Consider the following 144,179-nt stretch of genomic DNA (forward strand, 5'->3'; position numbering starts at 1 on the left):
TCTTATGTAGGAAATTTAACAATATCTTAAAAACCATGTAAGTATTAGTCTTTGACTCATTGTTTTTTTTTTTTTTTTTTTTAATTTTTTTTTTATTGGTTGTTAAAAACATTATAAAGCTCTTGACATATCATATTTCATACATTAGATTCAAGTTGGTTATGAACTCCCAATTTTACCCCAAATACAGATTACAGAATCACATCGGTTACACATCCACATTTTTACATAATACCCTATTAGTAACTGTTGTATTCTGCTACCTTTCCTATCCTCTACCATCCCCCCTCCCTCCCCTCCCATCTTCTCTCTCTACCCCATCCACTGTAATTCATATCTCTCCTTGTTTATTTTCCCATTCCCCTCACAACCTCTTATATGTAATTTTGTATAACAATGAGGGTCTCCCTCCATTACCATGCAATTTCCCTTTTCTCTCCCTTTCCATCCCACCTCATCTATCTGTTTAATGTTAATCTTTTCTTCCTGCTCTTCCTCCCTGCTCTGTTCTTAGTTGCTCTCATTATATCAAAGAAGACATTTGGTATTTGTTTTTTAGGGATTGGCTAGCTTCACTAAGCATAATCTGCTCTAGTGCCATCCATTTCCCTGCAAATTCTATGATTTTGTCATTTTTTAGTGCTGCGTAATACTCCATGGTGTATAACTGCCACATTTTTTTTATCCATTCATCTATTGAAGGGCATCTGGGTTGGTTCCACAGTCTAGCAATTGTGAATTGTGCTGCTATGAACATCGATGTGGCAGTATCCCTGTAGTACGCTCTTTTAAGGTCTTCAGGGAATAGTCCGAGAAGGGCAATAGCTGGGTCAAATGGTGGTTCCATTCCCAGCTTTCCCAGGAATCTCCATACTGCTTTCCAAATTGGCCACACCAGTTTGCAGTCCCACCAGCAATGTACAAGAGTACCCTTTTCCCCACATCCTCTCCAGCACTTGTTGTTGTTTGACTTCATAATGGCTGCCAATCTTACTGGAGTGAGATGGTATCTTAGGGTGGTTTTGATTTGCATTTCTCTGACTGCTAGAGATGGTGAGCATTTTTTCATGTACTTGTTGATTGATTGTATGTCCTCCTCTGCGAAGTGTCTGTTCAGGTCTTTGGCCCATTTGTTGATTGGGTTATTTGTTTTCTTATTGTTTAATTTTTTGAGTTCTTTGTATACTCTGGATATTAGGGCTCTATCTGAAGTGTGAGGAGTAAAAATTTGTTCCCATGATGTAGGCTCCCTATTTACCTCTTTTATTGTTTCTCTTGCTGAGAGAAAACTTTTCAGTTTAAGTAAGTCCCATTTGTTGATTTTTGTTATCAACTTTTGTGCTATGGGTGTCCTATTAAGGAATTTGGAGCCCGACCCTACAATATGTAGATCGGAGCCAACTTTTTCTTCTATCAGACTCAGAGTCTCTGATTTGATATCTAGCTCCTTGATCCACTTTGAGTTAACTTTTGTGCATGGCGAGAGGAGGGGATTCAGTTTCATTTTGTTGCATATGGATTTCCAGTTTTCCCAGCACCATTTGTTGAAGATGCTATCCTCCCTCCATTGCATGCTTTTAGCTCCTTTATCAAATATAAGATAGTTGTAGCTTTGTGGATTAGTCTCTGTGTCCTCTATTCTGTACCATTGGTCCACCCTCCTGTTTTGGTACCAGTACCATGCTGTTTTTGTTACTATTGCTCTGTAATATAGTTTTAAGTCTGGTATCGCTATTCCGCCTGATTCGCACTTCCTACTTAGAATTGCTTTTGCTATTCTGGGTCTTTTATTCTTCCATATGAATTTCATGATTGCTTTATCCATTTCTACAAGAAATGCCGTTGGGATTTTGATTGGCATTGCATTAAACCTATAGAGAACTTTTGGTAATATCGCCATTTTGATGATGTTAGTTCTGCCTATCCATGAACAGGGTATATTTTTCCATCTTCTAAGATCTTCTTCTACTTCTCTTTTTAGGGTTTTGTAGTTTTCATTATATAAATCTTTCACCTCTTTTGTTAGGTTGATTCCCAAGTATTTTATTTTTTTTGAGGATATTGTGAATGGAGTGTTTTTCCTCATTTCCGTTTCAGAAGTTTTGTCGCTGATATACAGAAATGCCTTTGATTTATGCGTGTTGATTTTATATCCTGCCACTTTGCTGAATTCATTTATTAGTTCTAGTAGTTTTTTTGTAGACCCTTTTGGGTCTTCTAGGTATAGAATCATGTCATCTGCAAATAGTGATAATTTAAGTTCTTCCTTTCCTATTTTTATGCCTTTAATTTCTTTCGTCTGTCTAATTGCTCTGGCCAGTGTTTCGAGAACTATATTGAATAGAAGTGGTGAGAGAGGGCATCCCTGTCTTGTTCCAGATTTTAGGGGGAATGCCTTCAATTTTTCTCCATTGAGAATGATGCTAGCCTGAGGCTTAGCATAGATAGCTTTTACAATGTCGAGGTAAGTTCCTGTTATCCCTATTTTTTCTAATGTTTTGAACATAAAGGGATGCTGTACTTTGTCGAATGCTTTTTCTGCGTCTATTGAGATGATCATATGGTTCTTATTTTTAAGTCTATTGATGTGGTGAATAACATTTATTGATTTCCGTATATTGAACCATCCTTGCATCCCAGGGATGAATCCTACTTGATCATGGTGCACAATTTTTTTGATGTGCCTTTGTATCCGATTCGCCAGAATTTTATTGAGAATTTTTGCATCTAGGTTCATCAGAGATATTGGTCTGTAGTTTTCTTTCTTTGAGGTGTCTTTGTCTGGTTTCGGAATCAGGGTGATATTGGCCTCATAGAATGAATTAGGCAGAGCTCCTTCTTTTTCTATTTCCTGAAATAACTTGAAAAGTATTGGCATTAATTCTTCCTTAAAGGTTTTGTAAAACTCCGCTGTATACCCATCCGGTCCCGGGCTTTTCTTGGTTGGAAGTCTGTTGATTGCTTCTTGTATTTCATCTATTGTTATTGGTCTGTTTAAGTTGTGAATATCCTCCTGACTCAGTCTGGGTAAATCGTATGACTTAAGGAATTTATCGATGTCTTCACTATCTTCTATTTTATTGGAATATAGGTTTTCAAAATAATTTCTAATTGTCTTCTGTATTTCTGTAGTGTCTGTTGTGATATTGCCTTTTCCATCCCGTATGTTAGTGATTTGAGTTCTCTCTCTTCTTCTCTTCGTTAGCATGGCTAAAGGTCTGTCGATCTTATTTATTTTTTCAAAGAACCAACTTTTAGTTTTGTTAATTTTTTCAATAGTTTCTTTTGTTTCAATTTCGTTGATTTCAGCTCTGATTTTGATTATTTCTTGCCTTCTGCTACATTTGCTGTTGTTTTGCTCTTCCTTTTCTAGGGCTTTGAGGTGAAGTGTGAGCTCATTTATTTGTTGGTTTTTCCTTTTTTTGAGGAATGACCTCCAAGCGATGAATTTCCCTCTTAAAACTGCTTTCATTGTGTCCCATAGATTCCGATATGTTGTGTCTGTATTTTCATTTATCTCTAAGAATTTTCTGATTTCTTCCTTTATGTCTTCTGTAACCCATTGATCATTCAGTAACATATTGTTCATTTTCCATGTGATGTAGGATTTTTCCTTCCTTCTTTTATCATTGATTTCCAGTTTCATTCCATTATGATCAGATAAAATGCATGGTATTATCTCCACCCCTGTATATTTACTGAGGGTTGCCCTATGGCATAATATATGGTCTATTTTTGAGGAGGATCCATGTGCTGCTGAGTAAAAAGTATATCCACTTGATGATGGTTGATATATTCTATATATGTCAGTTAAGTCTAGGTTGTTGATTGTGATATTGAGTTCTATAGTTTCTTTATTCAGCTTTTGTTTGGAGGATCTGTCCAATTGTGAGAGAGGTGTGTTGAAGTCACCCATAATTATTGTGTTGTGGTCTATTTGATTCTTGAACTTGAGGAGAATTTGTTTTATGAACGTCGCAGCACCATTATTTGGTGCATAAATATTGATAATTGTTATGTCTTGTTGGTGAATGGTTCCTTTTAACAGTATATAATGTCCTTCCTTATCCCTTTTGATTAATTTAGTCTTGAAGTCAATTTTATTCGATATGAGGATGGCCACCCCTGCTTGCTTACGAGGACCGTGTGCGTGGTATATTTTTTCCCAACCTTTCACCTTCAGCCTGTGTATGTCTTTTCCAATCAGATGTGTCTCCTGGAGGCAGCATATTGTTGGATTTGTTTTTTTAATCCATGTTACCAGCCTATGTCGCTTTATTGGAGAGTTTAAGCCATTAATGTTTAGAGTTACTATTGATATATGGTTTGTACTTCCAGCCATGTTTGATTATTTATCTTCTTCTTTTTTTTTTTTAATTTAGTTTGTTTCTCCATGGTTAGCTTTCCCCCCGCCCTCTGTCTTTATAGAGGCACTTCCCACTGATGGTTTTGGTTATTGTTTTTCATTTCTTCCTCGTGTAGTGTTTTGCTCAAGATGCTTTGCAATGCTGGTTTTCTGGCTGCAAATTCTTTTAGCTTTTGTTTATCATGAAAGATTTTTATTTCGTTATCGTACCTGAAGCTTAATTTTGCTGGATACAGAATTCTTGGTTGGCATCCATTGTCTTTCAGTGTTTGAAATACGTTGTTCCAGGATCTTCTCGCTTTCAGCGTCTGTGATGAAAAATCCGTTGTTAACCTTATTGGTTTACCCCTGAATGTAATCTGCCTCCTTTCTCTTGTAGCTTTTAGTATTTTCTCTTTGTTCTGTATATTGGATATCTTCATAACAATGTGTCTTGGCGTTGGTCTACTGTGATTTTGTGTGCTCGGTGTCCTGTATGCATCTACAATTTGTATATCCGTTTCCTTTTTTATTTCTGGAAAGTTTTCTGTAATTATTTCTTTCAGTAGGTTACTCATTCCCTTGGTTTGAATCTCTGTACCTTCTTCTATCCCGATGACTCGTAGGTTTGGTTTCTTTATGTTATCCCATATCTCTTGGATGTTTTTCTCGTGGTTTTTAACCAGCCTTTCTGAGTTGGCTAGGCTCTTTTCAAGATGATATATTTTGTCTTCATTATCTGATGTTCTGGCTTCTACTTGCTCCACTCTGTTAGTGATACTCTCAATGGAGTTTTTAATTTGGTTTATCGTTTCCTTCATTTCTAGAATTATTGTTTGGTTTTTTTTTATAATCTCAATCTCCTGATAAAGATGCTTAACTTCTTCTTTTATCTGTCTATGTAATTCATTTTCAAAGTGTTCTTTCACTGTTTGAATTTGCTGTCTCGTATCTTCTTTAAGGTTCCATTCCATCTGTCTAAGGTATTCCTTGAGTTCTTTATATGACCATTTTTCTGCTGACTCTAGGTCCTCCTGAATATTTAGGCTGTCCTTCATTGTTTGTACTACTTTTCTTCCTTGCTTTTTTATGCTGCTCATGTTTCTTCTTGTTCTGTTTGACTGCTGAGTTACTGTTTACTCTTATAGATTTATTTGATGCTTGAGAGGAAAGATATTAGAAGGGAAGGGAAGAAGTCACTGAAGAGAATGAGAGTAGGCAGGTAGAATTCAAGGAAGGGGGAATAAGAAAATTGAAAAGAAATGAAAAGACAAAAGAAACAAGAATAACAAAGATTAGATAATAAAGAAAGAAAGGAAAGATGAAAAAAAATTTTAAGAAAAATAATAGTGATAATAAAAAATGAAAATTAAAATTTTAAAAAAAATAATAATAAAATAAAAAAAATTAAAAAAAAATAGAAACATTGAAAAAAAGTTAAAGAACAACAACAAATAAAAATTGAAAATGAAAGAAAAAGAAGAGAAAAAAAAGAAAAAAAAACAAAAAAGAAAAAGAAAAAAAATGATAATAATAATAATAAATGCAGTCCTAGAGTTCTATTAACTTCTCTTCCAGTAGGTGGAGCTGTGCCCACTGGGCCAAGCTTCTCCTCTCAATAGGTGGGAACCATTCACTGTGCAGCCGCTCCTTCTCCTAGACTGGGCGGGTCTCCAATCCTGAGTATCTAGGGCCTTGTCTTGTGTTTCCTCAAGCCAGGCTGTGCTCACCTGTGGCGCTCACCACAATACTGGCTACACGCCAGGTCTGCTGCTCCTGGGAGCCCTGTTTTCATGAACACCTGGGCTCACTCTCCCTGTTTGCCTCCCTCAGACCCTAAGTTTGTAGAGCTTGGGGCTGAGATCCCCCAGCGAATTTGCTTGCCCTCCTGTAGCCACGCCCCCGGTAGCTGGTGCAAGAGACCTCAGTTGTCAGCACTGGTGGGAGCGGTAGCCGGGAGTTCAGCGCCGCGAGTCCCGCACCACTCCTGATTCCCTCGGTCTGGTTATTGCGTTCACAGGAGAGCTGGGAGTGGCCCTTAAGTTTTCCCTGCTGTGTGGAGAGAGATGACTAGGGGATTACACACCTGTCGCGCTGGTTTCAATGCAGTTATCTCTTCCGCCCATGACGCCGTTTCTCTGCCATGGTGATATCCCATGCAAATGGTGACCGTTTGTTCCCTTTGCCAGGTGACCAATGCAACGGGTGGGTCCTGACTGTCTCTCCCAATCCCTGTTTCAGTCCTGTGGCCACTGCCTATGAAGGCTCGGTTGGCTTTTACCTCTGTAAGTTCCTAAGGGCCGGCCAATTATTTCAGCGGGATCGTTAGTGCTGAGTCACACGAAGCAGGCGAACCGGAGCTTAATTGCCTCCGATTCGGGCTCTGTGTGTGTGTTCTGAGGGGCCCAGCCTGTACACCCCAGATCCACGTCAGCTCAGCATTGCCTAGTGATCCTGAGCAAACAGCATTTAGACAGTTTACGGCTCCCTATGCCTGCGCAGTTGAAGATGTCAGAGACTTGATCTCTCTGCGCCTGCCACCATGTTACATCTCCTCAATGCTATTCATGTTGCCCTTACAGCTTCCTGGTATAAGCAAGTTCTTGGGATTATACAAACTGCTGCTTCTGTTTCCAGTCCAGATTTCTAAAAATGAAACCCTGCCGCTGTCGCTGTCTCTGGGCCACGCTTGTCTGCGACCGTAGCAGAGCCACCCTGGCTTCCGCAGCTCTTCAGCCCTGTGCCCGGCCCCAGGGGCCCAAGCGGCTGCCGCCGCGGCTCTCCGTCCCCCTCCTCCGGCGCACGGGTCCCCTGGCAGGGGGGTGCAGAACGACCCCAGAGCAGGCTCTGCCTGAAGGTGCAGCGGCGAACAGGCCACCAAGACGCTCGAGGCTGCAGTCCAGCCTTCGGAGGACAGGGCTCGGCACGCAGCCCAGCTCCAACCTCTAGGTGCGGCTGCCGGACAGTGTATACAGAGCCATCAAGACAGCAAGCAGAAAGCAAATGGCGGCTCCCGCGGAGTGGATTTTCGGTACAGAAACCACAGCCCCGCCAACAAACCCAATCCACAAACTCTCCCTGTATAAAAAGTATTCAAAAAAAAAAAGAAGAAAAAAAAAAAAAAGGCGGGGCGCACTGAGCTTTCTTTGCCTCGGGTACTTACAATCCACTGCTGATTACACATTCAGCTTCTCCGCCCGGAGCGAAGTGAAAGAGGAGGCAGATGGGAGCAAAGCGCCCGCGGCTCTGGGCAGCCAAGCGTCTCTTTTTCGATTTCTTTGTTCTTCCTGCTCCTTGGCAAAGTGGTCCGCTACAGATTAACGGTGAAATGAGCTCTAACAGAAATCTCTATTAAAGCCGCTGCTTTGAGCACCACGCTCCGCACTTCAGCAACCCCCGTACGCAGCGGCCATCTTTTTCAGTCTTTGACTCATTGTTAAGAATTTATCCTGGTATTGTAAGCAGTAAATAAATCTTTTCTTTGAACTATCTCACCTGGACAGTGAGACGATGCCATCCAAGAGTGCCAGGGAATGCCCATTTGCAAGGTGACTTCTGTTGATAGGGAGAATTCCATCCACACTTGTCATGAATTCACTAGTTCAAAAGCCTTGATTTCAAATGCCAGCTGCCCAGAGGTAGAAGAAATAGGCATAAACTGCTGAGCCCCAACCAAGTAGTTTTTCTCAACTTCAACCTGTTCACTTCAAGAAGTTTTTCACACTGAAACCCTTTAATGCTTATACCTATATAATAAATGTGTGGCTTTCATTCCTTACTTAGATCCAGTCTCCATTATAGCTTGGATCACTCATGGGATCCTGCTGCTGCTCCATTTTTGAGTCCTTTGTCTTTATTTCTTAGTATATTTCTTTGTCTTTAAATCTTATTATATTTCTTTTGACTTTTATTTAAGTTGGCTCACAGCCTGCATTAGCCGTTCATCCGCAGGCCGCAGCAGACACCTTGGAGAGACACCACTAAAATACACATGCAAGAATGATTGCAATGTTGGAAACTATATAAGTGTGCCAATATTGACAATATAGGTTGAACAGTCTCTGAAACATACACACTAAAGAGTACTGTGAAGCAATGAAATATAAAAGAGAGCTATGTGAAGTGATATGGGATTATTTCATAAGTGAAAAATACAAATGCAAGTGAATAGGCATAGTACTCAAATAATTTTTTTAAATTCAGATAACTTTAAAAAGGATTAATTTGTTCATTTGTTCAAAAATGGAATGCTGCAAAAATGTCCCAGATTTAGATAACACAATGTATCTATAAGAAGTAAGAGGGAATATAGTACAAGTAAATAGGAGAATGGAACATACCTGTAAGAATTCCTTTATTAATAATTTTAAATTTTTAGTCCAGTTTCATATTTTACATATTCAAAGTGTAATATTAAGCTGACAAATGTACCTTGATAAAAATTCTTAAACTGAATGCAGAGAGATACAAATGAATCCAAATACATTTCAAATAACCCAGTGACATAACCAAACTGAAGAAAGAAAATATGAACTGATCCAATTAATTTTGACTGCACCTATTTTATTTTCCAATTAATTTTGAATACATACCATTTGTGTTAACTTTTCATCACTGTGACCAAAATACCTGACAAGAACAACTTCAAGGAGGAAAAGTTCATTTTGTGCTCATAGTTTTTAGAGCTTCAGTCCATGATCAGCCAACTCCACTGTTCCAGGTCTGAGGTGAGGCAGAACTTCAGAATAGAAGAGTGGCAGAGAAAGGTTGCTCCTCTTACAGCCAGGAAGCACAGAGACAGAGAGAGAGAGGGCAAGCTGGGGCCAGGGCAGGGACAGATACAATCCAACATCACACCCTCAGGGACCTACCTCCACCATTACCTACCTGCTTACAGTTACCACCTACTAGTCCAAATCACTAATCTATCAAAATCAATTTATACACTGTTGAGGTTACAAATTAAATGAACAAATTAATCACTTCCTAAAAGCCCCAGCTCTGATCTTGCCATACTTAGGGGCCATATTTCCAATACATGAGTTTACCTGGGCATTCAGGTTAACACAATTTCACTATAAAATAAAATAACTCAAAAAAAGTTGTCTTCATATTATGTGCTTTTCTTTTACAGTGGTACTAACATAGTAATTCTGAAACAAATGCATGTGAATCATATAATCAATCCAATAAATAAATATATGTATGTAAAGAACCCAGGTTATTACTATGAAAGGAGAGAGATACAAATATGGAATAGAAGGCAAGATGCTAACTGGGTTGAATTAGCATTGGTGTTCAAATCAAAGTCTCTCTCTCTCTTTCATAGTATTTATATTATATATGTGTTACCTATATAACATACTACATATATAATATACATAGGCATATGCATATATATTCATATTGAACATTAAGAGCTGCTAATAACAGAGGAAAGTCATAATTATGCTTCCTGATGCATGAACACAAAACCACTTATAAACAAAAACAAAGGTGTATAGTCAAACCTTTGGAGCCAAGTGCCATTTGGATAAAAGTTTTCAACAAACAAATTAAGGGAAAGAAAAATGGAAAGAATTCTATATATTGGAAGAGATTTTTAAAACATATCAGATGAAAAAAATGAGCAAACTAAATAAGAGTGTTTTATAATGCACACTAAGAAGAATAAGCTGTAAAAATGAAAAAAATGTTCTAATTGTATAGTCAGGATCATATTTACTTTTAAGAGGAAGAGTGGTTAGATTGAACTGGGAAGAGTCACAATGAGGATTTTGAGGATGGCTAGTAAATTCTGTCTTGACTTGAATAAAGATTACAGGGGTGCTTACTTTATTAAAAATACTCATTTTTTCATGCTTTTTCTGTACTATGTTTTATTTTGCAACTTTAAAATAATAAATAAATAAAATAAAAATCGAAACCTGGTAAACAAGTGGCACAAAACCTCTATCCACCATTTGTCTACAGGCCAGCATTCACTCTCACTGCCAGAATCAAATCCCATCAGTGCTCTCACATTGTTAACACTGAAACACAATAAAAAGGAGAAAATTTGTTCTCTAACTCAGGGCATAGGCAACTACATCTTCGGGGATTCAGAACTCGGAAAGTTTTACTCTGTTGCATAATATTCTCCTGTGTATATAATTACACAAGATGCTGCTATTGTAAAGGTAGTTAATTAAGAGCACTAATTGAGCTTGGGTAGTGACCAAAAGGAACTTCAGAAACCTGATATTGTCAGATAAAAATCACTCTGTTGTGGGAATTATCTTCTAGAGTCTTGCTGGTTTTCCCAAGGTAACTAAGGAGAAAGGTAGTTAATGGGTCACTTGGGGATGACATCTATTTCTGTAAATTATCATTTCTTACTCCTCAGGTTTTTTGTTTTTTGTCATGAAGCCAAATAATAAGGAAAGCAAATTATAACTGAAAAAAATAACAGGAAGAAAAAATTGACTGAACAATTTTATGCTTTTAAAATTAGCTCTACATTAAGAATATAAACCACAGCCTCAACTCAAGCACTTAAGTTGAAGCTGCCAAAACAATCTGTTGCTTTATATATCTACTTATCAACTATTACATGGCAAATAAGAAAAAGAAAAGCAAGAGATAAATAAATCAAAGTCACAAAATTCTAGATGGAAGAACTATTCATGATCAGTTTATCCACAAAAATATTAATTAGCAATGATGTAAAATATGAATATCAATGATTACACTAATATATGTCTTAGAAATGTTAGTTTTAGTTTGAGCAGAGCCATCCAAATGTTAACTTTCTGTAGTTAACAGTTTTAAAGGAAAATATTGGATCCAGAAAAACTTAAAATGGTTCATGAGAATATAATGAGTGAAAAAAACACTGAGTGTAAATATAAATTAAAAGGTAACAAATATCTAATATTCAGACATACCCAAACAAGGGGAGACTACTGAATAATTATTTAAGCCCGTGGTTTAAAATAAAAGCAAATATAGTGTTTAATATTTATTGACTGTGAAAAGCAGTATATTTTCCACTTAATATTTGCCCTAACTCTAAAATTTTTGAACCTGCATTTGAAAGCAGAAAATCTGATCGGGAGCCTGCACATGAAACCAGTTTTGTTCATACTTGCCCCCTGAGCATTCTTGTATACTTACATATTCACAGAGAGACAGAGACACAGTGAGCCAGACAGAGACAGGACTGCAGATAAAATGTGTAAAGATTTATAGAGTTCATTTATACTCCAGGATAATTATATAATTGTGTAATTAAAACAGGTTTTTCTCAACCATCTATATAAAAAGAATAAACATGAGGATACTGCAGTATCAAGTCAGTGCCCCCCCCCCAAATAGACATTAATTTGACAAATATCTCCTGAGTGGCTACAGGGACCCAGAAACGTTGCTGAGTGCTTAAGATACAAAGTTGAGTAAGGAGTCTCTGAGCTCCAGAAACTCTACCTAATGGAAGTTAGACATGTAAAGAGAGTAAAAAAAAAAAAATCTAGTAAGTGGAAAACTAAATAAAGATATAAAACTTATTGAAGACTACAGAGGAATGGGTTCTTAGAAGTCTTCCAAAGGCAATGATGGTCTAAGGTGAATATTGAAAGTGAGAAAAATGAATAAATTGTATGAGCATTCCAAACAAAAAGAAAGAACCTGAGCACATGTAAAAGAGCAAGAAATAAAAAGGTACCTAGGGGGCCTAGGGGCTTAGACAGCTTTGTATCACTACCACATGGTTTGGAGACTATTAGCAGTAATGCTTTTAGCCTTGAAATGTATTGTATCTGTTATTATGTCTAAGTGAGCATTGTGTGTGTGTGTGTGTGTGTGTGTGTTGCTGAGAATTGAACCTTGTGTGTGCAAGATAAGCACTCTACCAACTGAGCTATATCCCCAGCCCTCAAGTGAGCATTTTTGTAGATACAAAAACTGAAGCTACTTTTGCTGCATCCCCTATATTTTGATATCTTGTGTTTCCATTTTCATTTACATCAAAAATTTTTTTTTTATTTTCCTTTTAATTTCTTTTTTTATATAATAGTTGTCCAGGAGCATATTTGTAAATTTTTCATGATTTCTCCAATTGTTGATCTTTAGTTGTATATTATCATGATTGGAAAAGTTATCAGATATGATTTCAAGCTTCTTATATTGGGTTAGGCTTGTTTGTGTCACAAATTGTGATCCACCCTGGAAAATGTCCTCTGTGCTCTTATGAAAAAAAAATGCATTTGGTTGATGTTGGAAGAAATGTTCTGTACAGGTCTGATAGGTCCAGTTTGAAATCCAGTGTTTTCCTAACTGATTTTCTGTCTGGATGATATGCAATTATTGAAAATGGGATATTAAAATTCCCTATTATTGAGTCAGGCTTGGGGGCACACACCAATAATCCCAGCAGCTTGGGAGGTTGAGGGAGGATTACGAGTTCAAAGCCAGCCTCAGCGACTTATCAAGACCCTAGGAAACTCAGTGAAACCTAAATAAAACACAAAATGGGGATGTGGCTCCGAGGTTAAGTGGCCCTGGATTCATTCCCCAGTTTTTAAAAAAAAAAATCCCTATTATTTTTATGTTGCAGTCTATTATCTCTGGGATACAAAGTTCAATATATGCAAATTGATAAATGGATAAATATGATTCACCACATTAGCAGAGTGAAAGACAAAAAAATGCTTATTTCAATAAATGCAGAAAAGGCATTTGACAAAATTCAACATCCTCTCAACAAATTAGGCATAGATTAATGTACTATAATATGATAAAGGCCACATATGACAAGCCCATGACTAACATCGTAACCATTGGTGAAAAGCTGAAAGTTTGTCCTCTAAATCAGGAACAAGACAAGGGTAAGACAAGGGTACCCACTCTCCCCATTCCTATTCAACATAGTACTACAGCAATTAAATAAGAGAAATAGATAAAAGATTTCCAGTCATAAAGCATGAAGTAAGAAAGTGTCAGCTTGCTGATGACATGATCTCAAGTTTAGAAAACCTCTAAGTCTTCAACCACAAAATAAAAATGTTAGAACTCATAAACAAATTCAATAAGGCTGCAGAATTCAAAAGCAACATACAGGGACTGGAGTTGTGGCTCAGCAGTAGAGCGCTCACCTAGCACATGTGAGGCCCTGGGTTCGATCCTCAGCACCACATAAAAATAAATAAAAACAAAAGTATTGTGTCCAACTACAACTAAAGAAAAATAAAATTAAAATTAGAAAAAAGCAACATACAAAAAGTAGTATTTCTTTACACTAACAATGAACTACCTGAAAAAGAACTTAAGAAATTATTCTTTCATAATAACACAAAAAAATTAAATAGGAGTAAATTTAATCAAAGTAGTGGAAGATCTATATACTGGAAACTACAAAATAGGTGATTAAATAAATTATAGACAACATAAATAAATAGCAATATATTCCATGATCATGATTAAGAATAATCAATATTCTTAGAATGCCCATGTTACCAAATATACAGTATCAGTGAAATAGCTATGAAATTTTCAATGTCACTCTTCAAAAAAAGACCCTGATGAACCAAAGGAATCTCAAGCAAAGAGAACAAAAGAAGAATGACCTCAAACTTATTACAAAAATATACAAATCAAAACAGCTCGATACTGTTATGAAAACAGAAAAGTCAATGAATGAAAGAAAAAACAAACAACAGAGATCTCATACTTGAATTCACACTTTTGATTCTGGACAATGATACCAAGAATACATAGTAGAGAAAAGATAGTCTCACCCACAAATGGTGTTGGAATAGCTGGATATGGAGATGCACAAGAATAAAATTAGATCCTTAACTCATACTAGATATGGAAATAAACTCAAAATGGATTAAAGATCTAAATGCAAGCCCTGAAACTATAAAGCTTATAGATGAAAACATAGGATAAACACCACAACATTTTTTGGTGCTTTTCTGAATATGAACCCAAAAGCACCAGCAATGAAAACAAAAACAAAATTTTATCAAACTAAAAGGTTTTACACAGCAAAAGAAACAGAGGGTGAAGGTCCAACCCAGTGCCTAAAGAAATTGTTTGCAAATAACGTATCTGAAAAGAAGCTAATACCTAAAAATATATAAAAAACACACTCAATAGAAAGGAAACAAATAATCCAATCCAAAACTGGGAAAAGAACTTAGATAGTTCTCAAAAGAAAACATACAAATGCACAACAGATATATGGAAAAATGTTCATCATTCACTAAGTTCAGGATACTTTGGATTAGCAGAGGGGAATGAAGGGAGGGGGTGGGGAGGGGAGTAGGAAGGATAGTAGACTGAATCAGACGTTACTACCCTATGTGCATATATGACTAAGGTTTGAAGACCTTGGAAGCAGTTGTAGGTTAGCTGCACTGTCTTTTTCCATTAGTTCTTTGACAGCTATAACTTAAACACAGCCTATGGCATGTCGGCACTACCTTAAATCTGATCAAAGGTGCTGGAAATGTTGCTCATGAACCTTTAGAAGACAATGAAGAAGTGGAGCAACATATTCAGAACATTAAATCAAAAAGTAAAGTTGGTAGACCTTTGCCAGCACAAGATTCAAAAGCAATTTGAAGAAAGGTTATGAACAGGTAGGAGAAGAGATAGGCACTTAGAATTCATTGAAAACAGCTGGTGAACAAAATTTTGTGGCACTCTGTGTTCCCTGAAGATCATCTGGAAAATATTTTTCATCTTGGTTGCTTTGCTGTTTGTAATTTTTCTCTTCCTGTCAAATTTATTTATTTATTTTTAATATTTTTTTATTGGTTGTTCAAAACATTACAAAGCTCATGATATATCATCTTTCATACATTTGTTCCTGTCAAATTTAAATAAAGCTCTTCATTCAATTGGAATAGATTCTGGTTTCAGATATTATATTACTGATAATAATAATAACTCAAGTAATCCACTGACTATGCTTTTGCCTTTACTCATTTTCCTTCTTGATGATATTCTTATAATGATTATTTTTATGCATTTCATTTTTACTTTAATGGCAGGAATTAGAAATACTGTCAGATGGCTCTTTTTAATTACATTATATAAAATCAGAAGAAATAAAAGTGGACCTCAAGCACTCATATTTCTTGGTATTCTACTTATTGTCCTTCATATTAGATACTTGATTTATAATCTTTCTCCCCAGTATGTTGTGTAGGAAAGCCAAAGTACTTAACAGAGAGCAATGCAACTTCTAATAACCTCTGTGCCAAAGAGAGGTGATGCAGATGCCCCTGAAGATCAGTGCACTGTTACCCAGACATTCCTTAACAAGTTCTGGGTTTTAAGTGCTGCATAGTATCCTTTCTTGGGATATTTTTTATTGCACTAATTGTAATCCAGTTGTAAAGGGAAGGAGTAGATGAAGATTCAGACCTAAGTGAAGATAAGCCCTCTTTTCTGTTTGACAGTCTTCTGTCTTAAAAGTTTTATAAAGCAGATGTTTTTATAGTTTTAAAGTTATACATTAGGATAAACCAGCTTCCATCAAAAATGAAAGCATGGCCATGAGAAGGAGCTATATTTTTTTTATGTTTCTGAAGTAACATCATTGAATCACAGATTAACACTTAAAATTGCTAAAATTATAGTGTGTAAATATGAAACCACTGGCTTTGTGAGGGAATGTTTGTGGGACAATTTTTTCTTTAAATATGTAATATAGGGGCTAGGATTGTGGCTCAGTGGTAGAGCACTCACCTAGCATGGGCGGGACCCGGGTTCAATCCTCAGCACCACATAAAAATAAAGGCATTGTGTTGTGTCCATCTACACCTAATATATATATATATATATATATATATATATATATATATATATATATATATATAGTGTTAGATTGATTTAAAAATCTTCCAGAATTAATATTTGCTTTTGTGGCATTTTAAAAAATAATAACAAATCACTTGTGTTGTTTAAAAAAATATGCATAGTGGTTAATTCCTACTATGTCCTTATTCACATCACCTAGTGGCATGTGAAGAAGACAAATGGATCTCAGAGAAAGACAGCTGAACAAGTGCTGACTTAATTGCAGCTTTGGTCCCAGATATATTTAATCTCCTTGATGTCTAGTTTGTCACTATTAACCTGGAAAATGTTTTTCCCCCTATTCCTGCTAGTAAAGATCACTATAAACAACTTATTTTTAGTAACCAGAACCCAAAACAACACTTTGCTGTCCTACCTTAGGTATTCTAGCATTCCAGTTCCTATGTTATAATCTAATCTGCAGTGAATTAGTCACTACTCCAAAGAACACTTCATTATTCACTGTATTGTTAATATGGTCCTGCGAAGCAGGATATAGTAACCACTCTAGATATCTGGTTAAGACATACACAAACACACCACAGTGTGGAAAATGATTCTCAAAAATATTCAAGGGCCTATCATCTCAGTGAAATTTCTAGAAAAGTAATGTTCTGGGGGAAGTCTAGAGGTCTAAATAAAGGACAAGTTCCTATGTTATACCATTACATCAATCACTAAGAGGCACAATTTTCTGTGCCGTTTCGTATTTGGGAAGAAAGAAGCACTTCATTTTGACATAATATTCCAGCATAGTTACCAATTAACTCCAATTTTGAATAAAGTCCAGACCAAAGAAGGATGCTCACAGCTTCTGACTGCCTTGAAAGTTGATCTGACACTTGTTCTTTGTAGCCCAGAAGATACCATAAATCATCTGTGGCATAGAGGATATGTAGGATTCTCTTAGAAGATTCCTGAAGATCAATCATGACCTCAGACTTTTTTCAGTCTTGGCAAACATATCCCTTCTTTGGCAAATACCAAATCTACTTTTAAGAAAGAACTTTTGGCTTAGTGCTGGACCCTAATTGAGACTGAACACTTAAATAAGGGCCAGCAACATATCATGCAACCTGAGCTTTCCAACATTAACTTGGTATTGTAACCCACAAAGCTATAAAGTTGGGCATGTCCAGTAGCACTCTATAGTCATATTGAACTGGTACATGCAAGATTGGGCTCAAGCAGATCCTGAAGACATGAGTTTCATAAACAATTGATCTATATGCTCAAGGCCCCTAATACATTGCCTTCTCTCACTACTATGCCTAGAACTTCATGGGGATAATCCACTGACCATCAGATAAAGAAAGAAAAGAAAATGTAGCCCTTTTATAGGTGGCACAGTCTCCTAGTTCTATCAGCATTTACTATAGAGTTATCTTATTTATTTAACTGTCCCTTACATTGCAAGACATCTAAGATCTCTGCATGTGTGAAGCCCTGGGTTTGATCCCCAGCACCATGAATGGAAAAAAGATATCTAACATATCTGAGTCTTCAGGAAAAAAAAAAAAGGCCAGTAGCTTTTGTTGTCATCCTCACCACTGAAAGCATCCACATTTAAGGAAGATTATATATCAATAGGTTATTAATATTCTTGCACTCATTGCTGTTGTCATTATCCCACCAACATCTTATTCCATAGATCAGATCTTCCATTCACATCATCTTCTTTCACAAAGCATTCTTTACACACCTCTTAATCGTGGAGGCATTGGCATTACCCTCTCCAAATTCTACACCTACTTGTTAAAATAATGAAGCACCCATAAATCACCACCAGGGGGAAGGCTACACATAGCAAAGTTTACCCATCACCTTTTCCAACTTTGCTTAAGGGTAAACTTGGAAAAAAAAAAATTAAGTGCTCTCCCATTTAAGGAATAAGTCATATCCATTCTCCAACACTCTGGAAGAAAATTTAGGAGAAGTATATACTTCCAAACTCATTATAAAAGTTCAGTATTAACCTGATATTAAAAACAAACAAAGGAAATTACAAAATTCAGCATTCATTCCTGATTTTTTTTTAAAAATCTTTCAACAAACAGTAAATAAAAAATAATTTTCAGCCTATTAGAGTAACAATGAAAAAGCTATAATTTTCAGACTTAATGATGAAACACTTAATAGTTTTCTAACCACTTCTATTCAGCCTTGTAGCATATGATCTAGCAAGTACAAAAAGCCAATAATAGTGAATAAAATAAATCTATATTAGAATTTGAAAACACACTAATTCACTGACATGATCATCTGTAAAGAAAATCCTACATGATCTATAAAAAAGACTAACAATAAAGTTTTGTAAATTTGCAGAATACAAAGTTAAACAAAAATCTACTATACTTCTATATACTTGCAACCAACAATCATAAACTGAAGCAAAAGTCAATATCATTTAAATGTACACCCAAAATATAAAGTACTTAGAGATAATTTTTTAATATGCAAGATATGTTTACCCAAAACTTTGAAACATTGCCAAAAGAAATTAAAAGGAACAAAATAGATGAATGGATACAATGTATTTATGATACATTTTTCAAAAGAAATGAATATATTCATCAGATAATAATTATATGTCTATAACATTCCAGTCAATATTCTGTCTCAAATTTCCAGAATCTAAAATATCAAAGAAAGAAATATAAAGTTGCATCATAGTTAATGAAACAGCTTTATCTTATCATTTATGAGATCTTTCTATAAATCACAAGCTGTCTGCATACTCTCTTCATTGCTGCGTTCATCTCTTTATTCCTGAATGTGTAAATGACTGGATTAAGAAAAGGAGTGAGAACTGCATCAAAAATAGCAAGAAATTTGTCTATCTGTGAATTAGAGTGTGGCCATGTGTAAACAAACAGTGTCGGACCAAAGAACAAAATGACTACAGTGATATGAGCTGAGAGAGTAGAGAGGGCCTTGGAGGAACCACCTGAGGAATGTTTCCAGACAGTGAACAGGATGAAGACATAGGAGATGAGAAGCATAAAGAAAGAGCCAACGCAGATAAACCCACTGTTGACAGTGACCATGAACTGCAATTTGTAGGTGTCTGTACAGGCCAATCTGAGAAGCAGAGGGAGGTCACAGTAAAAGCTGTCCAATGTATTAGGGCCACAAAAGGGTATATTAATAAGAAATGCCAGTTGGAACAGTGAGTGAATAACTCCAAGACCCCAGGCAGCAGCCAGAAACAAAATGCACATCCGTGGGCTCATGATGGTCAGGTAGTGCAGAGGCTTGCATATGGCCACATATCTGTCAAAGGCCATGGCCATGAGCAGCACCATCTCCACACCACCAATGACATGAATGAAGAAGATCTGAGTGATGCAGCCTCCAAAGGAGATGACTTTGCGCTTTCTGAAAAGGTCATAAATCATCTTGGGAGAAGTGACAGAGCAGGCTCCCAAGTCAATGAAGGAGAGACCTGCCAGTAAGAAGTACATGGGGGAGTGCAAATGAGGATCAGTGGTCACAGAAAATACAATGAGGATGTTGCCAGTCATGCTTGCCACATAGAGCACAGAGGAGAACACCAGGAGGAGAAGTTGGATCTCCCACGAACGAGTGAGTCCCAGAAACACAAACTCAGACACCACAGAGTGATTCCTTCCATCCATTGATCCAGCCAACTGGGCTGTGGCTAAACTTACAAGAATTGAGAAAATGAGGAGGAAATTGTGATTATAGGGATAACAATGTGCTGAAATCATTACAGAGTTCTCACTGGGAAACGAACAGTATAGCATAATCTAGTTATTCAAATGTACAAAAATAATAAAAGCAATATAATATCATCACAATGTGTAGGCTGCAGCAGGATATAAACATGTCACCAACCCTCTCATTGTAATGTTCTCTTCTCAAATTAACAAATTTGGCAAAAACAAAAGATTAATGAATGCACATGATGTTCATCAGGTATTTAAATCACTGTAGTATTGACTTTTTTTCATTTCCAACATATTCCATGCTGCATTTATGCATATTCTCATAGTTCCCTTCCTTCTCCAGTTCACACTCACAATTCTCTAACAGAATATTTGGATAAGAGGGAAATATCATGATTAACAGAGGTACCTGAGTCATGAATTGAGACTGAATTAAGGTAGGCTGTAGATGGAAAGTATAGAGAGCCCAGGATGTGAGAAATTAGCCCTCAACTATAGGACAACAGGGGAAATATGTGCACATTCACTTGCTTAAAAACATGTTTTCTCGTGTTCACTGCTATCTAGTGCCTCCTGTTTCAACATAATCTTTCATTATTATATAACCCTCAATGGCTTCACGTCCTGTAAGATTTCATAGGAAACCTGTTCTGCCCATCATGTCTTTCTCTAGACCTAATAAATGTAATTCTGGAGAATTTCACCTGAGTTTCTACTAAGAAACATGTCTAAAAAGCCTAAAGAGGATGTAGCATAGATCTTCATGAAGATGTTGAGAACTAGCTCTTGGAATAGCTATTAGTGTGAATTCCTCTTTGTCTCAGCCTCTTCTTGTTATCAACTTTTAGATCCCTTGGCATTCCTCACCTTGTGAAGTATTCAGTACCTCCACATAGTAAATAACACTTGGTATTATTCTGATTATATTGTCTAAAATTTATTCAGATACAGGTATTTTCTCTTCAAGGAAATTGGGAGCTTTATACTTTAAACTTCATGATTATAAAATGAGATGAATTTTAAATATTAATAGGTCACTTTTGAGAAGGTTCCATGAGCTTTCTTATTGACTTTAAAGCACAGGATGACACTGGACTTAGTCCTTTAATGCATATTATATTTATGTGTGAAGTAGAGGATGAGCAAATTAAAAACTTGTTTCTCTGTATCCAAATTGATACTCACCTCAATCATTTCCTAAAGTAGAAAGCACTTCCTGAAAACACCTAATAAATGTTATTTTTAGAAGTTTCTGAGGTACAAATAAAATAGGTACCCTGACATCCTATATTTTTGCAGCTACAATTTCAGACCTTCTCACACAAAGGGCCATCTGCCTAAAACCATCGTTCATCCTGGACCCCAAGACTCAGAGACATACAATGTCTTCCCTCCGATCCTTGTCACCACCACTAGCATGAGTCTCTTTCTAGTATCATCTACACATAGTCATTACACTGTCACTTCCTGAGCTTATAGTCCACAAGCTCCATGTGTATACTTTTCAAGATTAGAAACCGATAGCCTGGGGTAGGAGCAGGAACAGCCACAGGTCCTACCCATGTGAGTAGGGTGAGTCAGCATGGGACTAACAGGATGAACATGCATGCAGAGATTATGATGACTGGGAAGAAGGCAGCAAAATGTAGTCACTGTTGAAAAATAAATACAGCCTTGGTGAGGGAAAACACATGGCTCCACTGTAATGAGATGAAAATGTTCATGGGATGTATAAAGAACATTTTGTCCAAGCTGACCAACATTCACATGAAAAACCTGAGACCCAGAAAAGCAAGCTGAGCCTCCAAAATTCACACAATTTGCAGAATGGGTACCAGAAACCAGGTCCCATGATTCTTATTTCATAAAACATGATATGAGGGCTGAGGTTGTGGCTTAGTGGTAGAGTTGCCTCGCATGTGTGAGGCACTGGGTTCAATTCTCAGCACCACATATAAATAAATGAATAAAATAAGAGTCTGTCAACAACTAAATATTTTTTTAAAAAATATGATATGACAAATCATAATAATAACCAAGTAAAATGAGAAAATATTCAAATAAAGAAATAGTCAAGTAAAAAGACGAAAACACAAAGCACAGAAAAAGGTGTTTTTCCTGGTTAAAACCCTAACAAGAGACATTCATAAAATATATTATGAATACTAAATTATATAGCAACAATACCAAATAAATAGTATACAAAATGTGTACTTACTTAAAAAGTACTTAACTTGTACAATAATAAAGCATATTTAGGAAAGTAATTGTTCATTACTATCATGATTTGTGTACTCATTCTTCTATTTTTCTGGTTGTATAACTAGTCACTACAATTGCTAAAATCTTAAGGTCATGCTTCTAAGAAGTTCATCCTTTGAGTCTTTCTAAATTTTATTATCCTGATAGGTCAATTAAAATCCCAATCTCTTCTTGTAGTTTACTGACAATTTTCCTTCATAATGATTTGTTCTTTTTTAACTCCTGTAAATCAAAGAACCAAGAAAACAGTTGAAAAACATAAATAGTACATATAACAAGCACAGCCTATTGTAGCATGTAATAAATATCAAATGAATAGAAAGTTAAATGTTTGTCGAGGTTGTATGGAGGAGTGCTATAGGGACTCAAGAGCAGAAGGTAGACATTTATCAAGAGCAGGACAGCTCTGCCAGCGACAGAGACATTGATATGGATTTTCAAGGATTTATAAAAATGAATAGGAGACAGAAGAAGTATACCAGATGTGAAAAATACCTTAAATCATATAAAATGAAAAAATTTTTGAGTATTAAATATTATTATTCCTGTATATACAACAGATTATGTATCCTCAGTTATATATACTGAATAGCTCTTTACTGACAGGTTAGATTTATAACTCCACCCTGTATAAAGATTATGCCTTCAAGTCAATGGTATTTGTTATTCCTGGTTCTCTTCTCTACATCATATTTTCTAATATGTTCAGCATTCATAAGAGAAAATGTTTCATTTAAAAATTTATAGAAGCATGACTAATAGTCTCCCAGTGAAAATATATTTTATATACACATATATAGGTGTGTGTGTATATATGTATGTGTGTTATATATAATACATATATTTAATTCTTTCTGAGGATAAGATAGCATTTAATTTTAAAACTTACAGCCAAGAATTAAAATGATTTTGCTGAAGTCTATGGGATAATTTGAGACACAAAGTAAAATGGAGATAAAATACAATAGAATGAAGATTAGAAATATGAGAAAAAGGAGGAAATTAGTAAAGATATGCACAATGATAAGAAAACTAACGGAAAGACAAAGACAAAGAGAAAGAACTGATAATATTCAGGTAGCATAAAATATGGAAGTGTGCATTTTTGAGAAAATAGCTTATCAAAATAGAGCCTTAATAAAGTCAATCTCTCACCTTTAATGCATATTCAGGACTGCTCCTAACTTTGACATTGGGTTGCATTTAAAGGTGAGATTCTTCTGTTACCTGCCTTGTTGGGCTCATAGAGATTCTGTGAAACTCACTTAATAAATGCAAATATTTCCTTTTATACTACACAATTATATATAAACATAATTCACTGTAAAAAATGTATAACCGTTTTGATTTCAGAAGCCTAACATACACTAATCAGGAGAAGGATGTGAACAGAACAACCAACCACAGGCACATGAAAGTCCCCCCAGGGTTCCTTTTCCCTGTTTTCCACCACACCAGGAGAACTCTCTGTCCAGTCAGCTTATTTTCCTGAGGGTCTCAGTAGTTATTTTCAGACTTTGGTCCTTATACACCTGTGTGCTTGTCACACAGCTCTCTGCTCCCATTCAGAAATTCAGAAACAATTTCCAGATTTTCATCTCTTTCCTCTTCAGTCCTAAAAATATAAAAATTTATAGTTGATTTTCATACATTATATTAGAAAGGCTAATAATGTGGTCCTTGAGTTCAATCAGATCTGTTTTAAGTCCAGGCTCCACTTCTCAATGGCAAGATGAACACAACAAGTCATTAGACCTCTTGAGACTTCTCATTATTGAAATGGAGATAATATATCCCTGAAAAGTGTGTGTGGACTAAATGATATAAGATATATAAACATGAAATTTAGTACCTAGCACATAATACAGTAATTGGTACCATATATTGAATACTAGGTACATGAATGATGTTCAAATATAGAAAATAATCCTCATATTCTGACTTCTTAGTTATTCTAAGGTATGGAAACTAGTCCTAGCTTTGGGCAAGATTTTGATGTCTGTGCTTGCTGCTAATCACTTATGTACATTTCCCACAAGATGATTTTGTTCCTATGTGGAGACACTAATCAAAGACTGCCTCAGAGATACAAAGAAGATTTGTCCTCTAAGTTGTACCAATTCCACAATGGTAAAAAACACAATCTAAAGTCAGAAATTTCAATTTCCTCACATGAAAAGAAAATAAAAACAGCTAAGTATTTCCTGACCACTTCAACTAACATTGGCTATTTATTTTTGTCATTAGGAATGAGAAACAGGAAAAAAGTACAAGGACCAGAATACATGCCTCAAGAGATTTCTGAAGCTATGATTATGCAGATATAAATTTTTGTTGGCCTTCCAAGGCAAGGAAACCAAAATATAGATACCATCTTCTCAGGAAAACAAACTTTCTGCCTTTTTTGGTGTGACATGGAATTCTTCAGTTTCAATCTCAAGTTAAATTTCAAATGTGCAGAAAATAGGTAGTTTATGCACATAAGAAAATCAGATTGCTTCTCAAGACCAAATTCTCAGTCACAGTTATGTTTCATTTACATCCTTAATTTCTCATTAACTTATTTTGTTAATTTAAGGTGAATTTGTTTAGTATGTGTCAGATATCAAAGGAAAAACAATGTTTCACAAAGCCAATCCTTATCCAGCACACATGTGAATATACCTCAGAACTGTGTGATGCATGTATAGAAGTGGAACAGATCCTTCACCATAAGTAGAATTGAAGGAGAGAACTATAGTGATGACAGAAAGCAGTGTAGTGATATGGCACTTGATTTATACTCAAAAAAGATGGTAAAATTACTATACACAAATATATGATCTAAAGAAATCATTTCAAGAGTTGGATAAAATATTTTAAATACAGGTAAGTTCAGTGTACACTAGGTTAATGATGAAGCATACAGACTGTCTACATCATAGAAACTGAGTCTAAGAACAGAAGGAAATAAGTTGAGAAAGATGGTTGAGATTAATTTTGCCTAACATTTGGAACATCTCTAACATAGTTAAGAATTATTAAATAAATTTAGGAAGCCAATGAAAGCATGAGTGCACGGAATTGGTAATGAGACCAGTAACTAGGGAAAAATCTTCCATTTATAAGTGATGAATCAAATGAAGGAAAGAGACCATAGAGCTAGAGGACCTTAAAAGAATGCAGAATTTGAACAGATTTGAAAGATTATGCAGACATGCACTATGACCATGGGTTTAGCCATTTGACTGTAGACACAGAAAATAGAAATAATGAAAAGTAAAAACCCAAAGGAATTGGTGGCTGATTAAAGTTGGAGTGAACACGGAGGAGAGCAAAGTCAAATGACACCAACATTTGAGCATGAATAGATAGGACAATAGTAGGTTTCTCTCTAAAAATATGAAAGTTGAACAAGAAATGTGTGGAATGGGAGAAAATAGATGCATGTGTATTATAAGCAAATTGAACTTTAGTTACTGCTGAAATGTCTTGGTGGATATATGAGATAGGATATATTGAAAGAAATAGAGTTACAAGATAAAATTGTTTATAAGTTAATATAAAAGTAAAAGAATGCTTAAGAGTGAATAAGACCCCTGAAGGAAAGAATATAGAGGAAAAAAATTTCAAAAAGCAAAGATACAACAATAAAAAAGACCTATATTAATAATGTGAAATGAGGTAAAGGAGCAAAGGTAATAGAAAGAACAATTACAGAAGTAGAAGGATAAGCAGTGGTGGGCTAAAAACAAAGGCAAAAAAGAGCATATCAAGAATTAAAGAGTAGAAGAGAGAACAAAAAAGGGGGAAGAGACAGATTTTGGTACAGTCAGTAAAGAAGGATGCTAGGGTACATCCTAAGAAAATTAAGAAAATTAAGATTTACAATATATTTCCATACATTTTCTACATTGTAAATGGGTAGTTTGGACCTGGTGTATTGTGGGCAGATATAAGTGTCAAATGAATTAATTAAAGAATGAGTAGTATAAGGAACATGATAAAATTATCAAAGAATGAATATATTAAAAGTTTCCATTGGAGTATGGGGTTGGAGAATATCATGCTAAGTGGAGTAAGCAAATACCAAGCAAAAAAATGCAGAATGTTTTCTCTAATAAGTGGATGCTGATCCATAATGGGGGTGGGGAGGGAGCATAGGAGAAATGAAGAAACTTTGTTAGGGCAAAGGGGAGGGAAGGAGAGGAAGGGGTCATGGGGGTAGAAAAGATGGTGGAATGAGATGGACATCATTACCCTAGGTACATGTATGAAGACACGAATGGTATGATTCTACTTTGTATACAACCAGAGAAATTAAAATCATGCTCTATATGTGAACTATGAATTGAAATGCATTTTGCTATCATGTATAACAAATTAGAACAAATAAATAAATAAATAAATGTTTTAAAAATACTTTCCATTGCAGACTGTTGGAAAAGTTTTCAGAGAACATACATCAGCAATCAGCAATGGTTAACAGCTTGAAATAAAGAACTCCAACCATGAGTCTGATGAGGGATGAGAAGAGGAACACCAAATAAGGTGGAAAATGAAAAAGAGGTGAAATTTTTCTAGTCATTAGACAGACTAACCAGGCTGCTGAGCTGATCACTGAGTACAGGCCTCACTGAAAACCACAAGCAGCAGAAGAAAAAAATGTGGGGTAAATGCTTGGGACAACTTGGGAAGAAGTATGAGTAATCAAACTCTGCTTCTTCCCTCACGCTTTTCTCTAGCTCTATTCTCATTCTTTAAGGGCTGATTTTCACTTTTACCTGCCCATACACAGTCAGCACCCCATAGTCCCTGATTCCCACCCCACCCTTTTCTGCAGCACCTGAAGCAGTCACACAGAAGGTTGACATCACAGTGAGTTGAGGAAAACATTTCTCAATCCTAGAAGACAGAAAGCTTGGCTCACTGATTTACTAACCATAGGTTTTATTTATTCTTTTCACCTACCTGTTTTGGCAAGGGAACTAAGAAAACAGCATTCTTAAATATTCATAATGATATAGTTTTGCAATATCAAAGAAATCCAAAACAAAATCACTACAAACACACACCAACAGCTATATAAACAGTAAAAGCTGCAACTCATACCAGCCCCTGAGGGTACTGACCAAATGATGCTACAGAGATCTGGAACTGTCTGACTGAGATCACTTGGCCTGGGGAATTGTCACCTATTTAGTTGTGGTTTTCCCAGGGCAGCCAAGCAGTTATAGGCTTAATTAATGGAAGTAACAGATATTAATTTTTTATGACAAAGAGACCTTTTCTGCCATTTTCTATGACTAACTCTTTTTATTATGATGACTAAAGGTGAATTTCAGAACAATACTGAAAAACTGCCCTACTATCTTATCAGATTATAATAGGATTAATCTAGAAATCAACAGCAAGTGTAGAAATTATACAAACACATGGAGATTGAACAATACACTTTTGAAGGATCAGTGATTCATTGAATAAATCAAAGGGGAAGTTTAAAAATCCCTAGAATCAAATGAAAATGCAAATACAATATGCCAGAATCTGTGGGAAACAGTAAAAGCAATATTAAGAGGGAAGTTTAGAGATTTGATTGCCTATATTAGAGAGAGCTCAAATAAATGGCATACATCTCAAGATTTTGGGGGAAAAAAACAGAAAAAAACTAAACTCAAAATTAGTAAAAAGAAAGAAAGAATAAAGACTGGAACAAAAATAAATGGATGTGAATTAGTACAGTCACTATGGAAAATGATATGAAGGTGCCTCAAAACAGTCAAAAAAATAAAAATAGAACTATCATATGGTCCAGTAAAGCCACTCCTGGGATTATATCTAAAAGAAATGAAGTCAGCAGAAAAATGAAATACCTACATATCCATGATTATTGAAGCAATATTTATAACAGTCAACATATATAATCAGCCTATGTCCATCAACAGATTAATGGATAAAGAAAATGTGGTATATATACACAATAGATTATTATCCATACATAAAGAATAAAATTATGTCATTTTTCAGGAAAATAAGCCAGACACAGAGAAACAAATATCACATTTTATCTCACATGTGAAAAGTAAAAACAAAAAAAATATATTAAAAATACCTGAAAGTAGAAGAGTAACTATTAGGGAAGGAAAAAGCAGGAAAGGGGACTAGAAAGGAGAGGGAGGAGAGGGAGAGGTTGACATGGTCAAAACATGACATTTGTATATATGGAAATATCACAGTGATTTGTACAAGTAATATGCATTGGCAATTAAAACAAAAAACACTTGGAATCTTCAGAGTGATGTCTTTCATATACTAATGAGATGATGGAAGCTGAGGGCCCTTGATAGCTTCAGGATGAGGGTGATCACCAGAAAGACTAAGATGATTAGAAGGTTCAAACTTGCAACCACAGATATCCAACCTCTGGGAATGAAAAAGGGGTAAATTTGAGTTGATACCAATGACCTACATGATGAATCCTCCATGGAAACTCAAAGGGAAAGAAAGAGTTGGATAAAGTCCAAATTGTTGAATCTGTGGAGGTGCCTGGAGGGTGGTATACCTAGAAGAAGTTATGCATTCCCTCCCCCATACCATACAGTATGTTTTGTTTTTTTTTTTTTTTCCTGGCTGCTCATTGCTATGTTTTGTAATATCCTTTAGAATAAATGGGTAAATATATGCAAATGTTTCCCTGAATTCTATGAGCACTGTAGCAATTAATGGAACCCAAGGATTGTGGGAATCCAATTCTGGTCAGTCAGAAATATAGGTGATATTTGTGATTAGCATCTGAAGTGAAAGGGCATATTTGTAGTTGTTCATTACAGGATTGTCGCCATCTCAGGTAGACACTGTCAGAACTGAATTGAATTATAAGACTTTCTGTTGGTATTTACTGAATTGCTTGTAAAACCCATGCACATCTGGCCACAGAAGTTTCTGTGTTGAGGGTGAAAGCACAAGAAAAAACAGTTCACTTTTTTTCCTTCACATCCCAGAGGTGGTATTGCTGGATCATATGGCAGTGTTACTCAGTTTTTCATTTCAGTGACCAAAATATCTGACGAGAACAACTTAGAGGATGAAAAGTTTATTTGGATTCATCCTTTCAGAAGTTCAATCCATTGTTGGCTGGCTCCATTGCTCTGGGCTCAAGGTGAAGCAGAATAATATGGTATAAAGGGCATTGCAGACAATAGCTCATGCAGCCAGAAAGCAGACAGAGAAAAGGTGAGGCACCAGGAACAAAATATAAACCATAAGGCATGCCCTCAGTGACCTACCCTCTGGCCATGCCCTACCTGCCTATACTTACCCAGGAATTCATTCAAATTATTCATCTGCAATCCACTGATTAGGTTACAGCTCTCATAATCTAATCACTTCATCCCTGAACATTCTTGCATTGTTTCATACATGAGCTTTTGGGAAATACCTCATATCCAAACCACCACAACAGTAGTTCTTATTTTAATTTTTTGGAGGACTTTCATCAGTTTTCCATAATGGCTGTACCATGTACATTCCTACCAGCAGTGTACAAGTGTTTCCTTTTCTCCACAACCTTTCCAACACTGATCTTTTTGATAACAGCCAGTCTTAGAGGTGTGATGTAACATTTCATTTGTGGTTTAATTTGTATTTCTCTAGTTATTATCATTGTTGAACACCTTTTCATATGCCCACTGGCCATTTTTAGTCCATGTTTAAAAACATATATTTATTGGGTTCTTTCACTCACTTTTTTTGTTGTTCTTTCAGCCATATATTTATTTTTATTTACAGTTTGTGTTCAATGCAAATCAATTCCATAACATGAGAAGTTAGTATGAATCAAATTATAAATACAGGGCTGGGGTTGTGGCTCAGTGGCTGAGTGCTTGCCTCACACATGTGAGGTTCTGGGTTTGATCCTCAGCACCATATAAAAATAAAGCAAATAACAAAATAAAGATATTAGTGTGTGTGTGTGTGTGTGTGTGTATAAAGCATAAACACACAAACACAATATACAATCCAAATAGATGTACAGCACACACAATAGATGTATACACACAATAGCTTTAGATCTGTTTGATCTGATTGTTCCCATGTAGGTTTCTAAAGATGAGAAAAAATGATTTGGGTTATCAAGTCTACAGTGGGCTATATACAAAACATTTAAGGGAGTGTCTATTTTTTAAAACGTTTATGTGTACCAAGGCAGTTGTAAAAGATTTAGAGTATCAAGACCGCTTTTAAGCTTAGGATCAGGTTCTAACTACCTAAAAATATTGACTGATAACAAAAGGTGTTCCATTATTTCTTTTCTTGTTCTTGTGCCTTTAATACTTTACACTTGATTTCAGGATCATTCATTTACCCTTTTTATACTCATTTTTTGTTAAATCCAGCCTATTATTCTGATCCATAGTTTGTTTGTTTGTTTTAAGTATTTACAGAAAAACTATAATAAAAGTTTTGTGAGTTTAATATGCAAGCTAGCTTCCAGTCTTCTCTTCCCAAATGCTGATTTATAAATCTGGCTTCTTCATATCTTTTTCTCACTTTTATATAGGATTACTTGGAGTTTTTGCTATTGAATTGTACAAGTTCCTTGTATGTTTTAGATATTAACCCCTTATCAGATATATGTTTAAAAGTTAGAAATATCAACATTCTTCATCAAATAAACTCCTTATGTTTTCAAAAGTCAAAACAGAAGTTCAGAGGTGCAAGCATATGTTAATATAAAAGACTTATAATAATGGAAACACAAACATGGAATGAAAGCAGATTAGAGTAAGAATGTTCAAATTAGTAAATAGAAAGAAGATTTTGTCAAAAAAAATGTTAAAGAAACATTAATGACAGAAATTATAAAAACAAATGGAATTTCAATAAACAAAAAGATGTACAAGAAGAAAAAAACAGAGGAGACAACATACAAAATTGGAGAAAATATTTGTAAATTTTGCATTTGAAAAGAGGTTAATATTCAGGATATATGTAGAACTCAAATAACTAAATAGAAAAAAAACTAAATAATCTGAATTTAAAATGGGCAAAGTACTTAAATAGACATTTCTCAAAATAAGACATACAAACAGCCAACAATTAGGAAAAATGCTCAAAGCAAGTATTCATCAGGGAAACAAAAAATCAAAACTAGAGTGAGATACCACTTCACCCCAATTAGAATGACTATTATCAAAAAGACTAAAAAATAATGCTGACATGGTTCTATAAAAATGAAAATTTTCACATGCTATTGTTGGAAACATAACTTGGTATAGCCATTATGGAAAACAGTATAAAGTTTCCTCAAAAAAATTAAAAATAAAACTAACATATGATCCAGCAATTCTACTACAGGATATTATCCAAATAATACAAAATCACTATGTTGAAAAGATATCTAGCCTCCCAAGTTTACTGCAGCACTATTCACAAGAGTGAAGATAAAGAATCAACTTTTGTTTCCATCGGTGGAAAAATGGATAATGAAATTTAGTATTCATGCACAATGGAATAGTATTTGTCCATTAGTACAGTAGGATCATTATAGATAACAATATTGTAGTGCATATTTCAAAATATCTAGAATATTTTTGGAATGTTTTAACCACAAAGAAATGATAAACATTTGAGGTAATATATATATATATATATATATATATATATATATATATATATATATATATATAAACTACAATGCTTTAATCATAACATCAAATTTAATGATAATGTATATAATTATCAAAACTTCACATTCTATCCCATAAATATGAACAATTATTATATGTCAACTAAGAACAATATCAAACTTAAAAAAATCACTCAAACAAAAAAATGTAGATGACAAAAATAAATGTAAAGATATCCCATGTTCATGAATTGGAAAAATTAATACTCCAAATGTGCATACTACCCAAAGTAATATAAAGATTCAATGCCATCTCTATCAAAATTTCAATGACATTTTTCACATGAAATCTATATGTACAACAAAAGACTTTAAATAGCCAAAGCAGTGTTGAGAAAAAAGAACAAAGTTGAATGCATCATACTTCCTAACATCAAAATCTACTATATATCTATAGCAATTAACATATTACTGGCATAAAAACCAAACTCATGGGGCAAGGAGAACAGAATAGAAAGCCCAGAAATAATGCCATATATTTGGGATCAATTGATTATTGACAAAGTTGCCAAGAACAAACAATGTACAAAGGACATTTTCTTTTATAAATGGTGTTAGGACAACCAGATAGCCATAAGCAGAAAATGAAATCAGACTCTCATATTGTATACAACAAATAAACTCAAAATTCATTAAAGATTTAAATGTAAGGCACAAAACTTTAAAACTATTAGAAGAAAACATAGGAAAAAATCTGCATGACGTTGATCTGGGCAATGATTTTCTTATATGAACCCAAAACCAGAGGCAGCAAAACAAAAATAAGGTAGTAAAAGCCATCTATATTCTTCCCACTGGAGAAATGTTACTATTAACATTTTAGTTTATATCCATACATTGTATTAAAATCAGAACAATTTTAAATCTTTTATTACTATCTTTTTCTCTTATCAAGCTATCTTTAGCAACTCTCCATGTTATTAAATATTATTCTATAATAGCTATATTGTATGCACATAATTCTACAGTGTGCCCATAAAATAATTTATTCAGTATATTTTACCATGAACAAGGTATTGACATAAATATAGGGGGAAAGGGGTATATAGACAAATTGGCCCTAGAATAAATGTAACCTTAGGCTCACCAGCATGAATATTAAACCGATTTTATGGGGGAAAAATCACATAATGACTAGGATTCCAGGCTCTGGAACCAGACTGCCTGGGTTCAAATACAAATTTACCACTTACTAATCTTTGACAAGTTATTTGGCCTTTCTGTGCTTCGATCTATGAATCTATAAAATGAGGATGATGATAGTATTTATCTCAAAGACTGTGGTGAAAATTAAATGAGTTTACAGATGAAATTAAAAGCAATACTGATGTTTGATATATTCTCTGTAAATATTAACCTTATTATTCTTACCAATGAACTAAATAAGAAAGGAAATATTAAATCTTCAATTCTACAGGTGACACAAAACAATGAAAGTGTATGCCAGAATGAAATGAAAGCCAAGATCATGGAGATATATCACATGTATGTGTGAGACAGAAAGAGTATAAAGCTAGAAGATAAAGTTAATGTGTGATACATAAGTTAGAAGATAAAATGAACTTTAATTCCAGGTTGATGGACTCCAAGCAAGTAATTACAGCCCAGGGAAGGAAGACAAACTAATTTTTAAGTTGATAAAACCTTTTCAAAAACCACTGAGTTCATCATCATCATAAAACTGTGAGTTCTATTGCCACATTTAAAGACTTTAATTTCAGAGAGGTTAAGTTACTTAAAACAAGTTTATTTGATATTATAATGACCAAAAACTCTGTATTTTAACTGCTAATTTTGTATGATAAAACACTGCCTTTCATTTTAGACTCTTGCTGAGATCAAGACTGTGATATTTGGGAGAGTGAGTAAACCTACATATTGGCCACAATCTACTTCAGGAGTTGATAGACCATAACCTTTGGGTTGAATCTGGTCTGTTGCTGTTTTTATGAAGAGTTTTATTGGACTTCAGCCATTAATTTTAAGTTGTGTGTGTATATTTCCACATTACAACAACAAAATTGATTGAGTCAAACAGGTTATGTAGACCACAAAGTCAAAACTACTAACAATCAAATACTTTGCAGAGCATTTGCCAACACCTGATCTATTGGAGTAAGGATAAAATAGATCACACTCTTCAATATATAGAACAAAGGGTGGAAGCAGGATTTGTGTATTATAATGTGTAAGTCATCACAAATCCTAAAGGTGACAGCTACAGTTTGCTCATAACTAAAAGACAATAGAGCAGAACAAGTGAAAAGGAGATGTAAGATACGAGATAATAAAGCCTGGTGTTAAAAGTATACCAATGATATGGCAGGACAATAGAAAACAGTACTTCATATTCCTGAGAAACAAACTCATTTATACCACTAATATATGTGAAAGCTATTATTGGCACAGTTCTTTAGGGATTAAATATAATCCTTGATATATAATATAATATTTGATTTATATGCTGTATATAAAATCCATCTTTTTCTTCAAGAGGAATGGCACCCATACTTCTGTGGGAATAAAATAGACCCAACAGATAGTTGATGAATGCTTGTGAACACGCCAATAATGCCTAGAATAAAGACTCTTCTTCAAGAAGATTGCCTATTATAAACTTTCAACAGTCACTTGGAAATTTTATTCCAATCAAGCCATTTAAGTGGTTTTTCTAATACCCAGGAGCAGACTAAACACTCTCCTCATTGCTGCCTTCATCTCTCTGTTCCTGAATGTATAGATGACTGGATTTAGAAATGGAGTCAAAACTGCATCAAATATGTCTAGAAATTTGTCCAGAGGTGTTGAAGGAGTGGGGCACACATAGAAAAATATCAGTGGACCAAAGAATAAAACCACCACCGTAATATGAGCTGATAGAGTGGAAAGAGCCTTGGATGAACCTCCTGAGGAGTGTTTCTGAAGAGCAGCCAGGAGGAAGATGTAAGAGAGGATGAGCAGGAAGAACGCCCCCAAGGAAATGAACCCACTGTTAGCAGTGACCATGGACTCCAGTTTATGGGTGTCTGTGCAGGCAAGTTTGATGAGCCGAGGTATGTCACAGTAAAAGCTGTCCAGTACATTGGGGCCACAGAAGGGCAAGTTAACAACAAAAGCCAACTGGGTTGATGAGTGAATGAGACCAGTGGTCCAGGCACCCACTAAAATAAAAATGCACATTCGTGGGCTCATGATGGTCAGGTAGTGCAGAGGCTTGCATATGGCCACATATCTGTCAAAGGCCATGGCTATGAGCAGCACCATCTCAGTGCCCCCAAAGGCATGACTAAAGAAGATCTGAGCTATACAGCCCCCAAAGGAGATGACCTTCTGCTTTCTGAAGAGATCACAGATCATCTTGGGTGCCGCAATAGAGCAAAATATCAGATCAATGACAGAAAGGTTGGCCAGCAAAAAATACATAGAGAAATGCAAGTAAGGGTCAGAGGTCACAATGACAACTATGAGGAGGTTTCCTGTCAAACTGGACATATAGAAGAGACAGGAAAAGCAAAAAAGAAAAATCTGGATCTCCCAGGAATTGGAGAGTCCCAGGAACACAAATTCAGACACTACAGAGTGGTTTGGTCTATTCACAGGCTCATGTGGTAGATTTACTTTCATGTTTCCTAAAGGAAAAAATGAGAAAATTCAAATTATTAGTATTATATTATTTTCCTCTATGGAAAAGTGTATGAATTATTGGAGCCAAATATTACCTGAGCATCTCACAAAAATCTAATATTGTGTTGACCACTAAATGCTGTTGTTACATATGTCAGTAAATGTGCTTCATCAGGGCTTGCTAACACCAGGAATATGCGCAGTCTAGTGGACTGGTACACCTGTGGCACCTGATAAAACCACATAGAGCACTGACATTAACTCACTGTGATGGTGTATGATCAATGCTAACCATTCTCTCCCTGAAGGAGTAATAGCCAATTTTGTATTCCAGAAAGACAAAAACTATTACATGACAGAGATTTGTAGAATTCTATGACTGATTTTGTTGCTCAAACCAGAAATTATATTTCTCTAATTTACACTTTTGAAGATGTCACTCATGCTTTAATACTCAAATTGAATGGCAACTCATCTGTCACACCTTCCTCATGACCCTCTTATGCACCCAAACTTACTTACCTTACTTGTTGGTCATGTATCCGTTCTTCCCATATGATTATAAACTGATCAATAATAAAATCATCATCCCTTCAAGTTTTTATTTCCATAGTTTCCCATATAATGTCTTGCAAATACTAAGTGATCAAAAAGATTTGAGTTCACAAATGATTGGGATGAAATAGTTTCTATTAGTGTATAAAAATTAATGTATTAAATTGAATTTAAAAAGCATGAAAGTGTTTGGGGAAAGAGCACTTTAGGCAGAGACAACCAATAGCAAGAGCAAAGCCCTGAGATGGGAGCTCACATGCCAAGTTCAAAGAACCATAAAGAGATTAAAGAGGCTGGGCCAGAGTATGTGAGGAAGGAGTGTGGATAGGGTTGAGAAGCCAGGGGAACACAGACCATAGAGGTCTTATAGGTCTTCACATGGGCTTTTGTTATTACTCTGAAAAATTACCCAACAACTGGATTTTGAACAAAGAAACAAAAAAGTCTACCTCACATTAAGGGATTAGTCTGACTACTACATTGTGAATACACTTCAAAGTTTCAAAGATAGCAACAGGAAGACAGGCTAAAAACACATCTTTTTTTTTTATCTTGAGCAAGCAATGATACAAGAGATGATGTTACTCAGACTGTGGTGGCAGAGGTAGTGGCAGTGAAAAGTAGATCCTGGATATATTGAGATGATACATAGGGAACTGGCCTTTTGGAGACAATGAAACACTGCATTTCACTGGAGAATTTTCACCTGAAAATAAACAAAAATCCCCAATCCTACAAGAAAATATGCATAGTACTGATAAATGCACATTCAGTTACAAATTTAATGAGGATTCTAGAATAAGGAGATGTTTGAAGCTTTAAGAAGGAGCCTGGGGTTGTGGCTCATTGGTAGAACCCTGAACATGCACAAGGCCCTGGCTTCCACCCCAGCACCTCACCCTCCATAAAAGGGGGGAGGCTGAGGCAAACACACTTTGCTTTCCTTGACTATTATTTTCGTTCCTTCTCTCTTCTTAACTAAAGGCCATTGAAGTTACAAATTATAATTATTTAATATTTGTTCTCTAAGTACCATCCCTTGTTTTACAAATTTACATGGATTTGGTCAGCCTCCCAGAGGAGATTCTTATGCATTTTAAAGCTCAGATTTATAGAATATGGAGAAAATGAATACCCTACCAGGAATGAAATGTATGAAAAAAACTTCCAATCTGGTTCATATCAGAGGCATATCCAAATTATTTCAGCCACACTACTTGAAAACTCAGCATCTCTCTTTTTTTGGCCATTCCTATGCTTTTTATAATTCTGATAGTCCAAATATTCTTCCCTGCTCCCAGATGGACTTTCTGGTTCTTTGTTTTAAACCTGTGTCCACTTACTTCATTAACTTGTTTCAAAATAAAAATATTATCAGGGACTCTCTCAATAAATCTTTACTGTACTTGAATTAACTAACCAATTCAGCTATGCTGCCTCTTAAGTCTAATTTCCATGTCCCTGAATTTATTATTTTTCCTGAAGTTCATTTACATTTACTTTGCATCGGGGTGACCAAAATTAGTCTGAAGAATAAAAACATCTAAATTCCCAACAAACAAAGGTCATAGGAGAATGATTATTCCCCCCCAATAACACCATTATAACAATTTTTTATGTCACAGTTTAAAATGATCCTGTGGATCTGTAAACAGGCATTCAGGAAAGGCAGGTGGGGTGGGATGGGGTGTCTGAAAAAAGATCTTACCACTCAATCCTTCTCTAAATTCTGAGTGTATCATTTGGTTTTAGTTCCAGTAAAGGTACTAAACTGTAGTGAACTTCTCCTTTTTCAACTTTTCTGAAAAGACAGAAATAAAACAAAGCAAGTAGTCCTAACTTTGAACTTCTGTAGGTTATGAATTTCCTTTCATTCCTGTTGAAATGGTTAATGATATAAAATGAGTAAATTCTTTACTAAAGCATTTCTAGAACTCCCAAATGCCCTGTTTATGCTGAAGATGTCACATTTGCTGACCTCAAGTTTCCCTATAGCCTTGATATCACCCTTGAAACCAAGACACATTTTTAATACAGGTTAAAAGTCAAAGTCAGTTATTTACTTTTTCCAAAATATGTACTCCCTAGTATGATCTGTTTCTTCTTCTTGACATTATTACTTACCTGACCATAACCAAAAAGTTATTTGACATCTACAAATGGAGATTCTACCACTAGGCTATTTTTCTGTAACTGAATTTAATATATCAAGTCCATTTTCTTTCTGTTGTTATCTTCACTTCCTGTCTTTGCGTCTACCTGTTCCCAGACCACAGCATCTTCAGGTAATCAGGCTCCCTGAGTAGCTGAGTTTTTGGCTTGTGTGACTGCTATTATATAAAAAACTAAAATAATCAAAAAGATGGGTAATTACTAGCATTGGAGAATAACCAAGTACTTCTGCAGAAACCTGGATTTGCCAGGTTTTCTCATGTTGTCAGGGGAATTGTCCCTGAAACCCAATTGGTTTAGGAAGAATAACCAGAAGAAAACTTTGTAATGAGTCACTGGAGAGGAAACAAAACTGAAACTGGATATTTTAAAGTATCACCTTGTGTGAACAGCAGTGCATGCCTGTAATCCTAGCAAATCTGGAGGCTGAGGGAAGAGGATCACAAATTTGAGGCTAGCCTTAGCAATTTAGTGAGACCCAGTCTCAAAAAATGGCTGGGAATGTAGATCAGTGGCAAAGTGCCCCTTGGGTTCAATCCCCAGTACTGCAAAAAAGAAAAAGAAAAAATTATTACTTTTGGCAATTATATCTTCCAATTCTGACTTGCTTGTTTATTGCTTAAAATGAGGCAGATTATGAAATATGAACACAGCTAGTCAAATTCAAGTAGATTTCACCCTAAACTTCAGCATCAATGTACAATCTCCAAAATAACAACAATATCCATTTTTTAAAAAGTCCACTAGATTGCAACTCTCTTAAAAGCTAGGACTAGACATGGAGTTTATTTATTCAGCTCATTCTTCTACCCATATGTAAGTCCCTGCCCAAAGAGCTTGAAGCCCCACAAGCAAAGCACCTTAACCCATTCTGGGTAATAGTTCCACTGAAGATATCATCCATGCAGTGGGTAGAAACACAGAAGCAAGAACCCTTACAACTGCCTGTGAGGATGTGGGCAGACCTCTCAGGGGAAGTAACACCTGAGTGGAGACTAGAGAGCTGGAGATGGGAATGAGGGTGGAAGGATGAATTCCAAGAACAGTAACAGCTTGCAGAATGAAGTATGTCAAGTTCAGCAAGTCAGAGAAACTAAGTGGTTTAGAATTAACAGGACAGTAAGTACAGGTGGAGAGTGGTAGGAGAGTTTTTACAAAATAACACACCTGATCCAGACTATTTGAATCAAACTCCCTGAAGGTGGGCTAAGACTCTCAATATTTTTTGAAAGTGTCTCAGGTAATCCTCATGAACAATTATCATTGAAAGCTGCTGTTCTGCTCTACACTTCTCTTTGCAGTCCCTTACTATATCTTTTGAACTGTACCAAACTTATCACATTGAAACTGTTTCTCTCTACCCTGCAAAGTAACAGAGTCTCAAGGGCAGCAATATTGCCTTATATTTCTCTCTCTCTCTCTCTCTCTCTCTCTCTCTCTCTCTCTCTCCACTGCCTTGTGCATTTTCTACCATATGTTAGGCACTCTATAAATATTTGTTCAGTTGAGCAAAACTAAAATATGAAGAATAAAATTAATACAAAGCTAAAAATAGAGTTTTAAAATAAAATCATAACAAATGATTAAAACAGAAACAAATCACGATAGAATGGTCTACAATTATAAATTTTAAAGAGAAGACACTATAAAATAAGGTTGAAAAATAAGCAAATAACTGAATTCTTAACACTGTCTATGTTGAAACTGCTTCCTAAGAAAGACTTCCCATGACAGCAAAGCAGGAAGAACCCCTGATCCCCTTCAGTGTCTCTCCAAAGCCACTCATGTCTATGGCCCACAAACCCCTTTCAAAAAGCCTAGGAAAACAATGAGAAAATGCTTTGTGATGCACGTCTGTGTTCTGGCAGCTCAGAAGTACATGCCTCTTAACCCCAGAGTTAAGTCTAAAGCACAATAAATTCAAACAGTATAAGCAAGCTTCATTTTAGCTGGAAAAAAAGAGAATATACTTAATATATTAGAGTTAAGAAAATCCTAACTTCAATATTAACTAATGATACTTTGAAAACTCAAAATCCAGTTTAACGTATCACAGAATGACTTGAGAGCAGCGAAGATCACTACTTTTCGTTTTTAAGTCATTTTAATTACATGGAGAGTATAAGAACCTAATCTCATTTTTAAATTAGAACATTATACAAAATACATGTATGAAGATGTGAATTTTAGTGTCAATATACCTTATATACAAATAGAGATATGATAAATTGTGGTATAAAGGTGTATTAAGAATTGTAATGCAAAAAAAAATTAGAACATCGCAAATAAAACCAAAGACCCTTTGACAATGACCCCTAATCCAGGTCCCCTTCCTTCGTCCCTGGGGATAACAACAAATGGTCACATTTTTCCAGACCTTTCTTAGCTTTACATTTATGTGTACTTAACATTGTAGACACAGAGGACTCTAGTTTCTTTTTACTGTTTTATAGATACTACCAAGAATTAATCAAGGCCCAGACAAAAAGAGATATCACAATTGCCATGCCCACAGCCAGTTGTGCCAGGGCAAGGGGGGAAGTAGAGTGCCATGAGATTGCATGTGAGACATAAGGCTTCATTGGAGAAGTGCCTACAGGGAAGGTCCAGTAGTGACAGGTGAACGAGTAGCACCTCCATCCATGGATGTGCTTTGCCAAGCAGTGGTGGCTGGCTGAATGAGTGACACATATCTTTTAAACAGTACCCTCAGTTCTACTCCAGTCACCACTGAAAGGGGATCTATATGTTAGGCTGCAGGAGCAGTGACATCATCAGCATTAGCTTTCTTGGTTTGCTTGTATGCCCAGCATCCTAAGGGGACATGTTGTGATGTACATGCAAATAATAATAAGCAACTGTCCACAGATAAAATTAGTTTGCCCAAGTCCGAGTGTGCATGAGAGAAAGCCATTCCTTCAACATAATATGCATTTAGACATTCCAGCCCAAGTTTGATCTCAATGTTTCCTTAACTTGGCTAGATTTTTGAGAACAGAAAAAGGGTATTCAGGGACATCTTGTTTATTCTCCAACTTTTCTTTAAGTGTGATACAACACTCAAATGGCAAACTGAAGAGAACTTATTGAAGGAATTATATACAGGAGTTTGGGCAGAGTTATTAGAACCAATAAGAGATGGAAAAGGAATCCAGGGCTAGCAAAGGAAAAGAGCTCTTAGCATCCATAGGGCAACAGGGCTATGGGTAGGAAGGGGTTCTACAATCACAAGTAAGCTACAACTGCAGAAAAGGGTGTCCCTATAGGATCCATACATATCAGAATAACAGCTGGCTTCTGTAGCTTATTGTAGGCTTTTACTGAATCCAAAGAAATTACTCATCATCCCAAAGTGTTGATCTCCAAATAGTATTGTCACTGAAACTTAGCAGACTATTCCACTAGTCTATGAAGTCGGTTGCTTTTAAGTGATGGGGCATGTGGGTAGATAATTAAGTTCCATGTGTTGTGACCTCATTATTATATTTCATTTCCTACATAATGTACCCCCTGGTCAGACACAATATGCATACATATCATTTGATAGCTCACATAGCTTTTGCTTTTCTATCCCAAAACGTTTATTTAATAGACTCTTCTATGTGTGCTCTCAAGATTCTGACCTCCTTGCACAAACTGGCAGAGTCCCAAAACAGCAAAAAGTGTTTGCAAGTGATAGGAGAGAGAAAGAAGATCCAGTTCAATATTCCTTATCCCCCAGTGGAGTGCTACCAGAAACTTCTGTATGTAGGAGAGATTCTTCCTTAAAAAAAGATCATTTATATTATTATATTATTATTAAATAGTAATAAATATTATTCCTTTGGAATTGAGTTCAGGATTATTATAATCTTTGATTTATAAATAATTTACATGTAATTCCTTCTCTGTTTTCCTAAGTGATTTTTCTCCATTTTAACTAGAAAACAGAGAGGTTTCAATATCATTATAGATAATCAAATCAGAATAGGCAAAGAAAGACTTTTCTCTGAGTTTTAACATAAAAAATGAACTCACTTTGTTGAACAAAAACACTTTGTTGTTGCACAGTGTTCACAATGCAATCACTTAAGAGATCTTCCCATAACTCACTAGCTGTCTGCATACTTTCCTCATTGCCACCTTCATTTCTTGATTTCTTAGTGTGTAGATGACAGGATTCAGAAAAGGTGTGACAAGTGCATCAAATATAGCCAGGAACTTATCCAGGTGTGTGGAGGAAAATGGCTGTACATAGATGAATATCAAAGGACCAAAGAACAAGACCACCACAGTGATGTGAGCTGACAGTGTGGACAGAGCCTTGGAAGAACCAGCAGAAGAGTGTTTCTGAACAGTGAGAATGATGACAACATAGGAAATGATCAGTATGAAGAAGGAGCCCACAGAGATGAAACCACTGTTGGCTGTGACCATGAGTTCCAGTCGATAGGTGTCTGTGCAGGCAAGTCTGATGAACTGAGGGAGGTCACAGTAAAAGCTGTCCAACACATTAGGGCCACAGAAGGGCAACTTTACTACAAAAGCCAATTGAACCAGTGAGTGCGTGAGGCCAACCACCCAGGCAGCCACTAAAAAGAAGATGCACATTCTTGGTCTCATGATGGTCAGGTAGTGCAGAGGCTTACATATGGCCACATATCTGTCATAGGCCATGGCTATGAGGAGCACCACCTCCATACCACCAATGAGATGGATGAAGAAGATCTGGGTGATGCAGCCTCTAAAGGAGATGACTTTGCGCTTCCTGAAAAGGTCATAAATCATCTTTGGGGAAGTGACAGAAGAAACACCCAGGTCAATGAAGGAGAGGTTGGCCAACAGAAAGTACATGGGAGAGTGTAAGTGAGGCTCAGAAGCCACTGTGAACACAATGATGGAGTTTCCCGTCATGCTTGCCGCATAAAACATGGAGGAGAAAATAAAGAGGAGTAGTTGGATACCCCAGGAGTTGGTGAGTCCCAGGAACACAAACTCCGACACCACAGAGTGATTTGCTCCATCCATTGGCTTTGTTGGAGGTGCTGCCTGAAGAACAATAGGAGAAAATGCAAATTATGACAAGTATATTAATAGACCAGGAGGAGAGAGGTCAAAATCATGAAAACCTACTTTTACTTTAACATTAAATTCAACCTGAAAGACACAATTCGTTGGCCCTCAGACTAGGCCCCCGCAGAGAGACTGCCCTCCTCACACCCAGTATGCCCTGCCAGGCTCCCTGACCAAGGTTGCAAGCAGAGCTGCAGAATGTGAGGCAGATCCAGGAGAAAGCCATTGATCTGGTGACAAAAGCCACAAAAGAGAATAAAGCCAACTATACCAGGAGGCACTCCAGCTCTACCAATATGCTGCAGAGGCTTCCTCCACACTATTAAGTCTGAGGTACACAGGGACAAGGCCAATAAGAGCTTCGAGCCAAGTGTGTGCAGTTGCCTAAACAGAGATACAGCAAGAAGCCAGTTAAAGAAATCAGAGTGAGGGCAAGGGCAGTGACAGTGACAGTGAAGGGAATAATCCAAAGCAAAAGAAACTGCAAGAACAACTGAGGGCTGCTGTTGAGATGCAGAATCACAACATAGGATGCAATGATATTGGTGGGCTGGAGGGGGCCAAGGAGGCTCTCAAAGAAGCTGTCATTTTGCCAATTAAATTCCCACACTCGTTCATAGGCAGCTGTACCCTTGGTGGGCGATACTGCTCTTTGGACCCCCTGGCACAGGGAAATCCTATGTGGCCAAGGCTGTGGCAACAGAGGCCAACAATTCTACCTTCTCTGTGTCCTCTTCAGATTTGATTTCTAAGTGTTTGGGGGAGAGTGAGAAGCTAGTTGAGAATCTGTCTGAGCTGGCCAGCCAGCACAAGCCCCACTGTCTTCATCCATGAGGTGGATTCCCTCTGTGGGTCCCAGAATGATAATGAGAGCAAGATAACCCAAAGGATCAAAAGAGAGTTCTTGATCCAGGTGCAGGGGGTGGTGAATAACAATAATGGGACTCTGGTTCTTGGTGTCACAAATATCTCTGGGGTGTTGGATTCTGGTATTAGAAGAAGGTTTGAAACGTACGTTTATATCATACTGCCAGAAGAAACTGCCCAGGCCCAAATGCTCCAATTGCATCTGGGGAAAGAATTCCCCACAACCTCACAGATACAAACATCCACATGCTGGCCTGGAAGACAGAATGCTACTCAGGTGCATCACCATCATTCAGAGGGGTTCCTTTATGCAGCCTGTCAGAAAAATGCAGTCAGCAACACACCTTAAAAAGGTTTGTGACCCTTCCCACACCAACCCTAGCATTGTGATTGATGACCTCCTGACTCCATGCTCTCCAGGGGACCCAGGGGCCATAGAGATGACTTGGATGGATGTCCCTGGTGAAAAACTCTTAGAGCCTGTGGTTTGCATGTTGGACACTGGTCTTTGGCCACCACCCAGCTCACAGTGAATGCAGATGACCTCCTGAAAGTGAAGAGATTCTCAGAGGACTTTGGATAGGAGAGTTAATAACTTCTTCATCAAGAGTGAAGGTGAAGGTGTGAGGTTGACTGGGGCCCATCAACAGTACTCCCTACACTGGTGGCCAGACAGGGTTCCAAGGCTCATCTTAAAGTCACTACAGTGTCTCCTCTGCCATCTGGCTGCCAGCCAGGGAGCAGGAAGAAAAGAGCTCCCACAGCTGCAAATGCTCCACTGTGGTCTGGTACACCATGGGTTCTTCCTACTTCTCTCTCCTGGATGCTAACCAATTCCATTCCCTGCCTCTCCAGGTTTTTATTTTTTAATTTTGTTCCCCTAAATTAATGCTTCTTTGATTTGTCTTGTTTATAAAGATAAAATCCCCTGGAAGTGTCAAGGAATGGGAGTAGCCCCCACCTGCTGTTCCTTTAATGCCCAAGTTTGGTTCCTTGAAAACAGACTGATGAAGAGTAAGAAAAGCCATCCCCGTGTTCCTAGGATTAGATCCAGAGCCCTGTGCCTTCTTGCAAGAAGAGGAGATGGTTTCTGTGAGCACAAAGCTGTTTTTATCAGAAGAGAAGACAGGCATATCTTCACTGCTGCCATCCCCAGCCCCCCCCAAGTGTAATAACACTGAACCCAGCCACTGCCTTTAGTTCCTGTCCTGGAAATGGTCTAATAAATCCTTTTCACTTCTTGAAATAAAAAAAAAAAAACCTAAAGGCCAAAAAGTATATGAATAAATATTAAACATCAATAATTATCAGAGAAGTATAACACAATAATGAAAGAAATGAATAAGAAAAAAATTGAAAATAGAACTATTACATAATCCACAATATCATTTGTAGATAAATATGCAAATGAAATGACATCAATATATCCCAAAAATATCTTCCCATATTCATTGCAGCATTATTAACAATATCCAATATATGGAAACTACTTAACTGTCCATAGACAGCTGAGTGGACCTCACACACGTGCACACACACACACACACACACACACACACACACAATGTGACAATATGAATGAATCTAGAGGTTATTGTGCCAAGTGAAATTAAAGAGACATAGAAAGGCAAATACTGAAAGGTCTCATTTATATGTGGAAAATAAGTCATGGGTGGGTGAGGAGAGGGAATGGGAAGATATTGATCAAAAGGTAAATATTCAGTTAGGATGGTTAATTTCTGAAGATTTATTGTGCAGTATGGTGACTATGGTTAATAATAATACTGTACTTTGTCCTTGAAAATCCCTAAGAAAGTAGATCTTGAATGTTCTCACCACAAGTAAGTATATGAGGTGATGAATGTGTTAATTAGTTTGAACCAATAATTTCACTGCATATGTATATCAAAACATCACCCTGTATGCCATAAATATACATAACATTTTTCATTTTGGGTTGTCAAGAATGCAGGGGAAAGGCACACTAATACATTGCTGGTGGGACTGCGAATTGGTGCACCACTCTGGAAAGCAGTATGGAGATTCCTTAAAAAACTTGGAATGGAACCACCATTTGACCCAGCTACCCCACTCCTTGTATATGTCCAAAGGAGTAAAATCAGCATACTACAGTGATGCAGCCATATCAATGTTTATAGCACTCAATTCACAACAGCTAAGCTATGAAGCCAACCTAGGAGCCCTTCAATAAATGAATGGATAAAGGAAATGTGGCATACATCCACAATGGAGTATTACTCAGCCATTAAGTAGAGTACCTTTACACCATTTGTCAGTAAATGAATGGATCCTGCTAAGTGAAATAAGCCGCAGTCCTAAAATATTTTTGCTGATATGTGGAAACTAATCCACAATAAGGGTAAAGAGGGGAAGAATAGATATTATTCAGTAGATTAGACAAAGGGGAATGAAGGGAAGGAAGGTAAAAGGAAAGGCAGTGGAATGAATCCCAAATAATTTTCCTATGTACCTATATGAATACACCATAGTGAATTCCACCATTGTGTACATACACACAAGAAGGGAGTCCTAATTAGAATAAGAAATATTCTATGCTTGTACAGTTATATAAAAATGAATTCTACTTTCATGTATAATTAAAAAAAACCAAAAAAGTGAAAATTTAAAAATTGTCATTTTTTATATCTTAATGAAACTAGAAGGGGAAAAAATCATTATTGTGCCTATAGATTTTTAAATTGTGACCAAACAGACAAATTGGTGGTTGTCATACAGAGTTCCATGCAGTATTGTCTCTGAATTTAATATCTTTCTGCTTTCTCCCAGAGTGGTTGCAGTGATGTTCCTCATGAGATAGAGGAAGCTGTGAGTCAAGCCAAATTCTTTTAATTTTTTCTTCAAAACACATAGCCTTATTCAGTCACATGAGACTACTCACCTTTTCTCAGCTAGTATACCTACCAAAACCACAAGATTATCCTGACAAATAAGCCCTTCCTTCCTACTACCCACCTCTGGAAAACACTATCTTCAAAGTTTATTAAACATTTACCATAGCTAGAATATCTTGCTTTTTATATTATTAGCATTTGTTTTACATCCTTTTAAGTTAGTGAACTGCTTACAAGACTAGCTCACCAGTAAACTTCTTAAAGGGATAATGACCTATTCATGTTTAGATTCTCTGAAGCCATGAAAAAGTGGTTCACAGGAAGGTGCAGGTCCATGAACTGTCCATTACCAGTTTGCACCACCCTAGCTATAGAGATGGTGAATAAATGTTTAGAAGCTTCATTTGATTACAGTGAATAACAAATGTCTGATTTTGCATTCTACTGAAGTATCAGCTTATGAAGCACTGGGGGAAAAAATCTAAGATAACGTGAAAGTCATTGCCTGGGTATACTTAGCACAGGATCTGAAAACTTCACCCTTTGAGGGGCACTGTGATGTAGCAGACAGCATTTTTTTAAACCTCTATGAAAGTACTTACCACATTATATTGTAATTTTGATTTTATTTAGAGAAATAACATAACATAGTAGATAGAATATTGACTTTGGATTCTGAAAAATAAGATTTATTTCATGGTTCAACCACTGACAAGTTAATATTAGGCAGGGTATTAAACTTTTGAGCCTCAGTTTATCTATATATTGAACAAATTTAAAATATTGACATTTTGTTGTAGGGATGAATTAATTAAAGATCAGACTCATACATTCAGTATGTAGATATTCCATATGTAGTTTCCAGTAAATATTAACATTACTTTCTTTTCTTTCACTTGCCTTTATAGTGCTTCATGCATGGAATAAATGAATAAATAAAAAAGAAATGATTGTTAAGCAGATAGCATTAAAATACCGTATCTAAATATTAACTGTCTCATTCTCTCACAATGTGATCCTGCAATCTGTACACGTGGAAAAATGAGAATTCATACCCCATTTGAATCAAATGTATGATATGTCAAGTTCATTGTATTGTCTTGAGCAACTAAAAAAAAGGAAAAAAATAGATTATAACATTTATTCTTTCAGTAATCAACAGTAAACTTTTAAATGTAAATTAATTTTCTCTTAAAGAACATTGTATTTCTTTTGAGTTCTAACTACAAATGTAATCCATTGTTAAGTTCTCATACTTAACTAGATTACAATCCCCACAAAGTTAAAGACTGCATCTGTCTTCTCTACAATGTTTCCCAAAACTTAGAATCACAACAGGTACACAATATGGACAAATAAATATTTGTTGAAAGATAGAAAAAGATGTATTTGGTTTCTTTGAAAACACAAGAAAATGTATCTAATTATATAATTAAAGAAGATAGGCAACAAGACCATGCAGAGTTCTGAAGTGACAGAGAAAAATAGAAAATAAAGCATTATAAAAATGAGCAAGAATTACAGAAAAATTAAAAAAAAAAGAGTAAAAAGAAAATTCAAGAAGGACATTGAAAAGCTCACTTTAAGTCAGTTTCTAAGATATGGTCTATGCTGCTTTTTGGATATATTCTTCAGAAATTGTATGATTATAAACAAATTGCAGTTCTATAGCTCCAGGATTCTCTTATGTACTATGGTTCTTAGAAGAGTTTCTTCATCAGCTATAAATTTACTTATCTTTGGATCTCTGATCCCATTAACTAGGTAAGAACCAAGAATTTTTTTAAAGGGCATTTAAAACAAAATGAAATATAACTATGGAATTTGAATATGCCAAATGAATGAGACTATATCCATCCAAATAGCAGGGAATATAAAAACTCACAAAGTTAGAGTCATTACAGTTTGAAAGTCACTTGACAGAGTCAGGATTCAAATTTCAATCCAGAGAAAAAGTCATGCAAAGGTTTCTAGATGGAGATCCAAGAACATAACATTTATTCACAAAGAAGTCATTAATAGAGGGGGAAACACCTGAAGAAAAGAAGTTACAATTATCTTCCTTTATGGATTGCCTATACTTTGAAATAATTTTTCTGAAATGTATTAATTGCATTCACTTTTAACTAATTATATATCTGTGATGCAAAGGATAAGACCTCTTTATCCTGTGTTGTAATTAATCTCTTTCCCTGAACTATTTAGCATTTGGTAATCCTCCAAAACAGATTTCCAGACATTTAATCTGTATAGATAAAGGGAAAAATGAGTAATATGGTTTTAAATGGGACCTAAAGACATCTCTCAGATTTAAACAAGGTGCTTCATTTATGTATATTTCCTCCACCATCTAGAAATATTGCAAGTTCATTGTTTTCCTCAGTTCAAACATCTATATTTTTCCTCTTCAAATTGCCACAAAATCATCTTTAAACCCAAGTAAAATCTACTCCCTTTGATTTAAGAACACCTCTACTTCTGTTTATTAATGTGGAAAATATTCGTGATTCTTTATCCTTTCCAAATGAGTGTTTATATACATGAATAAACAAAGTCATCCTATAGCTTTCAGTTTGCAAGAAAACAAACAATACCTTTTAGTCTTTGAATTTCTTTCTCACTCACAAAACCAGAAAAATTCCCATCTGTCAATATTCTTTAAACTTTTCCATTCTTCTTATAGTTCAGAGATAAAATTGAAAGAAAAGCCAGGCACCATGGCACACTCCTGTAATCTCAGCACCTCAAGGGGCTGAGGCAGGAGGATCATGAGTTCAAAGCCAACCTCAGCAATTTAGTGAGGCGCTAAGCAACTGAGCAAGACCCTGAATGTAAACGGAAATATTAGAAACGTCTGAGGATGTGGCTCAGTGATTAAGCACCCCTGTGTTCAATCCCCAGAAAAACAACAACAAAAAATTGATACAAAAACTAATTCTAAACCACAAAAGCAACCAAGAAAAATTAGCCTGGTAGTTTTAAGTTTTGTTTTGAAATTTTCGACATCACATTTCAAAATTACATGGCATTGGAAAATATTTATTCAGCTTTGGGTCTTTTTCTCCATGTCAAATTTTATATCTGTTTGGGTGTCTCTGAGACTCTTTTCCATAGGGCAAACTTGAAAAGTACCTAGTAAATTTACTTCTAGCTGCAAAAGATAATCAGTTTATTCCCATCTCTTTTGAAAAATCAATGTAAAGAAAAATATTACCTTTGTTTTTGGTTGAGGGGGGGCTTTGTTGTTGTTTGTTTCGGTTTTCATTTGTCATCATGTGCTATTTTTTGCCTATTTATCAAGTAGTACAGGATGAGATCATTGAGGTAATCATGACTTATAACAGAAGAATTAATTGCAACCTATGTAGAATCCAAAATATTGAAAAATATCTTTAAAAACTTTCTAACATTTCCTAATATCTTTCACATTTACCTAGGTACAATGTGGTTAAGTTCTAGCTCAACATCAGTTAGCCTTTTCCAATATGTCCATGAATTTTTTCACAACTGTTCTCCTGTGCTATTCAGTTTGTTTCCTGGACAAGACTTCAATTTAGGCTAGACTCACATCCTTTAGGATCTGACTCGAGTTCACAGCAATTCCTACAACAGAATCACGTCTCAAAGTAAAACTACACTTCCCATTGTTAAATTTGTTTCCATACATCCAATTTACCTGTATAAAAAGAACAGCATCTTCTGGGACTCAAATTTTCCTCTGCTGTCTAACATAAAGTGCTATATAATACCCTGCCATGGGAAGATAAGGAGTTATTTTATATACCAAAACAGGCAGTGACCAAGTGATACTGCAAAAACACAATAGCTAATGGTTCAGGGACTTTTTCCCTAGAGAAACTTTTTTCTTTTTTTGTTCAATGCAATCAAAGGATGTAAAAACTCATCATAAAATGCTAGAGTTAAAGAGAGAAACAAAAGTGGGAATTTGGGGCACTTTTTGCTACTTTGTTGTAAATATTGATAATTTCACACCACAATCAATCTCCAAAAATAGGAAAATATTATCTCAGAAAAAAAATTACAATCAACTCCAAAAACCCCAATGTGCTAATTTTTTAGTATAATTTAAGTAATAAAAGAATATTTATAGGGCTGGGGCTGGGGCTCAGCAGTAGAGCCCTCACCTCGCACATGTGAGACCCTGGGTTCGATCCTCAGCATCACATGAAAATAAATAAACAAAATAAAGATATTGTGCCCATGTATTACTAAAAAGATATATAAAAAAGAATATTTATAAATACTTCATTTTAATACAATAATATATTGTGTGATTAAGGATGTGCATGTTACTGTACAAAAGCTCATAATGAGATTTTTAGGCAAAAAATCAAGTTGATTGACTTTTGATTTTGTACCCTTGTATCAGTCAGGGCCCTGCGAGGATCAGAAATGCCATGCTCAAATTAGGTACAAGAGAAGAGCTTCATGAAGGCACAAAGTAGGACACAAAAGCATTGTCAGTGGAAATAGAAGGACAAATAAAAGTTACTCTTTTACTCTCTGCATCTATTTTTGTCCTTTGTCCTTGGGAAAAATAAGGTGGGACAAATAAAATGAAAGCAGAAGAAATCTCCCATCATGCAATAGTTATTATACAATTGCATAGTAATATAATATGTATGTTATATTATGTAGAACACCATGGAAGCTTGAGTCCACTGGACATGCAAGTTAATCTGTCCCTTCCCACAATCTCCAAAGCCTTTACTGCTCCAGAGCCACCTCAAAACTTGTAGTCTTATAATTTCCCAGTGGTATATATTGGTTACAAAATACAGTGAAATCTACAAATAATTGGGCCTCTTTCTCTGTCTTAGACATTACAAAGTGCAGAAACTTTAAAAGAGACATTCTGGCATGTGCCACATCAATTAGATATGTATGGAGCTGAAGAACCACACCAAGTGAAAGGAACAAAAAGAAAAAAATAACACAACCCAATCATATGAATGGACAATGTGTCTCTGAAGCAAAAAATTACTATAATTAAGGGATAACTTGGGTGGACTAATCAACAGTATTAGGAAAGGGAACTCACGGACTTGTTGATGCTGTGGACAGGGAAGGAAGGGAGAAGAACTGTTATAGTGTGTGCATGTATGAATAAGTAGTAACAAGTCCCATGATTATGTACAAACATAATTACAGACATGTACCACTGAACCTGGCTCTTATACTGCTTTTTACTGATTTGGGTATGAAGGTTATGGGATCTCATAGAATAAATTAGGGGTATATTCCCTTTTGTCATCAGGAAGAGTTTGCATAGAACTAGAATTTCTTCAAAGTTTGATGGAACTACTTGATTTAGCACAACTACCAGAGCTTGGGGAAATATTCTAATTATTCAGTTTCTCAAATTTATAAGATTATTTTAGGCTTACTATTTTTTTCTTGAATAAATTTTGAGATATTTTACTGATTAAAAGAATTTTCTATCTCATATAAATTTTAAAATTCATCGGCATAAAAGTTTTTATAGCACTTTCTCTTTAAAAACTCTGCTTTATCAAGTAGATATATATTCCTTCCTTGATTGTGTGTGTGTGTGACTGTGTGTGTGTGTGTGTGTATTTTATCGGGGTATAAAGTTTTATTTTGATTGATCAAGTTAACCAGAGAATTGCCTAGTAATCAGTCTTTTCAAAGATCCAACTTCTGACTTTGTTGGACTTCTCTATTTCACTATTTTTCCCCAGTGGTTTAGATTTTACTCTCATCTGTCTTCTTTCTTTTATCTTATTTTGTTCTTTTTCTAGCTCCTCATCTTGGAAAGTTGGATAATTAAATTTTTGGTTTCCTATTTTCACATATGTGCATTCACCATTGAAGTAAAGGTAAGTTTTATACCCCACAAGGTCAAAGTATTTTAAAATAATCACATATACTTCATTGAAACACAAATTATTTAAGAAATTCTAAAATGTCCCTTTGGGCTGGGCATGGTAACACAGGCTTGTAATCCCAATGACTCAGGAAGCTGATGCCAAAGGATCACAACTTCAAGGCCAGCGTAGCAATTTAGCAAGACCCTGTGTCAAAATAAAAAATTAAAAGGGCTGTGGACATACCTTAGAGACTGAGTGCTTGCCTTACATATGTGAAGCCCTTGGTTTAATCCCTAGGGGACACACACACACACACACACACACACACACACGCAAATAAAAACACTTCAAATGTATAGGAATTAAAATTACATATCTCTTTTATAAATCTTTTGTTTGTTAATATAGTAGTCAAAGACTGAGGTCTACCTGAACCTGATTCTTTGAATATGTTAAGACTTACTTTATTCTTTTACCCTGTCATATTTTGTAACTGCTCCATATGTGTTTGAGAAAAATGTGTATTCTCTCATTGTTGAGTATACAAATTCTGTATATTTCAATTATATCGTGACTACTGTTCAGTCATTAATTTTGTCCATGATTATTCTACTTCATAACATTACTATTTTTGTCTGCTTGACTTACAAATGGTGTAAGAAATGTATTGAAGTTTTCTTTTATGTTGTATTCCATCCATGTTGTAAAAATGTCACCTTTGAGCAAGTTTTTCTTCATATGTTTTGAGATTATTATATGAATTACATATGAGTTTAGAATGTTCCTGGAAAATTGAACATTTTATCATGTAGTATACTCTCTTCTCCTAATGGCTTTTGATTTAACTTATTTATTGCCTGCTATGAATATAGCTATGCTAATTTTCTTTTTGATATATTATTTCTTTCAACTTTGTCTATCTTTGTTTTCAGGTATGTCCCTTGTTAACAGCATACAGATTGATTTGGGGGCAGAGAGTGGATGCTGATATTGAACCCAAGGGCACTTAACCATTCAGCCACATCACAAGCCCTTTTATTTTTTATTTTGAGACAGGGTCTCACTAAGTTACTTAGGGCCTCAACTAAGTTACTGAGGATGCCTTTGAACTTGCGATCCTTCTCAGCCTCTAGAGCCACTAGGATTACAGGCATGCACCACCAAGCATGGCATATATATAGATTTTTAAAGCCAATTTTAACATTATCTATAAATATGTAATACCCAAACTTACTCATTGAAGATCTTATGACAGCTGCCCATTGGTAGAGGCTGCATCTATAAAGGATCAACCATTTTCATACAGGTATTGGTTATAAAATTATTCTAAACTATACCAGAAAAAAAAACAAAGCAGATTTTTAATTCATTTTCATTTCAATTATACAATTTAATGAGTTGCAATGTGATAATTCATTACCTGTATATGTTGTCTAATGATCAGACCTGGGTTATTAACATTTCCATCTCCTTCAATATTATGTTTTTAATTTAGATTAACACAAAATAAGTGTACATATTTATGAGGTATAATGGTATAACACTTCAATACCTATATAAAATAGGGTCTGATCAAATAATGGTAATTAACATTTTCATCTCCTTATCATTTTGCATTTGGAGACTTCAAACTCCTCTCTTCTGGTTATTCATAAAATATATAATAGGTTATAGTGAAATATAGTTACCCCACTGAGCTGTAGAACACTAGAGATTATTACTGCTAACTATGTTTTGTTATTATTAATCCAATGCTATCACTCCATTTCACCCTTTCTAGTCTCTAGAAACCCCTATTCTACATTCAAATCAAAATTTTTAGCACCTACATATGAAAGCAAACATGCAGTGTTTGTCTTTCTGTGTCAGACTTATTTCACTTAAGATAACATCCTCTAGTTCAATCCATTTTCTTGCAAATGACAGAATTTCATTCTTCTTTATGGTTGTGTATATAAATCAAATTTTCTTCATCTATTCATCCACTGATGAACATCTAGGCTGATTTCACACCTTAGCTTTAGTAAATAGTACAGCAATAAACATGAGTGTTCAGGTATCTCTTTAACATGCTGATTTCATTTCCTTTAGATTTATACCCAGAAGTGGGATAGCTGGATCATATGGTAGATCCTTTTTAGTGTTTTGAAGAACCTCCATACAGTTCTACACAGAGACTGTACTAATTTACATTCCAGCCAACACTGAGTAAGGGCTCCCTTTTCTCCACGTCCTCAACTGCATTTGTTCCTTTTTGTCTTTGTGATGATAGCCGTTCTAACAGAGCCACATATTTTTTAAATGACTGTTAAGTATTGACTATGTGTTCTGCACAGTGAGCCACTGCTTTCTTACTGGTCAGGTTATGAGCATGTGTGGGATGGTCTTCCAGTTTATCAATGGTTGCTCTTTCTAAGTGTTAACATGAGGCAAAAATCCCTGAGGAAGTATGGCAATTACAGAATCAGAGGAAAGATCACAGGACTGTGAAAGAAAAGATTAAGACCCTTTATTAAATATGGTCAATGAAGGTGTACTGTATTTATTTGAAAATTGTATGACCTAACAATTCCTCTTCTACTCCAGTAATTAGCATGATAAGGTGCTAACATGAGGCAAAAATTCCTGAAATTCTCTGATGGAAAACTTCTTTAGTCTGAGGTTCTGGGTTTGGAGTCTTGTAAACTGCAAAGCATCTTCAAAATTGTCAATGTGGAAGATAGCTGTATGTTCTGTGGTTTCTCATTTCCCAAATCCTCATTGAAAACACTGTTTTTGTCATGAAATCTCTAGTTCTAGAATTGATACTCTTTCTCCTTCCAGTTCTGTTTCTCAAGTATTCTAAAGTGTTGGATTTCTCACCAGATACTTCTGTTGACATATTTTGAAACAAAAATATTTCTGTCCATCCAAACACAACTACATTTCGTGCCCTAAGTTCTTTTTTTTCCTTCTGTTATTTTGTCCTTTTTAGTCCCTGAGTGAAAAACAGTGTGGACTCTGAGGTATAATTCCCAGGAAAATCCAATCAAGGGAGGACTAACTATTCCCCAGTCTCAGTGCTATCATTTGGTCACCAATAATCAAGGTTGCTAATTAAAATATTTTTTTTACTTGAGGAAAACAACGTAGGCTCTTTGTATTAGAAAAGTTTATGATCTGTCATAATGTGAAATTATCCTCCTCTAAATCTAGAGTTCTCCATGTAAAATGTATGTAAATCAAATGCTTCTCTATTTCTAGACGTTAAGCCAACCTGTCTTTGGAGAGTGGATCTACCTTCAACTATTGCTCAGTAATTATCTCCCTCCTTAATTTAACCCACAATTTAATTCTTATTTGGTAGATTTGTTTCACACGTGTTTTCCTCAGAAGGCATGGAGAATATCAAGATGACAACTATGCCTTTTGTTAATGATATTGGAAAGTTTGTTGTTGGTTGTTTGTTTTGTTTTTGTATTTTGAGAAGACAATACACTGGATCTTGAATGAAGGATAAAATTTCAACCAAAAAAAAAGCTGTTCCAGGAGGAGGAATCACCTTGATATTTTCATGTTTTCTATTCATTTTCTAGTTACCTCTCCTGCATTTCCTTTGAGTTTTTCATGGTAGATAAATTCTTAAATCATATTTTCAGTTTCTGTGTATTCTAAATTCATAATTTCTATTGTTTAGTTCTCAGCATCACTCAACTAATTTCTATTTTTCTTTTTATGAATTATAGCTCTTGTATAAATAAAGTTTTTTAACTTCACCCAGATTTTTGAAAGAACTGATCTACCATCTCAGGAGAATAGATTAGGTTCTTTGGTCTCACTCAGGTAAGATAGAGTTCTGGTTCTCATGCCTGTCTTTGCAAACTGAATTGAACTTTTTATATTGGAGTGTGAAGAGTTTAGATTCATCTGGTTTTTTTCTTATTTTTTATGCAAACCAGGCAAAGCTGATAGTGAATATTAAGCCTCAGTTCTCAGAAGAAATTGCTATAGGAAGCTAGGATCGAACACAGGCAATGTTTCAGAAGTGGAGTGTTAATTTGATGGGCAATGGGGGCTAGATGAGAGACATGGCAACCCAGAATAGTCAGGAAACAGCACAGTTAGGAACATGCATAACAAATTTAAATATGATGAGAGTTGAACTTGCATAAGTCCAAGTACCTGCTTTGAGTTCCTCCCAACACTTCACATAGAAGTGGCTCAGCATGTGAATGTTTTAACTGAAAAGGATCTGGAAAGGTAGAAATCTACAGGAGACCATATCCGTGAGAAAATGACACAGTATGAGGTCTTTGGACAGCCATAGGAAGGTATGAAGGCAGAAAATAGCTAAATAGGAGTAGGTGGCCCTGTAAAGGGCGGGGGTAGAGGAGTTGGAGATGTATTGTAGATAACAAAAACCCACTTTGCTGCCTATGAGATTCTATCAAGTACTCCAATAGTAAAAGATACTTTCTCAGGAACCTTAAAACTATCTTTGACTTTAGGCTGTCAGTGACATAGAGTAGTATAATGAAAAACACCTGGAAACCGGAGTCAACTTGTTCTTGAATATTTTTCTTTAAAGGGAATACATATGCATATTAGAAAATTCATGAAAGTAGAAAGAAGCAATTGTAGAAGTACATATGGATGTTAGAAAAATTTTAAAGTAGTAGACAGCAACTGTTAAAATTTTTGACATTTCTCTCAGAAACTTTTTTTATTCACTTCCATTTTTTTTAAATTGTAAGCATTTAGCTTGAATTTAACCCCTGGGTCAATCCTTGAGCCCTTATTTTCTAGTATGTGAAATTTGGACCTTTCCTCATTGGCTATTTTGCAATAAAAGATATGAAAGATTTTTGGAGTCTATCAATGTTTAGGAACAAAGAAAATTAATGTTATAATTTTAATTTTTTTTATCCTGAAAGAAATGATTACTAAAAAAGATAAAAAAAATAAAAAGCAGCATTTATGGTAGGACAGTTGTTGAAAATAATTGTCTTTATTGAAGTTATGAGGGAGAATAAGAACATTCTCAATTGAGATGAGTTCATACCTGCCAGGGCTAATCACCAGGACTAATGATATACTGAGATGCACTACCTTGATCTCCAGAAGATAAGGTACCACTACATTATAGAATCATTGTTTCCTAAACCAATATAAGAATTCACAGAAATACAAACTTCAGATTCAGGAAATTGATTATAATCAGAGAAGCCCTTATTAAAGTGTTTTAACAAATATTAATTAAGAAAATGAGGTGTAGATACTGAAGATGATCAGAGAACTATAACATGTTAAAAAGTGCTAAGAATGAAATGCTACTAATGGTAAAAATATTTTTTTTTATTTTGTATATGATAAGATTAGAGAACTGGAAATAGTTTTTTAAATAGATGGCTGTGTCAGTAACCAAGAGATTTAGTTGCTGACTCCTTTGGAATTACTTCATATTAGAAATTTTAATATCTGGTGTATAACAGTAGGATTTAGCAAGTTAAATGGTCCTAAAAAATCATCCTCAGTAAATTATGTCTGAAGGTGTGAAGTGGAGTGAAGAAAACCATTAATGAAACAGGCAACAGAATGCCAAAACAAGTTTTGTCAATCAGACTTCTGCATATATTTAGAATTAAATTGGAAATTTAGTCCTAATTTGTCCTATAACCTCCAGGCATTGATGATTTATGCCCTTCCCTGTATTAATGACACTAGTTAGAATTTTGATTTGAAGAGGTGTCTTCTTTAATTCCAGCCTATAGAATTAGACATTACCATGGAGAAAGATGACAATCTGTGCACATCCCTCTATTTACAGTATTTCTCAGGAAGTAGGAAATAGTGAACAGTCAAAAATGATGCAGAGAGATCAGAAGGATGAAGATTATGCTATTTATATTTACTGATCCTCATAAGGCTGGTTTCAGTAACATGAAGGAGGCTATCAGACTGCCAGGAGTTAAGAAGGAGGTTATGGGCAATGGAGCAGACAGTATTAAAGTTGAATAAATATTTATTAAAAATAGGAACATACAGGGACATAATTCTGGAAATATGGTATATAGCCAAATTAGAGCAGCACATTCTAGATTATGAAATTGCACATTTCAAAACAATGAGAACCAATAATCTTTTTGATGGTGCTAGTTTTATAATTAAAGTACTACTTAGGAAGAGTAAAAGAGTAATCTTATAGCCATATGCATGCTAAATGAGGAAAAAGTAAACTTTCCTGAATTATAGAATTTCAGTAATCATTTGGGAAAGCAAATGAGAGATTTGAAAGAAGCAGAATAGATGAGACGCTTATAATAATACATCTGAAGGAAAGTGATGTAGGACAGTAGAGGTATGATTTAGTGTTGTTGTAGTCATATAAAACTTTACATGAATATGATTAATATACAAGCCCATAAGTGATAATGCTTAGTGCACTGTAGTAAATAAGACTATATTGTTTAAGAAAGAATTAGGGGGAAAATTGAGTACTCATGCAGATTCAATTAGCATTAATACATTAAGGATATGACTACACCCTTCCATATACATATTCCCTTCCTACAGTAGTAAAAAGATCAAAGAGAAAGCCACCTAGGAGAAGAGAAGAAGGCAAGATTTTAAATAATGTTCTTATGAAGGATGAAAAGCCAGAACATGCCAAAAAGAGGAATTTGGGAACTAGAACTACCAGGAGAATTTAGTGAGACTGATTGACAATATAAATAGCATAATCTTCATCCTTCATTCTTCTGATCTCATGTATATAATGCATCATTATAGCTAACATCTATTGAGTTCTTGCTATATCAAATACTGTTTTGTTTTAGTGTTGTTATTGTGATTTTGTGGGGTTGGATTGGGTTGAATTTTCAGCATTGGAGATTGAACCCAGAGGTGCTCTACCTGAGTCACTTCTCCAGCTTTACTTCATTTTAAGACAGGGTCTTGCTAAGTTGCTGAGGATCTTAATAAATTGCTGAGGCTCGCCTAGAACTTGTGATCCTCCTGTCTCAGCCTCCAGAGTCACTGGGTTTATGGGCATGTGTCACCACATCCAGCTCAAAGGCTGTTTATTCATAGCAACTTTGTTTCTTGTAGTACCTGGGATCAAACCCATGGCCTCACCTAAACTAGACAAGCACTCTACAACTGAGCTAACTTCCTGGCCCCTCATAGCAACTTTTACGACCCAAACTATTATTAATTCCAATGTAATGGATACATATATTGAGATACAATGAGCTGAAGTAACTGGTTTGATAGGGTAGGTGGTTGAGTCACATTTAACCCAGCAGTTCATACTGTGATTCTTCATTTTTAACAAATACATTACATTTGTCTTTCTAGATCATTGAACATAAGAAAAAAATGAATAAACTACTTTATGTAAGCTACATAATACAAAAAATTAGATTTGGATAAATGATTAAATTTTGTTTTAAATTCTAGTTTTTTGTTATCTTGAAGAAATGTCACTTGTTTTCAAGATCAGACTTCCTTGTGACAAACTATTTGAAAGGAGTGTGATTTTAAGTTTGTTTCCTTAAAAAGAATCGTATTCTTAAGACAGCTTTTGTTTACTCATTTAATCATGAAGCAATAAATAAGAATATTGTTATTTGAGTTATAGTTTACTTCAAACACCAATAACATGATATTTATGAATTTCACAGATGTGTATGTACTTTTCTATTGTAGAACTCAAGTTATTCCAACAATACTTAACAAGTCTACCATTGTGTTTTAAATTCGAGAGAGAAGAATGAAAAATATCCAACTGTACATGCTGAATGAATCTTGAAATCAAACAGTTGAAATGGATGACTTCCAAAATTCTTGCAAAATCCTTTATATGCATAAGGAACATACTAAGTACACATAGTTTTAGTCTGATCTTTGATACAGGACTGCTACAAGAAGCAGATACTAAGTTGGATAAAACATAATAATAGCATGTAAGGAGACTCAAGTGCAAGATAGACTAGACACTCCAGAGCTGAACAATTCAGAAGTAGACTTTAAAGAAAGGTGATTATCCCTGAAATTCAAACCAAGGCTAAAGTCGGAGCAATGGGTATCTTAAAGCACATAGCATTAAGATAATGAGGCGGAAAATGTTAAAAAAAAAAAAATAGGCAGGATAGATTCAGAAAGCATAAAGTGCAAAACCAACAGTAGTTACAAAAGGATAAAAAAAAAAAACTTGATCTGAGCTGAAAAGAGGAGGTAAGAAGGAGGAAAATAAAAGTATTCTGAAGTTCTCAATTTGGTTGATGTGAAAAGATAGGAAAGAAATAGGACATACTACTATGTGAACTAGTTGGTCTCTTATTTTAAAATAAGAAGAGGGAAATGTGTAATGAAAAAAGAATGGTAAGTATCAAAAGAACAGAAAAGTATACAGGACTTCCATGTTAGTAAGGGGATAATGAGATTAATAAAATTTTAAAGCTGCAAAAATTAGAGTTATCTTTTTCTTGACGACATGATTGCAAACCTAGAAAACCCAAAATATTTCATGAAAAACAAAACTCCAGAATGTTGTAAGGCAGCTACATATCATAAAATAAATGAGTAAATAAATAATTTTCTCCTTTTGTAGCATTATTTCCACATGGAATTAGGAAGTAAAAGTCTGTACATTCCCTGATAGATTTCTTAAAATCTTAAGTACCTTTGTTCACATTTTACCTTCCTGATGACACACTAAAGACCAAGCTAAAACTGAGGATTCATGATTAAATGACACCAAAGACCAAGACATGGGAAAAGTTTCTGGGGCTAGCTCTCTGTGACTCAAGTACAGTGCGAAATCTTAACTGTAAAATGGCAAGGTGACCATCAGTTTTTGACATCTGGGTCACTACTCTATAGCCAGTGTGTCCTTTTCAACTTGAAAACTTTTCCTGCCTCATGTGCTCCTCAGGTAACAAGAACATCAAGGTCAATCTTGCACATGAAGTTGATGAATGGAGGAAATCACTCAGCGGTGTCTGAATTTGTGTTGCTGGGACTCACCAGTTCTTGGGAGCTTCAGATTCTCCTTTTTGTATTCTTCACAATATTTTATGCGGCTAGTATGCTGGGAAACCTTCTCATTGTGTTCACCATCATCTCAGACCATCATTTACACTCCCCAATGTACTTCTTGCTGGCAAATCTCTCCTTCATCGATATGGGAGTGTCCAGCATCGCCACTCCAAAGATGATTTATGACCTGTTCAGAAAGCATAAAGCCATCTCCTTGAAAGGGTGCATCACACAGATGTTCTTCATTCACACTGTGGGAGGGACAGAGATGGTGCTGCTCATTGTCATGGCCTATGACAGATACGTGGCTATCTGCAAGCCCCTCCACTACCTGACCATCATGAGCCTGAGAATGTGCACTTCTCTTTTGGCTGTGGCTTGGACCATTGGACTCGTCCACTCTGTAGTCCAACTGGCTTTTGTTGTAAACTTGCCCTTTTGTGGGAGCAATAAAATGGGTAGCTTTTACTGTGATTTTCCTCGGTTTATCAAACTTGCGTGTATAGATACATACAGACTGGAGTTTCTGGTCGCTGCCAACAGTGGTTTCATCTCCATGGGCACCTTCTTCATCTTGATTGTGTCTTATATCTCCATCCTGGTCACGGTTCTTAAACACTCCTCAGGAGGTTCCTGCAAGGCTCTCTCCACTCTCTCAGCTCACATTACCGTGGTGGTTTTTTTCTTTGGTCCTTGCATCATAGTCTATGTGTGGCCATTCCCTACCTTACCCATAGATACATTTTTAGCTATCTTTGATGTTCTTATCACTCCTTTTATGAATCCTGTCATCTATACATTTAGAAATAAGGAGATGAAAGTGGCAATGAGGAGATTCTTTGTTAAGGCTTTAACAAGTTTTAGGAAGAGTTCTTTTATGCAGTCTAAGAAGTTTGGGTTCATTTTGGCAATTTTTGGAAAGCAATATTTTAATTAAAAGATTTCAAAAATATTTTCAATTTAATTAAATATGCAATATGAACCATATCCTTAAGGACTTTATTTTGATGCAGTCAGTCCATTCTAGGGAACCCTTGCTTAAAGAATTCTGAAAACATTGAGGAGTGAATTCAGCCTTGGAATGTTTATTACTGGAAATTTTGTTTGTCAGTGAAGACTCTGGGGACACTGATTGCTGAAACCACACATACTAGGCATAGTTAACATTCCTAATGTTGGACACTCTTCTATTTGACAATGACTCTCAAAGACATCTCTCTTTTAATATACCTATTTAACTATATTCATGCCCTATGATTCTCTAGAGGAATAAAAAAAAAATGCTGATAATTGCCTAGCCAGCTCTAACAATTATAGGCTTTTCACATCTGAATTTGTTCCCTTCACAGATTTAGGTAGCACTAAGGTTTTAAAATTTAGTTAGAATTGGAATTAGAAAATGAAATTTGGGTAAATCATGGAGACACAAATAAGTAAGCATTATTTGACAATAAAATAAATTCTATACTACTCAATGTTTATGACAATTTTCTACCTCAATTATTTCCTAAACAATAACCATTGTTTTTATATTTCAAAGAAAACTATGTGATGAAACTTGTGAACTCTTGAACACCAAAACCTGTAATCTCTGGCCCAATTGGAGACCTTCAATAATTGATAATTCTGGAACACAACATAGCATAGCATGGACCACAAAAATTTAAATCTCTGGTGTGATTATGGAAGACAAACACAGAAAATCAGAATCAGTTTACTGCTTGTACTGGGACATTTCACATTGTGCGGATTGGAGTGAGGGAGCCGCTGGTCCTGAAGTATTGAAGGAATGCAGAAAACTAGAGCAGAATTTGTGAAACTTATTCCTTTGAGTTGAGCTTAAGCTGACATATGATGTACTCTAACACCAAAGATAGACATCAGTGTCAGTAAGTCTAAGAGCCTATAAATTTTGTATTCTCTACAGTGTCCTATGACTGGAAGTCTTGCTTCTTGAAACAAATAGGAATGCCAAGTTTTTTAGTTAGTTTTTGTGTCACTGTGAGCAAAAGCTTGCAACAACAACTTAAAGGAAAACAAAGTTTATTTGGAACTCTTGGTTTCAGAGGTTCAGTCCACATACAGCCAACTTCATTGCTCCTGGGCCCACAGGGAAGAAGGTCATCATGGGGAAGGGTAGTCTGGAAGAAAGCTGTTCAGATAATGGCAAGGTCAGAAAACAGGAAAAGAAGGTGGGGAAGGAGACACAGAGAATATGCCCTCCACCTCAAGCATCACCCAGTGACCCAACACCTCCAGCCACACCTGACCTGCCGATAGTTACTTTCCAGTCAGCCCATTCAAACCAGATGGACTGATTGTATTATAGCTCTCATCTAATCATTTAACCTCTGAATATACTGGTGTTAACTGGAGCATTTGGAGGACACCATATATCCAAACCACAACATCAGGATGGCTAATGTTTTGTTGTTGTTGTTGTTGTTTTGGTACCGAGGATTGAACTCAGGGGCACTCAAACACTGAGCCACATCCCCAGCCTTATTTTGTATTTTATTTAGAGACAGGTTCTCACTGAGTTTCTTATCACTCCACTTTTGCTGAAGCTGGCTTTGAACTCTGAATCCTTCTGCCTCAGTCTCCTGAGTCCCTGAGATTGCAGGTGTGTGCCATCACACTCAGCCATGATAGCTAATATTTTTTAACCCCAAGTCTGAGTTTGTAGGCTCAAAAGATTTTTGACAAATTTTCTTATGCTCTTTTCATAGATAAGATTATAAAATATAAATTGGATGATAGGAAAATTCAATAGAGTTCCAACTATTTTAATACATTTCAATTTTGGTCCATTTCAATTTGTATTTTGTGCATGGTCGGAGACAGAGGTCTAATTTTGTTTTTCTACATGTAGCTGTCCAGTTTTCCAAGCACCATTTATTAAAATGGCTGTATTTTCCCCAAAATAATTTTGGAACCTTTGTCAAATATCAGATGGCTATAGGTATATGGATTTGTCTCTGTGTCTTCTCTTCTGTTCTATTGGTCGTCATGTCTATTTCAATGCCAATACCATGCTGGGTTTGTTACTACACACTCTGTAGTAGAGTTTCAGATCAGGTATTATAATGCCTCCTGCTTTTCTTGCTTAGTGTTGCTTTAGCTATTCTGGGTCTCTTATTTTTCAAAATGAATTGAAGAATTGTTTTTTCTAATTCTGTGAAGAATGTAATTGATATTTTCATGGGGGTTGCATTTAATCTGTATATTGCTTTTTGTAGTACAGCCATTTTGACAATATTAATTCTGCCTATCTAAGAACATGGGATGTTTTTTGACCTTAGAAGGTTTTCTTCAATTTCTTTCTTCAGTGTTCTAAAATTTTCATTGTAGAACTCATTTACCTCCTTGGTTAGATTATTTCCCAATTTTTTTTGAGATTATTATGAATAGGATGGTTTTTCGAGAGTATATTCTTATTTACCAATAACAACCTTGATCATGAATGACCTAAATTTCTCAATTAAATGGTCCAGATTGCTGGATGATTTTTATATATATATATAGTATTAGGCAACTTACAAGAAACTCACTAAGCCAGTAAAGATACACAAACTGAAATGATGAAAAAAGTTATTCAAAGCAAATAGAAACCAGAAATGAGCAGAAGTAACTGTTTTATCAGACAAAATAGACTTTAATTCAAAATTATAAAAAGAGACAAAAATGTCATTATATACTGATAAAAAGGTTAATCTAACAAAAAATAAAATGATTATAAATGGACCACACAATTGTATAAAACAAATATTAAGGGATCCAATATAATGATACTATATAATAAAAATGAAAGACTACAGGACCCCCTTTCATGAATGGAAATATCATCCATATTAAAAAATAAACAAATAAACATTAAACTATACTGTAGATCTAATGGACCTAACAACATTTACATTTCATAACGGAGAGTACACATTTTTTTCATCAACACATGGAACATTCTCTAGAACAGATCACATATTAGACCACAAAAGATCATCAGCAAATTTAAAAAATCATAGCATGTATCATTTCCAACCACAGTGGAATAAACATACATATCAACCAAAAAAATAAACTTCATAAATTGTCCAAATACCGAGAGACTAAACAACATAATATGAAGGTACATTGTGTTATCAAAGAGATCAAAACGGAAATCAAAAAACCTCTTTTAAAAATTGAAAATGGGAGGGCCCAGCGGCCTGCTGAGGGGCAGAGCCGCCCCCCACCCCCCTCGCCTGCCAGGTAGGGGAAGGGTGACCACCGACAGAAAAGGCCGAGTGGCCCGCGGCGGGACAGAGCTTCCAATCACTCCTGCAAGGTAGGCGGGCCTGCGACCCACCGGCAGAAGAGGAGCAGCCGCCTGCTGAGAGGCTGAGCCGCCCCCTCCCCCTGCGCCGGCATAGTAGAGGGAACTGGGACCAAACACAGAGCAGGCCCAGCGGCCTGCTGAGGGGCAGAGCCGCCCCCCACCCCCCTCGCCTGCCAGGTAGGGGAAGGGTGACCACGGACAGAAAAGGCCCAGTGGCCCGCGGCGGGACAGAGCTTCCAATCACTCCTGCAAGGTAGGCGGGCCTGCGACCCACCGGCAGAAGAGGAGCAGCGGCCTGCTGAGAGGCAGAGCCGCCCCCTCCCCCCCGCGCCTGCAAGGTAGTCGGAACTGAGACCACCATCAGAACAGGTCAGACCTGCAACCAAGAGACAGAACAGGCCCAGTGGCCTGAGGAAGGGTAGAGCCGCCCCCCCCCACGCCTGCAAAGTAGGCGGACCTGCGACCCACTGGCAGTACAGCCCCAGAGGCCTGCAGAGGGGCAGTGCCGCTGCCTGCGCCTGCAAAGTAGGCAGAACTGCGACCACCGACAGAACAAGCCTAGCGGCCCGCAGAGGGTCAGAGCCGCCGCCCGCGCCTGCAAGGACGGCGGACCTGCTACCGACTGGCAGAGCAGGCCCAGCGGCCTGCCGGCGTGGTAGGCACATTGCCCCAATTGGCGGAGGGGCAGAGCCGCCGCCCGCGCCTGCGAGGGAGACTTTGCAACTATACAAGACCAATATAAATATATAGGGGGAAAATTCAATAGCACAACAGTTTCACCAAGAAGAAAGGAACGCGAACAGTATGAAGAGACAAGGAAAGAAAGGACCACAAGCATTGCAGGTCAACTCAACTTTAGAAGAGGTAATAGCTGCAGCTGATGGAATGTCAGATAAAGAATTCAGGATATACATGCTTCAGATGATCTGGAGTCTCAAGGAAGACATCAGACAGCAAAATCAGACAATGAAAGATCACTTCAACAATGAATTACATAAACAAATCCAAGAAGCAAAAGATCAACTATACAGGGAAATAGAGGTTATAAAAAACAAACAAACAGAAATTCTAGAAATGCAGGAAGCAATAAGCCAACTTAAAAACTCAATTGAGAATACTACCAGCAGAGTAGAACACTTAGAAGACAGAACATCAGACAATGAAGATAAAGTATTTCAACTTGAAAAGAACATAGACAGCTCAGCAAGACTGTTAAGAAACCATGAGCAGAACATCCAAGAAATATGGGATAACATCAAGAGACCAAATTTAAGAGTCATTGGGATACAGGAAGGAACAGAGTTTCAAACCAAAGGAATGAGCAATCTATTCAATGAAATAATTCGAGAAAACTTCCCAGACTTGAAGAATGAGACAGAACCCCAAATCCTAGAAGCCTACAGGACGCCGAATGTGCAAAATCATAAGAGACCCACACCTAGACACATTATAATGAAGATGCCCAACATACAGAATAAGGAGAGAATTTTAAAAGCTACAAGAGAAAGGAAGCAGATCACATTTAGGGGTAAGCCAATCAGGATAACAGCTGATCTTTCAACACAGACTCTGAAAGCTAGAAGATCCTGGAATAACATATTTCAAACACTGAAAGAAAATGGGTTCCAACCAAGAATTGTGTTTCCAGCGAAATTAAGCTTCAGGATGGAAGATGAAATTAAAACCTTCCACGATAAACAAAAGTTAAAAGAATTTGCAGCTAGAAAACCATCTCTTCAAAACATCCTTGGCAAAACATTACAGGAAGAGGAAATGGAAAATAACAATGAAAACCAACAGTGGGAGGTAGGACACTAAAGGGGGGAAAATAATCAAAGTGGAAAACAAACCATGTTTAGTAACATAAATAAACAAATATGGCTGGAAGAACAACCCATATCTCAATAATAACCCTAAATGTTAATGGCTTAAACTCACCAATCAAGAGACACAGGCTAGTAGAATGGATCACAAAACAAGACCCAACAATATGCTGCCTACAGGAGACGCATTTGATAGGAAAAGACATACATAGGCTGAAGGTGAAAGGTTGGGAAAAATCCTATCACTCATATGGACTTCGGAAACAAGCAGGAGTATCCATACTCATATCAAATAAAATAGATTTTAAGCCCAAGTTAATCAAAAGGGATAAAGAGGGACACTACATACTGCTCAAGGGAACCATACACCAACAAGACATAACAATCATAAATATATATGCCCCAAACAATGGTGCAGCTATGTTCATCAAACAAACTCTTCTCAAGTTCAAGAGTCTAATAGACCACCATACAATAATCATGGGAGACTTCAACACACCTCTATCACCAATGGACAGATCTTCCAAACAAAAGTTGAATAAGGAAACTATAGAATTCAATAACACAATTAATAACCTAGACTTAATTGACATATATAGAATATACCACCCAACATCAAGTAGTTACACTTTTTTCTCAGCAGCACATGGATCCTTCTCAAAAATAGATCATATATTATGTCACAGGGAAACTCTTAGACAATACAAAGGAGTAGAGATAATACCATGCATCCTATCTGATCATAATGGAATGGAACTGAAAATCAACGATAAAAGAAGGAAGGAAAAAGAATATATCACTTGGAGAATGAACAATAGGTTACTGAATGATCAATGGGTTATAGAAGACATCAAGGAGGAAATTAAAAAATTCTTAGAGATTAATGAAAACACAGACACAACATATCGGAATCTATGGGACACATTGAAAGCAGTTCTAAGAGGAAAATTCATTGCTTGGAGTTCATTCCTTAAAAAAAGAAAAAACCAACAAATAAATGATCTCATACTTCATCTCAAAATCCTAGAAAAAGAAGAGCAAAACAACAGCAAAAGAAGGAGAAGGCAAGAAATAATTAAAATCAGAGCTGAAATCAATGAAATCGAAACAAAAGAAACAATTGAAAAAATCGACAAAACTAAAAGTTGGTTCTTTGAAAAAATAAACAAAATCGACAGACCCTTAGCCATGCTAGCGAAGAGAAGAAGAGAGAGAACTCAAATCACTAACATACGGGATGAAAGAGGCAATATCACAACAGACACTTCAGAAATACAGAAGATAATCAAAAATTATTTTGAATCCTTATACTCCAATAAATTAGAAGATAGTGAAGACATAGATAAATTTCTTAAGTCATATGATCTGCCCAGATTGAGTCAGGAGGATATAGACAACCTAAACAGACCAATATCAATTGAGGAAATAGAAGAAACCATCAAAAGACTACCAACTAAGAAAAGCCCAGGACCGGATGGGTATACAGCAGAGTTTTACAAAACCTTTAAAGAGGAACTAATACCAATACTTTTCAAGCTACTTCGGGAAGTAGAAAAAGAGAGAGAACTTCCAAATTCATTCTACGAGGCCAACATCACCCTGATACCTAAACCAGACAAAGACACTTCAAAGAAAGAAAACTACAGACCAATATCTCTAATGAACCTAGATGCAAAAATCCTCAATAAAATTCTGGCCACTCGGATACAAAAACATATCAAAAAAATTGTGCACCATGATCAAGTAGGATTCATCCCTGGGATGCAAGGCTGGTTCAATATAAGGAAATCAATAAATGTTATTCACCACATCAATAGACTTAAAAATAAGAACCATATGATCATCTCGATAGATGCGGAAAAAGCATTCGACAAAGTACAGCATCCCTTTATGTTCAAAACTCTAGAAAAACTAGGGATAACAGGAACATACCTCAATATTGTAAAAGCAATCTATGCTAAGCCTCAGGCTAGCATCATTCTGAATGGAGAAAAATTGAAGGCATTCCCTCTAAAATCTGGAACAAGACAGGGATGCCCTCTCTCACCACTTCTGTTCAACATAGTTCTCGAAACACTGGCCAGAGCAATTAGACAGACGAAAGAAATTAAAGGCATCAAAATAGGAAAAGAAGAACTTAAATTATCACTATTTGCAGATGACATGATTCTATACCTAGCAGACCCAAAAGGGTCTACAAAGAAACTATTAGAGCTAATAAATGAATTCAGCAAAGTGGCAGGATATAAAATCAACACGCATAAATCAAAGGCATTCCTGTATATCAGCGACAAATCCTCTGAAATGGAAATGAGGACAACCACTCCATTCACAATATCCTCAAAAAAAAAAAAAAATTAAATACTTGGGAATCGACCTAACAAAAGAGTTGAAAGATTTACACAATGAAAACTACAGAACCCTAAAGAGAGAAATAGAAGAGGATCTTAGAAGATGGAAAAATATACCCTGTTCATGGATAGGCAGAACTAACATCATCAAAATGGCGATATTACCAAAAGTTCTCTATAGGTTTAATGCAATGCCAATCAAAATCCCAACGGCATTTCTTGTAGAAATAGATAAAGCAATCATGAAATTCATATGGAAAAATAAAAGACCCAGAATAGCAAAAACAATGCTAAGCAGGAAGTGTGAATCAGGTGGTATAGCGATACCAGACTTCAAACTATATTACAGAGCAATAGTAACAAAAACAGCATGGTACTGGTACCAAAACAGGCGGGTGGACCAATGGTACAGAATAGAGGACACAGAAACCAATCCACAAAACTACAACTATCTTATATTTGATAAAGGGTCTAAAAGCATGCAATGGAGGAAGGATAGCATCTTCAACAATTGGTGCTGGGAAAACTGGAAATCCATATGCAACAAAATGAAACTGAATCCCTTTCTCTCGCCATGCACAAAAGTTAATTCAAAATGGATCAAGGAGCTTGATATCAAATCAGAGACGCGCCGTCTGATAGAAGAAAAAGTTGGCTACGATCTACAGTCGGTGGGGTCGGGCTCCAAATTCCTCAATAGGACACCCATAGCACAAAAGTTAATAACTAGAATCAACAAATGGGACTTACTCAAACTAAAAAGTTTTTTCTCAGCAAAAGATACAATAAGAGAGGTAAATAGAGAGCCTACATCCTGGGAACAAATCTTTACTCCTCACACTTCAGATAGAGCCCTAATATCCAGAGTATACAAAGAGCTCAAAAAATTAGACAATAAGAGAACAAACAACCCAATCAACAAATGGGCCAAGGACCTGAACAGACACTTCTCAGAGGAGGACATACAGTCAATCAACAAGTACATGAAAAAATGCTCACCATCTCTAGCAGTCAGAGAAATGCAAATCAAAACCACCCTAAGATACCATCTCACTCCAGTTAGATTGGCAGCCATTATGAAGTCAAACAACAACAAGTGCTGGCGAGGATGTGGGGAAAAGGGTACACTTGTACATTGCTGGTGGGACTGCAAATTGGTGCAGCCAATTTGGAAAGCAGTATGGAGATTTCTTGGAAAGCTGGGAATGGAGCCACCATTTGACCCAGCTATTCCCCTTCTCGGTCTATTCCCTAAAGACCTAAAAAGAGCATGCTACAGGGACACTGCTACATCGATGTTCATAGCAGCACAATTCACAATAGCAAGACTGTGGAACCAACCTAGATGCCCTTCAATGGATGAATGGATAAAAAAAAATGTGGCATTTATACACAATGGAGTATTACTCTGCATTAAAAAATGACAAAATCATAGAATTTACAGGGAAATGGATGGCATTAGAGCAGATTATGCTAAGTGAAGCTAGCCAATCCCTAAAAAACAAATGTCAAATGTCTTCTTTGATATAAGGAGAGTAACTAAGAACAGAGTAGGGTCGAAGAGCATGAGAAGAAGATTAACATTAAACAGGGATGAGAGGTGGGAGGGAAAGGGAGAGAGAAGGGAAAATGCATGGAAATGGAAGGAGACCCTCAGAGTTATACAAAAGTACATACAAGAGGAAGTGAGGGGAAGGGGAAAAATAATACAAGGGGGACAAACGAATGTCAGTAGAGGGGGCAGAGAGAGAAGAGGGGAGGGGAGGGGAGGGGAGGGGGGATAGTAGAGGATAGGAAAGACAGCAGAATACAACAGACACTAGTATGGCAATATGTAAATCAATGGATGTGTAACTGATGTGATTCTGCAATCTGTATATGGGGTAAAAATGGGAGCTCATAACCCACTTGAATCAAATTGTGAAATATGATATATCAAGAACTATGTAATGTTTTGAACAGCCAACAATAAAAAAATTAAAAAAAAAATAAAATAAAAAAAATAAAAATTGAAAATGGAAACAAAACATACTAAAATGTATAAGATACAACAAAAGTAGTATTAACAAGAGAGAATTTTATAGAAAAAAAGTGTTCATATTAAAAAAGGATTTCAAATAAGCAACATAGTGATGCAACCCAAGGAACTAGAAAAGGAAAAGGGATAAAAGAAAGTTGGATAACAGATCCAAAATAAAGTTAACTGGGAAGTATAATTTTGAATGTTCTATGGTACAGTAGAGAAACTGTAACTTAGAAAAATGTGATATATATTTTATAAATAACTAGAAGAAAGAAGTTAGAAGACTCCCAACACAAAGATGTTTATTGGGCTCATGGTTCTGGAGGCTAGGAAGGTGAAGATTGAGGGATTGCATCTGATGTGGGTCTTCTTCCCAACCCACATGATAGGCAGTATCACATGTCAAGAAAGCATGCACATATGAGAGAAAAATGGGTCAAACTCCCCCCCTTTTATAACTCACTCATTCCTACAATAACTAACCCACTCCCAAAATGATGGCTTTAATCCATTCATGAGGGTGATGCACAAGGACCTAATTATCTCTTCAAGGTCCCACATAATCCCATTGTAAAGGCAATTAAATATATTCTATGGAGTTGGACAAATGCCAATAACATAAAAACATATAACATGATTTATTACATTACTGTACGGTAGTTTGACCACTCTAAAATTCTATGTTGCGTATTTATTCCTTCTCCGCTCAACCCTTGGCAACCTCTGATCCTTTTACTGTCTCTATTTTCTGGTTGGTTTCTCTGACTTTGATATATGCATTTAAGCTTCCTCCACATGCCCAATAGAGCACGTTTTTTCATATCTCTGGTTGTATACAAAGTATATTCACACCAATTTGTGTCTTCATACCTGTACTTTGGATAATAATGATCATCACATTCCACCATCATTTATAACTCCATGCCCACTCCCTTCCCCTCCAACCCCTCTGCCCTATCTAGAGTTCATCTAATCCTCCCATGCTCCCTCTCCCTATCCTACTATGAATCAGCCTCATTACATCAGAGAAAACATTCGGCATTTGTTGTTTTGGGGATTGGCTAACTGCACTTAGCATTATCTTCTCCAATGCCATCCATTTACCTGCAAATGCCATGATTTTATTCTCTTTTATTGCTGACTAATATTTCATTGTGTATATATGCCACATTTTTAAATCCATTCATCTACTGAAGGACATATAGCTTGGTTCCACAGTTTAACTATTGTGAATTGTGCTACTATAAACATTTATGTGGCTATGTCCATGTAGAAGGCTGTTTTTAATTCCTTTGGGTATAGACCGAGGAGATGGATAGCTGGGTCAAATGGTGGTTCCATTCCCAGGTTTCCAAGAAATCCCCATACTGCTTTCCATACTGGCTGCACCAATTTGCAGCCAATTTAATATACGTTCCTTTGTGTATTCTTTATGAGTACTTGAAAACAAGTACCCCTAGAGATGCAAACATAAACCTCTGCTTTAGGTTTCAGAGTATGATGCCACTTAGGTTTACCTTATCATTTATATAGTTTTTAATTTTTATATCCTAACATTTTTATCTCTGCTTCCACTCCCTCTTTTTGACTCACTTATAGCTTATCCATTGGCTTGTCAGGTTCTGGATGACAATTCACTTAGATAGATATTGGTGATCCCAAGTCTCATGTTGGTGATCCCGTCTCTGCTAAATCTTTTGGTCAGTATTCCCCTGTGTTCCAATTAGTTCTATCTCCCACAATAATAGCATTTTTAAAGATGTTTGTGCATAAAGTAATGCTAGATCTGACCAGGGGAATGTGTGGTTATGTTTTGGAAAGAGTTACACCATTGGTCTTTAAATGAGTAGATTGGTGGAAAATACAGAAATAGGGATATTGGAGTACAGTGCTGAAGCCCCCAAAGGCAAGTATTATTAAATAGATGTTTCTAGTGACAGTATTATTTTGTAAAGAAATGAATTAAATATTACCTGCCTGCACAAGGGAAGCAGCTTTAGCAGAGCTTAATGAGCAAACATCAATAAAATGAGAAGGAAAAGAACACAGAAACTGACATTTCTTTCCTGTCTTTTAAAAATCCATATCAATTAAAGGTTGAAGTCAGAGAAAGGGAATAAAAACATTAAGGAGAAAGTCTTGGAAGTTTGAACAGAATCTACTTGCATTAGTTCTGGAGTTCATTTTTGACACAGAGACATATTATAGGTGTGCTAAAAATGTGAAAGCCTAAGGGAAGGAATATTTTATATTTTAGTAAGTTCAAAGTGTCCACTGGGCATGATGGGCATCTAGCAAATGTTTGTTGATCAAGTACAAATTCTGATGATAAATTCAAAATAAATGATACAGCCAATTTGCAATGGTATGTTAATTGAGTCACAAAATGAATTACAAAAGAGGGAGATGGCATTCTACAGGATATAGAGACAGAGTGCCTTTGCTTCTTTGTCCATTCACTAGAGAAGGTAAGAACTAAGTCTCTTCTGTGAAAAGCTAAAGGATTCTGTGAGGAACAAGACCTTGGGGTCTAAAAGCACAGCAGGTTTTCTATGGATTTGCATTCTCCTACCATGTTCATTTAAAAAGAAAGAATATATTATAGATACATTGGAAATGGCTTAAGAAACCCACAGGCTGTGAACACTTGAGGAGAGTAGAACACGGGGCACCCAGAAAGGGTCTAGGTATGCAATCAACTGTGAAGTGAAGAGTAAAAGCCATCTGCTGTACATGCTGGATGAGAGCAGTGAGAGCATCAGTATCAGTTCTACCACTCACTCCTGGCCTGGCACCTTACTTCTCCTCCTTGGTCTTCATTTCTCTACCTGTAAAAAGGAGCCAATAATACCAATTTTCATGGTTTTCATAGATATCAAAGAGGATTGTGTCTCTAAAGAAGTAATTATGGTGTTTTGCACATGGTGGTCACTGTTTTTGTTTTTGTTAGTTATCGTTATTTCCATAGAGAGCTCACCAACCACTATTGCAGACTGGAGGATGATTCAGCAGCTCTTTAAGTAATCATCCACCACCACCCCCGCCAGAATCATTCAGTAATTGTTTAAGCTTAGTTATGATGCTGTTTATTGAGCTAGATTAGATCCATTACTTAATCTGCAGCACAGATTATGATTTTGCTCTGAAGACACACCCCAATCACAAATCTTTTGTGTTTCAAAAAATCATATGATCATATTATTTATTTCACTTTTTTTGTATTGAAGATTGAACCCAACAGTGCTCAGCCACTGAGCTACATTCCACAACTTTTTATTTTTTATTTTGAGACAGTGTCTCTATAGTTGCTCAGGACCTTGATAAATTGCTGAACTCTTTGAACTTTAGATCCTCCTGCTTCAACCTACCAAATTGTTGGGATTATAGGTGTGCACCACCAAGCCTAGCCTTATTTGATGTTTTAAAATAGTTTACTTTTTTACTGATTTTTACATTTTGTATGTCTGTGCTAAAGTGCAAAAGCCTTAAATATACTTCATGAAGTTCAGAGTGTCCACTGAGGATGATGGACATCTAATAGATGTTTGCTGATTATTTGTTGATGATTGTGATAAATTACAAAATAAATGATACAACAGATTTGCAATGTTGTTAATCAAGTCACAGAGTGAATTATATAAAAGGGAGATTAATTTGAAGAGAGGGCCTTCTATGGAATATGAGATACACCCAACTACAAACAAGGGAAAAAATGCAAATATATTAGCAGTTCAGTGAAGAGAATACCAATATTGTGGTGAGCTTCATTACAGAGCAGACTAGCACTGAATGATAAAATAATAAAAACATTACACTTGAAAAGATTCCTTAATGTCACCAGCCTCAGCCCCTTTATTTTGCAGATGATGAAACTGGGTTCAGGAAGTGAGTTGAGTTTGGAGGGATGGTAGAAAGAACCCAGTACTCAAATTCCCTCAGGGCAGGGATAGGACATGTTCATTTTCTTCTGATTGAAGTGTGACATTCTTTCTTTCTACCATTCCAGGAACCAGCGAAAGTTAATATGGCATTGATGTTGATCTGCAAGTATCATTCTTGTGTAATTTTGTTTACTATCCTTTTTTTACTCCATCCATCTTTAGATTCTTCATCATGAATCTCTTTTCTGACCTTGTACTGTACCAGAATGCTGTCACAGCCCAGGCTGTGTAATCCCTCTACACCCTGGACTGACCTACCAAAGGGGAATTTTAGGGTTTCTATATTATCTCCTCTCCTCATGAGGAAAAAGTGAATATGATGTGATAAAACAGGAATATCATGAAGCTAAACATGAGGGAGTATTAATGAGAGTGCTAGCATTGCATACAGGAGTAAAGACATAAGTCTGGGGAATTCCATGAGCAGGAGTAATAAACAGTGAGGGAGAAATCAGAGTTCATTTCCATACCCTTTCCCCTCCATCATCATATTATTCCAGAGAATTCCTAGTCCTCCAATGATCTTCTGATTCCTTATTTATTTATTTATTTTATTTGGCCTAATGTCTTTTTCAAACCCGGAAAATTTTAGAGAGTCTGGGAGTTAGAAGCAGTGGCTTATTTTTGCAGCTATAGTTGAATGGCAAAAGGGTTTGTCATTGCTCAGGCAGTATTTCTTCCTTACAAGTTGAAACTCATGTAGTCAGTGAGTCCCTACAAAGCTTGATTTTTTTCTGTTACTTTCCTTTATCAGGTAATGCTTGAGACAGGTCTGCTCTCTGAGACAATGGATGGAACCAACCACTCTGTGGTGTCTGAGTTTGTGTTCCTGGGACTTTCCAACTCGTGGGAGATCCAGCTTCTACTTTTACTTTTTTCTTCTGTGTTCTACTTTGCAAGTCTTACAGGAAACCTCCTCATTTTGTTCTCTGTGACTTCTGACCCTAACCTACACTCCCCCATGTACTTTCTGCTGGCCAAGCTCTCGTTTCTTGACCTGGGAGGTTGCTCCATTGCAACTCCCAAAATGATTTATGACCTTTTTAGAAAACACAAAGCAATCTCTTTTGGGGGTTGCATAGCTCAGATCTTCTTTATTCATGTCATTGGGGGCACAGAAATGGTGCTGCTCATAGCCATGGCCTTTGACAGATATGTGGCCATATGTAAGCCTCTGCACTACCTGACCATCATGAGCCCACGGATGTGCATTTTCATTTTGGTTGTTGCCTGGATCCTTGGCCTCATCCACTCAGTGGCCCAGTTGGCTTTTGTTGTAGACCTGCCCTTCTGTGGCCCGAATGTACTGGACAGCTTCTACTGTGATCTCCCTCAGCTCATTAGACTTGCTTGCACAAATACTGATAGACTGGAGTTCATGGTCACTGCCAACAGTGGACTCATCTCGGTGGGGTCCTTCTTCATACTGATCATTTCTTACATCTTCATTCTAGTTACTGTTCGAAAACACTCCTCAGGTGGTTTATCCAAGGCCCTCTCCACTTTATCAGCTCATGTCACTGTGGTAGTTTTATTCTTTGGGCCATTGATCTTCTTCTACACCTGGCCTTTCCCATCATCACATGTGGACAAATTTCTTGCTATCCTAGATGCAGTTCTCACTCCTTTTTTGAATCCAGTGATCTATACATTTAGGAACAAGGAGATGAAGGCAGCAATGAGGAAACTTTTCTATCAGCTTGTGGGTTACAGGAAGATGTCCTAAACACTATAAACCAAAATGCAACTCTGCACTCAACAACGATGGGAAAAATGAAGTCATTGAAATTTTTGATCTAGTGCACTAGCTTACATTTCGGTATGCATGCTCTTGTGTATCTCTAGTACCCTCACCAAGTAAGGAGACAGTGATCTAGTAATGGACTTCCCATGCTACAGACCCTGCACTGGTTAATAACATAAATCATTAAATATTCATAATGACAACACAGTGAGTATTTTTACTTTGATAATTTTTAAACATAACTAAGAGATGCTTTCTGGTCATTCTATTTGTAATTATAATGTAAAATGTTTCAAACAAAAGCCAATTTTCACCTTTAATCCACTACTTGCAATATTCTTAAACCTCAAAAGATGCCAAGCAGTGCATTTAATTATTTAGGCTTGGAAATTAGTGTATTACTCCTTTTCCCATTTTGAATTTGTTTATGTTCTTTATTCAAACTACCTAGCAAATTGCCATAATAACTAAATACGTGGTTACTCTTTTTTTCTTCCCTCCATTCTTTAGTATCTGCCTTCCTACCTCATCCTTTGGACAAAGAATTGTGGCATTTTAGAACGGTAATTGGAGAGATCATTTTTTTAACCTATTCATTTTATAGATGGCCATAGTCAGGAATAGAGGTGTTACATAATAAATTTAAGATGAAAATCAGGTTTCCTTACAGTTAGATTTTAAAAATTAAAAATATATCTAAGCCCACTTGTTGATTTGAATTCCTGAGCTTTCTGCTAACAGACTGCTCCTCTGGTTTCTATGGACTTTCCGTTTCTCACCCCAACGAGAAGTTACACAAATGAGGCCATTGCTCTTTTCATTGTCATCAGGTTCTTGTGATCATATGTCATTTCCAGTTTCTTATTTATTTGCAGTGCAACAATAAATATCTGAGACTAAGATCTGGTTATTTCATAACCACATGATTATACTTTATCGATAATTTTTAATGTCACTTACAAAAAAACCTCTACAATTGAACAGTATTCCTCTGTCCATATGCTTTTCTACTGAATGAATGAATCCTCTAAAGGGCATTTACCATCACTTCTCATTGCTATGAAGATCTGTCTGTTTTCTGATACAAGGGTTCAAGAAATTGGGGTATGTATGTTACTGCATGCCTTCGTATGATTCTGTAAGTGGATCATGGTTTACATGACTGAACACCCAAGGCACTTTAGAAATTTTGAGACCTAAAGAAAATATAAAGCAAAGAGAAAATCTTTTTCATATATTAAGAGACCTATTTTTTGTTTTATAACCTAATATCTGTGACATTATACTAACAACAACATTATAAGGAATCTAGAAAAATATTACATTTGTATCCATTTCTCTGAAGGCTTGTGATTTTTTTTTCTTTTCTTTCTTTTTTGGTGCTGGGGATTGAACCCAGAAGTGCTTTACCACGGAACTATATCCCCAAACTTTTTTATTTTTTATTTTGAGACAGGGTCTCCCTAAGTTGCTTAGTGAGGACCTTGAACTTATAATCCTCCTGCCTCAGCCTCCCAGGCCCTTGAAATTACAGGTAGATCTCACCACAACCAGCAAGGTTTGTGATTTTTCATAAGTACTTGTAACGAATCCATCTGTTAAAGTATTGGCATATCTCAGACTTCTTTTGGAAAGTTAATTTATTCTTTTACTATTAAAGTTTATACTTTTACTTTTAAAATTAACTCATTATTTTTTCTTATCTTATTTTTGACTTTTAAAAAATTGTTAATTCACTTGTAAATTATATTTGAGGACAAATTCACACTTAGATTTTAACTTAACCAGGTGAGAAATATTTCTTTTTTGGTAAAATAGCTTCTGAGTGATGGTTGTATATATATATGCAATTGTTTCCCTTCCCTTTTGGTAAAGTTTTTATATTTCTGTTTCTCCTCTGATTCCTGATAGATATCATTGGATATCAGTCTAATAAATGTTATGTGATTTTCTGATATTTTTATATGGAAATGGGAACTTAGATGTGGAATCATTGGAAATAAAATTCAGATCAGTTTTATCATCATTCTGCTTGCCTTTAGCTATTTCCTTTACAAGCCTAATTGAAACAGTCATAACATTTTCTCATCTATTGATGTTCTCACAAGATGTTTAAAGTGCATTCATTGTTCTCATAAATACCACCACCACCACCACTGCCAATGTTCACACCACCACCACCACCACCATCAACACAAACACCACCAACATTTATTGAACATTTACGATGTGGCGGGAAATATCCTAGGTTGCTTACACACATTAACTAATTTAATTACAACAGCAGTCAGCTAGATAATATTTTCATTATTATTCCACAGATTAGGTAACTAGTAGGCACAGAAATATTTAGCAAGTAGTTTAGGGACATGCAGCTGCTAAACAATAGAGCAAAGATACAAATCTAGGCGGCCTCTGCTTCAGCATCCTGCTTCCAAATCACCATTTTATACAACTTCACAGGATGATGGGTCCCTTCACCTGTAGTTTTAAAATCTCAATATTTTTCTCTTTACTTAACAGCCTATAATGGTAAAGATAAAATATACATCAACTCAAAACAATATGCTATTTGATTTGGGGGTTCAGAAGATACCAAGAATTGAACCCAGGGGCACTTAATCACTGAGCCACATTCCCAAAACTTTTTATCTTATTTTATTTTATTTATTTTGAGACAGAGTCTCACTAAGTTGCTTAGGGACCCACTAAATCTCTAAAGCAGGCTTTAAACTTGTGATGCCATTGCCTCAGCCTCTCAAGTTGCTGGGATTACAGGCATGTGTCACTGTGCTGGGCTCCAAAATATGCTATTTGAAATTTAGGTTCTATCATTTTAATATATCATTAAAATATACATATATTTATTATTCAAAAGGGGTAAGGTTTAGAAGTAATTTATATAATAAAATAACTTTATAGGTTTCTCCTATCCAAACATCATTATGCATCATTATGGGGGTAGTGCATTGTCAACTCCTTGGAGACACTTAGTCCATGATAGAGTCATACCATTTGAAAAAAAGGTTGAAGCCTAAGTGAACAGTTCATGGGGTTCCCTCATTCTCATAGAATCAGAATTTATATTAGTCCACTCATCAGTGGCAGAGAATGAGCCAATTTTCATGAGTTTCTGGTTCACAGCTGGAATTGACTGCCAGAGGACAGCCTAGATAGAGCCTCTGGTTAGCCCATTTTCTCTCTCAAGGGACAGTGGATGCAGAAGGTTGAATTGTAATCAAAACATGAGGATTAGTCCAATAATCAATGCCTATAGGAATTAAGAAGGATTCAGAATGACTTGTTGTGTGCCAGTTGGAGATGGAAATAAGAAGATGAAAAATACACAATTATTCCAGGGATATCACCGCCTAGTGAAGGAGAGGGGTAGGAAACAAATTGCTACAATACAACATATAAGTGCCATATGCAATGCATATCCCTGTATCTCTGTATCTATCTATGCATCCATAAATGTGTAAATCTATAATGAGGTGTAGGCATAAAGGAGCAGATGAACAATTCTGCTTAGAAGTCTCAGAGGAGAAAGCTGAGCTTGGTATTGAAAATTGAGGAGGAAGATGAATATGTCCTGGCTCCCAAACATTCAGAATGGTGACTATGGTTAATAGTGATTTATTGTATCCTTGAAAAATTTTTAAGAGGGTAGATTTCATTTATTCCAACCAACAATAAATGTAACTATGTGAGGTGATGGATATGGTAACTAGCTTGACTATGGTAATAATCTCATTATGTAAATACTTTTATCAAAACATCCCACGGTACACCTGAAATACATATCATTTTTTTCAACCTATTCATTTTATAGATGATAATAGTCAGGAATAGAGGTGTTGCATAATAAATTTAAGATGAAAATCAGGTTTCCTTACTTTTAGATTTAAAAAATTAAAAAATATTTCTTTCTCCATTATACTTTAGTAAAGCTGGTGAAAGTAGGAAATTTGCATAGGAGGTTGCCATCTAAGTGTGAGAAGGCATTTCATGCCATGTGAACATGTAATTATAATGTAAAATGTTTCAAACAAAAGCCAATTTTCACCTTTAATCCACTACTTCAAATAGTCTTAAACCTGAAAAGATGCCAAGCAGTGCATTTAATTATTTAGAGTTGGAAATTAGTGTATTACTCCTTTTCCCATTTTGAATTTGTTTATGTTCTTTATTCAAACTACCTAGCAAATTGCCATAGTAACTAAGTACTTGGTTTTCCTTTTTTTTCCCTCCCTTCTTTAGTTTCTGCCTTCCTACCTCATCCATTGGACATTTGGAAAACTCTTTGTTATATAAAAGAATTGTGGAATTTTAGACCTGTAATTGGAGAGATCATGAATGGAAAGATCATCCACATTAAAAAAATAAACAAATAAACATTAAACTATACTGTAGATCTAATGGACCTAACCAACATTTACAAAACATTTCATAACAGTTGGAGAGTACACATTCTTTTCATCAACACATAGAATATTATCTAGAACAGATCACATATTAGACCACAAACGATCATCAACAAATTTAAAAAATCATAGCATGAATCATTTCCAACCACAGAGGAATAAACAAACAAATCAACCAAAAAAATAAGATTCATGAATTGTCCAAATTAGGAGAGACTCAACAACATATTGTGAAGGTACATAGTGTTATCAAAGAGATCAAAAGGGAAATCTAAAAACCTCTTTTAAAAATTGAAAATGGAAACAAAACATACTAAAATGTTTATTGGGCTCATGGTTCTGGAGGCTAGGAAGGTGAAGATTGAGGGATTGCATCTGATGTGGGTCTTCTTCCCAACCCACATGATAGGCAGTATCACATGTCAAGAAAGCATGCACATATGAGAGAAAAATGGGTCAAACTCCCCCCTTTAATAACTCACTCTTTCCTATAATAACTAACCCACTCCCAAAATGATGGCTTTAATACATTCATGAGGGTGATGCCCAAAGACCTAATTATCTCTTCAAGGTCCCACATAATCACATTGGAAAGGCAATTAAATATATTCTATGGAGTTGGACAAATGCCCAATAACATTAAAAAAAAACATGATTTATTACATTACTGTAAGGTAGTTTGGCCACTCTAAAATTCTATATTGTGTATTTATTCCCACTCTCCTCAAGCCTTGGCAACCTCTGATCCTTTTACTGCCTCCATTTTCTGGTTGGATTTTCTGATTTGATATATGCATTTAAGCTTCCTCCACACGCCCCCACACGCCGCCAGTGCTGGGGACCTCCATATCTTTTAATGTCTTTATAGTTCATTTATTTTTGTGCTGCATCATATCCCATTTTCTTAATGTACCACAGTTTATTTATTCTTTCACCTACTGAAGGACATCTTGGTTACATCCAAGTTTTGGAAATCATGAATAAATCTGCTATAAACATCTATATGCAGATTTTTCTATAGACCCATTTCAACTCCTTTGGTAAATATGTGGAGTGTAATTGCTCAATTGCATGGTAAGAATGTATTTAGTTTTGCAAAAAACTGCCAAACTCTCTGCAATGAGTTTGTATCATTATGAGTTTGCACCAGTAATGAATGAGAGTTCCTGTGGTTCCACATCCTCTCTGGCATTTGGTGATGTTAGTGTTTTTATTTTGGCCATTCTAATAGCTGTGTGGTATCACATTTTTTTTGAAATTTTCATTTCCCTGATGACATATGCTATGGAGCATTTTCTCTTTTTTTGCCATGTTTGGTGGGATATAAGTTAAGGTCTTTAGCTCATTTTAAAAATCTGGTTATTTTTGTACTGTTGAGCATTAAGAGTTATTTGTACATTTTTGATGAGAGCCCATTACCACATGATTCTTTTGCAAACAGTTTCTTTGAGTCTATGGGTTTTCATTCTCTTCACAGTGTCTTTTGCAGAGCAAAAATTTATTTATTTATTTTTACATTTATTATTATTTTTTCATTTATTTATTTTATTTATGTATAACAGCAAAATGCATTACAATTCTTATTGCACATATAGAGCACGTTTTTTCATATCTCTGGTTGTATACAAAGTATATTCACACCAATTTGTGTCTTCATACCTGTACTTTGGATAATAATGATCATCACATTCCACCATCATTTATAACTCCATGCCCACTCCCTTCCCCTCCAACCCCTCTGCCCTATCTAGAGTTCATCTAATCCTCCCATGCTCCCTCTCCCTATCCTACTATGAATCAGCCTCATTACATCAGAGAAAACATTCGGCATTTGTTGTTTTGGGGATTGGCTAACTGCACTTAGCATTATCTTCTCCAATGCCATCCATTTACCAGTAAATGTCATGATTTTATTCTCTTTAATGCTGACTAATATTTCATTGTGTATATATGCCACATTTTTAAATCCATTCATCTACTGAAGTACATCTAGCTTGGTTCTACAGTTTAGCTATTGTGAATTGTGCTGCTACAAACATTGATGTGGCTATGTCCCTGTAGTATGCTGTTTTTAAGTCCTTTGGATATAGACTGAAGAGAATGATGGCTGAGTCAAATGGTGGTTCCATTCCCAATTTTCCAAGAAATCCCCAGACTGCTTTCCATAATGGCTGCACCAATTTGCAGCCTATTTAGTAGTAGTAGTAGTAGTAGTAGTAGTACTGAGGATTGAACAAAGGAGTGCTTAACCACTGAGCAATCTCACCTGCCCTTTTTTTTTTTTTAATTTTTTATTGTTGGCTGTTCAAAACATTACATAGTTCTTGATATATCATATTTCACAATTTGATTCAAGTGGGTTATGAGCTCCCATTTTTACCCCATATACAGATTGCAGAATCACATCAGTTACACATCCATTGATTTACATATTGCCATACTAGTGTCTGTTGTATTCTGCTGCCTTTCCTATCCTCTACTATCCCCCCTCCCCTCCCCTCCCCTCCCCTCTTCTCTCTCTGCCCCCTCTACTGACATTCGTTTGTCCCCCTTGTATTATTTTTCCCCTTCCCCTCACTTCCTCTTGTATGTACTTTTGTATAACTCTGAGGGTCTCCTTCCATTTCCATGCATTTTCCCTTCTCTCTCCCTTTCCCTCCCACCTCTCATCCCTGTTTAATGTTAATCTTCTTCTCATGCTCTTCGACCCTACTCTGTTCTTAGTTACTCTCCTTATATCAAAGAAGACATTTGGCATTTGTTTTTTAGGGATTGGCTAGCTTCACTTAGCATAATCTGCTCTAATGCCATCCATTTCCCTGTAAATTCTATGATTTTGTCATTTTTTAATGTCACCTGCCCTTTTTATTTTCTGAGAAAAAGTCTCTGTAAAGTTGCTTAGGGTCTTGATAAGTTACTAAGGCTGATCCTCCTGCCTCAGCCTCTCAAATCGCAGAATTATAGGCATGCACCATTACACCTGGCAGAAATTTTTATTTTTTTAGGTTTTTAATAATTTCTTTCATTAATTATGTCTTTGGTGTTGCATTTTAAAAGTAATTCCACACCTAAAGACATCTAGGTTTTCTTTTATTTTACCTTCTGAAAGTTTAATTTATAGTTTCATGTTTATAACTTAGGTCTGTGATCCATTTTGAATTATCTTTTGTGAATGTAAGGTCTGTGTCTATATTTATTTTCTCCTGTGTATGTTGAATTGTTCTAATGCAATTTACTGAAAAGATTATCATTTTGTACTGTCTTTGTTCTTCTTTAGAATATCAGTTGATTATATTTACATGGATCTATTTTTGGGGAAATAGGCATATTGTGTTCCTTTGGTCTATTTTTGTATTCTTTTGCAAAGACCACATTGTCTTGATTACTATGGCTTCATAGTAAATTCTAAAATCAGGTAATGTCAGCCTTTCAACTTTGTTTCTTTGATTAATCAATATTCATTGGTTGTTGGCAATTTTGGGTCATTTGACTCTCCATGTATACTTGATATCCACAAAATAATTGACTTGTATTTCAAGTCAGTTTACCTTAAATCTATAGATGAAGTTGGGAAGAACTGACATCTTGACAATATGAAGTTTTCTTATCCATGACCATGGAATATCTCTCCATTTATTCAGCTATTCTTTGATTTCTTTCATCAGAGTTTTGTCTTTTCCTTATACAGATCTTACATATATTTTATTAGATCTATAAGTTTTTCTGTTATTGTTGTTGTTATTTTTTAGGTGTAGTGCTAAAGATCAAACCCATGACCTTTCACATGCCCTGCAAGTGCTTGGTCACTGAACTACATGAGCAGCCCAGTAATTCAATTTTTGGAATGAAAATGGTATTGTGTTTTTAATTCCAAATTCTACTTGTTCATTACTTGTGTATAGAAAAGCAATTGATTGACTTTTTAATATTAGCTTTTTTTGTAACCATTTATTAATTCCAGGGGTTTTTGTTGGTAGGTTTTTTTAAACTGAGTTTCTTTCTTATCATAAATTTTCAGATGTTCTGCAGAGGATCATGTTTTTCTTTCATTTCTATGAACAGAGGCTATTTTATTTCTCAATATCTATATGTTTTATTTCCTTATCTAATGGTATTCGCCAGGACTTTGAGGACATGGTAGAAAAAGAAATGGTAAGGGGTGAAATTCTTGCCTCATTTCTGAGCTTCAAGTTTCCAGGGACATTTAACCACTAAACCACATCCCTCCTTTTTTTATTTTTTATTTTGAGATAGGGTCTCACTAAATTGCTGAGGCAGACTTTGAACTTGGCATCCTCTTCCCTCAGCTTCCCAAGTTGCTGGGATTACAAGTGTGCACCACCGTGCCCAGATAGAAGAGCAATTTTAGATTTACAAACAATGGAACAGAAGGCAGAGATTTCCCACATACTCAGGCCTGTATTTATGACCTCCCCCATTACCAATATTCCCCACCAGAGTGGATCTATATTGACACTCCATTATCTCCCAAAGTCCCTATTTTATGCTAGGGTCATTCTGGGGCATTTCATGTACATGCAAATAGAGCTTCCCAATTTTTTCTTTGGGCTTCAAACTATTTTGTTATGCCATGTAATTATGTGGCTACTAATTTATTGTGAACATTTCCTTCAAAACTCCTGGAATTACAACACTTTTTTCTCAGTTTTTTTTTTCATTTTTATTAATTCTTTTTAGTTACATAGAACATTAGGATTCATTTTGACATAATTAAAAATACATTCAATATAATTTGCTCAAATTTTGTCCGCAATATTTCTCCTTTGCCTCCCCTCTTCCTTCCCCTTGTTCCCTTCCCTCTACTCTACAGATTTTTCTGCTATTTACTTTTTTTCTTTTTTGGTTAGTGTCTTGTGGATATACACGATGGTGAGATTCACTGTGGAATATGTGCATAGGAAAGTTAGGTCAGATTAAGTCCATGGTTCTTTTGTATCCTGTCCTTTCTCCTTTCCTTCCTCCTTCCCTTTCCTCCCTTCCCTTCAGTCTCCTTCATCTATTCCACTCTTATGTCTTCTATTTTGATGGAATCCCTTCCCACCTTTTCCCTTTCTCTCTTTTCTTTTTCATCTTTATTTTGGACTAGCTTCCACAAGTCAGAAAAAATATTACACCTTTGACTTTCTGTGTCTACTTTATTTCACTTAGCATGATAGTTTCCCATTCCATCAATTCACCAGCAAACACCAAACTTTCCATTCTTTTTTTCTGGCACACATACACATACATACACACACACCACATTTTATGTACCTTCCATTCATCTGTTGAAGGGCACCTTGGTTGGTTCCATAGCTTGGCTATTGTGAATTGTGCTGTTACAAACATTGACATGACTGTGTCAACATAGTATGCTGATTTTGGATCTTGTGTATATATTTTTGAGTAGTGGGTTAGCTGGGTCATATGGTGGCTCTATTCCTAGCTTTTGAGAAAATTTCCTACTGCTTTCCAGAGTGGTTACACTCATCTATGGTTCCACCAACAATGTATAGATGAACATTTTCCCTCACATCCTCACCAACGCTTACTATTATTTGTATTCTTGACAATTGCTATTCTGATTGGAGTGAGATGAAATCAGTGTAGTTTTGGTTTGAATTTCCCTGATTGCTAGAGATGTACGTTTTTCACATATTTGTTGGTCAATTGTATTTTTTCTTTTGAGGGGTGTCTGTTTAGTTCTTTTGCTCTTTTATTAATTGGATTATTTGGTTTTTGGTGTCAAGTTTCTGAGTTCTTTGTATATTTCGGATATTAATGCCCTGAGAAGCAAGTGATGAATATTTTTGAATCATAACTATTTTATCTAACAAAACACATATCAAATAACTAATGTCATCTCACATACAATCCATTTCAAGTTGTCTCCATTTTTCCAAGAATATCTTCGTAGTTTTTCCCCCTAGTTGTTTGTTATTATTGGGAGGAATTTAAATTTTTAAAATTCAAACTTATTTTTTACCATTATTATCAAATACAAATTTTCTTAGATTGTGATTAGAATGTGTTAAAGAATGTACCATTTCCATTTTTGAAAATTTATTGTGACTTAATATATGTTCTTTTGAGTATTCTTTATGAGTACTTGAAAACAAGTTCCCCTAGAGATGCAAACATAATCCTCTGCATTAGGTTTCAGAGTATGATGCCACTTAGGTTTACCTTATAATTTATATAGTATTTGTATTTTATATACTAACATTTTTTATCTCTGCCTCCACTCCCTCTTTTGTGACTCACTTACAGCTTATCCATTGGCTTGTCAGGTTCTGGATGACAATTCCCTTAGATAGACATTGGTGATCCCAAGTCTCATGTTGGTGATCCCGTCTCTGCTAAATCATTTGGTCAGTATTCCCCTGTGTTCCAATTAGTTCTATATCCCACAATAATAGCATTTTAAAGATGTTTGTGCATAAAGTAATGCTATATCTGACCAGGGGAATGTGTGGTTATGTTTTGGAAAGAGTTACACAATTAGTCTTTAAATGAGTACATTGGTGGCAAATATAGAAATAGCTTAGGTATATTAGAGTACAGTGTTGATGTCCCCAAGGGCAAGTATAATCACACAGATGTTTCTAGTGACAGTATTATTTTGTAAAGAAATGAATTAAATATTACCTGCACAAGGGAAGCAGCTTTAGCAGAGCTTAATGAGCAAGCATCAATAAAATGAGATTGAAAAGGACACAGAAAGTGAAATTTCATTCTTGTCTTTTAAAAATCCACATCAATTAAAGGTTGAAGTCAGAGAAAGGGAACAAGAACATTAAGGAGAAAGTCTTAGAAGTTTGAACAGAATCTACTTGCATTAGTTCTGGAGTTCATTTTTGACACAGGGACATGTTATAGGTGTGCTAAAAATGTGAAAGCCTAAAGGAAGGAATATTTTATATTACAGTAAGTTCAAACTGTCCACTGGGCATGATGGGCATCTAATAAATGTTTGTTGATCAAGTACAAATTCTCATGATAAATTCAAAATAAATGATCCAGCAAATTTGCAGTGGTATGTTAATTGATTCACAAAATGAATCTCAGAAGAGGGAGATGGCATTCTACAGGATATAGAGACAGAGTGCCTTTACTTCTTTGTCCATTCACTAGAGAAGGTAAGAACTAAGTCTCTATTGCAAAAAGCTAAAGGATTCTGTGGGGATCAAGACATTGGGGTCTAAAAGCACAGCAGGTTTTCTATGGCTTTGCATTCTCCTACCATGTTTATTTAAAGACAGAATATATTATAGATACATTTGAAGTGGCTTAAGAAACCCATATGCTGTGAACACTTGAGGACAGTTCTGTCTTTTTTCACTTAGATTTGCCCAGTGTGCTGAGAGTAGAACACGGGGCACCCAGAAAGGATCTTGGTATACAATATGACTGTGAAGTCAAGAGAAAAAGCTGTCTGCTGTACATGTTGGATGACAGCAGCAAGAGCATCAGTATCAGTTCTACCAATCACTCCTGGCCTGGCACCTTACTTCTCCTCCTTGGTCTTCATTTCTCTACCTGTAAAAAGGAGCTAATGATACCAATTTTCATGGTTTTCATAGATATCAAAGAGGATTGTGTCTGTAAAGAAGTAATTATGGTGCTTTACACATGGTGGTCACTGTTTTTGTTTTTGTTAGTTATCATTATTTCCATAGAGAGCTCACCAACCACTGTTGCAGACTGGAGGATGATTCAGCAGCTCTTTAAGTGATCATCCATCCCCACCAGACTGGGGGACTCATTCAGTAATTGTTTAAGCTTAGTTATGATGCTGTATATTGAACTAGATTAGATCCCTCACTTAATCTGCAGCACAGATTATGATTTTGTTCTGAAGACACTCCTAATCACTCTGATTCATGGGTGTCTTTTCTGATTCAAAAATCATATGATCATATTATTTATTTGACTTTTTTGTACTAAATATTGAACCCAGCAGTGCTCAGCCAAACTGAGGTACATCCCCACAACTTTTTATATTTTTTATTTTGAGACAGGGTCTCTATAGTTGCTCAGAACCTTGCTGGATTACTGAACTCTTTCACTTTGGATCCTCCTGCTTTAACCTCTCAAATTTATGGGATTATAGGTGTCTGCCACCAAGACTGGCCTTATTTGACATTTTAAAATAGTTTACTTTTTACTGATTTTAAATTTTTGTATGTGTGTGCTAAAGTGCAAAAGCCTTAAATATACTTCAGGAAGTTCAGAGTGTCCACTGGGGTTGATGGGCATCTAATAGATGTTTGCTGATTATTTGTTGATGATTGTGATAAATTACAAAATAAATGATACAGCAGATTTGCAATATTGTTAATCAAGTCACAAAGTGAATTAGAAAAGAGGGAGATTAATTTGAAGAGAGGGCCTTCTATGGAATATGACTAACTCCCAACTGCAAACAAGGGAAAAGATACAAACATATGAGCAGTTCAGTGAAGAGCATATAAATATTGTGGTAAGCTTCATTACAGAGCAGACTAGCACTGAATGATAAAATAATAAAAACATTACACTTGAAAACATTCCTTAATGTCACCTGCCTCAGCCCCTTTATTTTACAGATGAAGAAACTGGGTTCAGGAAGTGAGTTGAGTTTGGAGGGATGGTAGAAAGAACTGAGTAGTCAAATTCCCTCAGGGCAGAGATAGGATCATGTTCTTCTGATTTAAAGTACGATGTTCTTTCTTTCTACCATTTCAGGAACCAGCGAAAGATAATATGTCATGGATGTAGATCTACAAGTATCATTCTTGTATAATTTTGTTTACTATCCTGTTTTTACTTCACCCATCTTTAGATTCTGCATCGTGAATCTCTTTTCTGACTGCGTACTTTACCAGAATACCATATAGCACAGGCGATGTAATCCCTCTACACCCTGGGTTTCTCTATTATCTCCTCTCCTCATGAGGAAAAAATGAATATGATATGATAAAACAGGAATGGCATGAAGCTAAACATGAGGGAGTATAAATGAGAGTGATAGTATTGCATACAGGAGTAAGACATAGGAAAACAAAGGTCATGAGAAATTGTTTGAAGTTTGGGAATTCAATGAGCAGGAGTAATAAACTGTGAGGGAGAAATCAGAGTTCATTTCCATGCCCTTTCCCCTCCATCATGACATTATTCCAGAGAATCCCTAGTCCTTCAATGATCTTCTGATTCCTAATTTTAATTAATTTATTTATTTATTTATTTGTATTTTATTTTTCTTTCTTTTGCCTAATCTCTTTTTTAAACCTGGAAAATTTTAGGGAGTCTGGGAATAGGAAGCAGTGGCTTGTTTGTGCAGCTATAGTTGAATGGCAAAAGGGTTTTGGCATTGCTCAGGCATGTAGCCAGTGATTCCCGACAAAGCTTGAATTTTTTTTTTGTTACTTTCCTTTATCAGGTAATACTTGAGACAGGTCTGCTCTCTGAGACAATGGATGGAACCAACCACTCTGTGGTGTCTGAGTTTGTGTTCCTGGGACTTTCCAACTCGTGGGAGATCCAGCTTCTACTTTTACTCTTTTCTTCTGTGTTCTATTTGGCAAGTCTTACAGGAAACCTCCTCATTTTGTTCTCTGTGACTTCTGACCCTAACCTACACTCCCCCATGTACTTTCTGCTGGCCAAGCTCTCGTTTCTTGACCTGGGAGGTTGCTCCATTGCAACTCCCAAAATGATTTATGACCTTTTTAGAAAACACAAAGCAATCTCTTTTGGGGGTTGCATAGCTCAGATCTTCTTTATTCATACTATTGGAGGGACAGAAATGGTGCTGCTCATAGCCATGGCCTTTGACAGATATGTGGCCATATGTAAGCCTCTGCACTACCTGACCATCATGAGCCCACGGATGTGCATTTTCATTTTGGTTGTTGCCTGGATCCTTGGCCTCATCCACTCAGTGGCCCAGTTGGCTTTTGTTATAGACCTGCCTTTCTGTGGCCCGAATGTACTGGACAGCTTCTACTGTGATCTCCCTCAGCTCATTAGACTTGCTTGCACAAATACTGATAGACTGGAGTTCATGGTCACTGCCAACAGTGGACTCATCTCTGTGGGGTCCTTCTTCATACTGATCATTTCTTACATCTTCATTCTAGTTACTGTTCGAAAACACTCCTCAGGTGGTTTATCCAAGGCCCTCTCCACTTTATCAGCTCATGTCACTGTGGTAGTTTTATTCTTTGGGCCATTGATCTTCTTCTACACCTGGCCTTTCCCATCATCACATATGGACAAATTTCTTGCTATCTTTGATGGAGTTCTCACTCCTTTTCTGAATCCAGTGATCTATACATTTAGGAACAAGGAGATGAAGGCAGCAATGAGGAAACTTTTCTATCAGCTTGTGGGTTACAGGAAGATGTCCTAAACACTCTAAACCAAAATGCAACTCTACACTCAACGAAGATGGGAAAAATGAAGTCATTGAAATTTTTGATCTAGTGCACTAGGTTACATTTAGGTATGTTACCATGCTCTTGTGTATATCTAGTATCCTCACCAAGTAAGGAGACAGGGATCTAGCAGTGGACTTCCCATGCTACAGACCCTGCACTGGTTAATAACATAAATCATTTAATATTCATGATAACTACACAGTGAGTATTTTTACTTTGATAATTTTTAAACATAACTAAGAGATGCTCTCTGCTCATTCTCTTTGTAATTATAATGTAAAATGTTTCAAACGAAAGCCAATTTTCACCTTTAATCCACTACTAGCAATATTCCTAAACCTCAAAAGATACCAAGCAGTGCATTTAATTATTTAGAGTTGGAAATTAGTGTATTACTCCTTTTCCCATTTTGAATTTGTTTATGTTCTTTATTCAAATTATCTAGCAAATTGCCATAATAACTAAGTACTTGGTTACCCTTTTTTTCTTCCCTCCATTCTTTAGTATCTGCCTTCCTACCTCATCCTTTGGACAAAGAATTGTGGAATTTTAGAACAGTAATAATTGGAGAGATCATTTTTTTTAACCTATTCATTTTATACATGATCATAGTCAGGAATAGAGGTGTTACATAATAAATTTAAGATGAAAATCACGTTTCCTTACAGTTAGATTTAAAAAAAATAAAAATATATCTAAGCCCACTTGTTGATTTGAATTCCGGAGCTTTCAGCTGACAGACTGCTCCTCTGGTTTCTATGGACTTTCCGTTTCTCACCCCAATGAGAAGGTACACAAATGAGGCCATTGCTCTTTTCATTGTGGTCGGTTTCTTGTGATCATATGTCATTTCCAGTTTCTTATTTATTTTCAGTACAACAATAAATAACTGAGACTAAGATCTGGTTAATTTCTAACCACATGATTATACTTTATCGATAACTTTTTAATGTCACTTACAAAAAACATCCACAATTAAACAGTATTCCTCCGTCCATATGCTTTTCTACTGAATGAATCCTCTAAAGGGCATTCACCATCACTTTTCTCATTGCTATGAAGATCTGTCTGTTTTCTGATATAAGGGTTCAAGAAATTGTGGTATGTATGTTACTGCATGCTTTCGTATGCTTCTGTTAGTGGATCTTGATTTCCTTGACTGAACATCCAAAGCACTTTAGAAATTTTGAGACCTAAAGATAATATAAAGCAAAGAGAAAATATTTTTGATTTATTAACAGACTAATTTGTTGTTTTATAACCTAATATCTGTGACATTATACTAACATCAACATTATAAGGAATCTAGAAAAATGTTACATTTGTATCCATTTCTCTGAAGGCTTGTGAGTTTTTTTTTTCTTTTCTTTCTTTTTTGGTGCTGGGGATTGAACCCAGCAGTGCTTTACCACGGAACTATATCCCCAAACCTTTTTATTTTTTATTTTGAGACAGGGTCTCCCTAAGTTGCTTAGTGAGGACCTTGAACTTATAATCCTCCTGCCTCAGCCCCCCAGGCCCTTGAAATTATAGGTAGATCTCACCACCAACAACAAGGTTTGTGATTTTTCTTAGGTCCTTGTAATGAATCCATCCGTTAAAGTATTATCAGGTCTCAGACTTCTTTTGGGAGTGTAATTTATTCTTCTATATATTCTTTTTTCTTATCTTTTTTTGACTTTTAAAAAATTGTTAATTCACTTGTAAATTATATTTGTATGAGGACAAATACACGCTTAGATTTTAACTTAACCAGGTGAGAAATATTTCTTTTTTGGTAAAATGGCTGCTGTGTGATGGTAGTATATATATGCAATTGTTTCCTTCCCTTTTGGTAAACTTTTTATATTTCTGTTTCTCCTATAATCTCCTGATAGATCTCTTTGGATATCAGTCTAATAAAAGTTATGTGATTCTCTGATTTTTTTATATGGAAATGGAACTTAGATGTGGAATCATTGCAAATAAAATTCAGATCAGTTTTATCATCATTCTGCTTGCCTTTAGCTGTTTCCTTTACAAACCTAATTGAAACACTCATAACTTTTTCTCATCTATTGATATTCTCACAAGATATTTAAAGTGCATTCATTGTTCTCATAAACACCACAACCACCACCACTGCCAATGTTCACACCACCACCACCACCACCATCAACACAACCACCACCAACATTTATTGAACACTTACGATGTGGCGGGAAATATCCTAGGTTGCTTACACACATTAACTAATTTAATTCCAACAGCAGTCAGCTAGATAATATTTTCATTTTTATTCCACAGATTAGGTAACTAGTAGGCACAGAAATATTTAGCAAGTAGTTTAGGGACATACAGCTGCTAAACAATAGAGCAAAGATACAAATCTAGGCGGCCTCTGCTTCAGCATCCTGCTTCCAAATCACCATTTTATACAACTTCACAGGATGATGGGTCCCTTCACCTGTAGTTTTAAAATCTCAATATTTTTCTCTTTACTTAACAGCCTATAATGGTAAAGATAAAATATACATCAACTCAATACAATATGCTATTTTATTGGGGGGTTGAGAAGGTACCAAGGATTGAACCCAGGGGCACTTAATCACTGAGCCACATTCCCAAAACTTTTTATCTTATTTTATTTTATTTATTTTGAGACAGAGTCTCACTAAGTTGCTTAGGGACCCACTAAATCTCTAAAGCAGGCTTTAAACTTGTGATGCCATTGCCTCAGCCTCTCAAGTTGCTGGGATTACAGGCATGTGTCACTGTGCTGGGCTCCAAAATATGCTATTTGAAATTTAGGTTCTATCATTTTAATATATCATTAAAATATCCATATATTTATTATTCAAGGTAAGGTTTAGAAGTAATTTATATAATAAAATAACTTTATAGGTTTCTCCTATCCAAACATCATTATGCATCATTATGGAGGTAGTGCACTCTCTAATCCTTGGAGACACTTAGTCCATGATAGAGACATACCATTTGAAGAAAAGGTTGAAGCCTAAGTGAACACTTCATGGGGTTCCCTCATTCTCATAGAATCATAATTTATATTAGTCCACTCATCAGTGGCAGAGAATGAACCAATTTTCATGAGTTTCTGGTTCACAGCTGGAATTGACCGCCAGAGGATAGCCTAGATGGAGCCTCTGGTTAGCCCATTTTCTCTCTCAAGGGACAGTGGATGCAGAAATTTGAGTTCTAATCAAAACATGAGGATTAGTCCAATAATCAATGTCTCTAGGAATTAAACAGGATTCAGAATAACTTGTTGTGTGCCAGCTTTGGATGGAAATAAGAAGATGAAAAATACACAATTATTCCAGGGATATCACCGCCTAGTGAAGGAGAAGGGTAGGAAACAAATTGCTACAATATAACATATAAGTGCCATATGCAATGCATATCCCTGTACCTCTGTATCTATCTATGCATCCATAATTGTGTAAATCTATAATGAGGTGTAGGCATAAAAGAGCGATGAACAATTCTGCTTAGAAGTCTCAGAGGAGAAAGCTGAGCTTTGTATTGAAAATTGAGGAGGAAGATAAATATGTCCTGGCTCCCAACAGCAGTCAGCTAGATAATATTTTCATTTTTATTCCACAGATTAGGTAACCAATAGGCACAGAAATATTTATCAAGTAGAATGGTGACTATGGTTAATAGTGATTTATTGTACCCTTGAAAATTTTTTAAGAGGGTAGATTTCATTTATTCCAACCAACAATAAAGGTAACTACGTGAGGTGATGGATGTGGTAACTAGCTTGACTATGGTAATAATTTCATTATATAAATACTTTTATCAAAACATCCCATTGTACACCTTGAATACAATCATTTTTTCAACCTATTCATTTTATAGATGATCACAGTAAGGAATAGAGGTGTTACATAATAAATTGAAGATGAAAATCAGGTTTCCTTACTTTTAGATTTAAAAAATTAAAAAATATTTCTTTCTCCATTATACTTTAGTAAAGCTGGTGAAAGTAGGAAATTTGCATAGGAGGTTGCCATCTAAGTGTGAGAAGGCATTTCATGCCATGTGAACATGTAATTATAATGTAAAATGTTTCAAACCAAAGCCATTTTTCACTTTTAATCCACTACTTCCAATAGTCTCAAACCTGAAAAGATGCCAAGCAGTGCATTTAATATATTACTCCTTTTCCCATTTTGAATTTGTTTGTGTTCTTTATTCAAACTACCTAGCAAATTGCCATAATAACTAAGTACTTGGTTTTCCTTTTTTTTCCCTCCATTCTTTAGTATCTGTCTTCCTGCCGCATCCTTGGACACTTAGAAAACTCTTTGATATATAAAAGAATTGTGGAATTTTAGAAATGTAATTGGAGAGATCATGAATGGAAAGTTCATCCATATTAAAAAATAAACAAATAAACATTAAACTATAGTATAGATCTAATGGAACTAACCAACATTTACAGAACATTTCAAAACATTTGGAGAATACACATGCTTTTCATCAACACATGGAACATTTTCTAGAACAGATCACATATTAGACCACAAAAGATCATCAACAAATTTAAAAAATCATAGCATGTATCATTTCCAACCACAGAGGAATAAACATACATATCAACCAAAAAAATAAACTTCATAAATTGTCCAAATACCGAGAGACTAAACAACATAATATGAAGGTACATTGTGTTATCAAAGAGATCAAAACGGAAATCAAAAAACCTCTTTTAAAAATTGAAAATGGAAACAAAACATACTAAAATGTATAAGATACAACAAAAGTAGTATTAACAAGAGATGACTTTATAGAAATAAGTGCCCAAAATTAAAAAAGGATTTCAATAAGCAACATAGTGATTCAACACAAGGAACTAGAAAAGGGAAAGGGATAGAAGAAAGTTGGATAAAAGATTCCAAAATACACTTAATTGGGAAGTATAATTTTGAATATTCTATGGTACAGTAGAGAAACTATAACTTAGAAAAATGTGATATATATTTTATAAATAACTAGAAGAAAGAAGTTAGAAGACTCCCAACACAAAGATGTTTATTGGGATCATGGTTCTGGAGACGAGGAAGGTCAAGATTGAGGAATTGCATCTGATATGGGCCTTCTTGCCAACCCACATGGTAGGCAGTATCACATGTCAAGAAAGCATGCACATATGAGAGAAAAATGGGTCAAACCCCCCCTTTAATAACTCACTAATTCCTACAATAACTAACCCACTCCCAAAATGATGGCTTTAATCCATTCATGAGGCTGATGCCCAAAGACCTAATTATTTCTTCAAGGTCCCACATAATCCCATTGGAAAGGCAATTAAATATATTCTATGGAGTTGGACAAATGCCAATAACATAAAAAATATAACATGATTTATTACATTACTATATGGTAGTTTGACCACTCTAAAATTCTATGTTGCATATTTATTCCTTCTCCGCTCAACCCTTGGCAACCTCTGATCCTTTTACTGTCTCCATTTTCTGATTGGATTCTCTGATTTGATATATGCATTTAAGCTTCCTCCACATGCCCCCACTCCCCACCAGTGCTGGGGACCTCCATACATTTTAATGTCTTGATAGTTCATTTATTTTTGTGCTGCATAGTATCCCATTGTCTTAATGTACCACAGTTTATTTAGTCATTCACCTACTGAAGGACATCTTGGTTACATCTAAGTTTTGGAAATCATGAATAAACCTGCTATAAACATCTATATGCAGATTTTTCTATACATCCATTTCAACTCCTTTGGTAAATACATGGAGTGTGTTGGCTCAATTGTATGGTAAGAATATATTTAATTTTTCAAAAAACTGCCAAACTCTCTTCAAAGAGTTTGTATCATTTGTGTTCTCACCAGTAATGAATGAGAGTTCCTGTGGCTTCACATCCCCTCCAGCATTTGGTGATGTTAGTGCTTTTATTTTGGCCATTTTAATAGCTGTGTGGTATCACATTTTGTAATTTGCATTTCCCTGATGACATATGCTATGGAGCATTTTCTCTTATGCTTTTTTGCCATCTTTGGTGGGATGTCAGTTAAAGTCTTTGGCTCATTTTAAAAATCTGGTTATTTTTATACTGTTGAGTGTTAAGAGTTATTTGTACATTTTGGATGAGAGCCCATTACCACATGATTCTTTTGCAAACATTGTCTTTGAGTCTATGGCTTTTCATTCTCTTCACAGTGTCTTTTGCAAAGCAAATATATATATATTAATTATATATATTATTTATATATGACAGTGGAATGCATTACAATTCTTATTACACATATAGAGCACAATTTTTCATATCTAGATGTATACAAAGTATATTTATACCAATTTGTGTCTTCATACCTGTACTTTGGATAATAATGATCATCACATTCCACCATCATTTATAACCTCATGCTTACTCCCTTCCCCTCCAACCCCCCTACCTATCTAGAGTTCATCTAATCCTCTCATGCTCCTTCTCCCTATCCTACTATGAATCAGCCTCCTTATATCAGAGAAAATATTTGGCATTTGTTGTTTTGGGGATTGGCTAACTTCAATTAGCATTATCTTCTCCAATGCCATCCTTTACCTGCAAATGCCATAATTATATTCTCTTTTATTGCTGACTAATATTTCATTGTGTATATATGCCACATTTTTAAATCCATTCATCTACTGAAGTACATCTAGCTTGGTTCCACAGTTTAGCTATTGTGAATTGTGCTGCTACAAACATTGATGTGGCTATGTCCCTGTAGTATGCTGTTTTTAAGTCCTTTGGGTCTAGACCGAGGAGAAGAATAGCTGAGTCAAATGGTGGTTCCATTCCCAATTTTCCAAGAAAACCCCATACTGCTTTCCATATTGGCTGTACCAATTTGCAGCCAATTCAGTACTAGTAGTAGGAGTAGTACAGAAGATTGAACAACTGAGTGCTTAACCACTGAGCAATATCACCAGCCCTTTTTCTTTTCTGAGACACAGTCTCTTTAAAGTTGCTTAATGTCTTGATAAGTTGTTAAGTCTGATCCTCCTGCCTCAGCCTCCCAAATCTCAGAATCATAGGCATGCAACACTACACCTGGCAGAAATTTTTATTTTTTTTTATGTTTTTAATAATTTCTATCATTAATTATGCCTTTAGTGTTGCATTTTAAAAGTCATTAAACACCTGAAGACATCTAGATTTTCTTTTATTTTATCTTCTGAAAGTTTAATTTATAGTTTCATGTTTAGAACTTAGGTCTGTGATCCATTTTGAATTATCTTTTGTGAATGTAAGGTCTGTGTCTAGATTCATTCTTTGAATGTGTATGCTGAATTGTTCTAATGCCTCTTACTGAAAAGATTATCTTCTTGTATTGTCTTTGTTCTTCTTTAGAATATCAGTTGATTAAATTTACATGTATCACTTTTTTGGGAAATAGGCATATTGTGTTCCTTTGGTCTATTTTTGTATTCTTTTGCAATTCCACATTGTCTTGATTACTGTGGCTTTAGAGTAAATTCTGAAGTCAGGTAATGCCAGTCTTTCAACTTTGTTTCTTCTGATTAAACCATATTCATTGGTTGTTGGCTATTCTGGGTCATTTGACTCTCCATGTATTCTTTAGAGTCAGTTTGTTGATATCCACAAAATAACTGACTTGGATTTCAAATCAGTTTACCTTGAATCTATATATGAAGTTGGGAAGAACTGACATCTTGAAATATGAAGTTGTCTTATCCATGACCACGGAATATCTCTCCATTTATTTAGCTATTCTTTGATTTATTTCATCAGAGTTTTGTCGTTTCCTCATACAGGTCTTGCATATATTTTAATAGACCTACAACTAAGTTTGTTTTTTTGTTTTTTTTTTTTTTTTTTTAGGTGTAGTGCTAAAGATCAAACCCATGACCTTTCACATACCCTGCAAGTGCTTGGTCACTGAGCTACATCGCCAGCCCAGTCAGTAGTTCAATTTTTGGAATGAAAATGATATTGTGTTTTTAATTACAAATTCTACTTGTTCATTACGTGGGTATAGAAAAGTAATTGATTGACTTTTTAATATTAGCTTTTTTGTAACCACTTATTAATTCCAGGGGTTTTTGTTGGTAGATTTTTTAAACTGAGAGTTTCTTTCTTATCATAATTTTCAGATGTCTTCAGAGAGGATCATGTTTTTCTTTCATTTCTATGAAAAGAGACCATTTTATTTCTCAATTTCTATATGTTTTATTTCCTTATCTAACTGTATTCCCCAGGACATTGAGGACACTCTAGAAAAAGAAGTAGTAAGGGGTGAAATTCTTGCCTCATTTTTGAGCTTCAAGTTTCCAGGGACATTTAACCACTAAGCCACATCTCTCCTTTTTTTATTTTTTATTTTGAGATAGAGTCTTGCTAAATTGCTGAGGCTGACTTTGAACTTGGCATCCTCTTGCCTCAGCTTCCCAAGTTGCTGGGATTACAGGTATGCACCACCGTGCCCAGATAGAAGATTATGTTAAAGAGCAATTTCAGATTTACAAACAATGGAACAGAAGGCAGAGATTTCCCACATACCCAGGCCTGTATGCATGACCTCCCTCATTACCAATATTCCCCACCAGAGCGGATCTATATTGACACTCCATTATCTCCCAAAGTCCCTAGTTCATACTAGGGTCACTCTGGGGCATTTCATGTACATGCAAATAGAGCTTTCCAATCTTTTCTTCAGGCTTCAAACTATTTTGTTATGCCATGTAATTATTTGGCTACTAATTTATTGTTAATGTTTCCTTCAATACTGTTGGAATTACAAATACTTTTATCTCTCAGTCTTTTTATCATTTTTATTAATTCTTTTTAGTCACACAGAGCATTAGGATTCATTTTGACATAATTAAAAATACATTCAATATAATTTGTTCAAATTTTGTCCCCAGTATTTCTCCTTTGCCTCCCCTCTTCCTTCTCCCTGTTCCCTTCCCTCTACTCTACAGATTTTTCTGCTATTTACTTTTTTTCTTTTTTGGTAGTATCTTGTGGATATACACGATGGTGAGATTCACTGTGGGATATTCATATATGTGCATAGGAAAGTTAGGTCAGATTAATTCCTGTCCTTTCTGCTTTCCTTCCTCCCCCCTCTTCCTCCCTTCCCTTCACCCTTCTTCATCTAGTCCACTTGGTTTTCTTCTATTTTGATGAAATCCCACCCCACCTTTTCCCTTTCTCTCTTTTCTTTTTCATCTTTATTTTGGACTAGCTTCCACAAGTCAGAGAAAATATTACATCTTTGACTTTCTGTGTCTACTTTATTTCACTTAGCATGATAGTTTGCCATTCCATCAATTCACCAGCAAACACCAAACTTTCCATTCTTTTTTTCTGGCACACATACACATACATACACACACACACACACCACATTTTATGCACCTTCCACTCATCTGTTGAAGGGCACCTTGGTTGGTTCCATAGCTTGGCTACTGTGAATTGTGCTGTTATAAACAATGACATGACTGTGTCACCAAAGTATGCTGATTTGGGATTTTGTGCATATTTTATTGAGTAGTGGGTTAGCTGGATCATATGGTGGCTCTATTCCTAGATTTTTAGAAAATTCCCTACTGCTTTCCAGAGTGGTTTTACTCATCTGTAATTCCACCAACAATGTACAAGTGTATGTTTTTCCCCACATCATCACTGACACTTAACTATTATTTGTATTCTTGAAAATTGCCATTCTGATTTGATTAAGGGGAAATCACTGTAGTTTTGATTTGAATTTCCCTAATTACTAGAGATGTATGTTTTTCACATATTTTTGGTCAATTGTATTTTTTCTTTTGAGGGGTGTCTGTTTAGTTCTTTTGCTCTTTTATTAATTGGATTATTTGGTTTTTGGTGTCAAGTTTCTGAGTTCTTTGTATATCTTGGATATTAATGCCCTGAGAAGCAAGTGGCAAATATTTTTGAATCATAACTATTTTGTCTAATAAAACACATATCAAATAACTAATGTCATCTCACATACAATCCATTTTCAAATAGTCTCAATTTTTACTAGAATATCTTTGTAGTTTTCCCCCTACTTGTTTGTTATTATTGAGAGGAATTTAAATTTTTAAAATTTGAACTTATTTTTTGACATTATTATCAAATTCAAGTTTTCTTAGATTGTGATTAGAACGTGCTAAGGAATGTACCATTTCCATTTTTGAAAATTTATTGTGACTTAATATATGTTCCTTTTTGTATTCTTTATGAGTATTTGAAAACAAGTACCCCTAGAGATGCAAACATAAACCTCTCCTTTAGGTTTCAGAGTATGATGCCACTTAGGTTTACATTATCATTTATATAGTTTTTGTCTTTTATATCCTAACATTTTTTATCTCTGCCTCCACTCCCTCTTTTGTGACTCAAACCTTATCCATTGGCTTGTCAGGTTCTGGATGACAATTCCCTTAGATAGATATTGATGATCCCAAGTCTCATGTTGGTGATCCCGTCTCTGCTAAATCATTTGGTCAGTATTCCCCTGTGTTCCAATTAGTTCTATCTCCCACAATAATAGTATTTTTAAAGATGTTTGTGCATAAAATACTGCTAGATCTGACCAGGGGAATGTGTGGTTATGTTTTGGAAAGAGTTACACCATTGGTCTTTAAATGAGTAGATTGGTGGCAAATACAGAAATAGCTTAGGGATATTGGAGTACAGTGTTGAAGTCCCCAAAGGCAAGTATTATTAAATAGATGTTTCTAGTGACAGTATTATTTTGTAAAGAAATGAATTAAATACTACCTGCACAAGGGAAGCAGCTTTAGCAGACCTTAATGAGCAAACATCAATAAAATGAGAAGAAAAAGGACACAGAAACTGACATTTCTTTCTTGTCTTTTAAAATTCCACATCAATTAAAGGTTGAAGTCAGAGAAAGGGAACAAGAACATTAAGGAGAAAGTCTTGGAAGTTTGAACAGAATCTACTTGCATTAGTTCTGGAGTTCATTTTTGACACAGGGACATGTTATAGGTGTGCTAAAAATTTGAAAGCCTAAAGGAAGGAATATTTTATATTTCAGTAAGTTCAAACTGTCCACTGGGCATGATGGGCATCTAATAAATGTTTGTTTATCAAGTACAAATTCTCATGATAAATTCAAAATAAATGATCCAGCCAGTTTGCAATGGTATGTTAATTGAGTCACAAAATGAATCTCAGAAGAGGGAGATGGCATTCTACAGGATATAGAGACAGAGTGCCTTTGCTTCTTTGTCCATTCACTAGAGAAGGTAAGAACTAAGTCTCTTCTGTGAAAAGCTAAAGGATTCTGTGGGGAACAAGAAATTGGTGTCTAAAAGCACAGCAAGTTTTATATGGCTTTGCATTGTCCTACTATGTTTATTTAAAAAGCCAGAATATATTATAGATACATTTGAAGTGACTTTAGAAACCCACATGCTGTGAACACTTGAAGACAAATCTGTCCTTTTTTCACTTAGATTTGCCCAGTGTGCTGAGAGTAGAACACGGGGCACCCAGAAAGGATCTTGGTATACAATATGACTGTGAAGTCAAGAGAAAAAGCTGTCTGCTGTACATGTTGGATGAGAGCAGTGAGAGCATCAGTATCAGTTCTACCACTCACTCCTGGCCTGGCACCTTACTTCTCCTCCTTGGTCTTCATTTCTCTACCTGTAAAAAGGAGCCAATAATACCAATTTTCATAGATATCAAACAGGATAGTGTCTGTAAAGGAGTAATTATGGTGTTTCGCACATGGTGGTCACTGTTTTTGTTTTTGTTAGTTACCGTTATTTCCATAGAGAGCTCACCAACCACTGCTGCAGACTGGAGGATGATTCAGCAGCTTTTTAAGTAACCTTCCCCACCCCCCAACCCAGACTGGGGGAATCATTCAGTAATTCTTTAAGCTTAGTTATGATGTGGAATATTGAACTAGATTAGATCCCTCACTTAATCTGCAGCACAGATTATGATTTTGTTCTGAAGATACCCCTAATCACCCTGATTCTTGGGTGTCTTTTCTGTTTCAAAAATCATATGATCATATAATTTTTTTTTGTACAGAAGATTTAACCCAAGAGTGCTCAGCCACTGAGCTACATCCTACAACTTTTTAATTTTATTTTGAAACAGGATCTAGTTGCTCAGGACCTTGCTGAATTACTGAACTCTTTGAACTTTTGATTCTCCTGCTTCAACCTCGCAAATTGCTGGGATTATAGGTGTGCACCACCAAGCCTGGCCTTATTTGACTTTTTAAAATAGTTTACATTTTTACTTATTTTTTACATTTTGTATGTGTGTGCTAAAGTGCAAAAGCCTTAAGAGGTTTACAAATAAGAAAATAAATAAAATATACATAGATGATATGATCCTATATTGATAGACCATAAATATTCCACCAGAAAACTTCTAGATCTAAGGATAAATAAATTCAGCAAAATGGCAGGATGAGAAATCCACACACAAAAATCAATTACTTTATAAAAACACCAACAATTAATCCACTGAGAAAGAAATCAGAAAAATAAATCCAATCATAATAGGTTTAAAAAATTAACTACATAGGCATAAATCTATTCAAGGAGGTGAAAAATCTCTAAAAGTAAAATTATAAAATGCTGAAGAGAAAAATTGTAGAAGACACTATGAGAGGAAACACCTCAAAAACTCATGGATTGGCAAAATTAATATTACCAAATGGCCTTGAGAAGGTAATTCTAAGTGAAATTAGCCAATCCCAAAAAAACAAATGCCAAATATTTTCTCTGATATAAGGAAGCTGATTCATAGTGGGGTAGGGAGGGTAAATATGGGAGAAATAGATACTCTAGATAGGGCGGAGGGGTGGGAGGGGAAAGGAGGAGGCATGGGGTTAGAAATGATGGTGGAATGTCATGGACATTATTATCCAAAGTACATCTACAAAGACACAAATTGGTGTGAATATACTTTGTATACAACCAGAGATAAGAAAAATTGTGCTCTTTATGTGTAATATGAATTGTAATGCATCCTGCTGTCATACATAAAATAAAAAATTAGTAAAAAAGATTCTAAAAAATATTTTTTAAAAAAATCCTTAAATATACTTCAGGAAATTCAGAGTATCCATTGGGGATGATGGGCATCTAATAGATGTTTGCTGATTATTTGTTGATGATTGTGATAAATGACAAAATAAATGATACAGCAGATTTGCAATGTAGTTAATCAAGTCACAGAGAGAATTATAAAAGAGGGAGATTAATTTGAAGAGAGGGCCTTCTATGGAATATGAGATACACCCAACTGCAAACAAGGGAAAACATGCAAATATATTAGCAGTTCAGTGAAGAGAATATCAACATTGTGGTAAGCTTTATTACAGAGCAGACTAGCACTGAATGATAAAATAATAAAAACATTAGACTTGAAAAGATTCCTAATGTCACCTGCCTCAGCCCCTTTATTTTACAGATGATAAAACTAGGTTCAGGAAGTAAGTTGAGTTTAGAGGGATGGTAGAAAGAACCTAGTACTCAAATTCCTTCAGGGCAGGGACAGGACATGTTCACTTTCTTCTGATTTGAAGTTCTTTCTTTCTACAATTCCAGGAACCAGGGAAAGTTAATATGGCATGGATGTTGATCTGGAAGTATCACTCTTGTGTAATTTTGTTTACGATCCTGTTTTTACTCCAACCATCTTTAGATTCTTCATCATGAATCACTTTTCTGACGTTGTACTGTACCAGAATGCTATCACAGCCCAGACTGTGTAATCCCTCTACACCTTGGACTGACCCTACCAAAGGGGAATTTTAGGGTTTCTATATTATCTCCTCTCCTCAAGAGGAAAAAGTGAATATGATGTGATAAAACAGGAATAGTATGAAGTTAAACATGAGGGAGTATTAATGAGAGTGCTAGTATTGCATACAGGAGTAAAGACATAAGGAAAACAAAGGTCATGAAAAATTGCTTTAAGTTTGGGGAATTCCATGAGCAGGAGTAATAAACTGTGAGGGAGAAATCAGAGGTCATTTCCATGCCCTTTTCCCTCCGTCATCAAATTATTCCAAGAATTCCTAGTACTCCAATGATCTTCTGATTACTAATTTTATTTTATTTTATTTATTTATTTTCCTTTCTTTTATGTAATCTCTTTTTAATATTGGAAAATTTTAGGGAGTCTGAGAATTCAAAGCAGTGGCTTGTATTTGCAGCTATAGTTGAATGGCAAAAGGGATTGTCATTGCTCAGGCAGTATTTTTTCCTTACAAGTTGAAACTCATGTAGTCAGTGAGTCCCTACAAAGCTTGATTTTTTTTTGTTGTTGTTACTTTCCTTTATCAGGTAATGCTTGAGACAGTTCTGCTCTCTGAGACAATGGATGGAACCAACCACTCTGTGGTGTCTGAGTTTGTGTTCCTGGGACTTTCCAACTCATGGAAGATCCAGCTTCTACTTTTCCTCTTTTCTTCTGGGTTATACTTGGCAAGTCTAATGGGAAACCTTCTCATTTTGTTCTCTGTGACTTCTGACCCTAACCTACACTCCCCCATGTACTTTCTGCTGGCCAAGCTCTCGTTTCTTGACCTGGGAGGTTGCTCCATTGCGACTCCCAAAATGATTTATGACCTTTTTAGAAAACACAAAGCAATCTCTTTTGGAGGATGCATAGCTCAGATCTTCTTTATTCATACTATTGGAGGGACAGAAATGGTGCTGCTCATAGCCATGGCCTTTGACAGATATGTGGCCATATGTAAGCCTCTGCACTACCTGACCATCATGAGCCCACGGATGTGCATTTTCATTTTGGTTGTTGCCTGGATCCTTGGCCTCATCCACTCAGTGGCCCAGTTGGCTTTTGTTGTAGACCTGCCCTTCTGTGGCCCGAATGTACTGGACAGCTTCTACTGTGATCTCCCTCAGCTCATTAGACTTGCTTGCACAAATACTGATAGACTGGAGTTCATGGTCACTGCCAACAGTGGACTCATCTCGGTGGGGTCCTTCTTCATACTGATCATTTCTTACATCTTCATTCTAGTTACTGTTCGAAAACACTCCTCAGGTGGTTTATCCAAGGCCCTCTCCACTTTATCAGCTCATGTCACTGTGGTAGTTTTATTCTTTGGGCCATTGATCTTCTTCTACACCTGGCCTTTCCCATCATCACATGTGGACAAATTTCTTGCTATCTTTGATGGAGTTCTCACTCCTTTTCTGAATCCAGTGATCTATACATTTAGGAACAAGGAGATGAAGGCAGCAATGAGGAAACTTTTCTATCAGCTTGTGGGTTACAGGAAGATGTCCTAAACACTATAAACCAAAATGCAACTCTACACTCAACGAAGATGGGAAAAATGAAGTCATTAAAATTTTTGATCTAGTGCACTAGGTTACAGTTAGGTATGTTACCATGCTCTTGTGTATCTCTAGTACCCTCACCAAGTAAGGAGATACTGATCTAGAAGTGGACTTCCCATGCTACAGACCCTGCACTGGTTAATAACATAAATCATTTAATATTCATGATAACTAAACAGTGAGTATTTTTACTTTGATAATTTTTAAACATAACTAACAGATGCTCTCTGCTCATTCTCTTTGTACTTATAATGTAAAATGTTTCAAACCAAAGCCTATTTTCACCTTTAATCCACTAATTCCAATATTCTTAAACCTCAAAAAATGCCAAGCAGTGCATTTAATTATTTAGAGTTGGAAATTAGTGTATTACTCCTTTTCCCATTTGGAATTTGTTTATGTTCTTTTTTCAAACTACCTAGCAAATTGCCATAATAACTAAGTACTTGGTTTTCCTTTTTTTCCCCCTCCCTTTTTTAGTATCTGCCTTCATACCTCATCCTTTGGACACTTGGAAAACTCTTAGTTATATAAAATGATTTTTGAATTTTAGAACTATAATTGGAGAGACATTTTTTTCAACCTATTCACATTTTATAGATGATCATAGTCAGGAATAGAGGTGTTACATAATAAATTTAAGATGAAAATCAGGTTTCCTTACAGTTAGATTTAAAAAATTAAAAATATATCTAAGCCCACTTGTTGATTTGAATTCCGGAGCTTTCTGCTAACAGACTGCTCCTCTGGCTTCCATTGACTTTCTGTTTCTCACACCATCGAGAAGTTACACAAATGAGGCCATTGCTCTTTTAATTGTGGTCGGTTTCTTGGGATCATATGTCATTTCCAGTTTCTTATTTATTTGCAGTGCAACAATAAATATCTGGGACTAAGTTCTGGTTATTTCATAACCACATGATTATACTTTATCGATAACTTTTTAATGTCACTTACAAAAAACCTCCACAATTGAACAGTATTCCACTGTCCATATGCTTTTCTACTGAGTGAATCCTCTAAAGGGCATTCACCATCACTTCTCATTGCTATGAAGATCTGTCTGTTTTCTGATATAAGGGTTCAAGAAATTGGGGTATGTATGTTACTGCATGCTTTCGTATGCTTCTGTTAGTGGATCTTGATTTCCTTGACTGAACATCCAAAGCACTTTAGAAATTTTGAGACCTAAAGATAATATAAAGCAAAGAGAAAATATTTTTGATTTATTAACAGACTAATTTGTTGTTTTATAACCTAATATCTGTGACATTATACTAACATCAACATTATAAGGAATCTAGAAAAATGTTACATTTGTATCCATTTCTCTGAAGGCTTGTGAGTTTTTTTTTCTTTTCTTTCTTTTTTGGTGCTGGGAATTGAACCCAGCAGTGCTTTACCATGGAACTATATCCCCAAACCTTTTTATATTTTATTTTGAGACAGGGTCTCCCTAAGTTGCTTAGTGAGGACCTTGAACTTATAATCCTCCTGCCTCAGCCCCCCAGGCCCTTGAAATTACAGGTAGATCTCACCACAACCAGCATGGTTTGTGATTTTTCATAGGTCCTTGTAATGAATCCATCTGTTAAAGTATTATCAGGTCTCAGACTTCTTTTGGGACTGTAATTTATTCTTCTATATATTCTTTTTTCTTATCTTTTTTTGACTTTTAAAAAATTGTTAATTCACTTGTAAATTATATTTGTATGAGGACAAATACACGCTTAGATTTTAACTTAACCAGGTGAGAAATATTTCTTTTTTGGTAAAATGGCTGCTGTGTGATGGTAGTATATATATGCAATTGTTTCCTTCCCTTTTGGTAAACTTTTTATATTTCTGTTTCTCCTATAATCTCCTGATAGATCTCTTTGGATATCAGTCTAATAAAAGTTATGTGATTCTCTGATATTTTTATATGGAAATGGGAACTTAGATGTGGAATCATTGCAAATAAAATTCAGATCAGTTTTATCATCATTCTTCTTGCCTTTAGCTGTTTCCTTTACGAACCTAATTGAAACAGTCATAACTTTTTCTCATCTATTGATATTCTCACAAGATATTTAAAAAGCATTCATTGTTCTCATAAATACCACAACCACCACCACTGCCAATGTTCACACCACCACCACAACCACCATCAACACAACCACATCACCAAAATTTATTGAACACTTACGATGTGTTAGGAAATATACTAGGTTGCCTACACACGTTAACTAATTTAATTCCAACAGCAGTCAGCTAGATAATATTTTCATTTTTATTCCACAGATTAGGTAACTAGTAGCACAGAAATATTTAGCAAGTAGTTTAGGGACATGCAGCTGCTAAGCAATAGGGCAAAGATACAAAACTAGGCAGCCTCTGCTTCAGCATCCTGCTTCCAAATCACCATATTATACAACCACACAGGATGATGGGTCCCTTCACCTGTAGTTTAAAATCTCAATATTTTTCTCTTTACTTAACAGCCTATAATGGTAAAGATAAAATATACATCAACTCAATACAATATGCTATTTGATTTGGGGTTGAGAAGGTACCAAGGATTGAACCCAGGGGCATTTAATCACTGAGCCACATTCCCAAAACTTTTTATCTTATTTTATTTTATTTATTTTGAGACAGAGTCTCACTAAGTTGCTTAGGGACCCACTAAATCTCTAAAGCAGGCTTTAAACTTGTGATGCCATTGCCTCAGCCTCTCAAGTTGCTGGGATTACAGGCATGTGTCACTGTGCTGGGCTCCAAAATATGCTATTTGAAATTTAGGTTCTGTCATTTTAATATATCATTAAAATATCCATGTATTTATTATTCAAAAGGGGTAAGGTTTAGAAGTAATTTACATAATAAAATAACTTTATAGGTTTTTCCTATCCAAACATCATTATGCATCATTATGGAGGTAGTGCACTCTCTACTCCTTGGAGACACTTATTCCATGATAGAGTCATACCATTTGAAAAAAAGGTTGAAGCCTAAGTGAACACTTCATGGGGTTCCCTCATTCTCATAGAATCAGAATTTATATTAGTCCACTCATCACTGGCAGAGAATGAGCCAATTTTCATGAGTTTCTGGTTCATAGCTGGAATTGACTGCCAGAGGGTAGCCTAGATGGAGCCTCTGGTTAGCCCATTCTCTCTCTCAAGGGACAGTGGATGCAGAAGGTTGGATTGTAATCAAAATATGAGGATTAGTCCAATAATCAATGTCTATAGGAATTAAGTAGGCTTCAGAATAACTTGTTGTGTGCCAGTTAGGGATCGAAATAAGAAGATGAAAAATACACAATTACACATTCCATGGATATCACTGCCTAGTGAAGGAGAAGGGTAGGAAACAAATTGCTACAATACAACATATAAGTGCCATATGCAATGCATATTCCTGTATCTCTGTATCTATCTATGCATCCATAAATGTGTAAATCTATAATGAGGTGTAAGCATAAAGGAGCAGATTGAACAATTCTGCTTAGAAGTCTCAGAGGAGAAAGCTGAGCTTGGTATTGAAAATTGAGGAGGAAGATGAATATGTCCTGGCTCCCAAACACTCAGAATGGTGACTATGGTTAATAGTGATGTACTGTATCCTTGAAATATTTTTAAGTGGGTAGATCTCATTTATTCCAACCAACGATAAAGGTAACTATGTGAGGTGATGGATATGGTAACTAGCTTGACTATGGTAATAATCTCATTATGTAACTACTTTTATCAAAACATCCCATTGTACACCTTGAATACATATCATTTTTTTCAACCTATTCATTTGATAGATGATCATAGTCAGGAATAGAAGTGTTGCACAATAAATTTAATATGAAAATCAGGTTCCTTACTTTTAGATTTTAAAAATTAAAAAATATTTCTTTCTCCATTATACTTTAGTAAAGCTGGTGAAAGTAGGAAATTTGCATAGGAGGTTGCCATCTAAGTGTGAGAAGGCATTTCATACCATGTGACCATGTAATTATAAAGTAAAATGTTTCAAACCAAAGCCGATTTTCACCTGTAATCCACTACTTCCAAAATTCTTAAACCTGAAAAGATGCCAAGCAGTGCATTTAATTATTTAGAGTTGGAAATTAGTGTATTACTCCTTTTCCCATTTTGAATTTGTTTATGTTCTTTATTCAAACTACCTAGCAAATTGCCATAATACTAAGTACTTTGTTTTCCTTTTTTTCCCTCCCTTCTTTAGTATCTGCCTTCCTACCTCATTCTTTGGACACTTAGAAAACTCTTTGATATATAAAAGAATTGTGGAATTTTATAAATGTAATTGGAGAGATCATGAATGGAAAGTTCAACCATATTTTAAAAATTAACAAATAAACATTAAACTATAGTATAAGATCTAATGGACTTAACCAACATTTACAGAACATTTCATAACTGTTGGAGAGTACACATTCTTTTCATCAACACATGGAACATTCTCTAGAAAAGATCACATATTAGACCACAAAAGATCATCAAAAATTTAAAAAATCATAGCATGTATCATTTCCAACCACAGAGGAATAAACATACAAATCAACCAAAAAATAAACTTCATAAATTGTCCAAATAAGGAGAGACTAAGCAACATATTGTGAAGGTACATTGTGTTATCTATAACTTAGAAAAATGTGATATATATTTTATAAATAACTAGAAGAAAGAAGTTAGAAGACTCCCAACACAAAGATGTTTATTGGGCTCATGGTTCTGGAGGCTAGGAAGGTGAAGATTGAGGGATTGTATCTGATGTGGGCCTTTTTGCCAACCCACATGGTAGGCAGTATCACATGTCAAGAAAGCATGCACATAAGAGAAAAATGGGTCAAACTCCCCCCTTTTATAACTCACTAATTCCTACAATAACTAACCCACTCCCAAAATGATGGCTTTAATCCATTCATGAGGGTGATGCACAAGGACCTAATTATCTCTTCAAGGTCCCACATAATCCCATTGGAAAGGCAATTAAATATATTCTATGGAGTTGGACAAATGCCAATAACATAAAAACATATAATATGATTTATTACATTACTGTACGGTAGTTTGACCACTCTAAAATTCTATGTTGCATATTTATTCCTTCTCCGCTCAACCCTTGGCAACCTCTGATCCTTTTACTGTCTCTATTTTCTGGTTGGTTTCTCTGACTTTGATATTAACTGCACAAGGGAAGAAGCTTTAGCAGAGTTTAATGAGCAAGCATCAATAAAATGAGATTGAAAAGGACACAGAAAGTGAAATTTCTTTCTTGACTTAAAAATCCACATCAATTAAAGGTTGAAGTCAGAGAAAGGGAACAAGAACATTAAGGAGAAAGTCTTGGAAGTTTGAACAGAATCTACTTGTATTAATTCTGGAGTTCATTTTTGACACAGAGACATGTTGTGGATGTGCTAAAAATGTGAAAGCATTAAGGGAAGTGAATATTTTAATACTTCAATAAGTTCAACGTGTCCATTGGGCATGATGAGCATCTAGTAAATGTTTGTTGGTTGAGTACAAATTATTATGATAAATACAAAATACATGATCCAGCAAATTTGCAATGATATGTTAATCGAGTCAGAAAATGAATTACAGAAGAGGGAGAATGTGTGATCAATGCGAGGAGAGGGCATTCTCTGGGATATGGAGACAGAGTGCCTTTGCTTCTTTGTCCATTCACTAGAGAAGGTAAGAACTAAGTATCTTTTGCAAAAAGCTAAGGGATTCTGTGGGGACCAAGACATTGGGGGGTCTGAAAGCACAGCAGGTTTTATATGGCTTTGCATTCTCCTACCATGTTTATTTAAAAAGACAGAATATATTATGGATGCATTTGAAGTGCCTTAAGAAATGCACATGCTGTGAACACTTGAGGACAAATCTGTCTTTTTTGCACTTAGATTTGCCCAGTGTGCTGAGAGTAGAACACGGGGCACCCAGAAAGGGTCTAGGTATGTGATACAACTGTGAAGTCATGAGAAAAAGCTGTCTGCTCTACATGTAGAATGACAGAAGAGAGAGCATTAGTATCAGTTCTACCACTCCTGGCCTGGCACCTTACTTCTCCTCCTTGGTCTTCATTTCTCTACCTGTAAAAAGGAGCCAATAATACCAATTTTCATGGTTTTCATAGATATCAAACAGGATCATGTCTGTAAAGGAGTAATTATGGTGTTTTGCACATGGTGGTCACTGTTTTTGTTTTTGTTAGTTATCATTATTTCCACAGAGAGCTCACCAACCACTGCTGCAGACTGGGGGATGATTAAGCAACTCTTTAAGTACTCATCCCTCTCCAGACTGGGGAAATCATTCAGTAATTCTTTTAGCTTTGTTATGATGCTGTATATTGAACTAGATTAGATCCCTCACTTAATCTGCAGCACGGATAATGATTTTGTTCTGAAGACAGCCCTAATCACCCTGATTCATGGATGTCTTTTCTGTTTCAAAAATCATATGATCATATTATATATTCGACATTTTCTTTGTACTGAGGATTTAACCCAGCAGTGCTAAACCACTGAGCTACACCCCCACACATTTTTATTTTTTATTTTGACACAGGGTCTCTATAGTTGCTCAGGATCTTGCTAAATTGCTGAACTCTGAACTTGTGATCCTCCTGCTTCAACCTCCCAAATGCTGGGACTATAGGTGTGCACCACCAAGCCTGGCCTTATTTGACATTTTAAAATAGTTTACTTTTTACTGATTTTTATATTTCGTATGGGTGCGCTAAAGTGCAAAAGCCTTAAATATACTTCAGGAAGTTCAGAGTGTCCACTGGGGATGATGGGCATCTAATAGATGTTTGTTGATTATTTGTTGATGATTGTGATAAGTAACAAAATAAATGATACAGCAGATTTGCAATACTGTTAATCAAATCACAGAATGAATTAGAAAACAGGGAGATTAGTTTGAAGAGAGGGCTTTCTATGGAATATGAGATACACCTGACTGCAAAGAAAGAAAAAGATACAAATATACTAGCAATTCAATGAAGGGAATATCAACATTGTGGTGAGCTTCATTACAGTGAAGACCAGCACTGAATAATAAAATAATAGAAACATTACACTTGAAAGATTCCTTAATGTCACCTGCCTCAACCCCTTTATTTTACAGATGATGAAACTGGGTTCAGGAAGTAAGTTGAGTTTGGAGAGATGGGAGAAAGGACTGAGTACTCAAGTTGCCTCAGAGCAGGGATAAGACTTGTTCACATCCTTCTGATTTGAAGCATGATGTTCTTTCTATTCCAGGAAGCAGGGAAAGTTAATATGGCATGGATGGTGATCTGAAAGTATCATTCTTGTGTAATTCTTGTTTATTACCCTGTTTTTACACCATCCATCTTTAGATTCTGCATCATGAATCTCTTTTCTGTCCTTGTAGTTTACCAAAATGCTGTCACAGCCCAAGCTTTGTAATCCCTCTGCACCCTGGACTGAGCTATCAAATTGGGAATTTTAGGGTTTCAACATTATCTCCTCTCTTCATGAGGAAAAAGTGAACATGATGTGATAAAACAGGAATAGCATGAAGCTAAACATGAGGGAGTATTAATGAGAATGATAGTATTGCATTCAGGAGTAAAGACATAAGGAAAACAAAGGTCATGAGAAATTGCTTGAAGTTTGGGGAATTTCATGAGCAGGAGTAATAAACTGTGAGGGAGAAATCAGAGTTCATTTCCATGCCCTTTTCCCACTCATCATATTATTCCAGAGAATTCCTAGTTCTCCAGTGATCTTCTGATTCCTAAATTTTTTTTGCCTAATCTCTTTTTTAAATATGGAAAATTTTAGGTTGTCTGGGAGTTCGAAGCAGTGGCTTGTTTTTGCAGCTATAGTTGAATGGCAGAAGGGTTTTGGCATTGCTCAGGCAGTGTTTTTTCCTTACAAATTGAATCTCATGTAGTCGGTGAGTCCCTAAAAAGCTTGACTTTTGTTGTTGTTGTGTTACTTTCCTTTATCAGGTAATGCTTGAGACAGGTCTGCTTTTTGAGACAATGGATGGAGCCAACCACTCTGTGGTGTCTGAGTTTGTGTTCCTGGGACTTTCCAACTCGTGGGAGATCCAGCTTCTACTTTTCCTCTTTTCTTCTGCGTTCTACTTGGCAAGTCTTACAGGAAACCTCCTCATTTTGTTCTCTGTGACTTCTGACCCTAACCTACACTCCCCCATGTACTTTCTGCTGGCCAATCTCTCATTTCTTGACCTGGGATTTTGTTCCATTACAGCCCCCAAAATGATTTATGACCTTTTTAGAAAACACAAAGCAATCTCTTTTGGGGGTTGCATAGCTCAGATCTTCTTTATTCATGTCATTGGGGGCACAGAAATGGTGCTGCTCATAGCCATGGCCTTTGACAGATATGTGGCCATATGTAAGCCTCTGCACTACCTGACCATCATGAGCCCACGGATGTGCATTTTCATTTTGGTTGTTGCCTGGATCCTTGGCCTCATCCACTCAGTGGCCCAGTTGGCTTTTGTTGTAGACCTGCCCTTCTGTGGCCCGAATGTACTGGACAGCTTCTACTGTGATCTCCCTCAGCTCATTAGACTTGCTTGCACAAATACTGATAGACTGGAGTTCATGGTCACTGCCAACAGTGGACTCATCTCGGTGGGGTCCTTCTTCATACTGATCATTTCTTACATCTTCATTCTAGTTACTGTTCGAAAACACTCCTCAGGTGGTTTATCCAAGGCCCTCTCCACTTTATCAGCTCATGTCACTGTGGTAGTTTTATTCTTTGGGCCATTGATCTTCTTCTACACCTGGCCTTTCCCATCATCACATGTGGACAAATTTCTTGCTATCTTTGATGGAGTTCTCACTCCTTTTCTGAATCCAGTGATCTATACATTTAGGAACAAGGAGATGAAGGCAGCAATGAGGAAACTTTTCTATCAGCTTGTGGGTTACAGGAAGATGTCCTAAACACTATAAACCAAAATGCAACTCTACACTCAACAAAGATGGGAAAAATGAAGTCATTGAAATTTTTGATCTAGTGCATTAGCTTACATTTAGGAATGTTACCATGCTCTTGTATATCTCCAGTACCCTCACCAAGTAAGGAGACAGGGATCTAGTAGTGGAGCTTCTTATGCTTCAGATCCTGCATTGGATAATTAATATAAATCATTTAATATTCATGATAACTACACTGTGAGTATTTTTACTTTGATAATTTTTAAACACAACTAAGAGATGCTTTCAGCTTCATTCTCTTTGTAACTACAATGTAAAATGTTTCAAACGAAAGCCGATTTTCACCTTTAATCCACTGCTTCCAATATTCTTAAACCTCAAAAGATGAAAAGCAGTGCATTTAATTATTTAGAGCTGGAAATTAGTCTATTACTCCTTTTCCCATTTTGAATTTTTTTATTTTCTTTATTCAAACTACTAGCAAATTGCCATAATAACTAAGTATTTGGTTTTCCTTTTTTTCTTCCCTCCCTTCTTTAGTATCTGCCTTCCTACCTCATCCTTTGGACACTTAGAAGAAAACTCTTTGTTATAAAATAGAGTTGTGGAATTTTAGAACTATAATTTGAGAGATCATTTTTTTCAACCTATTCACATTTTATAGATGATCATAGTCAGGAATAGAGGTGTTACATAATAAATTTAAGATGAAAATCAGGTTTCCTTACTTTTAGATTTAAAAAATTAAAAATATATCTAAGCCCACTTTTTGATTTGAATTCCTGAGCTTTCTGCTAACAGACTGCACCTCTGGCTTCCATTGACTTTCTGTTTCTCACTCCAATGAGAAGTTACACAAATGAGGCCATTGCTCTTTTCATTGTCATTGGTTTCATTGGAATACTGTTTAATTGTAGAGGTTTTTTGTAAGTGACATTAAAAAGCCATTGATAAAGTATAATCATGTGGTTATGAAATAACCAGAAATTAGTCTCAGATATTTATTGTTGAACTGCAAATAAAGAAGAAACTGGAAATTATATATGATCACATGAAACCAATTAGAAGTAATTTATATAATAAAATAATTTTATAGGTTTCTCTTATCCAAACGTCATTTTGCATCATTATGGAGGTAGTGCATTGTCTACTCCTTGGAGACACTTAGTCCATGATAGAATCATACCATTTGAAAAAAAGGTTGAAGCCTAAGTGGACACTTCATGGGATTCCTTCATTCTCATAGAATCAGAATTTATATTAGTCCATTCATCAGTGGCAGAAAATGAACCAATTTTCATGAGTGTTTGGTTTATAGCTGGAATTGACTGCCAGAGGGTAGCCTAGATGGAGCCTCTGGTTAGCCCATTCTCTCTCTCAAGGGACAGTGGATGCAGAAGGTTGGATTGTAATCAAAACATGAGGATTAGTCCAATAATCAATGTCTATAGGAATTAAGTAGGCTTCAGAGTAACTTGTTGTGTGCCAGTTAGGGATCGAAATAAGAAGATGAAAAATACACAATTACACATTCCAGGGATATCACTGCCTAGTGAAGGAGAAGGGTAGGAAACAAATTGCTACAATACAACATATAAGTGCCATATGCAATGCATATTCCTGCATCTCTGTATCTATCTATGCATCCATAAATGTGTAAATCTATAATGAGGTGTAAGCATAAAGGAGCAGATGAACAATTCTGCTTAGAAGTCTCAGAGGAGAAAGCTGAGCTTGGTATTGAAAATTGAGGAGGAAGACGAATATGTCCTGGCTCCCAAACACTCAGAATGGTGACTATGGTTAATAGTGATGTACTGTATCCTTGAAAAATTTTTAAGTGGGTAGATCTCATTTATTCCAACCAACGATAAAGGTAACTATGTGAGGTGATGGATATGGTAACTAGCTTGACTATGGTAATAATCTCATTATGTAAATACTTTTATCAAAACATCCTATTGTACACCTTGAATACATACAATATTTCTTTCTTCATTATACTTTAGTAAAGCTGGTGAAAGTAGGAAATTTGCATAGGAGGTTGCCATCTAAATGTGAGAAGGCATTTCATGCCATGTGAACACAATTTAAGGTGTGAAATACTGTACAAGGGCAGGCCTAATCAATGAACTCTGAAGGTGTTCTTTTGATGCATCACAGCAATAGAGATAGGGTTGAATGGGTATGAAGAGGCATAATTTATATATTTGGTACCTAGGACTAAGAGTAGTAATAGGTAATAAGAGATATATGAACATGAGGGTAACATGAAAAGATTTTTTTCTAACATCACTTTTGTAACAGTGTAGGGGGTGAATTTGAGGGGTCCAAAGGTAGAATGACTTCTGAAGCACAGGTAAAACTACCTGTAGTAGTGGCAAGTTTAAAGTGAGGATGAATTGAAGATAATTTTTTGACTCATTGATTATTTCCATCAATAGTAAAGGAGTGGTGATGAAGGTAAGTTCAAGATCGTTGAGTTGTATAACTTAAGCTTATATTAAATAAATCATCAAACTGAATTTCTGTCCACCTGTTAATTGATTTAAAATTAGATATATATTAACATTCTCTTATAAATTATGGCAACTCTGGCAACTTGTGTTTTGCAATTCATAGTTTCAGAGACTTTATTTTGGCCAGAAAGCTTTGAATTTATTCTAAAACCATTTGGAGATATTTTGGAATGACCAGGATAATTAAAAATATCTCTTAGAACTCCCCAACAAAATCAACATGTCAATTGTCAGAGTTATTTTGATGAGAATTCTTAGGAATGAAGGCTGAGTGGTTTATGGAATGCTCCCTCTCATCTTCATTACCATTGGTAGTACACTTAACGAATATTTTATATATACAACCTTATTTATTCCTTATAACAATTCTATGGATCAAGAATTATCATTTTCTTTCTTTTTTGAGGAGGTGTGGAGGGGCTCTGGGGGGTCGGGGGGTAAGGTATAGGGGTGAGGGGATGGGGAGTAGGGGGGTTACTAGGAATTGAACCCTAGGGGTGCATAACCACCAAGCCACATACCCAGCCTCCTTTTTTATTTGAAACAGGTCTTGCTAAATTGTTTAGGGCCTCACTAAGTTGCTCAGATGGGAATTTGCAATCCTCCTGCCTCAGCCTCCCCAGTTACTGGGATTACAGGTATGAACCACCATGCCTAGCTTAGTTTATTTCATTTTTGAGACAGGGTCTTGCTATGTTGCCCAGGCTGGGCTTATACTTGATACCCCCAGCCTCAGCCTCCCATGTAGCTGGGATTACTAGCATATGTCACCACATCCACATTAGAAGTAAAAAATACATAAATAATTAAAATTTTAAAAAGGGAAAACTTGGAGAGGAAAATGACTTTATCATTTTAACAGCTTCCTGGTTATAGGAACTGCATCCTTTTAGATGCTGTGAAGAGCAAGATATGAGTCACAGCCATCCTTGTGCTCAGCCAGCCTGTGCATCCTGATAGAGCATGGAAGCTCACCCAGGGAAGCAGTAACCCATGGATCTGAGATGATGTCACCTGCCTGGGATCAAAGACTGTTTGTTTTGTTTTTTTAAAATATTTGGACATTGTGTAATTGATACATAAAAGCATGATAATGAGATATCATGTAGTGTTTTGATGCAAATACATCATTTAATGTTTAAATTAGTTTTAATATATCTATCTCTTCACTTATCATTTTTATGGTTAAAAATGTTCAAAATTCTTTCTTCTAGCTTTTTGAAATATATGATACATAACTGTGATCTACAGCCCACTACTGTACAACAGCACACCAGAACTTCACAAGGCGAAGCTGGCTACTCACGAGCTTTGTGTGCAAGTCATTAACGTTTTGCCTCTGGATGGGAAGCTTTTTGCTCTTAGCTGTGAACTTTTTTAAAAAAAATTTTTGACTCTTTTTTATTTGCTCTTTTTAGTTATACATGACATTGTATAACTAAATGGTGATATAATTATACAAGTTTAGTTATATCTTATTGTAGTTAGAGTTCCATTCTTATGCATATAAGAATGGAACTCTTATAAGATCCACTGTGTTTTACACACACACACACACACACACACACACACACCAGGAAAATTATGTCAGATTCATTCCACTGTCTTTCCTTTGCTTATCACCTTATCCTTTCCTTCCATATCCCATTGTCTAATCTACTGCACTTCTATTCTTTGCCTTCCTTGCCACATACAAACCTTATGGTGGTAGCTTCCACCTATCAGAGAAAATATTTGACAATTGATGTTTTGGACTGACTGACTTTACTTAGCAAGATAATCTCCAAATCCATCCATTTGCTGGCAAATGTCATAAATCCATTTTTCTTTATGGCTAATATTCCATTGTGAATATATACCACGTTTTCTGTATCCATTCATCTATTTAAGGGCACCTAGGTTGGTTCCATAGCTTGGTTATTGTGAGTTGTGCTGTTATAAATTTTGATGTGGATTTATCCCTATAGTATTCAAATTCAAATAATCAAACTAAACTCCTGGGAAAGAGAGTGGTTTCATAATAATTTTCATATAGTCTTCTTCTTGGTATTATTGGAGTGGAGTTTAAAGAAAGTTTTTAAAATTATAAAAATTGTACAGTTATTTTTTTCAGTCATTTGGAACTAAAATTCTGATAGTTTTATAGTGTATTTGCTGAAACATAATTTTTAAGATCCTTAGTTGTCTTAAGATTTTGTTTTGTGTTATATTCAGCACTCAGAGAACATTCATTGAGTAACTTATAAATTAGGTTGCATAGAGAATATTAAAAGGATGGGTAAGTCACACTGTGTGTGTGTGTGAGAGAGAGAGAGAGAGAGAGAGAGAGAGAGAGATCCATCACTTTCGTTACTTATATGGAGTCTCTATGTCTTCAGATTCTGTTCATAAAACTTATTCACTTTTCTACTTTACGAATATCATTTCTTCCCTTAATACGTGGATAGGACAATTGAGGCAGTAAGGGATTATATTTTGAGTGGTCAGGAGCTTCACTGGACTACTACTATAATCGTATATGGCTGATAATTCTCAATTTTCCAACCTCAAGGGAACAAAGACTCTCCTTGACGAAAATTCAGTCAGTCTGGTCCCTCTTAGCACTCTTCTCGACTAGGACTTCACTTTGGTCCCCTTCCCTATTAGGTGTGCATAGCCCAGTTTTAGCAAGGATACTGCTAAGTTAGAGAATCCCCAAAACTTGATATCTAATTATAATGATTTTTTGGTCCACTGACACCACAACCTTCTCCTTAGCCATACAAATCCCCACTTGTTTTTATGATTTTGGGAATTTCTCCCAATGCTGTGCTGAACTCTCTTTTCTCCAGTTACAACAGTTCCTGTGTTCACTCTATGAAATAAGAGCTAGTTATTACTTTAGTGAAATTTTGTAATTAAAAGCCTACAAAATGGAAGAAGAACTTTGCCAACAGCTCCTCACATAAGGGATTAATCTCCAGAATATATAAAGAACTCAAAAAAACTTAACACCAAAAAGAAAATAATAACCCAATAAATAAATGAGAAAAACAAACACATCTCAAAAGAAATACAAATAGCTAACAACCATATTGAAAACTGTTGAACATCTCTAGCAATCCAGAAAATGCAAATCAAACAACATCGAAAAAAAACTGCATTGATTTTTCATCTCACTCCAATCAGAATGGCAATTTTTAAGAATAAAAATAATTATAAATGCTGGCAAAGACAGAGAGAAGTACACTCATACATTGTTGGTGTGACTGCAAATTAGTATAACCACTCTGCAAAGCAGTATGGAGTTTCCTCAAAAAAATGGGAATGGAACCACCATATGACCCAGATATCCCTCTCCTTCATATTTATCCAAAAGAACAAAAATCAGCACACTACAATAATATAGCCATATTAATGTTTGTAGCAGCACAATTCACAATAGCCACACTATGGAATCAGCCCAGATGCCTGGCGATACATGAATGGATTTTTTTAAATGTGGTATCTATACACAATGGAGTTTTACTCAAAGTAGAATGAAATCATAACCTTTGATGGTAAATGGATGGAACTGGGGAACATCATACTAAGTGAAATATGTCAAACTCAGAAAGCCAAGGGCCAAATGTTTTCTTTCATATGAAACAACTAGACTAAAATAAGAAGATGGGTAGAGTGGGGGTGAGGAATGCCTTGAAAATAATAGAGAGATCATGGGATGGAGGGGAAGGAAAAGGGCAGGAAAAAAGAATGGTGAAATGAAATTGACCAAACTTTCCTACATACGTATATAAATATAGCACAGTGAATTTCACTTTTGTGTTTATCTATACAGCACTAATTCTAAAAAATATAAATAAATAGAAAGAAGACCAGCAAGTAGGGGAAAGAAAAGAAGGGAGGGAGGAGGAAGGGAAAGTGGACATACTGGTGAATGAATTGGAGTAAATTATATTTCTATAATGCATGATTATTTCATATTAAATCCCAATATCATGTATAATAACTATAATGGACTAATAAAACAAAAGAAAAGTTGTGATTAAAATGGATGACTGAAGTGGTGTGAAACCAAGAAAGCAGGCAGTTTCTCTGTAGGGTGAGTGAACAAAAAAAAAAAATGGGGGGGTCTTTACTGGAATTTAAAACTGGACATTCAAAGTAGATGGGGACTCAGGAGGTTGGATATAATAAGAAAGAAATCCCCAGCAGTACAGCCATTGCCACAGCCTAGCTGGAAGCACCAGCCAGAGTGGTCCCTCTGTGAGCAAAGTGGAGAGTTAAGGGAATTAAAGGAACCCACATTTTTAAGAGGCCTGAGGTATCTAGGTATGCAGCACTTAGAGATCAAGGACATTGCCCAACAAACCTGAAAGGTGCACTGCGCAATATCTGTGTTCAGGGAAAGAAGCCGCCATCTCTCTAGGCAGCATGCAGAAGACAAAGGAAGGAATCATTTTGTAGTTGTGTGGGGGCTGGCAACTGAGGAAGCTGATTCCTGGCAAACCCAAGTTTGGCCGGAAATACAGGCCCCATAAGCATACACTACATGACATAGAGTGTGCTTAAGTGACCAGAAGAAAATCAAACACTGAGAGAGGTTTACATAAGGGACAACTAGTCTCAGAAACCCACCCAGCTCTACCCCTCCCCCTCCAATCCCACTGTTTGCAGGACCAGCTGGGAGAGATGCATCCAGATAGAAATTCAGAAGGACAGGGGCAGGATAAATTGGAGACTGAACCCAAGACCAGGAAACGGGGGTCTGCAGGTGATGTAGGGGACTAAGAATTGGCTCCCCTACCCCACAATTGGAATCCAGGGAAGCCTCCAGCATGGACCAGCAAGTACTACTGGGCTCTGGAGGTGCACTGATTTAAAATCTCCAGATCAATTGGCATTAAGCAAAGAGCCTGGAGCCCACCTAAATCAAAACCCTGCCTCCAGGAACTCCTCTATGGGATTACCTCTCTCACTCTACCAATCCAGAGGGTGGAGTATTACATTCCAGAAGACCCCACCTAAAACTGCTGATAATATTTTGAACTCCAACAGAAAAAATTCTTTAACTTTTTATCAAGATTTTTTAAAATCTTTTTTCACTGTTTAATTGTGACCTTAATAGAACATGGACATTTACATGGACATTTATAGTTTCCTGCTTTTTTCTTCTCATTTCTAGCTTTTTTTTTTTATAGTACCAGCTTCAAATTGAGCTCAGGGATTGAACTCACTCAACCACTGAGCCACATCCCCAGCCCTATTTTGTATTTTATTTAGAGACAGGGTCTCACTGAGTTGCTTAGTGCCTTGCTGTTGCTGAGACTGGCTTTGAACTCAAGATCCTCCTTTCTAGTCTCTCTAGCCACTGGGATTACAGGTGTGCACCACCACACCTGGCATCATTGCTAGCATTTTTGCAGCCAGTTATTTTACATGGATTACTTTTTTGTAAACCAGGATGTTTGATTAATAAACTTTATGTTTGTTTTGTATTCTTTTTTTATTTTTTAGTTATAGATGAACACAATACCTTTATCTATTTTATGTGGTACTGTGGATCAAACCGAGTACCTCACATGTGCTAGGCAGGTGCTCTACCACTAAGTCACAACCCTAGCCCCATATTCTTTTATTTTCATTTTTAATTAAAATTTTTTCTTTATGTATATTTTTTTTCTTCTACCTAAGTTTTCCCCTGGATTCTCTCTTTTCTTCAGCTAACAGCCAAACTCTACTATTCTCTCTTTCACTCTTCCTTTGATCTTTTACTTCTGTCTTCTCTCCTTCTCCCTCATAATCATCACATCCTATATCACTTCTGTTCTCTCCCTGTCCACCATTTGAAATTGTAAACACTTTTGGAAACTTGTTGTTTTTATTATAGGCATAATTGATTATATTGTTTCTATGTATTGTGATAATTAACATTGTAGACATCATAGTAGGAACATAGTTGGTTTAATGCTACACATTGTGTGCATTGTTTGTTATTATTTGTCTCCCCCTAAACAGTGAGGTACTGGAAACCTTCAGGGACACTATAAATCCACAGGATAGAAACTCTACTGCCTCAGATACATACTGTTACATAGGTAGACAGACAAACAAATCGCCAAAAGCAAACCAAGATACTTCAATAATAGTATAATAATAATAATACTCCATCAATACCTCAGTGGGAAAAAAATGTCAGAAAAGGAGTTTAGAATGTACATAGTTAAACTGATATGCAAAGTAAAGGATGATTTAAGAGAACAAAGACAGGCAGCAAAAGATCACTTCAATAAACAGATAGCGATTCTGAAAAAAAAAAAAAAACAGAAATACTTGAAATTAAGGAAACAATAAACCAAACTAAAAATTCAATAGAAAGCATCAACAACAGACTATACCACTTGGAAGACAGAACTTCAGGAAATTAAGACAAAATATATAATCTTGAAAATAGAGTTGACCATGGAGAGATGTTCAGAAACCATGATCAGAACTTAAAATTATGGCATAACCTGAAAAGACTAAATTTAAGATTTATTGAGATAGATGAAGGTGCAGAGATGCAAACAAAAGTAATGCACAATCTTTTCACTGAAATAATATCAGAAAATTTCCCAAACCTAAAGAATGAAATGGAAAATCAAGTACAAGAGGCTTACAGCACCCCAAATGTGCAAAATTACAACAGACCTGCATCAAGTCACATTATAATAAAAATTCCTAGCATACAGAATAAGGATAGAATTTTAAAGGCTGTGAGAGGGAAGTATCAGATTACATATAAAGGAAAACCAGTATAGATCTCAGCTGATGTCTCAAACCAGACCCTCAAAGATAGGAGATCCTGCAATGACATATACCAAGCTCCGAAGAAAAAAAAATGCCAAGCAAGAATCCTATATTCAGCAAAATTGAGCTTCAGATTTGAAGATGAAATAAAAATCTTCTATGATAAACAAAAGTTAAAAAAAAATCACAATAATAAAGCCTGCTCTACAGAATATACTCAATAAAATAGTCCATGAAGATGAAATGAAAAAAAAACTGAAAACCAATAAAGGGAGGAAGTACACTAAAGGAATAGTCAATCAAATGAGAAAATAAGTCAAATTAAAAACTGGAAGTAAACCAAATGACCAGGAACACAAATCATATCTCAAATAATAATGGCCTAAAATCATTAATCAAAACATAGACTGGAGATTGGATTTAAAAAAAAAAAAGACCCAACAATATTCTGTCTCTAACAGACTCATCTCATTGACAAAGGTATCAACAAGCTGAAGGTGAAAGGATGGGAAAAAACATACCACTCACGTGGATCACGTAAGCAAGCAAGGGTTTCTATACTCATATCAGATAAAATGGACTTCAAGCCAAAGTTAGTCAGATGGAACAAAGAAATTACAGTTCATACTGATTAAGGGAATTATACATCAACAAGACCTACCAATCATAAATATTTATGCCCTCCAAAATGGAGCACCTATACACATCAAACAAACCCTTGTCAACTTTAAGAATCAAATAGACCACAACACAATAATACTGGGTAACTTTACACTACTTTCTTGCTACTGGATAGATCTTCCAAACAAAAACTAACCAAAGAAACTATAGAACTAAATAATACAACCAATAATTCAGACTTAACACAGATATATAGAATATTTCATCCATCAATGAACAAATACACTTTCTTCCCAGCACATGGACCCTTCTCCAAAATAGACCATATCTTATTCCATAAAGCAACCCTTAAATTCTCAACAATACAATAAGGAAGTTCCATTTCCTGTGTCTCACCTTCACTTGGTATCATCATTTTTTAAAATTTTAGTGATTTTGCTGGGTTTGTGGCTCAGTGGTAGAGTGCTCGCCTACCATGTGTGAAGCCCTGGGTTTGATCCTCAGCACCACATAAAGATAAATAAATAAAGGTATTGTGTCCAACTACAACTAAAAAATAAATATTTTTTAAAAATTTAGTGATTCTAAAACATGTACAATGGATCCTCATATTTTTAATTTGTGTTTCCTTATTAATTAATGACTTCAAGAACCTCTTTATTTCCTTTCATTAATTTATCTTTCTGGCTAACATGATCAAATATTTTAACTTTTTTGTTTATTTATAATGTTTTTCTTTTATTTTCGTAGTTTGCTTTGAGATTCTTTAATTCTTTTAAAATATCCTTTACAAGATATTAAATTTTCAAATATTTTCTCATATGATTTGGTTTGTATATTCATTCTTAGTGTTTTTCAAAGAGCAGAGTTTTAAATTTTTTTTTAATTTTTTATTGTTGGTTGTTCAAAACATTACAAATTTCTTGATATATCATATTTCACACTTTGATTCAAGTGGGTTATGAACTCCCATTTTTACCCCATATACAGATTGCAGAATTACATCAGTTACACATCCATTGATTTACATATTGCCATACTAGTGTCTGTTGTGTTCTGCTGCCTTTCCTATCCTCTACTATTCCCCCTCCCCTCCCCTCCCCTCCCCTCTTCTCTCTCTACCCCCTCTACTGTCATTCATTTCTCCCCCTTGTATTATTTTTCCCTTTCCCCTCACTTCCTCTTGTATGTACTTTTGTATAACCCTGAGGGTCTCCTTCCATTTCCATGGAATTTCCCCTTCTCTCTCCCTTTCCCTCCTACCTCTCATCCCTGTTTAATGTTAATCTTCTTCTCCTGCTCTTCGTCCCTACTCTGTTCTTAGTTACTCTCCTTATATCAAAGAAGACATTAGGCATTTGTTTTTTAGGGATTGGCTAGCTTCACTTAGCATAATCTGCTGTAATGCCATCCATTTCCCTGCAAATTCTATGATTTTGTCATTTTTTAATGCAGAGTAATACTCCATTGTGTATAAATGCCACATTTTTTTATCCGATATGTTGTGTCTGTGTTTTCATTTATCTCTAAGAATTTTTTAATTTCCTCCTTGATGTCTTCTATAACCCATTGTCTATTGAAGGGCATCTAGGTTGGTTCCACAGTCTTGCTATTGTGAATTGTGCTGCTATGAACATCGATGTAGCAGTGTCCCTGTAGCATGCTCTTTTTAGGTCTTTAGGGAATAGACCGAGAAGGGGAATAGCTGGGTCAAATGGTGGCTCCATTCCCAGCTTTCCAAGAAATCTCCATACTGCTTTCCAAATTGGCTGCACCAATTTGCAATCCCACCAGCAATGTACAAGTGTACCCTTTTCCCCACATCCTCGCCAGCACTTGTTGTTGTTTGACTTCATAATGGCTGCCAATCTAACTGGAGTGAGATGGTATCTTAGGGTGGTTTTGATTTGCATTTCTCTGACAGCTAGAGATGGTGAGCATTTTTCAAATACTTGTTGATTGACTGTATGTCCTCCTCTGAGAAGTGTCTGTTCAGGTCCTTGGCCCATTTGTTGATTGGGTTGTTTATTTTCTTATTGTCTAATTTTTTGAGTTCTTTGTATACTCTGGATATTAGGGCTCTATCTGAAGTGTGAGGAGTAAAGATTTGTTCCCAGGGTGTAGGCTCCCTATTTACCTCTCTTATTGTTTCTTTTGCTGAGAAAAAACTTTTTAGTTTGAGTAAGTCCCACTTGTTGATTCTAGTTATTAACTTTTGTGCTATGGGTGTCCTATTGAGGAATTTGGAGCCTGACCCCACCATATGTAGATCGTAGCCAACTTTTTCTTCTATCAGACGGTGTGTCTCTGATTTGATATCAAGCTCCCCGATCCATTTTGAATTAACTTTTGTGCATGGCAAGAGAAAGGGATTCAGTTTCATTTTGTTGCATATGGATTTCCAGTTTTCCCAGCACCATTTGTTGAAGATGCTATCCTTCCTCCATTGCATGCTTTTAGCCCCTTTATCAAATATAAGATAGTTGTAGTTTTGTGGATTGGTTTCTGTGTCCTCTATTCTGTACCATTGGTCCACCCGCCTGTTTTGGTACCGGTACCATGCTGTTTTTGTTACTATTGCTCTGTAGTATAGTTTGAAGTCGGGTATCACTATACCGCCTGATTCACACTTCCTGCTTAGAATTGCTTTTGCTATTCTGGGTCTTTTATTTTTCCATATGAATTTAATGATTGCTTTCTCTATTTCTACAAGAAATGCCGTTGGGATTTTGATTGGCATTGCATTAAACCTATAGAGAACTTTTGGTAATATCGCCATTTTGATGATGTTAGTTCTGCCTATCCAGGAACAGGGTATATTTTTCCATCTTCTAAGATCTTCTTCTATTTCTCTCTTTAGGGTTCTGTAGTTTTCATTGTATAAGTCTTTCACCTCTTTTGTTAGGTTGATTCCCAAGTATTTTATTTTTTTTGAAGATATTGTGAATGGAGTGGTTGTCCTCATTTCCATTTCAGAGGATTTGTCGCTGATATACAGGAATGCCTTTGATTTATGCGTGTTGATTTTATATCCTGCCACTTTGCTGAATTCATTTATTAGCTCTAATAGTTTCTTTGTAGACCCTTTTGGGTCTGCTAGGTATAGAATCATGTCATCTGCAAATAGTGATAATTTAAGTTCTTCTTTCCCTATTTTTATGCCTTTAATTTCTTTCGTCTGTCTAATTGCTCTGGCTAGTGTTTCGAGAACTATGTTGAACAGAAGTGGAGAGAGAGGGCATCTCTGTCTTGTTCCAGATTTTAGAGGGAATGCCTTCAATTTTTCTCCATTCAGAATGATGCTAGCCTGAGGCTTAGCATAAATTGCTTTTACAATATTGAGGTATGTTCCTGTTATCCCTAGTTTTTCTAGAGTTTTGAACATAAAGGGATGCTGTACTTTGTTGAATGCTTTTTCCGCATCTATCGAGATGATCATATGGTTCTTATTTTTAAGTCTATTGATGTGGTGAATAACATTTATTGATTTCCATATATTGAACCAGCCTTGCATCCCAGGGATGAATCCTACTTGATCATGGTTCACAATTTTTTTGATATGTTTTTGTATCCGATTCGCCAGAATTTTATTGAGGATTTTTGCATCTAGGTTCATTAAAGATATTGGTCTGTAGTTTTCTTTCTTTGAAGTGTATTTGTCTGGTTTAGGAATCAGGGTGATGTTGGCCTCGTAGAATGAATTTGGAAATTCTCCCTCTTTTTCTATTTCCTGAAGTAGCTTGAAAAGTATTGGTATTAGTTCCTCTTTAAAGGTTTTGTAAAACTCTGCTGTATACCCATCCGGTCCTGGGCTTTTCTTAGTTGGTATTCTTTTGATGGTTTCTTCTATTTCCTCAATTGATATTGGTCTGTTTAGGTTGTCTATATCCTCCTGACTCAATCTGGGCAGATCATATGACTTAAGAAATTTATCGATGCCTTCACTATCTTCTAATTTATTGGAGTATAAGGATTCAAAATAATTTTTGATTATCTTCTGTATTTCTGAAGTGTCTGTTGTGATATTGCCTTTTTCATCCCGTATGCTAGTAATTTGAGTTCTCTCTCTTCTTCTCTTCGCTAGCATGGCTAAGGGTCTGTTGATTTTATTTATTTTTTCAAAGAAACAACTTTTAGTTTTGTCAATTTTTTCAATTGTTTCTTTTGTTTCGATTTCATTAATTTCAGCTCTGATTTTAATTATTTCTTGCCTTCTACTTCTTTTGCTGTTGTTTTGCTCTTCTTTTTCTAGGATTTTGAGATGAAGTATGAGATCATTTATTTGTTGGTTTTTTTCTTTTTTTAAGGAATGAACTCCAAGCAATGAATTTTCCTCTTAGAACTGCTTTCAATGTGTCTCATAGATTCCGAAATGTTGTGTCTGTGTTTTCATTAATCTCTAAGAATTTTTTAATTTCCTCCTTGATGTCTTCTATAACCCATTGATCATTCAGTAACCTATTGTTCATTCTCCAAGTGATGTATGCTTTTTCCTTCCTTCTTTTATCGTTGATTTTCAGTTCCATTCCATTATGATCAGATAGGATGCATGGTATTATCTCTACTCCTTTATATTGTCTAAGAGTTGCCCTGTGACATAATATATGATCTATTTTTGAGAAGGATCCATGTGCTGCTGAGAAAAAAGTGTAACTGCTTGATGTTGGGTGGTATATTCTATATATGTCAATTAAGTCTAGATTATTAATTGTGTTATTGAGTTCTATAGTTTCCTTATTCAACTTTTGTTTGGAAGATCTGTCCAGTGGCGAGAGAGGTGTGTTGAAGTCTCCCATGATTATTGTATGGTGGTCTATTAGACTCTTGAACTTGAGAAGAGTTTGTTTGATGAACATAGCTGCACCATTGTTTGGGGCATATATATTTATGATTGTTATGTCTTGTTGGTGCATGGTTCCCTTAAGCAGTATGTAGTGTCCCTCTTTATCCCTTTTGATTAACTTTGGCTTGAAATCTATTTTATTTGATATGAGTATGGGCACTTCTGCTTGTTTACAAAGTCCATATGAGTGATATGATTTTTCCCAACCTTTCACCTCCAGCCTATGTATGTCTTTTCCTATCAAATGCATCTCCTGTAGGCAGCATATTGTTGGGTCTTGTTTTGTGATCCATTCTACTAGCTTGTGTCTCTTAATTGGTGAGTTTAAGCCATTAACATTTAGGGTTATTATTCAGATATGGGTTGTTCTTCCAGCCATATTTGTTTATTTCTGTTACTAAACATGGTTTGTTTTCCCCGTTGATTATTTTCGTCCCCTTTACTGTCCTACCTCCCACTGTTGGTTTTCATTGTTATTTTCCATTTCCTCTTCCTGTAATGTTTTGCCGAGGATGTTTTGAAGAGATGGTTTTCTAGCTGCAAATTCTTTTAACTTTTGTTTATCATGGAAGGTTTTAATTTCATCTGCCATCCTGAAGCTTAATTTTGCTGGATACAAAATTCTTGGTTGGAAGCCATTTTCTTTCAATGTTTGAAATATGTTATTCCAGGATCTTCTAGCTTTCAGAGTCTGTGTTGAAAGATCAGCTGTTATCCTGATTGGCTTACCCCTAAATGTAATCTGCTTCCTTTCTCTTGTAGCTTTTAAAATTCTCTCCTTATTCTGTATGTTGGGCATCTTCATTACAATGTGTCTAGGTGTGGATCTCTTATGATTTTGCACATTCGGCGTCCTGTAGGCTTCTAGGATTTGGGATTCTGTCTCATTCTTCATGTCTGGGAAGTTTTCTCGTATTATTTCATTGAATAGATTGCTCATTCCTTTGGTTTGGAGTTCTGTACCTTCCTGTATCCCAATGACTCTTAAGTTTGGTCTCTTAATGTTATCCCATATTTCTTGGATGTTCTGCTCATGGTTTCTTAACAGTCTTGCTGAGCTGTCTATGTTCTTTTCCAGTTGAAATACTTTGTCTTCATTGTCTGATGTTCTATCTTCTAAGTGTTCTACTCTGCTGGTAGTATTCTCCATTGAGTTTTTAAGTTGGTTTATTGCTTCCTGCATTTCTAGGATTTCTGTTTGTTTGTTTTTTATAACCTCTATCTCCCTGTATAGTTGATCCTTTGCTTCCTGGATTTGTTTATGTAATTCATTGTCAAAGTGATCTTTCATTGTCTGATTTTGCTGTCTAATGTCTTCCTTGATACTCCAGATCATCTGAAGCATGTATATCCTGAATTCTTTATCTGACATTCCATCTGCTGCAGCTGTTACCTCTTCTAAAGTTGAGTTGACCTGCATTGCTTGTGGTCCTTTCTTTCCTTGTCTTTTCATACTGCTTGCGTTTCTTTCTGCTTGGTGAAACTGTTGTGTTTTTGAAATGTTTTTTTCCCCTATATATTTATATTGCTCTTGTATAGTTGAAAAGTCTCCCTTGCAGGGTCGGGCGGCGGTCTGCCTACCTTGCATGCGCGGGTGGCGGCTCTGCTCTCTCCTTAGTCCAATTGGAGTGTCATGACTACCACGCCGGCAGGTCACTGGGCCTGTTCCAGGCGCAGGCGGCAGCTCTGTTCTGCCCCTACTCCAATTGGGGTGACGAGTGTACCACGCCGGCAGGCCACCGGGCCTGATCCGCTGGTCGGTTGCAGGTCTGCCTACCCTGCAGGCGCCGACGGCGGCTCTGCTCTGCCCCCCCTCCAATTGGTGTGATTTGTCTACCACACCCGCGGGCCGCTGAGCCTGTTCCGGGCGCGGGCGAAGGCTCTGTTCTGTTCCTACTCCAATTGGGGTGACGTGCCTACCACCCCTGCTGGCCGCTGGGTCTGTTCCACCGGTCGGTCGCAGGTCTGCCTACTTGTGGGTACGGGCGGCTGCTCTGCTCTGCCCCTACTCCAAATGGGGTGACGTGTCTGTCGCACCGGCAGGCCACTGGGCCTGTCCCGCTGGTCGGTCGCAGGTCTGCCCACCTTTCGGGCATGGGTGGCAGCTCTGCTCTGCCCCTACTCCAATTGGGGTGTCATGACTACCACGCTGGCAGGTCGCTTAGCCTGTTCCTGGCACGGGCGGCGACTCTGCTCTGCCCCTACTCCAATTGGGGTGACATGTGTACCACGCCGGCAGGCTCCTGGGCCTGATCCGCCGGTCTGTCGCAGGTCTGCCTACCTTGCAGGCGCGGGCGGCGGCTCTGCCCTGCCCCTCCTACCACGCCTGCGGACCACTCAGAAGTTTTAAATTTTAATGAAGAAAATACCATCAGCTTTTTTTTTAATGGATTGAGTTTTCAGTGTTCTAACAAATATTCTCCCAATCACAGATTGCAAAGCTTTCCTTTTACATCTACTTCTGGATATTTTATTGTTTCAGGCTTTATTTTCAGGCCTATGAATAACTTTGAGTAAATTTTTATATGTAGTTAGAAAAATGATTTGAAGTTCTTTTTTATTTTGTTTTATGTTTAGCATTTGAATTTCTAGTTTTGAATTTCTAGAATTTTAGCATTTGTTGAAAAGAAAATCTTGTAACTAAATATTGTCTTTGCATTATTCTACGATTGGTTGAGTGTATTTTTGTGGGTTGATTTCTGTATTATAATGTTTCAATGATATATTCATGTTTGTACCAACATCACATTGGTTGATCATGTAGCTTTCTAGTAAGTCTTGCTGATGTGGTATTAGATTTCCAACTTTGCACTTCTTTTTCAAATATTTTTGGTCTATTATAGGTTACTTGAAGTGTCTTGTGAATTTTAGTAATTATTTGTCAGTTTCTACATGAGACTTTGGAGATTAGCATTGTACTGAATCTATGGCTCACTATGGGAAATCTGGCATCTGAACAATATTGAGACATTCAAATCTTAAATATGATGTATCTTTCCTAAATTTATTTGCATATTCTTTAATTTCTCTCACTGAAAATTTAGTAGTTTTTAATTCACAGTTGTTTTATACCTTTAAAAAATAATTCTATAAATTTAGGGTAAAGTATATATGTATAAAGACAGCTTTCAGATTTTCTGCAATTTTTTAAATTCCTATCATCATTCAAGAATTATCCTATGGATGTTGCTTTTCCTGATGGTAATGTTTTTTACCTTTTCTTAATTTTCTTTTTTATTATTATTGCATTATTGTTTTAGATAACTGTCATTCCTCTCCAATTAAAAGATAAAGACAGGTAAAATAGATTTTAAAAACCTTATAGGCAAAGACAGCCACAGGCTGAAGGTAAAAGGATGGAAAAAGATATATCATGCAAATGGAGACTGAAAGCAAGCAGGAGAAGCTACTCTCACACTGACATAGTAGACTTCATGCCAGAGTTAATCAGAAGAGACAAAGACGTCCACTTTTTGAAAAATCTAATTAGGTTATTTTTATGCCTTCCAAGAAAGTTTGTAATTTTCATGAGTCTTGTACTTTTTGGTAAGAGTTAGTGTTGCTTGTATCTGGTTTTTGTTATCATGAATAAACTTTTATAAATTTTTTAAAAAGAGAGAGAGAGCATAAATAGTTTGCATGCAATTTGTTGGTAGTTTTTATGCAACCCTTGAGTTCATAAGAGAGAGCTGTTATAAAAGGAACAAGCCTAGCCCCTTTCTCCTCTCTCTGCTTCCTCATTTGAGATGTGACTTGCTATGTTGCCCAGACTGGCCTTGAACATGTAATCCTCCTACCTCAGCCTCTGGAGTTGATAGGATTGCAGGCATGCAGCATAGTTCCCAGCTTTCCTGGCAATTTTACGATATACAACATATCATTGTTAACTATAGTCATCCTGATGTGCAAAACATCTCTTAAACTTATTTCTTTGGTCTAATTTTATGTTCTTTGACCAACATCTCACCAACTCTTCAACTTCCAGAACCACCATTTTACTCTCAGGGTCTTTCAGTTCAACTTTTCTGTATTCCACATGCAAGTTACATAATATATATCTCATCTATAAAGCTGCAATAAAGACAAAGTTATTGGGCTAGGGATGTGGCTCAAGCAGTAACGTGGTTGCCTGGCATGCGCGGGGCGCTGGGTTTGATCCTCAGCGCCACATAAAAATAAAATAAAGATGTTGTGTCCACCAAAAACTAAAAAGTAAATATTTAAAAAATTCTCTCTCTCTCTCTCTCTCTCTCTCTCTCTCTCTCTCTCCCCCCCCCAAAAAAAAAAAAGTTATACCAACCCTTGTTTTCTTAGTTTAGTTTCATGTGCTACAAAATTTTTCTTACCTGTTTAGGAAATTACAGAGGATGAGCATCATTCATAAAATCATCACTGGAATCAAAGTGATTAACAGCAAGATAAAATCCAAAACATCATAAAAATACTTAACTTATTTACATAGTTTACATTGTTTACATTATCCCAACACATGACAACACTGGACTTAGTTGTAAGTCCAGTTCAGTTAATCATTTCTAATTTTCACAATCATTTCCTTTTGTCACTATTATTCTCCAGTAGTTTAATATATCATGCTAGACACTATCTCCACTGCTTTAAGATGACAGTTTTGCACTATAGAAGATGATGAATGTCCACAGGAACATCTGTAACAGAATCATGACTAAAAAGCTAAAAGCTGCTCTCCTTATTGTTAAATTTATCTTCAATCCTCCAGTTAACCTACAGAAAGAAAAGGGAATCATCATGGAGTCTGAAATCTTCCTGTGTTCTCTAACACTAAGGGCCATAACATTGAGTCATGGGTGGAAATGAAGCTGATTATGGCTCAAGGACAGTGGCCAGGAGATATTGCATAGACATGAGTTTGGATTCTCCTTATGGGTCAAAGGACTTTGTCCCCAGTGACCTATTCGGTTTTACCAGAAAAAAAAAACAAACATCCTAACATCTTGTAATGAGATAGTAGAGAAGAGGAAATGAGAGTAGAATATTGCCTTCTTAAGACATCTGTACTATTTTCTTGAACATTTTACAAATATAGGTAATGGCTTATTAGAAGCAGTTCCTAAAATATTCATTGAAAAACAAGTTCACACTCTATAAAACTCAGCCACACACACTACTAAGTAGAACAGTGGAGAGCAAACTTGCATGTATAATGGGTTGCTAAGCATATAAATATTTACTCCTCTGAGTCAGGTACCGTAGTGCAAGCCTATAATCCAAGATACTCAGTAAGCTAAGGAAGGAGGATCAATAATTTAAGGCCAGCTTGAGTAATTTAACAAGACCTTGACACAAATTAGATATTTTTAAAAAGGCTGGTGTGTGGCTTATTGGCTCTCTAGCATGCATTAGGCCTGGGGCTCAATCCCCAGTTCTGTTGAATAATAAATAAATATTTACTTTTTTGGACAAATAGAGAATAAATATTTTCATAAATTTTTTGATAATTTCAGGACAGAGTCGTTATTAGGGGGGCAAAAATGTGTTTTGACTTTCAATTTGGTATACTTGTATCATTCAAGATCCCAACAGGACAAGAGATGGCACTGTCAAGTACAAGGTTTAATAAAGTTTAATAAAGTCATTTAATAATGACTTTCCTATATTTTAACTAAACATAATTTTATGTACATCAATTATTTGATAAATACATGTTTATTAATATTCATTAGGTATTGACATGAAAATAAATTTCCTAAGAATACAAATGGGGAAGCCATGATTAAAAATCTCCATAGAATTAGACTCAAAAATTTTAATGTTAATGTATCAAAATGTCATAGGTAAAATCAAGAAGAGAACAACACATTTGGAGAAACACTTTGGAAAATGCTAAGAACAAAGAGTGAATGTCTTTAATTAATAAATGGGTATTGAATTCAACATGACAAACACTAATATTTCACCTGTTAAAGGCTAAAATTCATCCAAGAATATTAATTTGTATTTCAAATAAAAATATGTGACTATTTTTTGCCTGTCCTGAATCATTTTCCCCTTTCACAATGGCTATACCCCATTTCCTTCATTTGGGAAATTACCCTCCTCAAATCCATGTAGTTCTATATAGGCTGTCAATCACAAGAACTTGCCCTTCCCAACAAAGGTGAAAATGAGGTCCAAATCTGACCCATTAAAGAACAAAAGCAATGCCAATTAGAATCCTTTCATTGGATTTTAACCTGGATGCCAGGAAACTGACCTCTTTTCTCTGAGGTTGGCAATGCTAAGATGAATGTAACTTGAAATTATTTGTTGCCTCTCAGATCTCCCCGTACCATCTATTAAAAATAATGTACAGGACTGAGTTGTGGCTCAGCAGTGGAGTGCTTGTGTGAGGCCCAGGGTTCACACTTCAGCACCACATAAAAATATATAAATAAAATAAAGGTATTGTGTCCAACTACTAAAAAATAAATATTAAAAAATAATGTAAAAAAAACATAGAATAAGACCAAGACACAGAGCTTTTTAAAAAAGAGTTTAAAATGAGAAAGAGTGAAGAGAAAAGCAAAGTGAGCAATAAGCAACAGAAAAGGAATGAAGGAAGGAACAAATTCAAGAAGTATGAAATTGAGAGATCCTATGGAGGCCAACAAGGGCAACATAATAATCTTGCAATTCATGGAGAACTGAGAGAGTGGAATAAAGTACACCAGCAACCATGAACACACTCCCCTGGCCAGAAGGATTCCCGAGGGCAAGGAGGGGCAAGGATGCAGGGGCAAGGATGAATGGGAGAGTCCCATTGGGCCTCATATTTGTGGACACTCACAACCTCACTGCAGATGCTGGCAACCCTGGGACTACAGCCAAGTTAGAGCAGTACCCTAAAGTCTGCACCATAGCTCTGTTCCAGAAAAGGAACTTGTATTATCTCTTCTACAACCCATAGAGCCCAGGCTGTAGCAGTGCAGGAGACATAGTGGAATGGAGCCACACTGATGACTACAACTGACCCCATGCTACAGCTGGGCCAGAGCTGCTGCCATATTCCAGTCAAGCCACATAGTTGATCCAAACTGCTGCCCTAATAAGCCCACCATGCTTCTCTAGTTGGCCTGTACCATGTAGTTGGCTGGGCTATCAGTGAACCTATGAATGCACTCACTCCATGGTTCATATCCCCCACCACAGTTCTAAGACACCCAAACCACTCCTAAGTACAAAGGTCTTATTCTATAATGTTATAGCAATGAATAAATATGATTCCCCCCTCTTCCAGAATAATCCTTAAAGTCTAAACTCACTGATATCATGTAACATACATTTAATAAATTTTTAATTATTTATCATCTACTTATATAAATAAGCTAAGAAACTATCATAAAAGCATTAATATTATCATTATCCTCATCAATATTATCCTCAGAGTCATTGCCATTACATAAACATTTTAAAATAGTTTCAAAATAGTTGCCTTTTGGAATATTAAAACCCATGTTCACAATTCAGTGTTAATAGGTAGTAGTATTTGAATACTGGTTAAATATAATAATACATATTTTTGTACAACATATAATAAATACTTATTTTAAAAAAGGAGGGGGTGGGGGATATAGCTCAGTTGGCCAAATGCTTGCCTCACATGCACAAGGCTGGGTTCAATCCCAGCACCACAGAAATAAATAAATATAGAAATTAAAAAAGGAACAAAGATCTTCCGCCGCTGCTAGGAAAATACTCACTGTGCTTGACATTTGCAGTACCACCACTCCAATTGCTGGGATGGCCACAAAGTGGACACACCACTCCTGTTGTGTGTACCACACACAGCAGGACCACTACACGACCCACTTCCCCCTGTTGTCCCTAGAAACACGAGGGATATCTCACCATGTCATCATAAGTACTATACCACAACTCATTGATTAGAGCTAAAAAAGTTATAGGGCAACAATACTAAGGTGCTGAACTGGAAACAAAGCCATTGTAGCACACCAAACTAATACCAAAAGACATCTTCAGTAGAAAATCACTTACTACAAAAACCTTATAAAAGTGCTACAAACAATTGATCCATCAAATGCACAAATCTCAATTTAGATTCTCAAGAAATATGACAAAACAAGGTAAGGTGATACCTCCAAAGAAACACCTCTCGCAACAGACCTCAAAGAAAAGATCATTGATGTAATACTGATCAAGGATTTTCATAGCAATAAATGCCCACACAAAAAAAATATTTTCAAATAAGCAACTCAGTGATGCAACTCAAGCAACTAGAAAGCAAGACAAACCAAGCCCATCAGTTGATGAATATACAATATGAAATACAGGCATGCATAAGAATAAAATCTCATTTGTCCCAAATGACTGGAGGACATGATGCTAAGTAGGTGAAATGCTAATTACTCTGATTTGATCATTTCAAATTGTATACATGTATGGAATTATCACACCGTACCACACAAAGGTTTGTAATTTGTTTGTCAATTTAAAATATTTTGGGGTGTTTTTTTTTAAACAGAGAAAAGTGCAAAGAAGTTTTCATTAATCTTCACTAGAGAAAAGTTAGAATAATACTTAGAATATTAGAACTTTGTAAGATTCTTTAATTTTGGACATTGATGTTTCTAATTTTTGTTCTAGTTTACTTCACTGTGATTAGCCAAAATTTTTGAAACCAAATAAAATAATAAAAACAATTTTTAAATGGACAATAAATTTAAATAGTTATTTTTCATAAAAGACATAAAATAGAAGACAGACACATGAAAAATGCTCAATATCAACTAACCAACTAATCATTTAAATGCAAATTAAAACCACAATGGGATATCTAAGTTTTCCATTTAGAATGATTATTATCAAAATTCTCAGGTGGAGCCAGGCATGGTGGCAAATGCCTGTAATCCCTGTAACTCTGGAGGCTGAGACAGGAAGATAGTGAGTTCAAAACCAGTCTCAGCAGTTTAGTGAAGCCCTAAGCAACTTAGAGAGAACCTGTCTCAAAATAAAAAATAAAAAAGGCTGGGTATGTGGCTCAGTGGTTAATTACCCCTAGGTTCAATTCCTGGTTTAAAACAAAAAAAAGAAAGAAAAAGAAAAAAAAGCTCTAAGGTTGGTATTTTACTGCTACCTATTTTGATGAAGTTTTTAAGAAAAGATTAATACATATAAATGTTTATAGTCCCTATTCTTCTCCCATTCAGAAAAGAGAATCCTTTGTTTGGTAATTCATATTTCATCTTTTCCTCACTCTTGTCTTAACTGCTGCTGGAGTAGTCTTATACTTGCAAAATAGAGAACAGAATCAGGAATGAACATATAAGGAATGGGATAGCTGGGACATAGGGTGATTCCATTCCTAATCTCTTGAGAAACCTCCATACTGTTTTCCATAGTAATTGTACTGATTTGCAGTCCCACCAACAATGCAAATTATTTTGCCTCTTCCTCATATCCTTGCCAGCTCTTATTATTGCATTCTTAATGATCCCCATTCTAAATAGAGTGAGAAGAATTCAGTACAGTTTAGATTTGGATTTCCCTGATTGCTAAGGATGCTGAACATTTTTTTCATGTATTTGTTGGTCATTTGTGTTTCTTCTTTTAAGAAATATCTGCTTAGTTCATTTGCCCCTTTATGGACTGGGTTAATTTGGGTGGTATTTTTTCTTTTACTTCTTTACATATTCTGAATATTAAACCCCTGTCAGAAGAGTAGCTGGCAAAGATTTTCTCCCATTCTATAGGAGCTCTTTTCATGCTCTTGTTTTCCTTTGTCTTCAGAATTTTAATTTTTTTCTTGAGTTTTAGGAATCTTATTAAGGAATTTGGTTGGTATTTATCCAAAAGAACAAAAATCATGGTTAAAAAATATATGAAAAAATGTTCAACATCTCTAACAATTAGAGAAATGCAAATTAAAACTACACTGAAATTCCATCTCACTCCAGTGAGAATGGCGATTATCAAGAATATAAGTAACAATAAGTGTTGGCAAGAATGTGGGGGAAAAGTACACTCATACATTGTTGGTGAGACTGCAAATTGGTGCAACCATTGTGGAAAGCAGTATGAAGATTCTTTATAAAACTTGGAATGAAATCTCCATTTGACCCAGTTATCCCATTCCTCAGCATATACCCAAAGGACTTAAAATCAGCATACTAAGGTGATGCAGCCACATCAATCTTTATGCCAGTACAGTTCACAATAGCCAAACTATGGAATCAACCTGGGTGCCCATCAATAGATGAATGGATAAAGAAAATGTGGCTTATATACACAACAGAGGATTACTCAGCCATAAAAAAGAATGAGATTATGTCATTTGCTGGTATATAGATGGAACTGGAGACTATTATGCTAAGTGAAATATGCCACTCCCAGAAAGTCAAAGGTCAAATGTTTTCTCAAAATAAAAGAAATATCAGAGAAGTAGAAGAGGATTGAGGGAGGAGGGACAGGATAAGGGAAAAACAGTGAAATGAATCTGACCTAACTTTCCTATGTACCTACATGAATATACCACAGTGAATCTCACCATTATGTATATTTATATATCCATAAGAAACTAATTTTTAAAAATGTAAGTAAATAACAGAAAGAACAGTAGAGTAAAAAATAAGAAATGGAGGAGGGAGGAAGGAAGGGTAACGACAAGTACTGAAGAATGAATTGGAGCAAATTATGTTCCATTGATTTATAATTTTTTTTTTTTTTTAATTCTTTTTTTTTTTTTTTTATTGTTGGCTGTTCAAGACATTACATAGTTCTTGATATATCATATTTCACAATTTGATTCAAGTGGGTTATGAGCTCCCATTTTTACCCCATATACAGATTGCAGAATCACATCAGTTATACATCCATTGATTTACATATTGCCATACTAGTGTCTGTTGTATTCTGCTGTCTTTCCTATCCTCTACTATCCCCCCTCCCCTCCCCTCCCCTCCCCTTCCCTCCCCTCCCCTCTTCTCTCTCTGCCCCCTTTACTGACATTCGTTTGTCCCCCTTGTATTATTTTTCCCCTTCCCCTCACTTCCTCTTGTATGTACTTTTGTATACCTCTGAGGGTCTCCTTCCATTTCCATGCATTTTCCCTTCTCTCTCCCTTTCCCTCCCACCTCTCATCCCTGTTTAATGTTAATCTTCTTCTCATGCTCTTCGACCCTACTCTGTTCTTAGCTACTCTCCTTATATCAAAGAAGACATTTGACATTTGTTTTTTAGGGATTGGCTAGCTTCACTTAGCATAATCTGCCCTAATGCCATCCATTTCCCTGTAAATTCTATGATTTTGTCATTTTTTAATGCAGAGTAATACTCCATTGTGTATAAATGCCACATTTTTTTTATCCATTCATCCATTGAAGGGCATCTAGGTTGGTTCCACAGTCTAGCTATTGTGAATTGTGCTGCTATGAACATCGATGTAGCAGTGTCCCTGTAGCATGCTCTTTTTAGGTCTTTAGGGAATAGACCGAGAAGGGGAATAGCTGGGTCAAATGGTGGCTCCATTCCCAGCTTTCCAAGAAATCTCCATACTGCTTTCCAAATTGGCTGCACCAATTTGCAGTCCCACCAGCAATGTACAAGTGTACCCTTTTCCCCACATCCTCGCCAGCACTTGTTGTTGTTTGACTTCATAATGGCTGCCAATCTAACTGGAGTGAGATGGTATCTTAGGGTGGTTTTGATTTGCATTTCTCTGACTGCTAGAGATGGTGAGCATTTTTTCATGTACTTGTTGATTGACTGTATGTCCTCCTCTGAGAAGTGTCTGTTCAGGTCCTTGGCCCATTTGTTGATTGGGTTGTTTGTTCTCTTATTGTCTAATTTTTTGAGCTCTTTGTATACTCTGGATATTAGGGCTCTATCTGAAGTGTGAGGAGTAAAGATTTGTTCCCAGGTTGTAGGCTCTCTATTTACCTCTCTTATTGTATCTTTTGCTGAGAAAAAACTTTTTAGTTTGAGTAAGTCCCATTTGTTGATTCTAGTTATTAACTTTTGTGCTATGGGTGTCCTATTGAGGAATTTGGAGCCCGACCCCACCGACTGTAGATCGTAGCCAACTTTTTCTTCTATCAGACGGCGCGTCTCTGATTTGATATCAAGCTCCTTGATCCATTTTGAATTAACTTTTGTGCATGGCGAGAGAAAGGGATTCAGTTTCATTTTGTTGCATATGGATTTCCAGTTTTCCCAGCACCATTTGTTGAAGATGCTATCCTTCCTCCATTGCATGCTTTTAGACCCTTTATC

The 144,179-nt window shown here is 36.0% G+C and overlaps 8 protein-coding genes and 2 pseudogenes across 8 annotated transcripts; 7 read left to right on the top strand and 3 right to left on the bottom strand.

Moving 5' to 3' along the window:
• Positions 1–13,304: 13,304 nt before the first annotated feature.
• Positions 13,305–15,680, top strand: LOC114084766 (lysosomal cobalamin transport escort protein LMBD1-like; annotated as a pseudogene).
• Positions 15,681–18,891: 3,211 nt separating this feature from the next.
• On the bottom strand, positions 18,892–19,836 carry LOC114105341 (olfactory receptor 4F3/4F16/4F29). Its single transcript, XM_027951774.2, has one exon. The coding sequence runs from the start codon at positions 19,828–19,830 to the stop codon at positions 18,892–18,894; it is 939 nt and encodes a 312-aa protein (XP_027807575.2). The 5' UTR covers positions 19,831–19,836.
• A 14,632-nt stretch (positions 19,837–34,468) lies between these two features.
• Positions 34,469–35,302, bottom strand: LOC114084765 (olfactory receptor 4F15-like). Its single transcript, XM_027925787.2, has one exon. The coding sequence runs from the start codon at positions 35,300–35,302 to the stop codon at positions 34,469–34,471; it is 834 nt and encodes a 277-aa protein (XP_027781588.2).
• Positions 35,303–42,229: 6,927 nt separating this feature from the next.
• On the bottom strand, positions 42,230–43,168 carry LOC114084948 (olfactory receptor 4F21-like). The gene has a single exon (XM_027926072.1). It carries the CDS (start codon positions 43,166–43,168, stop codon positions 42,230–42,232), a length of 939 nt encoding a protein of 312 aa, XP_027781873.1.
• Positions 43,169–43,209: 41 nt separating this feature from the next.
• LOC114084764 (vacuolar protein sorting-associated protein 4A pseudogene) lies at positions 43,210–44,663 on the top strand (annotated as a pseudogene).
• Positions 44,664–61,758: 17,095 nt separating this feature from the next.
• Positions 61,759–62,760, top strand: LOC114084763 (olfactory receptor 4F3/4F16/4F29-like). The gene has a single exon (XM_027925786.2). It carries the CDS (start codon positions 61,759–61,761, stop codon positions 62,758–62,760), a length of 1,002 nt encoding a protein of 333 aa, XP_027781587.2.
• Positions 62,761–77,036: 14,276 nt separating this feature from the next.
• Positions 77,037–78,002, top strand: LOC139704552 (olfactory receptor 4F3/4F16/4F29-like). Its single transcript, XM_071607305.1, has one exon. It carries the CDS (start codon positions 77,064–77,066, stop codon positions 78,000–78,002), a length of 939 nt encoding a protein of 312 aa, XP_071463406.1. The 5' UTR covers positions 77,037–77,063.
• Positions 78,003–91,889: 13,887 nt separating this feature from the next.
• On the top strand, positions 91,890–92,837 carry LOC139704553 (olfactory receptor 4F3/4F16/4F29-like). Its single transcript, XM_071607306.1, has one exon. The coding sequence runs from the start codon at positions 91,899–91,901 to the stop codon at positions 92,835–92,837; it is 939 nt and encodes a 312-aa protein (XP_071463407.1). The 5' UTR covers positions 91,890–91,898.
• A 14,382-nt stretch (positions 92,838–107,219) lies between these two features.
• Positions 107,220–108,170, top strand: LOC139704554 (olfactory receptor 4F3/4F16/4F29-like). The gene has a single exon (XM_071607307.1). The coding sequence runs from the start codon at positions 107,232–107,234 to the stop codon at positions 108,168–108,170; it is 939 nt and encodes a 312-aa protein (XP_071463408.1). The 5' UTR covers positions 107,220–107,231.
• An 8,079-nt stretch (positions 108,171–116,249) lies between these two features.
• LOC114105340 (olfactory receptor 4F3/4F16/4F29-like) lies at positions 116,250–117,188 on the top strand. The gene has a single exon (XM_071607308.1). It carries the CDS (start codon positions 116,250–116,252, stop codon positions 117,186–117,188), a length of 939 nt encoding a protein of 312 aa, XP_071463409.1.
• The last annotated feature ends 26,991 nt before the right edge of the window (positions 117,189–144,179 follow it).

This window comes from Marmota flaviventris, chromosome 2 (genome assembly GCF_047511675.1).
Source record: "Marmota flaviventris isolate mMarFla1 chromosome 2, mMarFla1.hap1, whole genome shotgun sequence".
NCBI classification, from domain to species: Eukaryota; Metazoa; Chordata; class Mammalia; order Rodentia; family Sciuridae; genus Marmota; species Marmota flaviventris.

Excerpts from the sequence above, each read along its gene's own strand:
- LOC114105341 (XM_027951774.2), bottom strand. The coding sequence starts at position 19,830 with ATGGATGGAAGGAATCACTCTGTGGTGTCTGAGTTTGTGTTTCTGGGA.
- LOC114084765 (XM_027925787.2), bottom strand. The coding sequence starts at position 35,302 with ATGTCCAGTTTGACAGGAAACCTCCTCATAGTTGTCATTGTGACCTCT.
- LOC114084948 (XM_027926072.1), bottom strand. The coding sequence starts at position 43,168 with ATGGATGGAGCAAATCACTCTGTGGTGTCGGAGTTTGTGTTCCTGGGA.
- LOC114084763 (XM_027925786.2), top strand. The coding sequence starts at position 61,759 with ATGAATGGAGGAAATCACTCAGCGGTGTCTGAATTTGTGTTGCTGGGA.
- LOC139704552 (XM_071607305.1), top strand. The coding sequence starts at position 77,064 with ATGGATGGAACCAACCACTCTGTGGTGTCTGAGTTTGTGTTCCTGGGA.
- LOC139704553 (XM_071607306.1), top strand. The coding sequence starts at position 91,899 with ATGGATGGAACCAACCACTCTGTGGTGTCTGAGTTTGTGTTCCTGGGA.
- LOC139704554 (XM_071607307.1), top strand. The coding sequence starts at position 107,232 with ATGGATGGAACCAACCACTCTGTGGTGTCTGAGTTTGTGTTCCTGGGA.
- LOC114105340 (XM_071607308.1), top strand. The coding sequence starts at position 116,250 with ATGGATGGAGCCAACCACTCTGTGGTGTCTGAGTTTGTGTTCCTGGGA.